The sequence below is a fragment of the Sebastes umbrosus genome, chromosome 9, assembly GCF_015220745.1.
Source record: "Sebastes umbrosus isolate fSebUmb1 chromosome 9, fSebUmb1.pri, whole genome shotgun sequence".
Classification (NCBI taxonomy): domain Eukaryota; kingdom Metazoa; phylum Chordata; class Actinopteri; order Perciformes; family Sebastidae; genus Sebastes; species Sebastes umbrosus.
The window spans coordinates 17,419,402-17,541,297 of NC_051277.1; the positions used below are offsets into that span (position 1 = coordinate 17,419,402).

Genomic DNA, 121,896 nt, shown 5'->3' on the forward strand with positions numbered 1-121,896 from the left:
AGGTGCTCGGGGGCGTAGTCCTTGGTGTGCTCTCACATTATATAAGTATTTGAATTTGTCATGAAAAGCCTACGTTCCAAGTGTGTGGCAAAATTGGCAGCTTGTCTTGCCCAAAGTGTTTAGGTCTTATTTTTGGCTGGATCGCAGAGGGCCAGTCCTACAAATGCAAAAATCTGTCACTGAGTGACTGAGTGATGAAGTTACACGATTGGCCGGCCGAGTGTTGGAGTTTCCTCATTGGCCGTTGCTCTTTCAAAATGAAAAGACAGACGATGAACAGACCTTTATGCAAATGAGCCCGTCCAGCGCGACGGGTCCGGCTCACAAAACTTGGACCTAGCTGTCAAACTAGGCGATCTAGATCTAAAATGAAATGAGATTCAGCAGCGGCATAGCCTATTTCTCTCTTAAAATGCTTTCAGAAGTAGATTTTGGTGGATTGTTAAAACGGAATAACAGAAAGTTTACGAACAAGCCGACATGTCGTTTCCTGTTTGAAAGAGCAAGTAGAGAACCAGGGTACCGATCAGGTGCATTCAACGATAGGATACGTCACCGCTTGAACGGCCAGTTGAGTGGAGCAGCGCGTCTTCTGGTGTCCTCGACGGACCTGTTGGACATGTGCCACTGGAGTTAACATTATAGATATGACCACTGATTATTTATATAACAATTTAGCCACAAATTCACAGACTGACCGTACATGATCCAGACATATACTCGGTTTTGACTGAGTCTTGTTGGCTTTTGTATTCCGGATGTCCACTCTATTGTCACCATACAGCCTTCCTGTTTACTACCCTTCTTACTGTACTGTCACCGTGTCGTACTGTAAGGTCATAACACACACACACGCACACACACACACACACACACACACACACACGCACACACACATTGTGCTTAAGTTGCTATAATCAGTGCTTGGTAGTAATCCTTTCCCCCCTATTTTATTTGTTTACTGCTCCTGGGAGAATGATACAGAAATAGTTCCACTGAGAAGTGAGAGTGAGGTAGAGAGAGCAGACAGCACACTCAGCTAAGAACACACACAAACACACGCGCACACACACACACACACACACACACACACACACACACACACACACACACACACACACACACACACACACACACACACACACGCACACAAAATGACTGGTGAATCATCCCAGTTTTCTCCAGAGCCCAGATTGCAAATCTACCCAAACAGTGGTGGCACGCAAGCAGCAGCCGTCTGGGCGTTGTGCCAATCCGCGAAAAGGGAGACACAGTGTGCTAGGGACAGGCGAGGTCATGCTGTTTTCCCACTCAGCAGGTTTAATAGGCACGGGTAAAAAGGAGAAGAAAAAAAAAAGGTGCATGTGATTTGTGAAAAAATGGAAACAATACCAAGAAGTAGAGTAATGTCTCAGGGCATGGAGTCAGGAGTTTAAGTCCTGTGCAGCTGTGGCTTTGTACTGAAGTACAGAAAAAGGAAGAAGCATTAAAAGTGTGTGCGTTGCGGCGCTCTGTTACGTTAATCTACTAGTTTTAGCAGTTTGTTCCCTGAATAGAATTTTAAGCCAAATAATGAATGCACTAATTGCTGCAGGGACTAGCCAATGATCTTAGCCAGGAGCACATGCAAGAAAGAAGCTCCATTTCTAATAGTAAAATGCAAATCTGAGGACAACAAAAAGGTGTTGCAGGATAATATAATGACTAGGCAACTGATGCACTTAGACTTGGCATATATTCGCACGCTTATTCACTTGGGCGCTCATTCTCAGAGGAATGCATTTAGTGTGTCTGGGCTTTTGTTCTAGGTGTCACATTTGACATGTCGGTTGTCTCCTCAGATGACAGAAGCACCCTCTGGGCACAAGCCAGGGTGCATTTAAAATCTCTACCTCTAGGGGGCTCACTGGTACAAGATTCCTCGCTCATTGCTCTGCAAGGGAAGAACACTGAGCATCCATAAAGTGACTGTTAATGATTATTTAATATGTCTAACTAGTAGATTAGCACATATTTACACAGCCATGGGGCATTGTTTAGCAAAATGCACCCTGTTGTAATAATCTTGCACTGTGATTTGAGCAAAATCAAAGATCTCAGGTGAGGTTGTGAAGGTTCAAGGTGGTTTGCTTGATCATATGAATGCTTGATCAACTATTGCAGCTGTTAGAGGAAACCAGCAGTGCATTTGGTTTTAGGATTGGAGGATAAAGGTTAGAGAAATGGGGCCTTTAACAAACTCCGTAACTGTTCTGCTGCATGGTGGTGCTCAGCTAAAAGGTGGAACTGTTGGCTGCTGTGCACAAGAGCCTCAGGCCTCTAGAGGGCCCACTAATACTACCTGCGCTACCTGTGTCTTTGCTGTGGTGTTGCATCAGTGGGTTAGAGGTGGACTTCTTGCCTATAATGCAGGAGGCCTACATTCAATTCCTGGCTTATGTGGTAATGTTTTCACGCAGTATATTGAAGCCAAATACTGTACTAATATCTGTAGGTGAGCTGGATGTCTTGGGAACCGACCAAATAAACTTGCCAGAGTGACAAATAATGTTTCACATCTGTGGCCAAACAGCAGAACACTGGTCATAAATGTCCCAGGTGTGAATGTGTGGAACCGAATGAATGCGAAGCAAAGTGTCGCTGGCAAACACATGCATCCTGAATTGACTTTTCCTGGATATACAAAGGTTGGGGAAAGCAACTGTAAGGGTTTTTTGATGACATGAATGTGGTGTTAGGAAGCTGTGACATTTAACTGTAAAGCTGTAACTTGTGTCCTCAGTGGAGCGGCCAAGCTGACTTGTGCCAGCATGCAATCAGCACAGCAACTCCTTCCCACATCCTCACATCCAGACTGCATCTGCGGTATGTCTCTGACAGTCCTGTCGGGGTCAATCTGACCTTTAAACATTTGTTGTCCTGTCCTATGGAGGACAGCAGCATGGAGTCCAAGGAGACAACAACAGAGAGATGTATGTCCATGCTTGAAGATGAGCATGTGTGCTTGCATTTCGTCAGTGTGTATGTCTGTGTGTTCGTTGTTACACCCTCCCTGTTTCTAGATTGATCAATAATGTTACAGCTCATGTAGCCACTTGGCCGGTATCTTCACAACAACTTACCGCCAGCTGCCAGGAGCTCTTTAACTTGCACACAAACAAATACTGCCTGGCCGTGATTTTACAGCTCCCATATAAAGCTGCTTTTTTTTCGTGGGGATGGTAATCTCGCCCAATCTCTTTTAATTTGTTTGGCTTTTAGTGTTCCCATAAGAGACTCCTCTCCTTGGCAGAAAAATGAGCCCCTGCTCGGATCTTGACGGTGCCAAACTGCTTGAAGGAAACAATTTTTAGTTAAAGCTGAACAGAGTACTATGTAGCTAAACCTTTTCCCTGAAACACTGAGAGGGTACACCTCAGAGGTGTGTGCGGTAAATTGCAACTGGAAAACCCCATGGATTCACTTTCACTTTGCTTGTGGTGGCATGTGACTAATACCACATTGGCTTACATCACACACACTTCCAGTTACTGTAAGTCAGTGGGATTTAGGCTTATTTTGAGGGATGAGGAGTGGTTGGCTTGTAGACAACAAATCTGTTTACAGAGATGTTTTTCATGTAAGTAAGGGCATGTAGCAAATGCACTTATCTTATAACAAATATAGCCCAAAAACACACACACATATACATATGCAGGCTGTTCTCATACACCATTCGTAGCTATACCTACGAAAAGTAATGCACTGTAATTTATTTATATCCCACAAAATTTGTATTTAATCGACGTAATTGTGAACCTGGAAGTATAAAGAGTGACAAACGCCCACGTAGGGAGGAGGTCGGGGTCAAAAAGCATCGCACTTTCGCCCAGGAGACTGGTGTTCGTACCCCGTGTGAAACCAGAAGTCCACATAGATTTATTTGTCACGTAACTTCCGTACTTAAGTTACGGCACATAAGGTGTTATTTCAACCCAAACCGCGATCTTTAACTAAACCTCACTAAGTTGCCTAAACCTAACAAAGTTGTTTTTGAACAACTTTGAAAAGACTAGAGCACAAATTGACACGTGAGTCACGTGTTGCTGGACATTCGTAGGAAGACGCGCGAAAAATGAGGAATAACTTTTCATAAGATATCATATGAACCGTTAGGGCTGGGCAATATGATGATATATATCATCAAAACTATATAAAAATATCTACTGTATATATTTTTTCTGTATCGTTTCTATCGCAACATAGGCTAAGCGTATATTTAGTTATCTTTTCTCTATAATTTCACTTAAGCTCTTACGTTCATTTTGCACCCAAGTTCTTAAAATGAGAAAATACTCAATACTTTATTTGTCAAGGATTTAATTCACACAGGAGGATACAAAAATAGGCTTTACCAAGTGGTTATTGCATATATACTTCTAATTTATTGAGGTACCAGAAAATGTGCTATATCGTGATGTTATCGAGATATGAAATTACCTATATCATGATAGATTTTGGCCATATCGCTCAGCCCTACGAACCATTGTATGAGGATACGTTGACATATGACGCCACAACTGCTTTACTATCTTCTCTTATTATCTATTCATTGCAAATTCCAGCTCAGTGGTTAGTGTCAAAAAAGGGGTGAGTCCAAGGCACTCTTCTGGCAAAAAATATAAAAAGCCTTTATTCAATTGGCTATTTCATGATGAAATGCTAAAAACAATGCTGGTACATGTAAGATTGTGTAACAACGCCATGCGTAACGGCACAAACAGCCTTCTTCAGGGTGTAACCCTCAGCACACAGCTTTCCCTTTTGTGAGTACACAGACAACAACAAAGTCAGTGGTTAGTGTGTTGTACATTACAGCAATGTCTAACTGTGTGAGTCTGGTGGACTCTCCATGCTGTGTCACTGCCCTCTACCAAGTGCATGCTGGGATAGGCATTTGTCTTTGAACAACACTGAGACATGATTCAGTGGCTAAAACAAAATACAGGATATCAAATACATTTTGTATTATCAAATGAAATACTGTGTTTTAAGTTAGTCCCACAATCCATTTGCAAAGTTTATTTTCTACCATGTATAGGTTGCTCAATGTTGCTTCCGCGTGATCTTTTTCAATGTATTTCATCACTCCGTCCAAAACAGTGCCAATGATAGATGTGTGAACTTCCACCGGAGGTATTTTCACCACATCAGGAAGCAGAGCCACCCTAAGGTTGGGCCCTTAGGCCGGGGTCGTTTTCGCCACTGTTCTCGATTGCTGTCACAGATAGAGGAAGTTTGTGGTCACACAGAAAATTTACCTCAGTGTCTCAGCGCTGTACATCGTAGGGCGTGATGGGAAAATGTTGTCGAGATGTCGCCTCACGGTCACGTGGTCCACTTCCGCTTATCGCGGAGGTATAAAAGCCAGAGGAGTTATTCTTGTGCTCACAGCACGCCTCTGCTGCAACTGAACAACAGGTTGAGTACGTGTGGTATTGCCTGTAGCATCTTGGAAGATAAGCATTTTTTTTTTACAGTGTTGTAGTTTTAACAAATCTAGAAGGATTTTTTTCTATATTTCTGCTTTGACATTCACAAACAAGGTGTTATAATAGAGCTAAAAATGACTGCTGTTGGAAGTAAATGTAAAAACACTTGACATATTCATTGTTTTTCACAGTTTTTTATCATGTAGTTTTTATATTGAGAATGAAAGGTCAAATGTCAAGGCGTACAGTTTTGTCCTGTTTGTCTCCCGGAGATAACTACCTTCGCTTCGCAGTAGTATGTAGTGTTATTTTCTAAGAAGAGGCGTGCTGCATGAGATGGAAATCATACGTTACTGTGCATATGTTTGCATGGGTGTGGATATGTGTGGGTGTGAATGCCTACTTCTATAACTATTATTATGACAATGTATATTTCTGTGCCTCTGTGCTTGTATAAACTATACGTGCTGCCTGTGTGCCACTAAAATAGCTACACAGCACTGCATGATGCCTTCAAAGTTGTGGGTAAACACCGGCATTAACCTCTTGACTCCAACCAAACACACGAGCCCTAAAGCAAACACCTCAGATCAAAACTTTCCTCCTTTGATTTGTCTTTTCCCTGCAGATTCCAGGGAGTATGATACCTCTCTCATTTACTATTACCTCGCAGCACTGAACCCCCAAGAGCCCAATTTAGACTTCAGCATAGAGAAACCTTAGTTGTGTGCTGTTGTAGGCTATATCCTTTATTTAACCCCCGGCTTTGTGCCACAGCAACCATTAGGAAAGTGGAAAGGGTATAATTTGTGAGGCAGTTGGCATCCAGTTCAAAAAACACACTTCATGTTCTGTACTATAAAACAGCAAAGACCCAACAAGAAAAGGTTAGATTATTATTATTATTATATAAAGAGTAATAAGAGTAAATGGAAATATATTCCGACTGTTTCATAACGTGCCTGAAATGAACTTACCAGGCGACACAAGACACCATTTATTTTCTCTTTAGTTTGTGCTAAAGGTGACCGCAATTCTCCGAAGCATGCATGCATACTATGCACAAAGGGCAGATAACCGCTCGCTGAATTGTTTTGTAACAGTACGCTGCAGGGGCATTATGCTACAGCAGAGTTAGTGTTTTAAAACACGGTGTTCTGCACACACTCACAGAGAGTAAAACATTTGCAAACGGGCCGTGTTGCTCACAGATAGGAAGCTACTGCATGTGCTCTATATGTAATATTATATAACCTCATCTCAGCTCAAACCTGCACGTACATACGGTGCCCTGTTGCCATACCTGAAATGAAATGTCATCACCTCAGGGTTGCCACTAGGCGTCGGCTCGCTCTGCCGTGATCTCATCTTGGATGGCAGATGAGGTGTAGAGTACACGAACAGGCAGTCACGCAGGGTCACATACAGTATGTACATGCAGTCGGCTATATACGGACACAAGCACACATATAAGTATATTTAAAACTGTTAGTCCTCCTCTAGCGATTGAGGTATGCAGAACTATAATATTCAGGATGAAAATAGGATGTGAGACCGGTGCCATTTTGGGAGACAAAAAAAAATGAGTTCCATTCTTTCTGCATTTACCATGGTGATTTAAGCCTCATTTTATTAAAGAGGACCTATTATGCTTATCTTCAGGTGCATACTTCTGTTTTGGGTTTCTATCAGAACATGTTTAAATTCTTTAAAGTTCAAAAAACGCTTTACTTTTCTCATACCGGCTGTGTTTCAGCACCTCTTTTCGCCCTCTGTCTTAAACGCTCCGTTTGAGCTCCTTCTGTGTAACTTTGCAGACCTTTAACATGCACGAATAACTATATACCACACTAAAGGAAAGGGAAACAGCACAATAATAAACATACTAGGTCCCCTTTAATGGCTTCACAAAAGCCTGAAATATAAGTGATCAAACATTAATAGATGTTCAATTTTGATGATATTAAAGTGTGAAGGATTTGTTGGCATCTAGAGGTGTGGTTGCAGATTGCAACCACCTGATTACCCCTCCGCTCCCTCCGCCCTTTACAAGACTGAAGTAACGTTAGTCGCCAAGTACAAAACTGTGGTAACGCCGTTCACCTCTCGGAGTCCATCTTTACCATAATAACACTACTTTAGAAGCAAAGTCAGATGGCGGCTGGCGGTACCACGGTTTTGCACTCTGCGGCTCACGTTACCACAGTTTCACAAGTGTATTGGAGAACTACAGTGGCCTTCAGGTAACGAAAAAACACGAAAGTCTCTCTCTAGAGCCAGTGTTTGGTTTGTCCATTCTGGGCTACTGTAGAAACATGGCGGAGCAACATGACGGACTCCGTGAAGAGGACCTGTTCCCTATGTAGTATGAAGGGGTCATTCTAAGCTAACAAAAACACAACAATTATCCACTGATACAAACATAGTTATGAATATTATATTATATTTCTACTAATAGATTCCCCGAAATGTTACACACTGTTCCTTTAAGTTAACTGACTTTGCCCCAAAAGCTTGGAAAAGAAAGCAATATGGACTATATTATTAGCTTTATTGGATTTCTCTGTAAGGTACGATAGCTTATTGTTATTGATTTGAATTTTTAAGTTTGCTGTTGACCGTCTGAAAATATGAATGTGTAAATGATCTTACTTGGTATTCATTATTTAGTAACTTTGTGTTGTGTCATTTAAAGATGTATGCACTGCATTCTGGATCTGGATTGCATTTGTGGTGTCTTGTAAGCTCTAACAGGTTGTGCATATTTGTATGCTTCACTATGTGTTAAGTTGAGTGTACACACCCGAAACTGAAAAAGCAACACTTCACAGACAAACAAACCGTGTCCTCACCTGCAGCTGCACTGGTCTTGACTGGCTGGAACCGTCATCGCAGCGGCTGTGTTGACGCTCTCCAGGGAGACACTATTAATTGGTCATTTGTTTTTTCACCTGTCTGGGGACGTTATGTAACTCCGGCAAACTGGCAACAAGGTCACAACATCTCACGCGGGGGCAAACATTGGTCCTTAATGTACCTGCTGTTAGCAAGATGTTATGAAACAGGTTTCTTTGCAGTGTTTGTGGTTAATTTGTAAAGGTGTAGTTATGTGTTGAAGTGCTAACATTACAGCATCATGAAACCAGATAAGTGTGTGTGTATGTGTTGGTATACAGTAGATGTGCATATGCATTCATATCCTGCGTGCATTACTCGTCAGATAAACACTTGAGATGTAATGTACACAAAGTCAATATTAAATGCAAACAATGTGAATATCCTGCCTCAAAGCTTCTTTTCAAAATACTCAAAAACTTGTGTGTATAACACTTATAGACTGTATATAAGAAGTGGAGGTAGTCACCGTGACGTCATCCATTGGTTTGTGGACTGCCGTTTTGAAGCCTCAAGTTTGGCATTTTGGCCGTCGCCATTTTGGTTCTTTGCAATCAGAAGTGACAGAACAGTGGGGAGCTAATCACAACCGAATGCTGAATAAGACATTTTTATGTGACCAAAATATTACAAGTAACTTTCATGAACTGGAAACACACTGTAAAAGTGTTAAAGTTGTAAGAAGAAAACACAGACAACTACCAGACCGGACAACGCCATGGTAGCAACCCATCAATCACAAGGTAGCCACGCCCTAAAGCATACCCTGCTTTATGGTCTATTTGACTCTGAATTGGACCACAATTTACTAAATGAATATCATGCTGTATTGAATAAAGACTTGAAACTAGCGATTGAGACCATAAACTCATATTTACAATGTTTACTGAGGTAATAAATCAAGTGAGAAGTAGGATCATTTTCTCATAGACTTCTATACAATCAGACTTCTTTTTGCAACCAGAGGAGTCGCCCCCTGCTGGACATTAGAAAGAATGCAAGTTTAAGGCACTTCAGCATTGGCTTCACTTTTCAGTCTCGGAGGTTGCCCACTGATAACACTGCACGCCTTAAATGGTTACTCCCACAATTTATCAGATTAACGAGTACACCAAGTCTCAGGGCTGGAGGGTGGCAGGTGAAGAAGGTCAGCTTACTCTTTGTTTACAACCACTTCCCTGGATCACATGAGACTACAGGCTAGACCAGGCGTACAGTAGGCTACAGTATATATCTGTGTTTCTATGCATTGGACTCATTATTGGTTTCATAAGAAGCTTTGGTTCAGGGTATGTGGTCCAGTTGGCATACAGTGAGTGAATTTCTGTCAGACATTTAGTTCACTGTGTTTGCCTAATGCACTGTGCTGCGCTTCCCATTTATATGTGAAATCTCTGTAATAGGTCATGTCTGCCTTCCACAAGGAATCTGACCTACTTGCTAAAGAACTGCACCAGTATACTCATTTGACCTCTATAGGTGCAAACTTACCTGAGACTTTCTATTTATTTATTCGCACCCAGTTCAGGTTGAAGAGATAGGACTTACCAAAAGGCAATAGTTATGCAACTGTTGACAGGAATGTCTGCACACAATTGTGCAACATAGTCCCTGAAGTATTTTCCCACACCCTGAAATCTATTGCAAAATAGTTGCCAACTTGAAAGTGACAATGCAACTTAGGTCATGCCTCTCACCTTGACTAAGCAGGCACAAAATGTGACCTACAGTATGTTTATACATCATCTTAAAGTTCTCGGTATGTCTATGTATTCAACTCATATCTTTATTTTATTCCCAATATTTATCTCTATTGTCTGCACCAAAAGGTCACATTCCAAGCATAACGAAATCTTAGGCAATATTTCTGATTGTGTGTGTTTTTTTGTGAAATCTCCCGTCCTTACACACCCAAAAAGTTAGACCACTGACTCTGCAGGAGTGCTTGCTCCACGTGGACCGGCCCATGCCTCTGTGCACGTGAAAAACACAGCACAGTATGCCTCAGTGCTCTTCTGATCTGAAGAAACTCCATCTGAGTTAGACCAATATATCAGTTTGCTAATATATTCAGCAGCCATTTCTAACATCAGCCAGTGAGGTTGTTACTCATTACCAGCCGTGATAGCGTGTTTATTTTTTGTAAACATAACCTTATTTGAAATGTAGCGACATTTTCTCCCCTATTGAATAGATCTGGGCAGCCAAACTGTCCTTAAGAGCCATGCTAACCTTTAAAATAAGTTAATCATTCTGTGTACACTTTCAAAAGCCCACATCAGTCAAAATGTCCTCGTTATCCCTCCCCCATCTCCCACTAATCTCTGAAATGCACCCCTACACTACCCTCTCTCTCTCTCTCTCCACTTCTGTCCCCTTCAACTAAGCACTTGTTTTGCAAATGTCCCTCTGCGGGAGGCGGTGGAAGGAGGCTGTGAGTTGTAGCCAGTCATAAAGCATTGTGAATGGGTGAGCAGCTTGTACCAGACACATACAGGGTTGTTAGCTGTCTGGATCCCAGGACTTAATCCGTGCGCTGGTAGGAGTTAATAAGGGTTTAGAGGCGGGAGGCTGTCTGTTTAGGCAGAGCTCGGATGTCCTGGTAGGGTTGATGTGGCATTCAGGAATGTCCTTGGGCAGTCAAACACGTGTTGGTACGCACATGTGCCGGGTACTGAAACGTGAACAACCCCAGAGAATACCCCAGAGAATACTCTCATTGAATTGAATTTCCCCTCGGGGATTGATAAAGTGCCTTTATTTCAGTCCTTTCTTCTTATTGCAATGCAACAATACTTTATGCTATGATATTACTTACACTCACAACAAGTTTACTTATTTACTGTGATTTTTTGTTAACTGTTTTAACACTAGACCATGGGGAAAAGTTGAATCATACACTTCTAGGGACTTTTACTTTGGAAAATATCTAAATTAATACAGTAAAAATGTTTGATTTTCAGCATGTATGTAGTCAGAGATGTCCTGAAGTCAAATATAACAGTAATTGTCAATCTTATTTCCATATATGTGTTTTGTATATACAGTTCCTTTTGTTAACACCTTATTTTGAAAACCAGACGTAGCCACACGTGTATATTTCTTCTAACTTTGCCAAGTCCGTCACTAGTTCTGAGCTCTTCCATCAGCTCTGATCTCTTTATACATCCATGGTCAGCTCCATCGGGGCCGTTTGAATGTATTTAACATACATGTCAGTATATGGGTGCTCTACAGTTGTAACGTCGACCCATTTGACCAAGGAGATGAGAGAGACAGCTGGCTTGACAGCACGTTACTGCAATACGATAACGTTTCCTGTCCATGACAGAGTTAGCATGCAGCTTTAACTATGATGTCTAGCTCTGCTTTTCCTGACAATGTGTGAAACCGAAAATGTTTCCATACTTTACTGTATGTGTAGTGTTTACCACTTTGGATTTAAAATGTGGGGGTGCAGACTCTCCGCCGTTTCCTACTTTCTCGTTGCAACTCTCTGGGCCGGCTGCGGTTTGTTTTGGGTGACGGACACAGAACAGATAGGACGTTGCGTTTTTTCCCCACCCTTAGTAAACAGTTAAAATATAAATTGTCTCCTGATATAGATAATAGCTCAGTGGTGGAAAAGTTTCTTCTCATCCACCTCTTCCATTACGTTTTCCTATTCGGTCACCTCATCATGCATCCTCACTTTTACAGTATATTGCAATCCCAACCCGTGTCATGAATCCATCCTGTGTGAGCACCTCGCAGAGTGGTGGGAACCGGTGGGCGAGGGTTTCCTGACTGCCAGTAAACCTGTGGTGGGTGCAACCATCCTGCCCACAGGCATCCAATCACCCATCGCTGAGGATAGGAAGTAAGGTGTCATATCTGCCAAAAAGCTCTCGGGCATTTCATTGGAAACAACTCCATCCTGTGTCATAGGCATAGTCATGCAAGCACGGGCACAATCAAATACAAATGTATACTGTACACACACCCACACACACACACACCTACATGCATTCAGCAGCATGGTGCTACTAATCCAATCAGCAGGAATATTGCTCAATGTACCTGCTTAGCTCCCCGGGGGCTGCTGGGAAACGCAATGCATCACACACAGTTACAAAACCATTGCATTTTCCTCCAGTGAAGGCTGCTTGGCTGTTAACAGTGACTATACAGCGCAAAACAAATTTTGTGTTACCTTGTGGAATATTTATATCCCAGTTCAAAATTTCTGATTTTTTTAATTCAATTTTTTTTTTCTTTTTATAACATTTTGGTCTGATATAAAATGACATTTCTGGAACAGTTTGGTTTCATGTAGTTTCAGCACATCATTTTAATTTCTTCACTGTTACATTCTTGGGATTTGTGCTGATCTGTGATGGTGGGCGACTGTAGAAAGTGCAAAAAAATCAAATAAAAGAAAATGGCTTTTATCTTTTTTTTGCTTTACACCAGAAAATATTTAGATTTTTCAGCTTTGTGTTGTTGGTGATGGATGAATGTGAGAACGTAGACAGGAAAAACTATGTTGTCGCCTCATATCTTCACCTTATCATTTGGTTTGAGCGTTGCTGATGCATGGTCTTAAGCCTTTTCTATGGTTGCTATTATTCTAGTTTGGAATGAGAAAGATTGCCTAGTCATACTGTGCATGTATTGTATTTTGCACTGTTTTTGTGCCCGTCATGCTCCTCAGTAATCTAGTGTGTCTACAGTAGCTGCCTGGTATTATATAGAAATCTGGCCTGTTCCAGGAAGTGAGAGGGTAGGGCTCACTTATTATTTCCTGTTACAAAGAACATTTCAACTGTTCAGCTCTCAGTCGCATTAGAATATTATTACTGTTAACAACACCTAGTTTCTTGTGTTGGCAAAAAATGTTACTCTTTTTCTATAACATCCAAATGTTTGGAGTCAGAGTTTTGTGTTGGATCAGCAGATTTTGAGATATACTGTGCAGTAAATTCACAGAGAGAGACAGAGATATATGTCCAAAGTGAATCGGTTTCGCAACCATAATCATAAATCAGTGTTGCCTTCTTAGCTGATGATCTCATCCATGATTAAAGGGAAGACTTGGCATTCTCTCAGAGGGTGTTGTTGCCCTCGGGATGTAGATTTCTCCGAAAATTAAGCATGTAGTAGATGAACTACGACTGACAGTAATAACTGAGGTTTTCACGATCATTACACATGTCACATCGCATAATGCCTTTAAACTGCTCCTCGGTAACTCTACACTATCTGCTCATTCAGTTCGCTAGTGTATTATGTTCAGGACGTACCTGAAGTTCAAAGCAGGTGGCGGTGCTTTGTGGGAAAATCAACCAGCGCACTGGCATGAAGCAGACATTCAACTTTTTTTTTTTACATTATCACGCCAGATAGCTCAGGTAACAACATGATCAGACTGAATGACGTTGAGGTGGAAAGGACAAATATCAGCTAATCTTCTGATTTATAATTTGTGGTTTGGAGCACACAAGTCTTTGATCACAGAAGAAAATTTGATTAATTGTAATTATATTCATTTATTCATGGCAAGTATTAAAGCCGCAGTGCGTAGAATTGGAGCAAATATAATTAAAAAATATATATTTTTATAAAACTAGTTCATGAGACAGGTAATCTGAAAAATATCATGTGCCTCTGTGTCTGTTTGAAAATTGTGCAAGGAGGTATTTTGAAAATCTTTACAAACTTTTGAATTTTGCTCTAAATTCATGAAATGTAGCCTCTCGCCTCGAACAAAGGCTAAACAGAGGAACACAGAAGGAAAAACAGCTCATCCACAACCCTATTTTGGTTGAATATAATCAACAGGCGCAGCCTTATTTCCCCGTGAAGTCAACGATTAACATAGAAATGGTTGCCACAGGAAACAGGCCTCACCCCGCTGCATGGTAGGGATCCCATATTATCTCTCTTTTTGGCTGAATTTACCCCCAAAACTGGCACCGACCAACTCCTTACGTCTCAGGTTACGCACCTCGACCAGCCATACTGCCAAAGAAGAACAAAACAGAACAGTGTATCAGCAATGACCTAGACAAGTCAGGCGAGTTCAAACAATAACTGTAGCAACACTGGCACAGTCACGTTCATACTTCAAGAACAAGTCACTCCTTACAAGGAAATCTCCCAACTCTGTGTGTGTGTGTGTGTGTGTGTGTGTGTGTGTGTGTGTGTGTGCGGGTGTGTTTCTCACTGTCTGACCCGTCAGTATAATGTTCCGGAAGGTTGCTGAATACGACTGTCTGCTCAGCTGCAGCGGCTGTGTAGGAACACGTGCATGGGAGAACACAAACACACCCACACACAATGGAGAGCCCAAGGATGTTGGCACATGCACCGTATCCACAAGCAACAACATGAATACAGTATACACTCACACGGGATGGTTCTAGGGAAATGTACACTCCCATCCACACACTCATCTGCAAACATCCGGTTCCCCAGCACCTTTACTTAATGTTGACACCCCAGACCTTGGCCCAGATAGTTTGGCACGGGACCAAAGGTGCAGGAGAGGATCCAACGACCAATTTATAGTCAGTGTACTCAGCAGTGGGTAATATTAACTTTAGGTTATTTCATGTTTATGACCTTGGGATCTGGCCAAACTACAAAAATGGTTCATAAAAAGTATGCATGGACATTTTATTTTAAATTCAAAGCAGGATTTTTTAAAATATATTATTTTATCTTGCTTTGGGGATAAGGTAGCTCATATAAACCATGCCAAGTGCCCTCCATGCTGCAGCTCACCATCGCCTAACTGAATTAACTAAAGTACATTTACTTAAACATGACCGCTGAGGGCTGCATAACTCAAGGCTTCCCTCTCTGATTAACCTCATTTAAGCCCACTCTCACAGTGTGTGTGCGTGTGCGTGTGCGTGCGTGCGTGCGTGCGTGCGTGTACCTTTAATCTTATATGCAATATATTACATTGTACATATAGGACACCATGCAGCTCAACTTTTGTTGCATTGCATTCATTGCATTTGTTGCAAATTTGAAACTTATGATGAAGGAAAGTTTCTCCAAACCAATACCTATTACTGCAGAACTGGACATTTAGTATAAACTATTTGATCCAGTATCCCTTGCATTCACACATGTGCTATTTAACTGGCTGACTAAACATTAACTTTGGCAATCCTTCCATTGAACATTATTGAACTAACGCAGTATGATTACTTGGAAAATCACAGGACAAACGTACAAACATACATAACTACATACATACATACATACATACATACATATATACTGTACATATATATACTGTATACATACATACATACATACATACATATATACATATATTTACTGTATACATACGTATATACATACATATATACATACATATATACAGTACATATATACATGCATACATACATACAAACATGCAAACATACATACATACATACATACATACATATATACATATATTTACTGTATACATACATACATACATATATACATACAGTACATACATACATATATACATACATGCATACATACATACAAACATGCAAACATGCAAACATACATACATACATACATACATACATATATACATATATTTACTGTATACATACATACATACATACATACATACATACATATATACATACAGTACATACATACATATATACATACATGCATACATACATATAAACATGCAAACATGCAAACATACATACATACATACATACATACATACATATATATACATATATTTACTGTATACATACATACATACATACATACATACATACATACATACATATATACATACAGTACATACATACATATATACATACATGCATACATACATACAAACATGCAAACATGCAAACATACATACATACATGCATACATACATACATACATACATACATACATACATACATACAAACATGCAAACATGCAAACATACATACATACCTGCATGCATGCATACAAACATGCAAACATACATACATGCATATCTGCAAATATACATACATAAAAAAACGCAAACATACATACATGCATACCTGCATATGTAAATACACACATGCAAACAGACAGACAGACAGACAGACAGAGACTCCTTCCATTTTAGTTGTATAAAAGACTTTTCTCATCCAACACAAGTTGGTCATTCTGGCCGTTCTGCGGCAAAAGTTCTGCGACACTGGGCTTGAGTCTGAGTCTTCCGTTTGTTCCAAAGACATTCTGTTTCTTTTTGCTTCCCTCTGTATGTGAAGTGGCTGCGTGGGTGTTTTTCGCAGCCCTGTGGCTGGTTCCCTGCCAGTGACCGTACTTTGAACCAGCAGCAGCTGGGGCGTGAGCACAGCCAAAGATAGAAGGCTAGCTGGAGCAGGGAAGCAAAGACCAGCCTCTCTCTCTCTCTCTCTCTCTCTCTGTTTGTTTCTGTCTCACACCCCTCACCCACCTCCCTGCCTTCCTCTCTTCCTCTTACCACGTCACTGAGCTCGCTCTACTAAAAACAGAAAAGAAGACAACGCCTTCCTCCTTTGCGTATTCAGACCCACAGACCTGTGATGCCACCACATTTTCACTTGACCTAATTTCAGAAACATTAAACCGATATCCTTCCAAGACGATAATAAGAAAAAACATGTCTATACGTTTCAGAGTTTCCTTTGAACTTCTCCCTAAAACAGCCATGTTGTGGTTTTTGCTTTGCAGGAATTACTCACTGGTTCCCCAGACACTCAGCATATTTCCAAAGAGATGTTCTTTTCAGCTGACAGGGTGGCCTCTGTTGATGTTGGAAATGTTTGAATATTCTCTGTGCCACCTCTTTTTCTCCTTCTTCCCCCAGCCTCCTCTTTCTTTTACCCTTACTTTCTCATTCATTGCTGCTTTATTGAACTCGTGTGCCTCAACTGTTGTTGTTTTTTTCGGGGGTTATAAACAGAAACCTTTAGAGTACAAACAGGAACAATAAAACTATTTGCTAACAATAGAGCGGAAGCATTCAAACTGTTATAGAAGGCGTTATGTCATCTTAATACCATTTATACCACCTTTAAAACATTGCTCCCGTGGAGTTTTGTTCTAATAATAGCTTCTACCTGTAAATAAAATGGTCACTAATGCGCTACAGATTTCCTCTTTCCTCACTCCCTCACATCTTGCCCACTGCCTTTTTTGTGCTTTAAATCCCGCTGAGTCAGACACAGGGAGGGGTTGCAGCTATATAGTCTACAGCTGTATTTACCATTCATTTAAGGAGACGCAGAATGTGCATTCTTTACCAATGAATGTTAATCTGAGATGTTCTCGGCTTTCTGTTGGACTAATTATAGACAGGCTATGCTGAGAGAATAGAGGTCCCGCCGCTGGATCAAAGCCCTTTTGATCCAAGCGATAAAGAATGGAAGTGGTGGATTGCTTTGATATTCCCAGTTTTTTCCCTTTTCTCTGTTATGAATCTTTAAGGCTCACTTTCAGGGAGCCGGCCAATTGTTAATTCTTCTCTTGAAAACGTCTGTAAAATCAGTTTCAAAAACCCTTTCTCCCAGAGACAGAAAACATAACACACAAACTGCTAAAAGTGTGTTTTTGGGAGTTATTTTAGGCTTTTTTCATTTAATGAAATATTGCCATTAATATAGGAATATAGCTTCAGAGGACGCTAACTGATGAAACTGTCTATAAGGATTCTTGAAGCTAAAAATGCCACAGCATCATGGTAGTGTCTACAATCATCTTTAACCCTGTTACTCAAACATGCTCCAGACATTATGCACATACTGTACGTCAAGCCACATTTAAAATGTCAGCTATCTGAAAATCTGGTTTTGATAAATATTCGGAACTTTGTTGTTTTGTGTTTTGGGGCAAAAGGTAGTGTTTCATAACCCAATTTCCTTTTTTTCAGAATCTACTATTCATGCTAAAGACCTAAAGCTTAGCCCAAGGCTTTCCATATTGTGAATAGTTAATGGTACAAATTGGTGTCCCCGATAATCTTGGGTCACAATGTAGTACTCAAAAAAATTCAATTAGGTCATTATCATCAGTTTGCAATTCATTCCTGTCTTTGTGAAATGTTTTTTCGGATGGATTATGTGTGTGTGTGTGTGTGTGTGTGTGTGGGTTTGTGTGTGTGTATTTTCTACCCGGTCTCACGGGAAGGGGTATAAATAGCATGACATTACACAGACATTCCACATGCCATTAGGACACATTTTAGCCATTTTGCAAATCATTTGTACGCCACAAAACAAAACTATGGTAACAGCTGCAGTTTTTTTTTAGGTTTAGGCAACAAAGCCACTTAGTGAGGTTTAGGTTATGGTTGGGCTTAACGTATTTACGGAAACAACATAACATAAGTACGGAAAACACGTCACAAACGTCGCTAAAAAACACGTGACTAATCTCACTAACGAAACTTACAAAACAAAACAGCGGTCTCCTGGTTGAAAGAACTGTGTTTGTTGGACCCATCCACTTCTCCTCCTGCCCGCCATGCATTTACTTTGCAGTCAGTACCAACCAGTTCACATCCCAACTAGTCACATACTGACACTTTGTCAGACCCCTCGGCGTCACTTGTGAATTAAACAAAATCACTTGCCTACAATTAGGCAACAAAACCTCTCACTTAGATTTTTATAAAAACAACATGGTTAGGCTTAAAATTACTATAGTGAAAATGTGACTGAGCATTGTTAACACAGGACACGAACGAACACCTGATTGTAAAGTAAAAGTGAAACGTAACACACGGGACACTAACAGCGGTCTCCTAGATGAAAGCCCTGTGTTTGTTGTATGCTGGTATTTATTAGCTGTAAAAGCATTTACTTTGTACATATGCCTGCGCATCCAGTATGCAGGTTAATAGATAATTATATGCATGTTACATACTGTACATTTCACTGTCTGGTTGTTAGACACCAGTGACTGGCATTGACCCCAGGGAATCCATTAAGTGCTCTCTGCGGTGTGGAATCAAATTTGACAGCTGATTCAAAGCAAAGAGGAACGGCACTGTGCCTACTTCTTTATGTAAGTAATGTAGTGCAAAAGTAAGGCTTCGATGTAGATAAAATAAATTTAATTTACCACTTGATCAGCTGATTGATTGTGCACATCGCTGGACATTCGGCTAATTCACCTCAGTCTTTTTTGTTGTGGTCTTACCTAACTGACATTTGCTTTGAGTTTAGTTTAAAAAAAGAAAAAAAGAAAATGCTTTGAAGTGAAATCTGGCCTACTGTATATGTGAACAAAATTAAAACAACACCGACTTATGAGGCTAACTTGAACACACAGTTGGTGAGAGTTAAATTTAAATTAAACCATATGGCTGGTATACAGTGTTCTTTCTGCGTGAGCCAATTTTAGCACTCGTCGCTCTGTTTTTGCTCCCCGGCGCTGATGTGATGTATAACTCTGTAATTTTCCACAAGCTATTGCTTTCAGGCTGTATGCATCCCCCTCCTCTAAAATAAGGGAGTCACCCCTAGCAAAGGATGTGAGTTAATGTGTGTGTTCATGATTTGAAACGTCCCCACCTGTGCAGGGAAAAGAAGAAAAAAAACACACAGCGCTACTTATATAGTGAAGCATCCATTCATGACTCTGTTAATGAGATTGGGACTGGTCCAGCTCTTGTTTTGGCTGCTAGCGACCATCTGTCACGGGCCGGACATTTCACCTGCCAGGTTGTCATGTCGAGCAGGAACTCTGGAACTCTGGAACTGGCTTCATAAAGAGAGACGCTGGTCATCTTGTTAAATGAAGCCAAAAGGGAGAAATAGGAGCTTTTGGAAAATAAATCACTTGGTCATGTGTCACCGCCTGACTGGACAGGAATCAATAAGTCAGCCAGCCACAAGGGGGAGAGGGGATAAATTGCAGTTTTATCTTTCTTTTTTGAAATGTCAGTAACACACAAGTGTTAATCACTGACTGATGTTGCATACGCAGTTACAATAACTCTTATAATTATATCCTAAACTAGTGGCAAACTGTGTGTCTGTGCTGCTATATGTGTGCTCACGGTGGCTTTAATGAATCCTTTCATTCCAACTGGATTTACAGAGTGTCAGGTTTGACCCACATTTTCAGTCACGGCGTGTCTCTTAAACACCCTGGCAGCTACAGTAGGCGACTTGAGTCCAATCTTAGTTAATCCAGTGGTGCCATAGCATCAGACCTTTTTTAGGCTGTTTTTGTCCAACTAGAGCACCAAAAGCATCATGCTTTGCGCTCAGTTATTTTCCTTTTCCATATTAAAAAAAATCCCAATTATAGATGTCTGCCTACCGGTGTGATGATGGAAATTAGATCCCTAAAATAGGAGCACATGAATGTGAGAACTGGCTGACTCAGATAGTGGGGAAAAGTTGAGGTTGAGGCCAGGAAAGGGCCATATTGTCGAAGTGAGGTCATCGCTGGAAAGAGAAATTATGGGCCCCCCGACCCTCTTGGTACTAATAATAGGTGCCTCTTCCCCTCCCTGAAGGAAAACAAACATTAACGGGGCTGTAGATGAGAATCATTGCAGTGAGAAATAGAAAAGACTTCTTGTGCCTATATGACGTTGGCTTACAACGGCAGTGGTCAACCTTACCTCAAGGTTTAAAAAGTTTTGTTATTATTAATATTAGGGCTGTCAATTAATTAAAATATTTAATTGAGATTAATCGCATGATTGTCCATGATTTACCGTAAATTTTGTCAAGTATATAATATTATTATCAACATGGGAGTGGGCAAATATGCTTGTTTTATGCAAATATATGTATATATTTATTATTGGAAATCAATTAACAACACAAAACAATAACAAATATTGTCCAGAAACCCTCAAAGGTACTGCATTTAGCATAAAAAAAAAACTTAAATCATAACATGGCAAACTGCAGCCCAACAGGCAACAACAGCTGTCAGTGTGTCAGTGTGCTGACTTGACTATGACCTCCCCCAAAACTGCATGTGATTATCATAAAGTGGGCATGTCTAAAGGGGAGACTCGTGGGTACCCATACAACCCATTTTCATTCACTTATCTTGAGGTCAGAGGTCAAGGGACCCCTTTGAAAATGGCTGACAGTTTTTCCTCGCCAAAATTTAGCACAAGTTTGGAGCGTTATTTAGCCTCCTTCTCGACGAGCTAGTATGACATGGTTGGTACCACTGGGTTCGTTAGGTTTTATAGTTTCATATGATGCCAGTATCTTCACTCTAGCTCTCTTAAGACTGAGCCCGCTACAACCTCCGAAATGTCCACATTTTGTGGATTTTCCTGCTATAGCTGGGAACACTATTTAGTTTAGAGTCTAAACCCAAACATAGAGGTGAATTCCTCTGAGGGCAGCAAAGTTGAAGCACCGGTTTATTAACTAACATCAGGGTGTTTAGGCCAACTGACTCGCTTTGAACCCCATGCACCGCCGGTGACGATGAATGGGACATTTTGGTCGTGAGGGAGTAGTAGCGTGAGTAGATGAATGGAACTCTTGTTGCATCAAGAGCGTAATTGACAACTAGTAGTGTTTATGTTAACACCAAATATAGAAGGGGTACGTAATGCACTCACTTTAGAAGCTGATGTGTGAGCTTACCACTGTGACGGCAGGGTGGTATGACATCGCTCACAGCCAATCATTTTCTTTCAGTTCCTTTTTTTTTCCCTACCCAATATGACCAATGAGTGACAGGATGGGGAGGGCCGCTGTGTAAGCGATGATATCACTGTGCTACTGTTCTACTCAGCAGTTTTCACCAACACAGTCAAGGGTTAAAAGAGGAACTTTGTCGCCTTAGTAACCGACTCCATTTCCTGCCAAGTCAAATCAGTTGATTGTGGTTACAAGAAAGTCACACCATGTTCCTAAAGTACTGTTTCACTTTGCTTCCTCTTTTCACATCATCATTAACTATCACCATAGAAACCATGTGACAACAACGCCAAGGCCAACAACACACATAATGATGCAATAGGGGAGAAATATCCCAAATCTCCGACACCTGTTCACACAGAAAGTGAAACAACTCCTATCAAATCTGCAATTGATATGCAAAGTATTGCTCAGCTGTTTGTGTCTCTTAAAAAAAAAAAAAAGGAGCAGTTTCCACTTGACGTTTTATAGACCAGACAGACCTCACAGTTTTAAGAGTGGAGGGGAGGGGGATTTGAGGTGGAAAGGCTGTCTGGGTCTGGCTCTCTTCCTGACCGTGACTCAGACCAAGGGGTGGAGGGGGTTTTCCCATGTTGTTGTTTTTTCCCCCTTTATGTTAATGTTACTTTTATCCTGTCATTCTTTAACCACGTCATCACTAGCCTTTCTGTTTCTATTTTTTCCCCTACAACCCTCTGCTGTGTCTGTCCCCTCTGCTTTCGCTCAGAGCCAACAGGGGTCTGTCCTGTCCTTATAAGGCCTGGTAAGGGGTCTGGTGACAATACGTCCCGCTGTGGACATTCGCCGCCTTGCCCTGCCTTTCCCAGGGAGCTAGGTGTTTCCCAACGCTCCCGCTGACAGACGCAGAAGAAAGTAAACAGGAAGCAGATAAAAAGCTGCTGAGCTCCCGGGAGTTGACATCATCATCATCTGCTTTCCAACTCTTTTTCTAAAGTTAAAGAGTTGTTTTGTCTGTTACAGCAGGCCGCAGGAAGGAGGGGGCGTGTTAAACAAAAAGTTGTCTCGCTCAGCAGAATGGGCCAACACAGAACAATCTTATCCTTGTTTCTCTTTCTCTTTGTAGGCATCATAACTTTTCGTGTAGTGTTTGTTACTTGTTCACATTACAATCAGTGGAATGTTCTTCTAGAATATTAACGCCAGGGATTGAAGATGTTGCAGGCTTGTGTGCATGGACTTTGTCTGTCTCTATTTCTGCTATATCTCTTTTACTTTCAGTTTACCTTGAGCATTGAAAAGGAAAGAGATACTGATGATGTTAAACATTTTATCACAGAATCTCTAAATGAACTCTTGTTTCTCTTTCGAGTTTGAGTGGTTTCACTGATACATAGTTTCATATTGTTTTAAAAAGAAAATGGATAAAAATGATTGATCCATTGACTTTTATTGACTTTTTTTAAGATTTCAGCCCACAACGTACAGAGTAATTACTCTGGAGTTACGGTGTAATCCTTTGTACCAGTACAGTACGTACCTATACATATATGTAGGCTTAGGTACTGGGGAACAAGATGTTATGGAATAAGAGGGGTATTAATTCGGGGTCTTATACTGAACTTATACTGTAGCTATTGTTTAACTACTAAGTACCTATTCTATTATTGCAGGGACTCTTTGACCTACTGAGCAATAATCTGGATGTTTGGGTGGAATTTATAGAGAGTTTATACTGTAGTTATTACTTAAAGCTGCAGTGGGTAGAGTTGGAGCAAATATGATTGAAACAAATATTTTTATAAAACTTTCACTATATCCTGACAGTTGTACTTGAGACAGGTAATCTCCAAAAAGTCATGTGCCTCTGTCTCCTCCGGTGTCCTCCGGTGCTCCTAATAGCATCTGCAAGATTTCACAGACCGGAGGAAAACAACCAATCAGAGCCGAGCTGGAGCCTGCCGTCTCTAAGCAGCTGTCAATCACTCGCAAACTCCGACCAAACGGTCAAACTAGACAGCGCTGATCAAATATTATTCAATATTCTGTTACTGTAATGCCTATTTTGCGCCTCAAATGTTTTCAGAATCATCTTCTAGCTGTAAAATGAGACAGTTTGTGACCCGGCAGCTATGTTGAGATCAGTTGAGGAAACCAGCCGGAGCAAACTTTCTAAACATTATTATATTATGAAGGCTAAAATAAGCTAATAACAGAGAAAATGACCAAAAAAAAACAACAACAAAATAACAAGGTTAGAGGCACAACAAGGATGTTTTCGCGGTCAAGTCCTCATGGTCAAACCTGTCCCTGTTGAACTAGACACACGTCGTGTGATGAACATTGCCAGGCATCCCAGATATCTAAGCACAAGAGCCCCATGGGAAATCCCTTTATTCCCTTTAATTATGTTTCATCTGTCCCCTCACGGTAGCATGGCGTGCTAAGGAAAGGATGAAAGGAGGCCCTAATCTGTTGTAATAAATTGAAAAGCCAAACAGAGGTTTGTGACTTTCTCACATGGAGGGAAATGACAACAATATCTCAGACAGCTGATGAAGGTAACCTTGAGTTTAAGGCATCCTCCAGTATAGGATAGCATTCAAGAACAGACTAGAAAAGCAAACAGGACAAGTGGGGGGAAAAACGAGAGGGCGGGGTGTTGAGTTGAAGAGGGGTGGAGTCGTGGGAGTGAGATAAGTGTAAGAGTGAGAGCCATGAGAGTTTAGTGTCAGGATGCAGAACAGATATGATAAGAGGACGCTCCAGTCACATTTCACATTAACAGAGCGGATTTCTTGGAGGTTGTGTCTGTTATTCTTTCTCAGAAACAATGGCACCTCCTTACATTTGCAATGTAAACTCACACCACCCGGGCCGTTGCCATGGAGCAGCATAGCGCTGTTGTTGTTGGTATTTGTAGCCAGGCAAAGAGGGAGAGTATGACACAGGTTGTGTGACTCATACAGAGAGCAACTTCCTTGCCTACAGACTGTCGATTCACAGTAGAGATGATGCACTGATCTCTGTATGAGTGTCACCATCACCATTTCTACATGATGTGTAGCTAAAGTTACCATGGTGACAAGCTGTGATGACATCTTGCAGTTGTATGGAAATTCTGCGGTTTCTTTGAAGTATGACGCCTAATCACTCACTGTAGGATTTCACAGGTCTGCAAATGTCATGGAAATTAGGTGATAATTAGCAAATAACCTATTTGAAATTTCTTTGGAATTACTGCCAAATTACCCCAATATTTACCTAACAATGTATCAAAAATTACTTTATTATAAACATTATTTAATAATTATATTCCGTTATTTCCCAATAGCTGGTAATTTGTTTAATACATTTCCAGGAAAATAATACAAAGTTACAAATTTAATTCCATGTCTGCTGATAAATAGATGATAATTAGCAAATAACTTATTTGAAATTTTACTATGATATTTGCGGACCTGTAAAATTAAGTGTTACCTAGGATTTCATTATGCAATGAATAATCTTACCTAAATGTGCGTAACTTGCGTCTAACTTACAAGTGACTAAATTAGTGACAAATAGCAAACAACCCAACAGATTAGTAATAATTCAAAGTAATTTATGAAAAATAACCTTATTTGGAGAATTAAAAAAAATATATAAATAAATGAAAAATAAAAATATGCTCATTTTCAGATGCATACTTGTATTTTGGGTTTCCACTAGAACATGTTGACATGTTTTAATGTTGGAAAAAAAAACACTTTTCCCATACCAGCTATGCTGCAGCACAGCTGGCCCACTCTGTTGTGATTGGTCAATCAAACCAAACTCCTTGGACTCCGCTCCAGCTCCACTCTAACCAGCTTTGTTTGAGGGCGTGCCAAATAGCCGCTAGGCAGGTCTTATGCAATTGTGGTTCTTGGTGACATCACCATGTTATGGAAGAAAAGACAGGACTTCAATCAAGGCGTTTCAGGCAGTTCAGTAGGAGTGTTTCTGTGGGGGAGAGTAACTCCCTCAGGGGTGGACTTTGGGCGTTGTAAATTTGCAGACCTTTTACATGCACAAAAAACTATATCACACTAAAGGAAAGGGAAAAGCACAGAAGCATGATAGGTCCCTCTTTAACAATCACACAGGATTAGACGCTTATGAAAGACCAACAAACAGAACACACTTGTAAATGTCATCCACCAATGAACAGTGTAAACAGTTCCAGATGGCCCTGACAACACGCTCCCGGCATGGGCAGCGACCGGCACTGAGAACACTTAAAACAAAATTAGACGTGACCAGGAAACGGGCTCTTAAACACATAGGTCAACTTGTCACACTGTGTTACTACTGCTGCAAAACTGCATCCACAGGACTTCAGCACATGCTGCTTAGCTCTGCCAGGATGTGTCTACTGACTGTGTTTGCTGAGGAGTAGTTGCAGTGCCACCTCTCATCATCTAGAGGTTAAAGGAACACCATACGCTGCATAGTCTCACCTATGACACCGGTGCAATAATCAAAGCCTCACAGTGTATTACAGTGTGTCCACTTTATCTGTTACACTGTGTGGAAGCTCATTGGAGTGTTTGTAGGCTGCAGTCTGCTCAGGTCGGCCACAATGTAAGGCAATGTGCTGGTTTACATAAGCTGATGCATAGTGAAAAATAAGAACTCGCATTGTGTAGTTAGTAAACCACGACAAGAAATGTTTCTTGCAGACCGCAGAAGAAAACATTTTCTGTGATTTTCCTCCACTATTTACTTAGTCTTAGTAACACAACATTGCTGCATGCATGTTGCATTTGCATGTCATATCCCATTTAAATCTTGGTCTTTCTACTAGATTTTGTCTCGGCATTGTCGGCATGATGTTTTTTTTTCTATCATATACTGCTTAATTAAACGTGTCAGTCCCTACATCATCCCTCTGCTGTTGCCCCATTAAAAGTACTAAAGGAAACTGCATGTTTTATAATACCTAAAGGTCAGAGTAAGTAAAATAAGCAATGGAGTTCTTTATTTGTGGTTGTCATTACATAGATACCCATCCGTTCCTCCAAAACTAAAGGCACTGAAGCTGCAACCTCCTTCACCAACCCTGTATTTTTCTCAAGCCAGCCACAGTAATCCCGTTGTGTGTTTAGTGCTAGACATTACCCTGGTGTGTTTACATTCCCATCTGTTTGCAGTCAGACACGCCACACACAGGCAAAGACCTGCTCAAGGCCATGCACTTTGACAAGTGTGTCTGTTGCATAACTAATGGTATGCCGAGCAGCAGTCACACATATTCATGCTCATCTTACCGGAGCAGGTGTATTTTGTTTAGAAAAAATGCCGTTCTAAATCATTTAATGTAGGTTGTCTGTTCACATTGTGCTTATGTGTCAAGTTATATAAGGAAAGAAAACAGTACACTGGTGTGCATAATAGCTGACTAATCCTTATCAGGAGCACACACATAGACACTGGTACCTGCCAGCATGGAGGTCAACTGATAAAAGGAGAGATATGTCCTTAAGTATTCCTAATACCTACTTTAGCCTTTGGTCTTGGAGGGAACTGTTATATAAAATGTATTTTTCTAAGAAAAAAACTGCCCTTTGCCCTTCTACTCCAAGTGAATTCACACAGTTTGAACACCTACTTGGAAGTGTGGGCATTATCGTGAATGTCTGGGTGTCTGAGCAACATTGGAGCCACCGTATTCTGTCTGCTGAGGTATCTGAAGCTTCATCTTACCAATAGATTTAACATGTGGGTCAACCCCATAAATTGTTTGAGTGCTGACAGTAACTATGCAAATCAACAAACAGCAGCTATGTCTGGAGATATATAACTTAAATTACAGTAATGAATCATTTTCCTAATCACAGCCCTGCTTTGGGTGCTGATAACCCCACTTTGCATGTAGATTATGCGACAAGAGCATGAATAAGTGAGTGAACTGAATAGTGATGATTAGTAATCATGTGACGATTTGTAAATTCATCTAGTGTATCGATGCAAGCCATTACACTGAATGCTTGCTGCATCAGTTGGAATGCTGAGAATCTTCCAAGTCAATACAGTTTCATGATTCAATGTTGTTCATAAAATGGGTCCATGCTTGACAATTAGTTTCATGTCAGAATACTTCGGACTACTACATTCAGAGCACATGTCTATATTAACTTTAAAGCTAGAGTGAAGATAGGCATCATATCAAACTTAAAAAACACAAGGAATCCATTGGTACCGGCCATGTCAAATTAGCTTGTGCTACATTTTGGCAAGGAAATGGCCATTTTCTGTTGTTGCCTGTTGGGCTAGAATTTGCCATGTTATGATTTAAGCATATTTTTTATGCTAAATGCAGTACCTTTGAGAGCTTCTGGACAATATTTGTCATTGGTTTGTGTTGTTTATTGATTTCCAATAATAAATATATACATATATTTGCATAAAGCAAGCCTTTTTGTCCACTCCCATGTTGAAAAGAGTATTAAATACTTGACAAATCTCCCTTTAAGGTACATTTTGAAAAGATAAAAAATGTGTGATTAATTTGCGATTAATCTCGGACAATCAGGCGGTAAATTATTTTAATCGATTGACAGCCACACAAAACAACAAGGTGCAACAACATGTCTACAAGTCAGGCTGTTTCTTTAAATAGTTAACAATAATACCGTAGTGCAATGGTGCACAGTGCTGGAATAAATAACAGGTTGCTTTATATACATGAGGTAGGTGGATATGTACATTATATGCATGTATATGTGTCAGTTTCTGTATATTCAGTATGTAAAGAAGCTTAGGTTTATATTTAGCAGTGATATGTACATGTTACATAAACAATAAAATATCAAATATATAGTGTCATTAAACTGATATTAACTGTTCATCAGGGTGAAGACCTGCAGGAGGAAATATGAGAGTACTGTATGTGCATAGAAGCACCCACTAACCAAACATTAGATGTGAAACAAGCTCTTGGTTTAAATTTAGAAATGAGCTCATTTCTCTTCCTGTTTGGTAATAGGCAGCCGTCCTCCTATCTGTAGAGCAGATCGTCCCAGGAGAGCACTTGAAGTGGATCTTTGGTTTACTCCACTCTGTGTGTCTGTCTGCACTTACAAGGAGAGGGGGGGTGAAGCAAAATATAGCCCAGTTGTTGATGTAACACACCCGGGGAAAAGGAGAAACTCTCCTGAGATGAACACAGTGTTTGGGTTCCTTTCCTTCATCCACACCTAGTTTCAGTGTGTGACAGCGAAACTCATTCCTGGGTTGGGCTATTTTAAGAATAATGACTCCATTAGGGATGAGTCCTCATTTCCTTTCATTCCTCACACATCTCTCTGTCGCCGACTGTGTTTGTGTGTCTCAGCTTGCTTCTATCTCCGTGGTAACGGTGGTAGAGGGAAACCCATAATCAGCACACAAAAATCTGACTAAGAAATTCCTCCACTGCTCACGACAGCAAACCAGCAGTGTCCCAGAATAGAAGCGATTGAGCCTGAAGCACAGAGTGGGAAGGTGTTGAGCTCATGTATTTAACAGTGACATGATTCAATCAAACACTTTTTCCCAGGCCTTAGAGAAATAAAAAAAAAGAGGGAAGTGGGTCACGCCCTGGTCAGCTGTGGAAATCCAAACTCAGCACAGATGTGTGTCACCGGGAGTCCTGGCACAGCTTCTTTCAGTGGAAAAGCTGGACAAAGTTGATACACACTCAGTGCCTGGTGGCTATTGTCCAAAGTGTGTCCGTAAGGCCTGTGCCGCTGAGTAATTCCACTTAGGCTCATTGAAACAAGCACATGGATTATCTCCATTACTGCAATGAACCTATGATGAATAAAACCTGGCTCAAACCGTGCCCGTGATCAGGTGTCTGTTACGCAATAAGCTATGCAAATGCGGTGGATTTATTTAATCTGCTATCACCCTGGAGTATAGTTAAGACGGGCTGATGTGTGCAGCTGTCTAAATAGACAGTGAGGCCTTGAGGGCGATTTCCCTCTGCGTGCCACTGCAGGGGAATCTACAAAGCTGCAGTGTGCATGGGAAAAAGAGGTGGAACTGTACACAGTACATAAATGTAGCACCCTCTCTGATTGTAGAAGCTTACATGGAAGTGACCGTAAATTCCACAAATAACAATTTACAGACAACGTGACTTCTTTTGGTATTTACACTGCTGCTATTCCACCACATCTTACGGGTATGTGTACTGAAATTAAACAAAAACATGCAATGGGTGCATTAGTGAGCTTCACATTTGTTTTACACAAACTTCTTTTTTAAGACTTATTACTGTAACCTGCAACAGAAAACAGTAATTAAGATGCTGATTTGCCATATTTGTATAAACAAAACCGCTGTCGGTTAGAGGTCGACCGATAGTGGATTTTAAAAGGCCGATATAATAAGTTTTGAGCAGGAAAAAGCGGATTAACAGGCAAATAAAATGTATCTTCTGAACTTTTGCTAAAGACGTTTTTAATATATCTGTTTTTTGTCACTCTGGATTTAATAATTTGTAAAAGAATATCCTGAAGTGTGATTTGGTGGATTACATCGTTGGAATATCTTCTATTTATTTGCAATGCGCTGTTCTGTGGCTTACAGTATGACTGGCCAGGATTACTTCTGTTGCACATCTCGTACATTGCTAAATGTCACTCTTACAAACCATTAATGTTCGTACATATTTCAGGGGTATGGAGGATCTTAAGGTGTGCAATGTTATGTGGATGGATTATTTGGAAGACAAAAACGCCAAATTGTAAGTAAAAGTAACAATGAATGATTCCTTTTCCTCCCTGTCTGCCTGTCTTGTATCGTGGACAGAGAGCTGATAGCGTTGAGTTATATAATCGAGAGATAGCTTTTTTTTCTCCCCCTTTACCTTGACTTTGTGTATGGACCCTCCATGCAAAACAGTGATTTACATCCCAGCATGACGGGTGGTTACCGCACAGCCGTCGGCCACTATCGGAGCCCATTTCCGCTGATAACGATAGTTTGTAAAACGTCTTATCGATGCTACCTCTATTGTCAGTTATGGGCTCTTCACTCCCTGCAAGATGTGAGAACCTTAAACTTGAGGAATGAGCTCAGCTGGATCGTGCAGCGTTGCCTCACCGTGGTGTACTCCATAAAAAGATGAAAGACTGGCAGGTTGTTAAACACGACTGTGCAGCGTACAATTTACTGTACTGGTGTCACAGTACATGATTTTGGGGGTTTAAAGGTCTTACATTTCAAACAATTAGCCTGTCACGTTGTTTTGGGCCACCAACATGCAAACCACCAGGGAGGTTTAAAATGAACCTATAGCATCTGCTAAATTACAGATCGCTGCTTTTCTTAATAGAACATTTATCCCCGCTAGATCAACACACCAGATCCCTGGAGGAAGCGTGGGGCGCTCTCCTCCGCAGAGAATTATGGGATTTCCCTCAGCGCCGTGCAGGCCACCAGATGTAATGAATAGACATGTGTCGACTAAAGTCTCTGTGGTGGAGAACGATGGCACACAGCGCAGGATATGTTGTTTTCAAAAGATTTTGTTTTGAAAAATATGATCCAAAAATAACATGCCGTCCTGCTGCTGCGTACGTATGACAAGATCAGCGGAACCACAAAGGTGCGGTGTCTTCTTTCTTTCTTTACTGTACAGTTGTTGATTCATTCGCCCCGCTCTGAAGAGAGAGCACAGCAAGACCTCTGAATTTTATATTGTGTTTATTTGGGTTTTAGTCGTATTAGTTTAAGAGTATCTGAAGTTTTGCAACCCTGCCGTACTACCAGGAACTTCAAGCTGAAGTGTTACCTGCGGTCATTTAAAAACTCCACATGCTGGAGTTATAGCCTGGAAATGTGTTCAGCAAATTGGTTTAATTACATCTTATTTTGAGATAAATAAAGCAAAATAGAATGCATTTGTGATTACAATAACAGCGTAATCTCCACGCTTATCCAGTTCTATCCAGATCTGGCAGTCATCTTTGTGTTAAGCAGGTTAAACTTATCCACAGCTGGTGGTGATGCAAGTCATTCCTTCAATAGCTGCAGACCAAAGGGTGAACACTAAAACCCCAACACCACCAGCCTCTGACAAACACCGCACCAGTATGGGAACCAATTCAAAAGACTTGTTCATTGGACTAATCCTCGCAGCTTCAGGGGTAGAAATATAAGCTATTATATAATCAAATAAGGTTATACCACATTTCAAAATAAGGTATACCTGCCAAAACTGTCTAGATAGGAAAAGACTTACCAGTATGTCACTTTGGAGGAACATTTTAAATGTACAATAGTTACATATCGCAAAATCCTTTTAACGCCACTAATTTCTTTTACGCATTAACGGAATCAATCTTTCATAAGTTGTAGCGGGCTCAGTTTTAAAGCTAGAGTTAAGATACTGACATCATATGAAACCTGAATGAAACCTAAGGAATCCATTGGTACCAACCATTCACAATTGCTTGAGATTTTGGGGAGGAAAAGCTGTCATGGCCATTCTCAAATGGGTCCCTTGATCTCTGACCTCAACATATGTGAGTGAAAATGGGTTCTATGGGATTTGAGCATATTATTTATGCAAAATGCAGTATTTGTGAGAGTTTCTGGATAATATTTGTCATTGTTTTGTGTTGTTAATTGATTTCCAATAATAAATATACATTTGCATAAAGCAAACATATTTGTCCACTCCCATGTTGATAAGAGTATTAAATACTGTACTTGACAAATCTCCCTTTAAGGTACATTTTGAAAAGATAAAAAATGCGCGATTAATTTGCGATTAATCATGATTGATCACGGACAATCATGTGATTAAATATTTGAATCGATTGACAGCCACATAAAACAACAAGGTGCAACAACATACAATGTCTACAAGTCAGGCTGTTTCTTTAAATAGTAAACAATAATACAGTTGTGCAATGGTGTACAGTGCTGGAATAAATAACAGCTTGCATAATATACATGAACAGAGAAAGAATGTGTGATTAATTAGTGATTAATCGCAATTGACTATGGATAATCATGCGATTAATTGCGATTAAATATTTTAATCGATTGACAGCCCTAATAATAACAAGTATCACATGGGAATGTCCACTACGGGTGGGAGTGGTGATGAATGGGTCAAACAAACACCGGGCTTTCCCCCAGGAGACCGCTGTCCGTGTCCTTTGTGAAACATAATCATTTTGAGCAAACCATGATGTTTTTTTTTACTAAACCTAACCAAGTAGTTTTGTTGCATAAACTTAACTACATAGTTTTGTTGCGTTTTTTGTTATGTTGCGTTTCCATTTACAAGGTTAACCACGTGTGTAAAATGGTTTAAAACTGCGACCGTAATCCACGACAATATAATTATCCCTCGATTACATAATTGAGAATGCAGTTTAGTTGTATGGGAACGTCATTTTGTAGGAGACAGGGTTGAAATAGAGCGTGCAATTTGTACAGAACATTTTACTGGATGCCACTGATCAGTAGCATGAAACAACATTTGAAAATGCTGTATGGCTGAATTTATCTAATGATCACCACCATAGCATTAAGTTCCACCGGTCCCACCATTACTGCCGATAATTCAATGTAGCATCAGCTGTTTCAGCAACAGGCCTTTCTTTGACCTGTATTAGCATGTCCAAAGTATTCCCGCAACCAAATCTTATTTGTTGATAATGTGTGCCACCCCGGAGAAGGTGAACAGCGTGTCAGAGTCTTTGGAGGAGTCTGCAGCAGCTTACACCAAAGCCACAGCCAAGAAGTGCATCTTAGAGAAAGTCGACGTCAAAACTGGAGAGGAATCAAAAAGCAATGTTTTACAGATGCAGTGCAGATGCATAGTTTCCTTGAGTCAATGTTGGTATGTAGGCTGAGAGGAAGGTGCGCATTCCTCTTGCTCATCCGTTCAACATTCACATGAGCCGTGAACTTTGAGAAATGTTGTGTTCAGTCTTTCTGCTCAAACAGGTTTTAAGTGGGGGGACTTTAATCCCCTGACCTGTCTGACCCTTTAAGAGGAAGGAGTGCGCTTCCCCTTTAAAATGTCTCTGTGGGTCATTTTTCCTGCTGTGATGTAAGTCAGTTCCAAAGAAGGGAATGTTTACTTGTTTCTGAAATTCTCTAGGAATATTTATGTTTTGCTTATGGCTCTTGAGAGGGTACATTTGATTCATATCTTTTGTCAAAGTGCATTTGACTACCAATTGGCTCCAAATGAGGGGAGATTGATGCCACCTGGGTTAAAGGGCACTATTCGAGAGATCAATTGTGCACATAAATTTGGGTATCCAAAGTGCCTACCGACCAACATACTGTGAAATAAGACAACCCAGTCAGTTTTTGTTTCTTATGTCACATGCAGGCTAATTATAATATACCGCCCATGGCTTGAGACAGGCAAAGTAATGCTCTGTAATTTGTATATATACCACAAAATCAATCTATATGTAATCCATGTAATTGTAGCCACGTAGGGAGGAGGTCAGGATGGATGGGTGAGTCAAAAAACACCAGACCTTCACCCAGGACACCGGTGTATGTACCCCGTGTTAAACCAGAAGTCAACGTTGATTTACTTGTCATGTAACTTCCATACTTACGACATTTCCGGAGTTATTTTAACCCAAACCCCCGATCTTTTCCTAAACCTAACTAAGTAGTTCTGTTGACTGAGGGGGTCTTAAAGAGACAGGCATTTAAAACGGAGCGTTTCAGACAGAGGGTGATTACAGGTATATTCAGACAGACATTATGAGGAAAAATTGTGTTTTTTGAACATTAAAGCATGTAAATATGTTCTAGTAGAAACCCAAAATACAAGTATGAACCTGAAAATGAGCATGATATGTCCCCTTTAATTGTCTGCAGATGACTCTAAGTGATAAACCTAACATTATGGTTTATGTTTCTCCTTTTTTGTGGCCAGTCTTAATAAATTTATTTTTTCTGTAAAATCAACGCCTGCATGCTGGTCCATTCCTCCCACTCCCACTACCAACCATCCTCGGGTACAACAGTGTCCAAAGCAAATGCTTTACTTGTTCAATTTGTTGCCTTTTTGTTTGTTTATTTAAGACAAAGCTACATTTCACACATAGTCATCCAGTGACTCATCCCGGCTGACGCAATGGGACATTATGAGACAACTCTCAGTGCCTTACAATGATGCAGTCGTAGCAACTATGAACAAGAGCCTCCACTGTTGCATTGTGAAGGCACTCCTACGTGGGTAGAGGCCATTTCTAACAAGGATGACATTCTCTGTCTGGGAACTCTATGAACACATTTGGTCTGTAGCGTGACAACTTTGTATCAGATCCCATCACCATCTTCGATGTAGGTCACAGGAGAGGAGTTTTCATGAGGATTTTTTATTTTTTTTCACCACAGCAGAGTTGGATTCTGTATCTCAATTTAGATTTGGCAATTAGTTATACGGTGGATAGTAAAAGAGCTGTAAAGTTGATGAGAAATTGCACTTTCACCACTGCTCAGACTTACACACAAACCCTTTACGGTGCACGTGAATCCAAGATCCATTAAAAATACTTTCTGCCAGTTCAGCAGCTGTTTTCATTGACTAGCTTTATAGGTATATAAATGGGATGCATTTCAGTGTGTTTAGGGCTTTGAAACTTTGAGGTTGTTTGAGTTAAATCCAGAAGGCATGGCGTCATCTTTTTAACGTCTGTTGTGTTTCTCTTCACAACCAGTAAAATAATTTAAATGGAGGCATAAAACTCCCCATGCATTCTATGCCAAATTAAACCAGAATGTTTCCCCCCTTTCATAGTGACATTCGTTCAGCACATAAACAGAGTCAATTAACTGAAGAAGTCTTCAGGACATGCTTTTAAATGTGCAATATTTACAACAGGTGTTTGTTTTAAAACTAATCCTCCATCTTCAAGTAAAACCAACAGAATACAGATGAGTGTAGCGCTACCGAATCATCAGTATTCATCTGTGTCGCATTTATGCTGCATATATACGTGTGTGTGTGTACATGCTTGTGAAGGTTCAGGCTGCTCTCATATACCGTTCGTAGCGATACCTATGAAAAATAATGCACTGTAATTCGTATATATCCCACGAAACCAATTTGTATGTAATCCATGTAATCGTGAACCAGGAAGTATAAAGAGCGACAAACGCTGTGTAGGGAGATGTTTAGGGTGGATGGGCGGGTCCATAAACACCGGACTTTCATCCAGTAGACCTGTGTTCGTACCCCGTGTGAAATCAGAAGTCAACGTTGATTAATTTTTCACGTAACCTGTGTACTTAAAGGTGCCATTGATAACACTGATAACATTCAGCCACTAGATTTTGCATTCTCCCTCCCCCGTTCCATTGCATTTACGTCACAACAAGTCGTCAATTTCAGCCATTATCCATTTTTTTCCACAATAACTGACGACCAAGAGATACCACGTGATACAAACATCGTTTTACTATAGCTCACAAGCCTTGAAATGGGAACCAAACGTCAGATATTTTCAAAACATTCATTTTGGGCTCACCGAAATGTTTAAAATGATTAATTCATAATCATCATTTTTTTTCAGGAAAAGCCATACTTTTAATCGGCTCTGTGAATGTATTTTTTTTTTTATATTTTTGGAGTTATTTTAACCCAAACCACGATCTTTTCCTAAACCTAACTAAGTAGTTTTGTTGCCTAAACTTAACCAAGTTGTTCCCTGTGAAGACAGAAGTTTATTTTGAAGAGTGTAACTATGTAACGAGCTAAAATTGACACGTGTTGCTGGTCATTCGTAGGAAAACGCATGAAAAAAATGAGGTAGAACTTTTCGTAAGATATCATACCAACCGTTGTATGAGGATAAGTTGGAAGGTTAGGGTGTTTGGTCTGTACTACGGAAGAAATTAAGTGCTGCACAGGACTCTTTAGCACCATGGGAAAGTGCCGCAGTTATATACAAATGAACTTATTTGCAGTGATAAGCACATCTGAGCCCCTTACACAGAGTCTTAGAAAGAGATCAACTTTGCTCTGATCCGCTCTCAAGTTTTGGATCAGATTATGCACAGAAGCACAGAATATTGGAAATTAACTCCTATGTGCCAGCATGTAATTACTGGTCCCCAGCAGCAGCAAGCTCAAATCCATATGAGCTGTTAAACGTCCCATGAAATAGTCAAAATGTTTGCTTACTGAAATGAAATTAATTGAGATTAATCTGATCTGGATCACTGAAAGTCAACATACAGCATAATTTGTATATCATTTATAGCAGCAAGTATCCATACCCCATATGTATGTATTTTATTGACAGAAAAAAGGTGGCTGCAGAGAAGTTATAAAAGTGTGTAAAGTATAGATTACCCAGTGAGTTTGATGATACATAGACATGGTACGTTAAGCTTTCTGTCATCCAATATGAGTCAAAAATGAGTAAACTGTTCAGACATGCTTCTGCTTTCGCACAGAAAGTGTGGCGGGACAAAAGAGAAACTGACCTCTGCTCGGTTAAATGGATTATTATAGTCTGGGGGCCAATACTGGGCAAGCACCAATTCTAAATCCAACTACTGAAGAAGTTTGACCAGAGCAATGGGGTGAGGAACTAATGCAGGGACACTGGAGGAAAACAAAAAAGAGCAAAGTTATGAAACCATGACCTTAATCTGTCCATTATATTTGTGCTGTACGGAAGAAATACATTCACCAAGTCCCCCCTACATCGGCGCCCTTCAAACACATTTAACCTAACGATGGCCAGCAGGAATGTTCTCTCATATGTGATCCACATGACCTACAAACAAACCACTTGAGCCAGAGATTAGTGTGAGGTTAACATGTGAATGAATGTAGGTCAGTTCATCCAATACTACAGCACGTTACATGCCACAACTTTGAGTGGAAGGGTAAAAGTTTATCCTGGTATCTGCGTCAAAATATATATATATTTTTTTTTTAATTGTTGTTTTTGTCATGAGTACTTTCACACATAACGTGTATACTATGAAGTCGACAAGCGATTTCAGCGTAATTTTTCGAGTTTTCACACCGTGAATAAAGGCATCAACCAATCACGTTGTGCGAAACGGGTTGAGGTGCGCCTATATCTAAGAAACAACAAGACGGAGGCTCCGTAGTCTGACCAGGACGGCAATATGTATTACTCCTTTTACCCTTGACAAAGGCAGGGCAGACCAGATCCACTCCTTCAGTTCTTTCCTTTCACAATAAAAGACCTAGACTCGCATTTTCGTGTTGTTTATTTGTCATGCCCCCGTTGTGTAAAGGCCTTTATTCTGTTACCTTTAGGGAGGGCCAGGCTAGCTATTTACCCCTGCTTTCAGTCTTTATGCTAAGCTAAGCTAAGGTTTATATCTACCACTACGAACAGTCCATGCAAAGATATTTCCCAAAATGTGTGTGGGCCACGAAGACAAAGAGGTGGAACCATTAACATTTCCATGACCTTGTTTGACTCTGCAACAGAAAAAAACAACTCCTCTGGGAATATTACCCACCATTGTATTTTTCCATATGTTGTTTTTACTGCACAGCCAATCATTTCCTCTGTTACGAACTTGACTTTCCTTCATTCTATTTCTGCATGAAACCCTCAGCTGATATCCACAGGGAGTAGAAAGACCTGGAGTATTGCCATATGATGCTTCATACTGGAGTCTTGGTTCCAGCTGGCGGCTGTCCAGTGTTTTTACTTAGACTGACACCTCCAGTAAATGATAAAGAAAAGATCCCAACCACTAACTCATCGAATAGACATGTTGTCTCTGGTCACCAAATTAATATGAATATCTGTTTCCTTACCTTTTTTAGTAAGCGGATAAGAGTGTTTCCAAAAAAGCCCAACTATTGCTTTGAATGGTACTTAAGAATTTCAAGTAATATCCAGTGTAGGGACAGGAAAAGAGACAGCAAATAAAATGCTATGAGTCACAAAATCCACCTTCCCAAGTTGCAGGTACATTATGAAAACAAATGAATTAACTTCACAATACTTATTCTGAAAAAAATATAGTTATATACATGTAGCCAAAAATGTACAGTATATGTCGATGACATTCATCAAAATTACTATGTAGTCTGTTGTAGTAGTGACTTACTTTGTTCACACCTACATATGTGAAAGGAAATTCGAAATCGGTGTTTGTTTGAATGTTAGCACTACGTCACCAAGAATCCCCAACACGTTCTCATTCCAGCAAGTAACATATTCACGCTTTGTCTGGCCCCTTGGCATCACTTTTCAGTCGCAGTAAACACGTGCTTAACCTTCTGAATTAAACAAAAACACTTTCTTAGGTTAAGGCAACAAAACCACTTAGTTAGGTTTAGGAAAAAACAACATGGTTAAGCTTTAAACTACTACGTTTTTACAGTGAAAATGTGACTTGGCAATGTGAACACAGGACACGAACGAACAGCTGATTGTAAAGTGAAAGTGACACTTAACGCACGGGACACAAACAACGGTTTCCTAGATGAAAGCCCTGTGTTTGTTGGACTCGTCTACCCTGCCCGCTCTTAATGTGACTTTTTGGTCTTTAAACTACGCCACCAAACTCCCGGAGTGCTTTCTCTGATATCACTGCGGATGGGTTTACATTGTAGTTAATTGAAAGCCCGGTGCGTTACCTGCAGGCACTTAAGGGTGCCTTCTGCATTGGTATGACATGCCGATGGGCGTGACAAAGCGCCGGTATATTACGCCCTGGGAATGGGAAGGGGCTGGAATCCCAGTATCGTCTGAGGAGAGATGGTATCGCACTCAGAAGCAGAGGCTCCGACTATATAAGGCTTATTGACTCGGACATGGGTCTTGAGCTATGGGGTATCACACGTGCAGTGTAACTGGAGCTGCGGTAGTGCGTTGCCATTGGCTCAATTTTGGCGAGTGCAGACTGTGCTTTACCCCGATAATATGACGCGATGATGACGCGTGACATCTCCTCTTTTCACCCTCCTTGGGCAAGAAACAGCCGGCTGCCAAGCTAGCACACCTCTGCCTCCGCAGTATGAAGGAGTTAACCCACTCTTCAGTGGCCAACCGGTGCTTTGACAGCTGAGAGGAAATGATTCTGAAGTAGGCCGGTGATCCTTCCTGTCCGACTTAAACAAGTCCCTGTGGCTGCAGAAAAGAGAGAGAGAGGGAGAGAGTGTGTTTGTGTTGTCCGTCAGCCTGAATAGATTTCCCTCAGGAAACTCCTTGAAAACGCAGACTTGAATAGTGCTTTGTGAGTCCCACACCGCAGCTGAGGCAGCACCAGGAAAAGCCAAGGAGGATTTCAAATCTTTCCTCAGTTTATTTTCATCTCAGCGACACTGTGAGAACCTATTGTTAATAAATAGCTCAGATAACAGGAATATCGAGCAATTGAAACATAATCATCTGGCACTGAGGTCTCAGTCATATATATACAAAGTGTGCTGCTAAAATTTGCCTATTTGTAGCACAACACCTACAGTTTCCTCACTCCGCAACAGGACCACTGCAGCTGATTTAGGGCACAGGTGTTGGCTGTTGGATTGTCACTGAGCACACGCATCTCTAAAATCAATTACATCCACATAAAAATGTATTGCTGCTTCTGTTTATATCTGCCACTACGAACAGTCCATGCAAAGATATTTCCCCAAATGTGTGTGGGCCACGAAGACAAAGAGGTGGAACCATTAACATTTCCGTGACCTTGTTTGACTCTGCAACAGAAAAAAACAACTCCTCAGGGAATATTACCCGTCATTGTATTTTTCCATATGTTGTTTTTACTGCACAGCCAATCATTTCCTCTGTTACGAACTTGACTTTCCTTCATTCTATTTCTGTATGAAACCCTCAGCTGATACCCACAGGGAGTAGAAAGACCTGGAGTATTGCCATATGATGCTTCATACTGGAGTCTTGGTTCCAGCTGGCGGCTGTCCAGTGTTTTTACTTAGACTGACACCTCCAGTAAATGATAAAGAAGGGATCCCACACACTAACTCATCCAATGGACATGTTGTGTCTGCTCACTGAATTAATGTGAGTGTCTGTTTCCTTACCTTTTTTTAGAATAAGGCTGAAGCACTGATCCACTGTGTATAGAGTTTTAAAATTAATGGAAACGGCATACAAGACATTGTTTGGAGATATGGTAATAACTTACATTAAAGTACATTAAAAAGGGTTGGTTACAGTGTGTTTGTGTCTGTAAAGTTGTGTATTGCTTGGATCAGTGACTTGCAAAAGATCTTTGACTCTTTGACTCACTCTTAGCTCTTTAGTTTGGAGGCCCAAGAATCAAGTAGGCTATTGTCAACCAGAGGTGTGGACTCAAGTCACATGACTTGGACTCGAGTCGGACTAAAATCACAAATTGTATGACTTAAGACTCAACTGGACAAAATCAAAAAAAGACTTACAACTTGACTTGGACTTTAACACCAGTGACTCATGACTTCACTTGGACTTGAGCCTTTTGACCACATTATGACTTGTTTAGAACTCGAAACTCAAAGTTTAGGACTTGGGACTTGACTCGGGACTTGTCAGCCTTGACTCGGGACGTGCCTGTCTTGACTTGAGACTTGACTCGGGACTTGTCAGCCTTGACTCAGGACTTGAATCAGGACTTGCCCGTCTTGACTTGAGACTTGAGTCAGGACTTGCCTGTCTTGACTTGAGACATGACACTGGATTTGCCTGTCTTGACTTGAGACTTGACTTTGGATTTGAGTCAAGACTTGCCCATCTTGACTCGAGACCTGAGTTGGGACTTGCCTGTCTTGACTTGAGACTTGACTTAGGACTTGTCAGCCTTGACTGGGGACTTGACTTGGGACTTGCCTGTCTTGACTTAGGACTCGACTTGGGACTTGTCAGCCTTGACTTGGAACTTGAATCAGGACTTGCCTGTCTTGACTCGAGACTTGAGTCGGGACTTGCCTGTCTTGACTTGAGACTTGACTTTGGACTTGTTAGACTTGCCTTGGGACTTAAGTCAAGACTTGCCTGTCTTGACTCAAGACCTGAGTCGGGACTTGCCTGTCTTGACTTAGGACTCGACTTGGGACTTATCAGCCTTGACTTTGGACTTGCCTGCCTTGCGTTGGGACTTGAGTCGGGACTTACCCGCCTTGACTTGGGACTTGACCTGGGACTTGAGTGCAAAGATTTGAGACTTCCTTGTGACTTGCAAAACAATGACTTGTTTCCACCTCTTATGTCATCCATATAGTATTACATCTTATATCTCCGTGTTACATAATGTCCTTTATATTCACTTGGTCAATGTCTTTATCTGCGTATTCCTTTTAGTCACAGGCAGCTGGATCCTCTCCCAGCATGCACTGTACGGAATAATCAGGGGTTTCAATAAATATAATGAATTACGAATAGACATAATCTAATGGCTCTATAACCAGACCAAGCAGAAAAGCGGAGCACATCCTGTGTGCGTCTGATTGATTACCTCATTAGTTGCTACACTTGTGATCTGTATCATATGTATTTAGCTGAAAGAATCCTTCAGACATACATTCTGCATGGTTCACAGGGTCGATACATAGAACCTCGCCCCATTTAGAATAAACGTCACATACTTTGTGCATTTTATATCGCACTTTAGCTTTATTTAACATCACTTTATTTAATTGCTGTGCACGCTGATTAAACTCAGCTCTCAGAAGGTTATGAATGAAAAAATAGTAAGCCAAACTAAAAAATATCCATTGTGAAAGTGGATTCTAATTTCTTATTTTGTCCTCTGATTTTTTTGGTGTTACAATGTTCACATTATCACTGACACTTAAAACCTTTTCCTGCAGGACTTGTAACTTACAGGATGCCTGCACATACGATGGCTAAAGGGCTACCTAACAAAACATAATTATCTAAGTAGTATTAAGTTCATTTTAGGGCTGTCAAAGTTAACATGATAATAACACGTTCACTCAAATTTTGTTTTAACGTCACTAATCTATCTTCCAGAGGTTGTACCGGGCTCAGTTTTAAAGCTAGAGTGAAGATATTGGCACCATATGAAAATAGAACCATATCATCCTAGCTCATCGCAAAGGAGGCTAAATAACGCTCCAAACATGTATTCAAATTTAGCGGAAAAACTGCCATGGCCATTTTCAAAGGGGTCCCTTGACCTCTGACCTCAAGATATGTGAATGAAAATAGGACCCACGAGTCTCCCCTTTACAGACATGCCCACTTTATGATAATCACATGCAGTTTGGGGCAAGTCATAGTCAAGTCAGCACACTGACACACTGACAGCTGTTGTTGCCTGTTGGGCTTCAGTTTGCCATGTTATGATTTGAGCGTATTTTTTATGCTAAATGCAGTACCTGTGAGGGTTTCTGGACAATATTTGTCATTGTTTTGTGTTGTTGATTGATTTCCAATAATACATATACATATACATACGTTTCCATAAAGCAATCATATTTGCCTTTTCCCATGTTGATAAGAGTATTAAATACTTGACATATCTCCCTTTAAAGTGGCAGTAGGCAGTATATTTTTGGCATCATTGGGCAAAAATTCCATAATAACCTTTCAGCATATTGTAATTCAAGTGTTCTGAGAGATAACTAGACTTCTGCACCTCCTCATGGCTCTGTTTTCAGGCTTTAAAAAGTCTAGCCCATGACAGGAGACTTTGGACAATCACAGGTCATTTCAGAGAGAGAGAGCGTTCCTATTGGCTGTTCATTCAATGGAGGCAGCTGTCAATCACTCGTGAACTCCGACCAAAAGATCAAACTAGGCAGCGCTGATCAGATATGAATCAATATTCTGTTACTGTAATGCCTATTTCTCACCTGAAATGTTTTCAGTAACATCTTGTAGTGTACGGTTTAGCTGTAAAATGAGAAAGTTTGCTTTGGCTGGTGGGCGGTGCTTGGTATTTCCTCAAATGATCTCCCGTGACGGGAGACTTTGACCGATCACAGGTCATTTCATTGAAAGAGCGTTCCTAGTGGCTGTGCTCTGGTCATGTGACCGGAACTTGGCGTTCCTTCACCAGATTTTACAATGGCGGCCCCGTCACAAACTTTCTCATTTTACAGCTAAACAGTACACTACAGGATGTTTCTGAAAACATTTGAGGTGAGAAATAGGCATTACAGTAACAGAATATTGATTCATGTTTGATCAGCGCTGCCTAGTTTGACCATTTGGTCGGAGTTCACGAGTGATTGACAGCCGGCTCTCCGAGACATCAGATAGATAGCAGAGCTCAGATCAGCTATTACTGCTTGTTTTTTCCTCCGGTCTGTGAAATCTTGCAGATGCCGTTAGGAGCACTGGAGGACACAGAGGCACATGATTTTTTTCAGGTTACGTGTTTCATGTACTAATGTCACGATATAGCAACCGTCAGATAAACAAATGTGCGATAATGGTATTTTAAAAGACATTATCTCAGGTATACGTTGTGGTGCAGTTCAGTCAGAGAACCAAAGCAAACAAAGTCAGAGAGACTTAAACATACACACTTAAGCAAACACACATGTCGTATATGTACCCTGTACTTGGGGAGTGTTGCGTGAGAAGCTTGTTGAGTCTGCAGAGCTAGACAGTCTCGACTCTGAGCTCTGTCTGCCTTTAGAGGTTATGCAACACACGCTTGGCCACACCACACGCTGCTGTAGCTTCTCATTGACTTCATGGAACTCACTGATTTGAATACCCTTCCCCCGCAACGGCTTCTGTCTGGAGTTCAACTGACTGAGAGTCAGGGCTGCTTTGAATGGATTACTTACACAGCACCGAAAAAAAACAACTTTCTAAAGCCGACTTTTTTGGCAAATAGACACAAAGGTGATCTCGAGCAAAGAAATACTTCTTGACTGTTGTGAGAGGAAGTGAACCGAGTGAACTGAAAGAAGGAAATCAACAAATCCTCTGGGTTCTGGTTTCAGTAGTGCACTTCCAAAGCGTGACAAGTCAAAAATGAAAAATATGTCTTACGTAAGACTGAATTTCACTTATGCCTGCTATGCATGCCTGGGAAAGATATTCTCTGTTTGACCCCTTCATCCAAGACCAAATATAGAGTGACCAAAGCTAAGCCCTTAGCCTCAGGAAAGTCCTCAGTTATGAACAAAAAAAACATAATCTCATCCTGGTTACAGCGTATAAACAACATGGACCACCAGAGATGAAATGATCTACACTGGCTATTTCATGCTGCATTTCCCCTGACAAGGCCGCAGTTAAGAGTAACACGTTCCGTGCAGTGGATCCTGGGAGGCATTTAATGTTATTTACTAGTACTGCTGTCTTTCATATGATGTAACATTTCATCGTCAATGCTTTTGCATGGTAAAATGTGGTAGGGCGGGGGAGACCCGCCCTTCTCTTCCTGGAAAACAACTATGGCTTCAATCCAAAATACCTGGACTCTCTAACCCCATACAGTATGTGTTGTGCATTGAGAAAAAGGTGTGAGGAAATCTTTTGCTTGTATACTTTGGCAGCTGCTGCGTCATGTAATGGTAATTTTTTCTCTTCCTACTCAATTATCAAAAACCACAGGTGCTGCATAAGCAAACGGCATCTGTGTCAGCAGATCACGTCGCTGTGCACTTGCAGATATGTTTTATCATTGTGTGATATTGCCACACAGAAAGTTCTGCTGACAGGCCTATAAGAAGCTAAAACAGATGTGACCTATATCACGTCTCCTCCTTCCTTTCCGTGTCTCTCTGGTCCAGAGGGGAGTCAGCGTCTAAAACAAATCGACTTGTGCCAGATACAGCTGATAATCTCTGAGGGCAGCGACCTGCCTGGCATCGCCCCCTGCACATGCTGCCCGTGCAGCGACCTGCCTGGCATCGCCCCCTGCACATGCTGCCCGTGCAGCGACCTGCCTGGCATCGCCCCCTGCACAGGCTGCCCGTGCTAGCAAGGCTGCATTCTTAGAAATGTTTAAAAATTGCACCATATATTGATTTACGATTAACACGTATGGGGCCAATTGCAATGAATTCTGCTCTATTTGTTTTGTCTGCCTGGACCTCTTCACTGACAACTTGAGAAGTCTGTTTTATCACAATCTGACATGAATCATGTGTCATGAATAGTTAATCATATAGTTCTCTTTGTTAAAGTTTCTTTAGCTGCATATTATATGATACTGTATGTGATGCATATTAAGTAGGGCTGTCAATCGATGAAATATTTAATTGTGATTAATCACATGATTGTCCATGATTAATCGCAATTAATCGCAAATTAGTCCCACATTTTTTATCTGTATCAAAATGTACCTTAAAGGGAGATTTGTCAAGTATTTAATACTCTTATCAACATGGGAGTGGACAAATATGCTACTTTATGAAAATGTATGTATATATTTATTATTTGAAATCAATTAACAACACAAAACAATGAAAAATATATGTCCAGAAACCCTCACAGGTACTGCATTTAGCATAAAAAACGCTTAAATCATAAAATGGCAAACTCAAGCCCAACAGACAACAACAGTTGTCAGTGTGTCAGTGTGCTGAGTTGATTATAACTTGCCCCAAACTGCATGTGATTATCATAAAGTGGGCATGTCTGTAAAGGGGATACTCGTGGGTACCCTTAGAACCCATTTTCATTCACATATCTTGAGGTCAGAGGTCAAGGGACCCCTTTGAAAATGGCCATGCCAGTTTTCCCTCGCCAAAATTTGGCGCAAGTTTAGAGTGTTATTTAGTCTTCTTCGTGACGAGCTACGATGGCATTGTACCAATGGATTCCTTAGGTTTTTTAGTCTCATATGATACCAGTATCTTCACTCAAGCTTTAAAACTGAGCCCGCTGCATCCTCCGGAAGATCGATTGTGTTTATGCGTTAAAGAAATTAGTGGCATTAAAACTAATTTGTGTTAACGCGTTATCACGTTAACTTTGACAGCCCTAATAATGCTTTATTTTAATTACTCAGTCGTCTTTTATTTTTATTTGAATGGGCATTATTATAATGGTAATAGTATGTTATGAATTTGCATGATTGAATTAAATTGAATTTGAAATTATACAGTAAAAAGCCCAACTGAAATAAGTTGTTGAAAGACACTTGTGCAAGAAAAATAAACTTTTTTGTACAGATTTTTTGTTTCCTTTTGAGCTGGTCAGCAATGAAGTTTCACCAGAAATGAGGCCTGGAGTTTCTCACTTTGACAATTGTTTACATGCTCTACATTTTAGATAATGGAACTCTTTTCTGGGCCATTCAACCTGCTGAAGTGGCACATTGGCAGACCTAAAGAGGTTAAATATAGAGCTGTGGGTTCAAAGGCTGAGCAGCTATGGGGGAAAAAAAGTGAACATATGGTCTGACTGTGCACACAGGGAGGCGTCTATGTATATCCAATGTTCAGTATGTACAGTTCAGCGAGTTCTAGAACAGGCAGTAGTACAGTATATATATCATATCAGTATATATATCATATCCCATATATCATATTCAGCTGTCACGTTTATGCTCCTGGATAAAATAGTGCAATTAATTATTTATGAGGTGGCAAGACAAATACGTAATACTTCACACCATGTTATGAAACACTATATAAGGTGTGCAGTGAGTTATTAGTGTCCCAGGAAGAGCGAAAGCAAGCCTATAGAAAGGGCAGGAGTGTGTGTTGCATGTGCCTGTGTGTTGTTTACTCGAATGTCTTCACCCTGTGTGCAGCGTACATGTTGGCTCACGAGTCTATGTGTGCATGACTGGAGTACTGTTTGTTATGAACGGACATTTTCTTTCCCTTGGGAATATACGACCTAAATACAAAGAGCAAGGTCTGACCTGCTAATGTATGGCAAGAATTAAGGTCATCCATGAGTCAAATGGTAAATGGTCACAATTGCAGCAACAGCATTTGCAAGGATTCATGATAATTCACTATTAAAGATGACCTATTATGCAAATTTTCAGGTGCATTCTTGTATTTTGGTCTTCTACTAGAACATGTTTACATGCTTTAATGTAAAAAAAAAAAAACATTATACTTTTCTCATACTGGCTGTGCTGCAGCACCTCTTTTCCCTCTCTGAAAGGGTCTGTTTGAGCTCCTGCCCCGCCCTCCCAAAAAGCCGCTCTGTCTGTTCTGATTGGTCAGCTGGCCCACTCTGTTGTGATTGGTCAACCAAACCACACTCTTCGGACTCCGCTCCAGCTCCGCTCTAACTAGCTTAGTTTGAGGGCGTGCCAAACTAGCCGCTAGGCAGGTGTTATGCAAACGTGTTACTTGGTGACATCATTACATTACAGAAGAAAAGGCGGGACTCCAATCAACGTGTTTCAGGCAATTCAGGAGCAGTGTTTCTGTGGAGGAGGGTAACTCCTTTTGGCGTGAACTTTGGGCTTTGTAACTTTGCAGACCTTTTTTACATGCACAAAAAACTATAAAACACACTAAAGGAGAGGGGAAAAGCACAAAAGTTTAATAGGTCCTCTTCAACTTATTTGAATAAGAAAAAAATGTTGTGTTCTTGTTTTTTGATTTCTTAATTTTTTTTTAGAAACAACACAGAGATTATAATATTTGACACATTGAACTTAAATTCAACTTTAAAATCTTTTAAGTAAAAGTTACTTTTTACAAATTATTTTGACTCTGCATCATTGTATGATTTATAATAAATAAATGAGTATTATTATTGTAAATAAACAATGCATCATTTATAATAAATGAAGCCTTCTTGAAGGAAAATTCCAGCATGATTTGAGTTTTGTGCGTTTGCAAATATTTTAGGCTCTTTTGTGTTTTTTTGTGTCTGGAGGGTGTTGTATTATTTAGAGATGATCAAACCTTTTTGTAGCTGTTGGGGCGATATAAACTATGTTTACTATGTTGAATTTAAAATCAGCTCCCAGCATGAAATATAATTATTATTACATTAATTATTATTTATAATCTAATCATAAACTTAAACAGATAATTAGATTCATTGGAGTTTAACAATTACATTAAAAACTAGGGCTGAAATGAATAAACAAGCAATTACACTGCAACCATCCTTTGACGCGGTACTTGGAAAACGAGGATTAAGAGAAACACGAAACCCATTATTTCAAACTAAACTTCATACCACAACTTGAAAGCTAAATGACAATAGGCTGTCGTTTTGAAGTGCCTGTTGGCGTAAACAGTTTACTGTTACAGTTAGCCTGCGCTCACTGTGTGTAACAGCTACCTGAGACGCCGCCCGAGGGCACTTGAAACAGGCTGTTCTGCTATACAGTACCGTGGGCAACACTGAGGTGTGATCTACCTTGTCAAGGAATGGAACATCTTCATGTGATTTAAATGTGAAGAATTTGCTGCCGGGGATAAGCACACACATTATGTAACCATAAAGCCTAAAGCGTCCATACAGTAGGCGTGTGTGTGTGTGTGTGTCAGACAGTGTGTGTGGGTCATGTGGTTTTGAACAGACACCTTTTTTTTTTGGCAGACTCTAGTTCCAGTTTCATAAGCAGAGTATTAATTGTATCGCATCCTGCATCTTGCAAATTTTGGCTGACTAATAATACGATTTCTGTGCAGTTGAGGTTATAGGTTCTTTTTTGAACTATCCAGCGAATTACTCACTGTTGCACCTTGTGATCTCCAGAGTCCAGTGGTGAATGTGTTTGGTGGTTGAATGAGTTGCTTTCTCACGATCCAAACACTAATGGTCAGATGTGAAGGTCAACTCTTGATACTATAGAAGCTTAGCTGCATGTTTGTGACCTTCCTGCATAAATAACCATCGCACAAGCCTCAGCGTGAGTGCACAAGAGAATGTGCACCATGCAGAGTTGTGTTATAGTTTGCGTATTTGGCCGTGTTTGCTTGGTGGTATGTGCACATGTAGAAAAGCACTTGTAGTTTATTTTTAATGTGTGTGTGAGAGTATCCCCCTTTTTCCATACCGTGGCAATTGTGTCGCCTTGGACACACAGCGGGACGGCACTCCTCGAATTCAAGTTCTGTTTATACTTTTAACCTTATCGTCTGCAACTGTGGCTCCGCTGGTGCCAAGAGCTAGATCACAATGTTCAGCACCTCTTCAAATGCAGTTTGGGAGGGTAAGGGGTTACCACAACAGCGCCTAAATAGGAAATGATACTAAAAGTGTCATCAGGTGAAACACGCTGATAGTATTGCTGAAACAGAAACATTGTTGCTGATTCTGTGCGTTCCTCCAACAAACCACACATTCTTCAAGTGGTATTTTGTCTACAAGGAACAGTTTGTCCCACACAATGACGCATCACGCTCCAGCTTTTAGTGACAGCTCATTGTGAATAGATTTGAACCTCTCAGGGTCTTCAGGTTTGACTCATTTTTGAGCCAGTGCCAGGTTTTTCATTTTGCAAAGCAGGTTGTTGCACAGGTGTATTTTTAATATTTGGAGTATGTACAATATGTGCTTTCTTGCTTGAGGATGAATGGTTGCTCCCTATAAACCTATCAAACCCATCATACACTCCTCTCCGGTAGCAGTTTGTTATCTGTTATCTGGCCGTCTCTCTGTGTGCTGTCAGTCATCTGAACCCGAGCAGCTGGCAATGTTGCGTGCCGACGCGCCCTGCTCTGCAAATCGACACCTCGTAGCCTCAAAGCTCACCGACACCACTTGAGGACAAATGATTTGCAGATCAAAGATGCTGTGGACATGCACATGTTTTATGAGTGATAAATTACACTGGTGTTAGCATAATCCACATTTCTATTAAAGCTGCAGTGGGTAGAAATGGAGCAAATGCGATTAAAAAAAGTTATTCTTATAAATCAGTCACTATATCCTGACAGTATGAGACAGGTAATCTGAAAAAAATCATGTGCCTCTGTGTCCTCCGATGTCCTCAGGTGCTCCTAATGGCATCTGCAAGATTTCACAGACCGGAGGAAAACAACCAATCAGAGCCGAGCTGGAGCCTTGACATCTCCGAGCAGCTGTCAATCACTCGCAAACTCCGATCAAACGGTCAAACTAGGCAGCACTGATCAAATATGAATCAATATTCTATTACTGTAATGCTTATTTCTCACCTCAAATGTTTTCAGAAACATCTTGTAGTGTACTGTTTAGCTGTAAAATGATATTTTGTGACCCCGGCAGCCATGTTGAGATCTGCTGAGGAAATAACAGGAAAAGCACAGCCCACCAGCCGAGCACAGCCAATAAGAACGCTCTCTCTCTGAAATGACCTGTGATTGGCCAAAGTCTCCCGTCACGGGGATTTTTTAAAGCCTGAAAACAGAGCCAAGAGGAGGTGCAGATGTCTAGTTTTCTCTCAGAACACTTGAATTACAATATGCTGAAAAGTTAGCATGGAATGTTTGCCCAATGATGTCAAAAACATTCTGCATACTGAAGCTTTAAAGCTCCGAAGCAACTTTATAAATTATTTTTGCATTAATTTAAGAAACATATACATGGTTTTATTAACATTCCTCATGAACATTTGTCTCTGTTGATTACTGTAATTTTTACGCGCTGCATCGTGTATATGAGCCTGATTAAAAAATGCAAACCTGCGTACCTTTGATATTGTTACACAACAATCAAAATGCAGAGGTTGTCACCTTATCAACTGATGTAATAATGTCATTTTCAATTTGCCTGTATAAGAACTCAGGAGCTGTGGCGTTTGGTTGTAAAATACCATTGCTCTGAAGTATCACGTGGAACACAGAGTCAAGGAGTGCAATGTAATGTGTGTTTACATGTTCTTTCACACCCGAGGCTGAGGTTCAGAATATGTGTCAATTTGCGTAGCTGGTAATAAAACATGTTATGTAATAAACGCAAACTGTGAACTGCTCTGCTGAAACACATTCACTTCACATTCACTTCACCAATTCCACTTAGTTCCCCTGTATTCTGTGCTAATACTATTTCAAATCTGCGTCATGTTTCCAGGATATGGGCCAGTGTCACAATGTATACTGAATAAAAAAGTCATAAATCATAAAGTGAAGTAATCCAGGAGGGACATCCCACTGACACATTTTCCCAAAATGCACATTATCTATAATGAATTCCTTTTTATATGCAGACTCAACCGCTAACATATAGCCTACACACGGCCACCATTTATTCATCTCACATTATGTCACTGACAGAAGTTCCGTTCAGTCTTTGTCACTTTTCTCCCCGGAGGAAGGAACGGTGTTCAAGGGACTGAATGCTGGAAAATGCATTCAGCTTTGAAAAGTACATGCCTCTCTGTCTGGGGTGACAAAAGTAGCTCAAAGGTAAAACGATTAAGGCGAGACGGCTGTCAAAATGTTCTGCTTCCATGATTGATTATCAGCCATAATTGAAAGTGTGAATACAAAGGCGAGAAAAGAATAGAAACATCTTAATTAAGACATTATGCAAGTGGAACTTTTTTTTCTACTGAAGGAGAAGGGCAGGCCTATTCTGTATATTTCGCAGCTGCAATTGCTTTTTTTATGCAATTTAAATTTAGATTTTATGTGCATTTATATATGAATTAGATACATTTATTGTAATTTATTTTCCTCAGATGTAAATGCAGAAGTGCGAACGACACCGTTAGCGGATATCGGGCTGATACTGACTCAAATAGCTGGATCGGTGACAATGAGGCTGATCTCTTCAATTCAATTATATGTTTGTATACTATATACTGTACATTAAATACTGTAATTTTAATTCATGTTTAAGTTTTGACCAATTTGTTGCTGCATTAAAAGGTTTACACTTGAATTGTAATTCCTGTTAATTTTGAAGATTTCTTTACCGAGTTGCTGGTGTACAATTTATTATTTTAATAATGAATAACAATTCACTAAATTGATATCTATGTATTTATTTGATATTTGTTTGTTTTTTTCAAAGTTAAGAAAGTGTAAAATGTAAAACTAAAATAGTAAAATTGTTTAATTCTAGCCTGGTGTTGCCTTACACATAAAATAAAGATCCCAGTCCCTTCCACAAAGTGAGGCATACAGCTTATTAATTAAACACTAGTATCGGATCAGTACTCGGTAGATATACCCAAAGCCCAGGTATCACATCGGGACTGAAAAAGTCAGACCGGTGCATCCCTAGTGCAAAGTAAAGAGTAGGATCCTGACAAGACCTAATCCTGAAAATCAAGAAAACCTTTAATTTGGATAATGTTGTTACAACGTCATATAAAAGCATCTGTGGCGAGTAACCGTAGGAATGCAACAGCAATATAAAGCGAGCTGAAAAACAAACAGCGGTAGCCTAACGTGTAATTTATAATTAAAAAAAACATAATCATGTAGCTGCCAATACAGGAACGTAAAGATTTTGGCCCACTAGCAAACAATCTTTTCTGATCCACAATAGCTCCACACAGCTGGGGACAGGTTAAACGGCTGTAAAGCAACCCTCATAAAGTTCACAACCCTGGAAAACCACAGGAAGGCAATAAAGCATCAGAGAACACGCTGTTCTGCCATCCAAAAGGAGCTGGAAGGAGGCGGCCGTCTCATGTAGGAGCAGGACAGGACAGGTGTGAACTCTGAGGATGCCTCAGAATCTGTCAGTTACCGTGCACTGTGCAATTATAGCATTTAATTATGTGTGTGTGTGTGTGTTTGATTATGGGCCCAATTTTATGATTCAAACCGAACTGTGAAGCAGGGTGTAAACAAATAATGATTATTATTCTTCCTTTGGAATATAATATATATATATACAGTATTATAGCTATAAGATCACTTTGGGAATACAAATTAAATTAAATATGTATAGACATGTGTGTAGATTTTTTTTTTAACGTGAAAAAATAACAAGTACAAATATTAAACAAAACTAAAAATATTATTTATATTATAGTGATATTCCACTGTTTTTATTTTATGATAATAATAGTAACAACAAAGTGATTTTCATAAATAAATAACAATAACAACAATAATAACAGCAACAATGATGACGACACCAATAACAATAATAACAACTTTAACAATAATAAAAAACAATAATAATACTAACAATAATAATAATGATAATAATAGTAATAATAATAACAACAATAATAATAATGTAACAACAACAGTATTATCATAAATAAATAACAATAACAACGATGACGACAACGATAATAAAAATGATAATAATACTAACAATAATAATAATGATAATAATAATAATAACGATACTAATAATTATAATAATAACTGTTAATAATTGTAATAATTATAATAATAACTGTTAATAATTGTAATAATTATAATTATAATAAAAATAACGTTAAAAATAATTATCATAATTATACATTAACATGAATTCTGTTTAATAGATGTGTTTGCTGTGTCTGGTTCACGCATGGGACCAGATTAAACTAGATCATTATTATTAAAGTCTTTTTTCTATCCAATGTTTGTGCAGAGGTGTCAGACTCGATGTTGTGCAAGGTTTTGGCGTCACCTGTTTGACATGCAAATTGCCTCGCATTCACTTTTGGGATGTCAACCTGTCAGACATGTCTGAGAAAAGACTGGAAAGTGGAAAGAGAGATGTTTTTGTTCCAAGCTGTCTGTCTTCAGCCTGGTGTGCTCATGTAACAAATGGCAGGTCACAAATTTTCATTATAGTTTTTGAGACTTATTTACGCAAGATGAGTTGAGAAATTGGAAAGCACTGGGAAATTATGCTGTGTCAGCATGCTCTTCTTTCCACAACAGTTCCCTTGTGAATTTCCAAGAAATCAATGTGGAAACTCTTAAGTGCTCACAAGACTGTGAGGACACTTTCAAGCTCACTTAAACCATGAGAACCAAGGCGTCTATCCACAGACCACGTGACTGAGCACATATCTTAAAGCTGTTTTCTTATCAAACAGAGGAAAAAGTGTTTTTTCCTTATACAGTGTTAAACTGAATCCCACAGACGTTTTTACAACCAACATGGACAATGTGTGACTGTGACAATAATACTCTCCTACTCCAACCTGTCTCATATTACACAATGGTTTATTGTGTTTTTAAAAAACACAGAGCCAGACATTAAGTAAACACTCAACAAGACAGAGTGGAAATCTTATCAATAACTGTACGGTACTGTAATGAACGGTTTGATATCGCAAACTTCCTCCTCTGTCGACCTACAGACTATTTTTACAGTTGTAAACACTTCAAATGTGTTACTTCCTGTTGCAGTGTACGTGAAAGACGTCAGCTGACAGGAAGCAAACATGGACCCAAGCTGTTGCCTAGCAATGCAATTTCCATTGAAACGGTCTATACGCCTTTTTCATGGCAGACATGTCATAGCAGGAAAAGCGCAGGTGTAATTAATGACATCTCTAACAGCCCTTTTCACAGCTGCCATTTCGACCTGTCATAGCAGGGTAAACACCGGCGTAATTGATTGAATTAATTATGGTCCCGTTCTATTTATTGTGTCACAGCCATTACAGTGAGTCAGCAAAGCACAATACCAGGGCCCCGACCCACCTACTGCTGTGAAAAGGCCCTATTACATTTTGTTGAGCCAGTTCCACTGCCCTGGTATTGCTTAACAGACCGGCGCCATCCCAAGTTGTATCAGTTACACCTGTGCTTTTCCTGCTATGATTAGTCAAAATGTCAAAAGGGCAACTGTCTCAAAGCTGTTGGTTTGTGTTACCATTGTTGTAAAATGCATTTACAGAAGACACTTTTTACTTGTCACTGTGGGATCAGCTCAGGTATAAATATTTAAATCTATGAATTCCATATAGCTGCTTCAGTCTCAGTTTCAGGGTCCTGGTATTGTGCATGCTGGCTCGCTGTCACACTGTCATGACTTACTGGGACATTTTAATAGAGTACTGCAGGAATGAGTCCTAAAACCTGGAAATGAGTAAGCACTTTTGAACAAATGAGTAAGCACTTTTGCACTTTCAGTTCCCTCGTCTGTTCATTATGATCGTTTTGGGCGAGTGGCTTTGGAGTTGGCCCTGAACGGCGGACATTCTCGCTAGATTTAAGTGACTTTTGGGGCTAGTGTTGCTTTCATTGGAAAAGAGTTGGCAACATTGGGGTGGGGCTTTCAGATGGATCATTTTTAATATCTAGTGTAGTCTTCCTAGTTTCTCAATATTGCTGGCCCTACCTTTAAAGGGATAGTTTGGGTGTTTTGTAGTGGGGTTGTATGAGGTACTTATCCATAGTCAGTTTGTTACCTACAGTTGCTGACGGTCACTATATTTAGAATATTTTCTGACGGGGAACTGAACTGAAACTGTTTTTGTCATCTGAGCCTGCTTGCTTTCAAGAGGGCATAGATCAGTTTCACTTTGTAAAAGCCCAACTAGGCACAATTTCAACAGCTATAAACTCTCTGTGCAGCACATCAGTTTCATGCCCTGTATTGGAACTATGTTAAATTGCATCGTCCCTATCAAATAGAAATAAAATACAAATAAAATCATTCAGTTCAGTTTCCCATCCAAAAATATAGCTTAAAACCGATATTGATTTTTTTTTTAGGTGAGTCTTTCTTTTAGGTGGCAAAAATACGTTTTGCTGCCCACCCGGTCCACAGCAGTATATTGCTTTGCTTCCATGTCGGTACTCCTGTCTGCTTCTCCAAACTGTGGGAGCGCAGACCGTCATCTACTGTAGGAAATACACTGAGTAGGAATAAGTACCTCATACAACCCCACTTCAAAACACCCCAACTATCCCTTTAATGTTATCAGTATAACCTGTGCTTTTCCCACTATGACAAGTCAAAGTGTCTTCCATGCAAAAAGGCCTCTTGCATTTCAAAACAACGATGGACACACTTGAAAAAGGCCTGTGTTAGACTTGTGTTCTTTTTTTTTTTGTTATTTCACTTCGTGGAAAACAAGATGTGACAGAAAAACTATTTTTAACGCTTGTAATAGAGAAACACGTTACTTTTAACACATACATTTGTACCTCAAAATGTTCCATTGATTAATTTATCTCTAAAGTATCTTTGGGCAAATGAACTCAGTGTTAAGATGTTTAAAAAGGTACATTAGAACAGTAACTGCTACTTTTTTGCATGCAATTGTCTGTGCTTATATCACTTGTTTGTGTTTTTTCCCTGCCACGCAAGTCACAACAAAGGAATAAAGGATAATTATAAATAGGGCAGTCACACTATGATGGTTATTATCATCATCTGTTTTCCTATTTTGATATGCGTGCCTCGTCCTGCCATGACTTGCCTCTGAGGCCACCCAGCCAACTCCACCCAGCAGCACATAATGAAAGAGACTAAACCTGGATTAGGGAGCAGTGTGTTGATGTCAGGAAGGTATGATGGCTCATACACTACATGCGGGGAATCAATCCACCTTAATCCCGCACCTTAAAATGTATCAAATGTCTCAATTGATGCTGTTATAATGTTAAAGTCTGTCTACCCCATGGGATTAGGATCTAGGATCACATTTTATGATCTTACATGTAACAGATAATATTCAAAGGTGTATCACATGTTATTAAATCTTTATCATGTGTGTTTGAATGGCCGAAGGAGAAACCCTCTACCAGCACTTCATAACACAAATCTATTCCCAAGGTTGCCTTGAGTTCATTTCCTGCCCTCCTAAACTTCCTGCAGCCCTCTCACAGCTCTTTTCACATGGGCCTAAACTAGTACAGAGGATGACGGATGTTTACCACACAAATAGACCACAATCCCTCCAGAACTCTACCAAATAACTGTTGTGGTAGAACGTAGTATGACCATAAACATGCTGCAGTAAAACTACACACTGTCTGTGTGCATTTGTAGAGGTTTACTGAAGTCTTAGCAACCGCCCTCCTCTTTAAATATTGCCACAAAAACATATTTCATTTGTTACTATGTTCACTTGCATTCTTATTGCATGTGTCAGATATAAAATGTGTTAAATATAGATCAAGAGGCTGCTGAATTACAGCTGCGCAGCACTAAATAATGTAATGTGCAATACAACGATGTGGCCTTTCTGTGTGCTTTTAAATGAACTTGATTTCTATTACAAGTCTTGAATACAAATTTTCAAACGTTTTCTTTTCAGCTACGTCAAAAACCACAAAACTCTGTTTTTCAGAAGCAGATAATCTTAGTCTTTAGTTTTTAATTCAATGATTATTATACAGAAATTCTCCTTTCAGTAGTCTCTTAATATGTTACACAATCATGAGGACAGTCTTGTGATTGGGGACCACTGTTCTGAAGGAACACAGCTTGTACATTTCCAGTATTACGTAGGTTATGTAACCGTCTCCCCTTTGACCCCGCATGTGTCACATGTTAGCGTGGAGGTCAGAGGGGCTTTAAATTATGTGCGGGCTCTTGCTGTGCGGTGGTGCCATGAACCGGGGTATCACCGTAAATCCGAAACCAGTGGCCCCTCCTGACCTTTCGTCTTTATGAATAAGATGTGATCTGAGCTGGCCACATTCGAGCGCCTTTGATCAGTCGCGATACAAACACAGCCGACACTGTTGAGAAGAAAAACAAGAGGTTATCAAAGGATCGCTCACAATAGCAACTCAAATTCTAGCTGTATTGTTTTAATTTTGCTGTCTTTTATGTTCAGTTTTTCCTGAAAAACAACCAAATCAGAATGAATATTTTCAATTTTTTTTAATTTATATATTATTTTATTTTTGCACAATCGTTTTAACGCCACTAATTTCTTTAAGACATTATACTGGGCTGATTTTTAAAGTTAGAGTGATGATGAGTGGTGGCATCATTTTAAACTATTAAACCTAAGGAATCCATTGGTATACTAGCTTGTCGCAACGGGGGATAAATAACGCTCCAAACTTGTGCTAAATTTTGGCGAGGAAAAACTGTCATGGCCATTTTCAAAGGGGTTCCTTGACCTCTGACCTCAAGATATGTTTATGAAAATGTGTTCTATGGGTACCCACGAGTCTCCCCTTTACAGACATGCCCACTTTATGATGATAACATGCAGTTTAGGGCAAGTCATAGTCAAGTCAGCACACTGACACACTGACAGCTGTTGTTGCCTGTTGGGCTGCAGTTTGCCATGTTATGATTTGATCATATTTTTTATGCTAAATACATTACCTGTGAGGGTTTCTGGACAATATTTGTCATTGTTTTGTGTCGTTAATTGATTTCCAAGAGTATTAAATACTTGACAAATCTCCCTTTAAGGTACATTTTGAACAGATAAAAAAATTGCGATTAATTTGTGATTAATCATGGACAATCGTGCGATTAATCGCGATTAAATATTTGAATCGATTGACAGCCCTAATATATAAAATATACAATATATACACCTATTTTTTCACTGCATGTGTACATAATAGTCCTGCCTATTTCTCACCTTTATCTGTCCAGCTTTGTTGTCCTTGTCCCTAGCTGTTATTTCTATTTCTGTGTGCATACACAGATTATGTGCATGCATATGCAGATGCATAACACTAGAGTCAAATTCCTTGTATGTATTTACTTGGCAAATTAAACTGATTCTGATTCACCGTGGTAAAATAACACCACATAATATATTTTCAGTTCAAATGTTTCAGTCCAAGATTTTAAAATACAACATTTTTACACTAGATGAACTGTTCAGAACAAAAGGAATGGCTCGTTCATGTTTTAGTATATCACTAGACAGACGGGGACTAACTACATTTAGTCAATATAATAAATCAAACCAACAGCTCGGATTAAGGTCAGGCTCTCCAACATCTTCTGGCGTAATAAACATTTTCATCTTATTTCTAGAAGCATGACAAACTCCAGACACTTGACCCCACAGACTCCCTTTTGTGTATTAAGGTTCACATTGGTTCATCAGGTTCATCCTCCGCAATAGCATTAGCAATGCTACTGATTTAACATCCAGTCAGGATGTCTCAAAACAGTCATCAGTCGTGACCTTATAAATCCAAAACAAATGTATTTTAACAGTTCATTTCCCAACATTCCAGCATGCAAGTTCAAATGTCTTGCATAACAAACTATGGCAGGGAGACTGTTGTGTTCAAGAGGAGCTCTTTTTTTTGCCAGAGAGCGACAGAGAATCATGACTTTTGGTAAAAATTAGGCTTTTCTATTTCTGTATTTAAGCCCACACATGTCAAACCCTCTGACCTCATTTCTACTGTTGACAACTTTGAGGATTATTGCTTGGCCCGTCGTGTCATACGTGGACAAAAATAGAATGAAATGCGTATGAGGACACACATTTACTAAGATATATATACAGGCTTAGCCGAGGATCCATTGGATTATGCACGATTCAAGGCATAACCAGCATCTGACTGTGGTGTAACAGCTCTGTCTGTGTGGCTGGACTTTGTACATTTGGTTACAGAGGCAAGAACTGAACATCATTTGATGGGTGAAGCGGTTATTGGCACACAGTCAAGACCAGGCAGCAATAAATAAATAAATCTGGCTCTGACAGGTTGTAACCAACCTCTGCGTGAACTTGTGCATTGTTTTTCTGTTCTTTGACCCTCTCTCCTTCAGAGGTCAATGTTAACACCAACTTTAAAGAGGTCACAATGAACCTGTCAGCAGGTAAAATAAGTGGTGTGAATGAAGTCATGTTTTTAAGTTGTGTTTAAGTGTTGTGTCCCTGAAGCTAGTCATTAGGCTCCTTATGTGAGAGAGCAACACGAACACATTTGTCATATTATATAACCGTCTGTCATCAACAATTTGCAACTCTTTTGAACTGCTTCATTTGGAAAAAGCAGAGCGGCTCCTTGTTCACATTACAGGAAATGTGCCGTGCACGACACTGCATTACAGTACGGCACACAGCTCCAATCTGACATTTGTTTCACTCGGCTCAGACTTTGATGTTGACATAATGAATATGCTGACATTCAAGTTGGACACACAAGTTGTGTACGTCTCCGTGAAAAGCAGTCGCACCAAATTATTCCCCTGCATGCGATCCCAAAACCGCACCGGGGCAGAGCTCGCTTATCCCAGCACAACCCCTGAATTTCCATCTGAAACAGATGTTCTTTTTTTTTGTTTTTTTCATTGCATAACACGAGCAAAGCCAACGCAAACTCTTCTCTTGGCTGCCTCGTTTCAAGCAAGCTCCAATGTAGAGTTGAATTCCACACCTAAGGCTCTTCCCACACTTTTAATATTCATGGGAAGTGATGTTGAATCACTGATGCGTCGACTCTGATCTTCTGAGGTTTTGCCTTTTTTAGAAAATCCGGCGGAAGCCAGAAATGAGTGCAAGTCTTTAGTCGTTAATGAATGAATGAATGTGAACACAGAGTGAGCTTTTAACCAGGGGTGAGATGAATGTTTGATTGATGAGTCAAAGAGGTTAAAAGAACAGTGTAACAAGTATAGGGATCCATTGGCAGAAATGGAATATAATATTAATAAGTAGGTTTTCTTTAGTGTATAATCACCTCAAAATAAGAATTGTGTTTTTGTTTCCTTAAAATGAGCCCTTCATATCTATACGGAGTCTACCATGTTGCACCATGTTTTAACAGTAGCCCAGAACGGACAAACCAAACACTGTTAACTTTTCCTGCTTGGGCCAGAGTCGATAACGTTACTCGTCGCTGCCGCCGCCGCTCTCTCTCTCTCTTGCTTCACCACTCACTTCCCACCTCTGCTCCAAATGACCTACTGACTCGTACAACAACTGGCTCTTGAGAGGGCCATTTGCGTTTTTGCATCGACCACCGTAGCTCTCCAACATGCTTGGCACACGGGAGAGGCTTCATTTGGCTGAAATCTGCAACCTCACCGCTTCATACCGCCAGATCGTACACACTGCTCCTTTAAAATATGTTTAAAATTATCTCATGTAATATACTGTATAACATCTTGGTTTGAAGTCTCTTCATATATTTTTTGTTTTTTGTTTAATTTACACCCACACAGATGTGTTATAATGAGGTAAGAATAGCTCAACTAAATCAAAAACAACTTGACTTTTCAGAGTTAACTGGAGGGAACAAAATTGGCAAAGAGACAAATGTGTCCTTTTGTCTTGAATGGGGTGCAGTTCTGTTACCTTGCACGGCAGCTGGATTCTCGCGTGTCACAAGATCACACGAAAACCCATCTTGTCAGGCTTCAAGTAATGCGTTTGTGTCCGACAAGCCAGTACACAAACCAATCAGCATCCTGTGAGGAGCTACTGGCAGCTACGACAGTGGCTTAGGTGTGCGTGACGATGTGGAGGAGAGGTGACTGTTGGTTCTAAACAACAACGGCTGTGGAGAGTGAAGAGGTTAGCGTAGATGCTGCAATAGCATCAGTTCTATCAGAACAGGAGAATATTTTTCATTGAAAGAAGAGCAAAGAACGGCACTGAAGGCTTTTTCTTGATGGAAAGATGTTTTCGACTGTCCTCCCGACTGGCTTCGGCACGAGTTTGATTGACAGATGGTTCATCCAACCACTTGCAAAGCATTTTTCGGAAGTGTCTGCTCTTTTCCAAACAGCTTCCGATGACGTCTTCTCAGATGGTTCCGTGTGACTGGTGGGTCAAGTTCCAACAGTTCTGGACCATGACTGAAAAATTGGAATCAGTTAAAAGCCACAAGTGATTCTTGAACACAGTGTCCCCAAACAACTACCAAAATAGAACCACAGAACAGGTGTCGAAGCAAAATAGTAAATCAAACCCTAATTGTGTTCAGACTTTCTGTGAGCCTGTGGCATGAACTCGCTGGCTGTGCAGCCCGCTGATTTTTTCCACTGTGTTTGCCATTAGCACAAGTATGATTAAACTTCAGCACCACTTCCTGCCGTCGCCGACCCCGCAGCCTCTTTTCATCGACATGCACAAGGTGTTCGGGTAGAAAACTGACTCCAATTATCTTGTGCAAAAGAGCCAATAAACGCCCGTCTCTCTCCTCTTTGCTACATTAAACAAATGTCCTCCTGAGTCAATACGCGGCCCGCCACTAATTCACTGCAAAGAGTATTTCAGAGCAGCCTTATCGATCACATAGAATCAGCTGTTTTGACACAAAACAACGGGGAGGGACCGTGGTTTCATGGGTAAAAGTGAGCAATGGGGAAGACACCATGTTTACTCTGGTGCTATTTAATATGTGGTGGTGATTCTGGGACTCATGGATGGATGTGAGCCTGGTCGGTCTACACACACCAGGGAAGCCGCAACGTATCCAGTTACACACAGGCTGAACTGACTGGCTGCCAATCTGTCTGAAGGGAAACGCTACTAGGACAGAGTGTTTTTTCACTCTGGCAGATTCCAATCCTCTGGCAACCGGTTATTATTACTGCAATGTCATTAGTGGTCGCACTGTTTTTGACTTTGGGAAGAAGAAAAAGTTGTTTTTCTTTTTGTGTGTGTTTTTGCTGCTAAATTCAAAGCACACTTTTCTGAAGGTTCGCTGCAACATTGTGTTGAATTTTACAAATTGCATGCTGCTCGTCAGACTGACCTTTAGACGCAAACAAGGCTCACAAGGCTGAACAGAAATCAGCATGAACATCATATATAAGATGTTGTGCTGGAGTGGCTCCCACTTTGGTGGTTGTCTTATTTTAGCACCAGAAAATGAAATCATCCTGGAAATCAAATGTTGTAGCCGTTGTTTTTTTACACGTCTTAGTTATGTGAAAGAACAATACAAGAGAAATGTATTAGAAAGATATAAGACATGTTACACATATTTGCAGATTCTAAAAGTTATAAATCTGTTAGATTAAAATGTAATCAAGTAACTATTATACTGTAAATTTAAAAATGTAAATATGATTTGTTGGACTATGAAGCCTTTTGTAAAGAAATATACATTATATCATGATAATTGGGTGGCACGGTGGTGCAGTGGTTGGCACTGTCGCCTCACAGCAAGAGGGTCGGAGGGTGCAAATTTGCTTGTTAGTCTGGGTTTTCTCCGGGTTCTCAGATTTCCACCCACAACCCAAAGACATGCAGGTTAGGCTAATTGTTGACTCTAAATTGCCCGTAGGTGTGAATGTGAGCGTGAATGGTTGTCTGTCTCTAAGTATCAGCCCTCCGATAGTCTGGCGTCCCGTCCAGGGTGTACCCCGCCTTCCGCCTAACCACTTTTCCTTGACCTCGGTGGAAAACGTCATGAGGTCAAGGAAAGATGTGAAGGAGGATTCAGAAGGACTTAGGAAAAGACAACCGTGGTGTTAATAGAATCTGACTGCACTTACACTAGGCTCCGTAATACTGATGCGACGGCGGCAGGTGTTCATGATGTGGGTCTGCCGTTGTGAAACTACAATGTTCCAAAGATGGACCACAAAAGGCGTCGCTTCCCCCTCCCCCGTGCTGTCTTAAATATCTCCTTCAGTGTCATGCTCCTTGTGAAAGAGATACAGCAGGTCCTTCTGCTGCTGCAACACTTTACATCAACATATAATTAAGGATTATCTGATTATCTTTTATGTTGATTATTTGTTTGCTATATGTTTGCTGTTCATTTTATTTGCTATTATTTTACTTATTTGTTACTTGTGAAGTGAAACAAAAGGGTTGTTACTGTCCACTCATATTAATCAACATGAATCCCAAATATGACTGTATAAAATATTATGCAAGATAGAAGATATTATTTGTTTTCATGAAGGGCAGAATGGTGCATCGCTTTAGAAGTTGCGGCCACAAGGAATTGTGGTAATTCAAACAGCTATTATTATGGCTACCACTTAGATACTTCCGGGTCATTTCACTCCGTTAAGAACCTTCCTAAGAAAAGAGACTTTTCAACCGCAGCCCTGGTGTCAGTGGTTTTCCCTGTTGTCATTACTGCATGCATTCATTCATTACACACACTTAAAAAACTGTTGGCTATTTATTTAGTTAAGGATATAAAATAGATACTGTATTTTCATAATATTGTAAAATCGTAATTGAATCATAACTAACTCAACTTTCCTGCCAGGAGTCTGTGATGGTGCCACATATCAAATCATAAACCTTTCATTTTTTTATGTGGGCGCAGTTAATGAACAGAAGACAGCGTGCCATTGTATTGTATTATGTAAACATAAGGTTTATTGCAAATGTGCAGTTGTATCCAAACACCATAGTGAACAACTCTTTCGAGGATACTTTTACAGCAACAATACCGTTATCTTTACAACAAACAAAAAAACACATGGAAACTTTAGCTCTAGCTACAAACAAGACTTCTCCCTGTGAAGTTGTACACATGGTCCTGGTTTACTCGGCTTCTGTTGTTGTGAGGAAAAAAAAAAAAAAAAAAAGTCTTTGGTAGCTAGAAAACAACAACAACAACAACAACAACAGAGCTCAGTGTGGAAATGTGTTCCTCTCTTACTAAAAAAGGACAGGCACTGTTGTCATGCCATCGTTTTCAAGTTGTCATCGGAGCAATACAGACCAGATACTGGATGACGCTGCTAAAAAAAAAATCAGGAGTGCATCTGCAGCGACTAAAATGCTGGTTTCTGCTCGCTCGCCATCTCCACTACCTTTCGGGACGTTTTATGTACATTGTAGTTACCCTTTTACTGTGAAGAGCTAAGGTGGGCAGATTATGCCTGTCGCCCTACCTCAAGATTACAAAACTGTACAATGCTCCTATTTTACAAACAAGATTTTTGTTCAGAATCACAAACAAAAATCAAAAAGATATAGCAGGATTAATTTCCCCCCATAAAGCAGCAAGCCCCCCGACTGCAATACAAGATTACATTTTATGAATCATGACAGTATACTGATCAGTCTACTGCAGCGGTCGAACAGGCTATACTGCATTTAACCTCCACCTCCTTAAGCTTATCCTGTTGATTATTCTTGTTATGCTTAAAATGTACATGAACAATACATTGTAGGTACAGGAAAAAGTCCTCGTTGTGTGTTGCTGAAATGTGCGGCTGGGAGTCCTTGAAACTTTTTGAGATCGGACAAAATCCACGTGATGGGGCTCTTCTCGTTGAGGACGCGGGAGGACAGACGGTTCTCCTCTGGGGTGAGCAGGGAGCAACCTCACCCGACACTTTCCGAGTTAGCACCTGCAGGGCGAGCCCGATCAACACCTCCGCACACCCAACCTCTCTAGAGCGAAGGGTGTTTGTTGGAAGCTGTCCTGCTGTCTGGAAGCAAGCGCTCGTCGGTGCCTAGTCAGCCCTCGCTCTATTCTCAGCGCTTTTGTCTACACAAGAGAGACTACGACAAAGAGTTGGACGGTATCAGAGGACGAGGCCCGACACCGCACCAGTCAGAGCGTCTTAATTTCTGTTTTGTGCTCAACAGTTCGTTTTTGTGTCCCATCGATCATTTTACAGCCCCGATGCTTCAACCTTCGTTGTTTTTAAACGAAGGAGGTTCTCGGCGGCGGCGATGTTTTTTTGAAACGCTTGCGTTCAAAAAATGGAGGTCCATTACTGTGAAGAGACAGTGGCTCTGCCCGCCCCAAGGCAGAGCCACTTATACAGCAGAGCCGGCGCTGAGGCCGCAGGGTTGCTGCTGGCGGTTGTGCTGGTCCGGGGTCACCTGAGAGCTCAGATTGTCCAGCGGCAGGTCAGTCGGGATGCGAGACTGGAACTTCTCCATCTGCTCCGGGCTGGCCAGGTTCTTCAGCAGGTAGTTCTCCCGCTCCAGCTGGTTGTTCTTCTCCGCCAGCTCTTTGATCTGCTCTTTGAGGATCTCCACCTCCTCGCGCACCGCATACATCAAGTGGTTCTTGACCAGATCCTGTCATAATAAAAGAGAGGAGAGGAGATGGATCAGCTTAGATGTATATAAAAACTGTTTTTGTTCTTGGCTGCACAGATGAGCAAATAAAGAATGCTGTCAAGAGTATGTCTTTCTGCACCATTTTGTCTGTTTACTGACATGGAGCTCTTCTGAGATACAGCATACATGTTACAACTTTGACTCGAGGGTGTTTTCAATAATTCTCTGTTTTGGATTTCCTGCTGCTACTTGTTTTCTACTTTGTCTCATGAATAAAGCATGCAGTAAGCCTGGGCTGCCTTCACATAACAGAGACTTCCTGGAGCATTCCTAGAGACCTGGGTGGTTTGTGCAGAATGCATTGAAGGAAGAACTGCATTTTGAGGAGGTCAGTGGGTTTATAGGCTGTTCTATATACTGTACTGATACACAGATCAGGACAACAACAAAAGACACGCATGTACTGTAGCGCAACCTGTTCTCATGTCTGTGTGTGTGTTTGTTATCTCGGCTTACCATCGCCTGTTCGATCTTGTTGTCGATGGCCACAACGCTAGCACCAGAGGCACTGCAGAACAGAGAGAGGGGAAAAAAGGCCATAAATGTACAGTTCAAAGACACACAACTTCATGTCAACTCAACCTCCAAAAACTGAGGTTCAAAGTGGACATCTCCTGGAAAAACTCCTTGAAAAATGTGTGTTTAGAAAGAAAAATGAAAGTCAATATTTTTTCTTTCATGCCTAAAGATGAATAAGAACACTTAGTAAAAACAATCCTGACTGAGGTTATCATAATTCATGCATGAAAGGGTTAAGAAAACAAGCATCATGTTGCTGCTTTTGTTGCATTTTTGTGAGAGTGAAACAGAAAGTTTTGCAAAACAGAAAGGAAAACTGTTTTTGTTGTTGTAAAACATTATAAAACTGCAGATTAACTGCTTTGAGAGTGTTTTAGGTGATATTGAAACGAGCACAGATGTGTTATGAGGAAGTGAGACAGTAAATACATGATGAGTTCAGAGTCCAAGTAAACAGCAGAAAGCAGAGAAAGAAAGACAGCTGTGGGCTGACAGCATTTGGAGGAATTTTGTAATAACAAACTATATCAGACTTTGCACATTTAGTTTTGAACCGCTGTATGAAATACATACATATTGTATTTTTATATTGTATTATCTTTTATATTGATAAACCTAATTTCGTTGTACTAAACAATGACAAAGGGCTTGAATCTTGAATCTTGAAAACACAGTATAACATTAAAGGCCTGCAGGATAATGACACTTTATAACTAATTGACTAATTAACGCGTTTAAAACATCTGGATGGCGACTGTATGCGGGATATATTTACCTGTTGTCAAGTTTGACCGACACGACGTCTCCTCCGAGTAAGGAGGAGAAGAAGGAGATGGAGAAGTTGTGCAGCTGGTAGACGGCCACCTCCATGGGGCTTTTACCGAACATCTCCGCGCTCATGTTGAGTACCAGACTCGTTTGGATCACGCTTCTCGCCACGTTTGCGACTTGGTTGGTTTCAGCTAAGTAACTGTAAAATGATCCGGTTCCGTGTGTTTTGATCGTTTCGTAGCGATGCACTAACTAACTCAGTGCAGTGCTGTGTCGGTGTGTGTTGTGTTGTGTGAGCTTCGCTGGTGTAAACGAGCGACTGTCTGATCTGATGCTATTTCTGCCGCCGGCTGCTATTTCAATGACTTTCCTCCTGACGTCATATGACGCGTGCATAATTTATGCAAATGAGTTTGCGGGTCAGATTTTGTGGAGCGTTCAGGTGTCGTAGGAAAAACAATATTTATAGGACCTGGATCAAGATTAAATACACGTCCACACCTCATGTTTTTTTACACAATAATATACCTCGATGGGGAGATAATAAAGTAGCCTATGATTAGTCACGTCCTAATAAAATAATAAGGTATTCACAAGGCTGGCTCTATTTGCTTTTTTGTAAGACTTTTTGATTTTTACTCTACTTGTCAGGAGGATGTGTTTTTTTCCTCTGTGTTGATGCTATTGTGCAGAATAAAGAGCCCTTCAATTATATATATATATACTATTATTATTATTATTATTATTATTATGATATACTACAAATTATTATATATGCAATACTATTTATTTATTTTACTATTTACATATTTGATTATTATTGTGTCATGCATACATAATATGCCCAGCCCAAGACACCATTATTAAGAAAATAAAGAAGAAAAGACAAAGGCAGAAACCAGAGTAGAAATATAAATGACAAATAATACTAAACAAATAACCCATCCTGACTTATTTTTTCCAAGCTTGAGCAACAAATAGCCAACTTATAAGCATTAAAATACTAAATAGCCATTCCATTTTGTCATCATCCAAGCACCAAAACATTTCTGGATTTTAAACAGACATTTAATTTAAAATAGAAGTTTTTAACTCATCATAGTATGGATAATACAAAAGAAGAAGAAGAGAAAAAATTTGTGTATATATATCAATGCATTAATTTCAGAGGCACTACTGTAATTTAAAGAACAAAATATACTATTACTGGATATTTACATTTTCATGATACTTTCACTTTAATTTAAATTTTAAATAAATAATAATAATCGGTCTCCAAATGCTTTTTTGATATTATGATATATTTTTATTATATTTTATTTATATATTTCTGGTTGTTGGTGTATGGTTATGACAGCCAGAAGAATGGGTCTCATCAACAAACAACAACAAAGACAAAACAACTCAGTGTTATCGGTCAACTAAGACAATACATTTATCATCTTTCTTCTGCAATTGCAAAGTGCAAAGTACCCCAATCAACCGGTTAATTTAGGCCATTAAAAATAATGAATATTAGGTTGCATTAAGTTACTATTAGTAAACAAAAGCGAAGCTCGAAAAAACGAGGAGCATTTGAATGCAGCATAACATTTGCCCTGCTTCTGAACTTTTCCTCTGCTGCTGCAGTTAACCCACAGACCCAAATCAGCACTCACTGCACCAAACAGCATCATAACAACTAATGTAATCACAGTAGATCTGCATAAACCTGAATAAGTCACTAGTGTTGCTAATAACAACCCAATTTGGCCACAGAAAGGTGGCAGTGTCACAAGGATTTGTAGCATCTGATGCTCAAGTGAATCAATGAACTTGAACTTGTTTTCTTTAAATATGTATTTTTACATAGTGGGCCTATTCATTTATTAGTTCTTGTCATATGTAAACTTTTACGACTTAAAATACGTCTGCAAACTGTCCTTGATTATTTCCAGTGTAATGACAACAATCACATTTTGTTCTCATCACTTATTGTTTGTCCCAGTGGGCTTCATGCTATAAAGGAATGTCCTGCATCATCTGCACATATGCATAAAGTCATGTGTACAGGTACTTTTCCATTCATTCTCCTGGTAAATTTCCCCTAAGTCTATATCTGAACTTTATTGACCTCTAGTGGTGAAGATGTAGAATACACCGGCCCAGAGGGGACAATATCAATAACAAAGGCTCTGTTCCTGGACACTGTGTTTACGACAGGAAATTTTCCATACACCTTTTCCTGCTTCCATAAATCAACAATTCCAGGTTGTTTTTACTGCTTGGAAAACACATGGAAAAGTCTCCGAGCACAATCTACATCCATTCATTCATTCATTCATTCATTCATTTATGTATTTAATAGGCTACTGATTACATGCCATACTTGTTTTTTTGTTTAGTTTTTATGTAGTTCACCCTAATGTGTGGACTAAACAACAAAGCAGTCAAGGATATTTTAGGGATACACAGATTGCAATGCATGTGTTGTATATTTAGTATCAATATCTACTCATTGGGATGGCATACAGGACTGAGTCTCTGATGTATGACCTCTTGCACTCCACATCGCCTTTTGAACTCGCGTCGTACAACATGTTACGCAACTGTACCGAACATCCTGAAAAAATGTAATGAACAATTTGTGGTAAACCGACCACAGAGACAGACACACCTGTTATCTTTCTTTTCACAGTTGTTTTTCACAGAGCACCTGCAGCTGTATTGAGCAACAGACCTTTGTTTTCAGTGAGGCGTCCAAGCAGGTTTTAATAGCTTTAATGTAATTGCTCGGAGCCTCTCAGCTGTCACATTACGTTCCCATTCGCTGTTACAATTAACTGATCCAATACCGATAATAAGCCAATTAAATTTCTATTAGAGAGCCTCTGTTGCATAGTAAATTTTCTGCAAAAGCACCGACGACTTTACCAGCTAGTCAAAATAACGTTCATGGAAATTCTCTGCTGAGTGTCCAACACTGTTGCAGCCATTAAATATGGTTCATGCATATCCCGTGCAATCCATGTATAAATATAACGCTATAAAACTGTTTTTCCATGCACATTTTTTAAAAGGTCTCGCTGCACAGGAAAAGCCTTTAAAATGATAACAAATGCCACGTTTTTTGGAGGAAAACAAGAGTTGTGTTATGTAACAGAATAATTAAAGTGGAAAGGCTGACTCTTGGTAGGCCTAACAGGGCTAAGCAGAAAGCGCATTGACTGAGTATTAGGGCCCGTAGTGGCTGTCGTCTCAGATTCCGTGCTGTGACAGTACAGCTGCCAGGTTTAATATCAGGCCCTGTTCTAGCAATGTGGGCCTGGTGAATTACCTTGCCCCGCTGTGATAGTCCCATTTAGGAGGGGGGGGGGGGGAGTCACACCGATTGCCTGCAGGCTCTGCTGAGATGCAGAGATAGAAACTATACAGACAGCGGGGAGCCTTCCTGCACGGTTCAAGTAAAATATACCTAATGAGCCACATGCAGTAAGATGATGCCGGTGCAAACCAGGATGCTCATGACCTTCCTGCTCTGCCTGCTTTAATCACAGTTTAATAACAACATGAACAAGTGAAAGGCATTTACACACAACACAGCGATTACGGTTTGAATTGTACCTGCATTAGGGTTGTCAAAGTTAAGGCGATAATAACATGTTAGCGCAAATACGTTTTAACGCCACTAATTTCTTTAAAGCATTAATGCAACTTGCGATTTTCCGGTTGTAGCGGGCTCAGTTTTAAAGACACTGGCATCATGTGAAACTAGAAAACCTAAGGAATCCATTGGTACTAGCCGTGTCATACTAGCTTGTCGCGATGGAGGTTAAATAACGCTCCAAACTTACTCTCGTCTTTGGCGAGGAAAAACTCACATGGCCATTTTCAAAGGGGTCCATTGACCTCTGACCTCAAGATATGTGAATGAAAATGGGTTCTATGGGTACCAACGAGTCTCCCCTTTACAGACATGCCCACTTTATGATAATCACATGCAGTTTGGGGCAAGTCATAGTCAAGTCAGCACACTGACACACTGAGAGATGTTGTTGCCTGTTGTGCTTGAGTTTGCCATGTTATGATTTGAACACATCTTTTTTTATGCTAAATGCAGTACCTGTGAGGGTTTCTAGACAATATTTGTCATTATTTTGTGTTGTTAATTGATTTCCAGTAATAAATAAATGCATGTATTTGCATAAAGCAGCATATTTGTCCACTCCCATGTTGATAAGAGTATTAAATACTTGACATTTCTCCCTTTAAAGTACATTTTGAACAGATAAAAAGTGTGCGATTAATCGCGATTAACTATGGACAATCATGTGATTAATCATGATTAACTTTTTTTAATCGGTTGGCAGCCCTAATCGGCATGTTTCTAAAGAGTTTAATGCTGCCTTTGGTTATGGTTATTTCTGTGGAACTTACTGCGACCATGTTTGATGCGTGCCAAATCCAGTGAGTCACTACGGCTAGGCCACGGTTTCCATCTGATGTCCCCTGTGCAAGAGCCAACCGCGTTATATAATACTGTGATTCATTTGCACCGAGAAGAATGAGGCTGAGACATGCCGCCAACGTCCCAGAACATCCGCACCAAATTTGAGATGAACACAGTACAGCCTAATACGAAACACCGGTTGTAAAAGGAAAAGAAAGGCATCCTTTTGACCGAGAAGTGATCTCAAACTGATAGATTTTGTTTCCTCTGTGGTTTTGACCGCGACCCATCTGCACTAATTAGGAATGCACGGAGTGTATGAGAGTGTGGCCTGAGAACACACAGCCCCGCCATAGGCTGCAGCCAGAGGCCGTCTCAGAGGAAGCTGTCAGTGTGGGCAACAGGAGCGGTTACCACCAATGAATACTGAACACTCTACAAACACTGGGACACCCAGAGGCACTCATTATTATCACATCACCTATATAAGTCTCCCGGGCCATGAATAGAAACGAGGCACATGGCCTTGGTCTCTCGCTCGTGAGGGTTTTCTATAAATTTAACAGGCTGTCAATTTCTGCCCTTGGATTGCGTGTAATACTGCATGTGGTGGCTTGTGTCAAACACGCAGTGCATGCAGAAGGTGGTGACAGGGCTGACATTGTTATCCAAGGGCTGTTCAACAACATGATCATCAAGGGTTTAGAAATGAAGATGTGCAATAGTGGCATCCAATCTTGTTAAGCACAGCTGATAGAGACTGAAGATGAATTTTCCTGTTCCATTTGGCAAGATTGAACATTTTGAAAAACAGTTTCCAGTGTTTCCATACATGCGAATCAGGGCCGGCTTAAGGCATAGGCTATATATGCAGACGCCTAGGGCACCACCTTATAATTAATAATTATAATTATTATAATAATAATCGTCATCGTCTGCATTGAGGTAACAACTGAACAAATAAATAAATAAATACACTTTTCACCCCTGTAACTGTCTTTCTCACACTTTTCATCTGCCTGGCCACACTTATTTATTAATAAAAGTGTAAATTGTAGTGGAACTGACTAAACACTTTTAAGCCAACATTATCAGGGACCAATTGTTTATTTATATTATAGTAAATACAGTTATTTATGAAAATAAAAATCTTAATTTTTGTCTTAAAACCATTGCGACGTCTGATGAGTGTTGCGGTTTACGGGGTTAGGGTTAGGGTTCTGGGGATTTGAGCTCTAACCCTATAACCCTACAGAGGGGGTCTCCAGATCCGAATTTCGCCTAGGGAACCAAAATAGCTAGAGCCAGCCCTGATGTGAATTGTAATCCAAGCCATTTCAAGACAAACACTGCATCCACAACTCTACATCATTTCGACACTGACACACTGCCGTTACCATCCATCTCCTCCTGAACTGTCTTTAATGTGCACATCTGTCACTGTCACACGTCACTGTCATGCCAGATATCCTCTCACACTGCAAGACAAACTCGCAAACGCTGTCCCCCCCCCCCCACTTACCGCCGATCTGGCCTCTTGAACAGACTCGGTGAGTAAGGGGGCGAGTAACTCATAGCTCTCTCGGGATAGCTGAAGTGCTGGTAGTGGCTGCAGAACCTGTGGGTCGGTTCGGCCAGGCGGAGGGCGCACAGCGTCCTGGGAGAGTGCGGCATGGCCCCGCATGGCACGAATTCAGCGGGACGCGTCTGAGAGTGTCCCATCTTAGCTGCTCAAGAAGCAGAAGCCGTTTGACCGTTTGCTCACTGCCCTGCTGTTGTTTTGTTCCCTGCAACTGTGCTCTCGTAGCACAAAGAGACAATTGAGCGCTGGCCGATACCTCTGGATATGCAGTCATAACTGTGAGGGCCATGCTGTGACTGGCACTCGTATGATGCGTCTCCAATCCAGTGGAGCACAATGCCCCAGAGTCACAATGAAAATGACGGTTTCCTGAAAAGGCGCCAATTGTTTCATCTCTACACTGCTGGAGTGTCTGTTTCAGGCAGACTAAGGAAAAGATCTTTCTCTAAATGTACCTGAAAGGAGCAACGCCTATCTGCATACCTCATTTAATCAGTGGTAATACGTGTAATAAAACACATAGTTGAGCCGTTGTTCCATGATGTGAAACAAACTTGTTCTCCGTATAATGACCTTATCCGGAGCCAGATTTTCCAGGACATTAAAGGCAGCCAAGTGAGCAAATATCATAGTGTTTGCTCACTTATATGGAATGGTTATGAAGCTCTTAAAGGGACAGTGTGTAGGATTTGGTGGCATCTGGTTGCAGATTGCAACCAACTGAGTACCCCTCCTCTCACTCCTCCTTTTCCACGGTTTTGCACTCTGCGGTTCACGTTACCGCAGTTTCACAAGCGTGCCGGAGAACTACGGTGGCCTTCAGGTGATGTAAAAATGCGAAAAGCTCTCTCTAAAGCAAGTGTTTGGTTTGTCCGTTCTGGGCTACTGTACATGGCGGAGCAACATGGCGGACTCCCTGAAGATGACCTACTCCCTGTGTAGATATGAAAGGCTCATTCTAAGCTAACAAAAACACAACGATTCTAAGTTTCAGGTGATTATACACTAATGAAAACATAGCTATGAATATTATATTCCATTTCTGCTCATAGATCCCCCAAAATGTTACATACTGTTCCTTGTTCAGCACTGCTAATTTGTAAGTATAATCAAGCTCATGGCAGATGAATTAGTTCAGCGGTATCTTTTGCAACATTTCAGATTGCGTGTGTGGCGTTCACAACCTCCCTAAACACTTTTAAACTCTGATTAAGCGTGTTTGTCAGTTTCAGTAAGCCTCCTTTGTCACGATGGGGTGTAATTAATCTGGTGATGTTTGGAGAGCTATTGCTGTTGGTGAAGGTGTAACAGCAAAAGTAAGCCGCTCTCTCCATGATTAATTGCAAGCTGCTTTCAAGTTTGACAGCTCTGTGTTAATGTCTCACATCGCTGTCTGTATTTAATCCATCTTTTTAGCAAGTGGAAGGCTTTGACATTGGATATTGCATAAGGGTTGTGGTGGTGTGGTGTTACATGACAGACAGTGGTGTAAAACCAGTTTCTGCATGTTGTCTTTTCAAAGATGTGTCCATTGGGTTGTAACATTTGCATATTGGCATTTACCACTAGATAGGATTTAATGCAATCTTTTGTGCCGTTAAAGTATAAATTCAGGAGACAAAAGTATAATGAGCTAAATGTCAAGTAATAACTATAGGGAGTCTATATACCTTTTAGATGGATTTTAACTGAAAAAATGTGATTCATATCAATGTATAGTTAAACCGTATAGATAATTTGGGTGGTTGAATGTTCCCACACACCCTCTAAGTCAACAAAATGTTATTTATATTTCCTTGTAGCGGTGGAATTTCCGGTTCACTGAGTTCAGTTTCTATCACTGCTCACAATCGTTATTCAGGGTAATTTGCCCAGAACAGCCGTTCAACTGCCTCTGAATGGGGAATGGATGTCGTGCACTCGGCATGTTTACACCCATCATGTCGGGGTGCAATTCATTTCAAATCAAGAACATTTAATCCTTTTCTTCTTTAGTTTCATTTGTTTCCTCTTCTCCAATTTTTTTAGGTTCTGCGTTGCTAAAAACATGAAAAAGACATTTATTTGTCTTAATATAGTACTTTTTTGCCTGCAACCAGGGAAAGATGGCAGTGAGCTGAAACTTCCCCCCTGATGAAACCAATGGGTGACATCACAGATACTGTATGTTCCTTTACAGTTTATTACACACCATAGGGAGCTTCTTGTTTTCCTTTTTTTCTGCCAGACAAATGGTGCCATGTAATTCCAGACAAATGATCCTCCCACAAATATGACCGATACTGTCTGTACAAACATGGGAATGCACACACGCACACACACACACATCCAGAAGAACAGAAAGAGTTGCTGACTTGGCGTTTCATGGTGTTATCATGTGGTGTTTAGTCACAGTAATTTATTTTTTAAGAAAGAGAGCACATGGATGAGGAGAAAAGAAAAAAAACAAATGTCATACCATTTCATGTTTATGTTTATGTCATGAACTCAGCATTATTATGACTCTGAGCTGCTGTGTTAAGCAGTTTGGCTAAATGTTAGTTACAGGCGCCAAAGGACCAACTTTTTAATAGGCTGTACTTAGCTACAGAAAGGTCTTAATTATGATTTCCATGGTAGGAAACATGGAAGCATTTCTTCCCCTGTATATCCTTAAAGGCAGCTGTTAGCAGAGGACACCACAAGCAGGTTTGTGTGTGTGTGTTTGTGTGTTCACATTTGTGCTTTTCAGCATCTGTGAGGAACTGTTCCTCATTAGTCCCTTGATAGAGGATCTCCTTTGGGTGACTTTGGATGATGCTAAACTTTGCTCATTGCCACCAAGAAGACAAGGCAGGAACTTACTTTGATTCAATTCCCCCAGACAACACAAAGGACCACTTTAATGCTTAATTTCTACTTAATTTGAGTTCATACAAAGTGATAATAAGTGCATTTACCTTCATTGAAACTAATAGCTGTTTAAAGCAGGACAAGCAGCGCTGTAGCTAATGCCGCTGTGTGCAGTATATTGCAGTTAACAAGCTTGGGGACTTGGCAGCATCTGGCACCAGGCTGTGATTCAGCAGCAGTCCGACAGCTTCAGGCCATAATGTAAAGATTTACCTTGTGCTATAATGGGGAGAATGTCCTGGCTAAATTTACTGCGAAAATACTGAAGTAGAGCCAAGACCCAAAGGAGTGTGTTAGGGGAATATGGAGGTATGGTGAACCCCTGTCAGGCCACATTCATCCCTCCAAAAAGAGCACGGTCTAACCCAGAGGATTCCCATCTGTGTACACTACACAATGTACACTATGAAAGATAAGGGATAATTAGGCTCTCAGGATGCAGTTAAGTGATCCCACTAATGGCTCTTTGGATGCTCTACAAAAGGTCAAAGGTTGCGGACGCAATTGGCCATGTGGTGTTAAATAGCAGAGGACTTTGTCATTAGCTGTGTCAACCCCCTTTGACTCGGTACGGGTCGCCTAGTTTACCACAAACTTTTACATAAGAACGCTGTTGGATTCTGTGAGTGTATATTTCTGGAATAAAAAACAAGGTATAGCATGAAAAGTGATACTCAAAAAACTGGATTCCAAACACACTGAGTGCCACTTTGCATGGAACGTGTGATAAATACACCGTTGGCTGGATCGTGTCCCAGAACAAAAGGTTACAGAGTTTACTGCCATCTGTTTATATTCGTCCGCTTATGTTACTTTAGTGTACCGTATACCTCAGCTGTCGTATAGTTGATGTGTATCCATTTCTAATCCGAGTTGCTTTCTGTCATGGTGCTGACTAAGAAATCTACTGTACGTGCTGTGAAGCTGATTGATACTCACGGAATCGCTCCGAGGCAAAGCGATGGGTTATACCGCGCTATCAGCTCTAAGTTGGCAGGTTTTATCTTTATTGCAAACTGTGTCATCTGTTGTGCTACATTGTGGATTTTTTTTTTTACACCAATAAGTCATTAGAAAAGTGGTTTTGACACTGTATGTTCATCATAAGCAAAAAAGGATGTCGCTAAGAAGGTTGGCAGCATCTGTGCTGTACGTAAATATATCTGCTATGTGATGGCTGGGCATCTTTATAGACCTAATTGCTTTACAGCACAAATCAATGAACAGTCTGCATGAGTATTTCAAGAGGTGGAATTATGTCAAAGACATATGAAAAACTGACTTTGAAAATCTATTTTAGAGGAAAACAACAGAGTGAGGGTTCGGGCTGACTCAAATGCTTCGAAGCTGCGAAGTATTCGACCGTTGCCATGGTAATCGACCTCCAAATCAATATTTGAATGCTTCGTTTTTTGTTTTTTTGTAATATAAGGATGTAATAATAACGTATAAATCCCCAAATAGCCCATGAAATAAGGAGCCCTAAGAAGCACCAATATCTTCATGACAAATAATCAGTAATTTTACTGATTAATTCTTCCTGGAAACAACTAATAAAAGCACCTTATAATGCAGTTTCTGGTTCAAGTTGAACACATGAACGAAACAGGGAGAAACTCTTTTCTCAATTGCCCCTCGCCCATGTTTAACATCTTTATTCACTCTTTCTTTTCTTCTTTTCTAAAGTATCCTAATACTAATGTCACCACCTTCCTTCCTTCTATGCATTCGTCCCTCTCAATCTCTCACACTCTCATCATCTTTTTGCAGCCGTGTGTCTGGCTGAGCTCGCAGCTGTGTGACCCAAGTCAACAGCAACTGGGACAACACTGGAGGGAGCCGGGCCCTCGACGGGCCGCGTCCCCCGATGTGTGTTTGTGTGCTTGCTTGTGTTTTTTGTTTGCCCCGTGTGTGTATGCCGATGCGTGCGGTTCGCCCGCTCGCCTGCGTACGTGCGCGCTCACGCACGCCTGGCCTTGTCAGCGCGATCTGGATTTAACTGGATGATAGGCGCCCTGCTAACTATCACCGTCGGTGTCATCCAAACACGGAGTCGTTCCCACAGACTCCAGCAGAGTTCCTCCGCTGAGCATCAGAGCTAATCCTTTGTCACCTGCGAGATGACGATGGAGCAACGGCAAATTTCCCACGGATGATTTGACACAAGTCATTGGCGGTCATTGCTGAAGGGACGTGCATAAACGGCTTAAACGGCTACATGGAGGAGCATTAAATATCCCTTCATGTGACAAAATATTAAAAGAACAAACATACAAATATGCCAACTGAATTCAAGCATGCAATAAGTTTTTATTTTATTTCGTCATACATTTCCTAAAACTTTTGGTATTACACATTTTCATTTTGTGCCATCTGTCGATCCCTTTCTGCCCTGTGGTGCCTGACATCTAATATCTAAGTCTTCTGATGAATCATGCAACTACAAACAATGATCTGTTTGAAGTACTTCTAAAAGAAAACTTTAAATATATCACTCTTTTCTTTAACTGCTAAGTCACTTGCAAAACCTCAGTTTTGCTACGTATGTCTTTGGCCTCAAAGTCCGACATAGCAGCGACCAGGGCAGCGTTTCCACTAAGTTACTCATATTAGCCTGAGGAAGTTTCATCAGCCTGCCTTCCACTGATCTCTACAAGCTAAATAAATAATATCATTCTCCCTCAACAAGACCACAGGAATGACTCAGATCTTAATTCAATCCGCTTTCCTATTTCCACACGGCGTGCCCCAGCTCAAGCAAGAGAGCTGTAAATCAAAACGTCGATGTTAGAATAACAATTGCTCTACTGGTGGTTTAACGTTCATTTATAAAACCACGCTGTAGTATACAGATACCGGGGAGGTCAGACCATATGACGCCCTCAGAAAGAAGCCATTCTTTTAAAGGGTAACATTGCAACACGTTCTCATCCCACCGCTGCTTTGTCACGCCTGGCGTCACTTAAGGTTTAGGCAACAAAACCACTATAGTTAGGTTTAGGAAAAAACAACATAAGCTTAAAACTACTACGTTTGTAAAGTGAAAATGAAACTTTGTTAACACGGGATACGAATGAACAGCTGTTTGTAACTTTAAAGTGAAACTTAGCGCACGGGACACAAACAGTGTTCTCCTGAATGAAAGCCTTGTGTTTGTTGGGCCCATCCACCACATCTGTTTTCGCTCTTTAAACAATATCATCACACTCCCGCCGCACTTTATCTTAGCGTTTACTGTTGCCGCAGACGGGTTTACATTGTAGTTAATGGATCGCCCGGTGCGTTTCATACTGACGCTAAAGGGTGCCTTGTGTATCGCCACGCCGATGGCCGTCACAAAGCCTCGGTATTTGACGCCCTGGGAATGAGAACGGGCTGAACATTTATGTGATGTCTTGATTTAAATGTAGACTGTGCACTATCTATAGGTGCACATACAGGAACTTGTGAACAATGTGTTCAAAGCAGGAATAGTAAAATGAATAGAAATAGTGCATGGATCCCTTCTCCTTGGTACTGAATGTACTCTAACGTTCACCCCAGGGATCTCCCCCTCTGTTTGTGTTTTAACTCGGGGCACCACTATTGAAAACTTGGATTGATTGCTACAGATGTAGCATCTGTGCAGTAGGACATCAAGCTACGCTGCGTTCATATGTAAATATGCACATAAATTTTGCCAAGCTGTACTGTTGTATTAAAACCATTCACAGGCCACTTCTTTACTTTCTCTCAAAGGGGAACCTGATATAACTCAAAGTGCAGCTGTGAAGTGCTACAACGGGGAACTCATGTATATTCAGCACCTCATATAATTCTCCCATTGCAAATTAAAACCATTCAGTGTGAGAAACCACAGTAGGGGCAATAGGTCTGTGCAGTCCCACAGAGGTACAGTGTGGCTGACATGCAAACAGAGCAGAGGGCGGAAGACTGAGAGAACATGGTGTACACACTGTACGCAATGTTTCCTCAGCCTGTCTCCGTGGCGAGGATCCCCTACCGTCAGAGGACGGGGCCGAGACAGACGAGGACGCGGCCAGATGTGTGCGGGCTTCATTCTACTGAGTCTTAAAAGGAAATGTGTTGCAGTTTAATAGAAGAAACGTTAATGAGAAAGTGCAATTAAGGAAGCCGCGTCTCCTTCAGGAGAAATGTATATCCAGATGTCGGCCACCCGCGTGAAATCTGTAAAACAAACACGTTCGGGGCCGTAAACACACGTATTACATCATCATTCTCACTGCTCAATCCGGTAAAGTTAATGGGGACTTATTAGTGTTAATTGCAATACACTTTAAAAAGTAATAGATGTAATGGCAGCCTTGAGGATGCTTTCTCTGCTTTGTTAAACCCCTGAAAAAGTCCTAATCTGTCTAATTTAAAGTATGGAATGGTAACATAACATCACATTACATTAGATTTGATGTGAAAATAATTATGTTTACAATAAAATATACAGTAATTTATGTTCAAAAGTATAATTACATTATGTTTCTTAATTTATGAAGAATGAATCCAAATGATCAAAAGTAGATCTTTATCTTTTTGTCCCCACATGCAGCTGCCAGGATGAACTTTTATTTCTTTTATAATATTCAGTAAAATGATTCAATCTTGTCATTCTGACATGCTCCATAAATTTCGTGTTTGTATCTTTTTATCTTCAGCAATGTTTTACACTACGTGGCTGTCCATGGTGCATTTACTTTTTTTTTTTTATGGTTTATTCTCACATCTGCCCTGGATCTGCAAAAACATCTGTAATTGATGATATGCAGTTATACAACAAACTGTAGGGCTCCCTACGAGTGGTATGTAACAGTATGTGTCACTGCGTGGACGGTTTATGTAAGTGGGATTCAACTGTGGAGATAACTGCATGGCTATTGATTAACTAAGAATCATTCACATGTCTTCTCTCCGCTGTTGAACTGTGTAGAGTGCATCATGTCAATGGCACTGTGTCCATACTATGAGTGACAGTTTCATTATACTTAAAACTGCAGTTGGCAGAATAATTTTGGCATCACTGGGCAAAAACTCCAAAATAACCTTACAGCATATTGTAATTCAAGTGCTCTGAGAAAACTAGACTTCTGCACCTCCTCATGGCTCTGTTTTCAGGCTTTAAAACAAATCTAGCCCATGTAAGGAGACTTTGGCCAATCACAGGTCATTTCAGAAAGAGAGCGTTCCTATTGGCTGTTCATTCAACGGAGACAGACCCCAAACTTTGTCATTTTACAGTTTAACAGTTCCGACCGTTTGATCGGAGTTTGCAAGTGATTGACAGCTGCTCAGAGACGGCAGGCTCCAGCTCAGCTCTGATTGGTTGTTTTCCTCCGGTCTGTGAATTCTTGCAAATGCCGTTAGGAGCGCCAGAGGACACCGGAGGACACAGAGACGCATGATTTTTTTCAGATTACGTTTAAGTTTAAGTGCTCCCTACTTTTTGAAGGGAGTTAGAATTCTACACACCTCAAATGTTCAACTCTTGTATATGTGTGTGACTTCAGCAGGATTTCTATGTGCAACACAAGAGCAGTATATTTCAGGATGTGACTCCGTCAGGGGAAGGATCAACATCAAAAGCTGCTGCGTGATCCAAATAAACCGGGGAACATGGTGATATGAGCTGAGAGGCTGTTTGGGGAAGTTTACAGGAACCCCAGCCTATCCTGCCTTCAAAAAGCCAAACAGCCTGCCCCTCACACAAAGACGCACGTCTTATAAGCTTCAGTGATTGGTCATTTTTTTTCTTGGTCGTGCTCCATTTGTAGACGTGCAGCAGGGTCGAGGACAAGGGAACAGATTGGGACTTGACTTCAGGATATTTGGTGACATTGTTGAAGCCAAATGCATTGTGAGGTGACATTTTTACCTTACATAGACAATTAAATAATGTGAATAAATAAACATGCAGTAAGCATTCACTGAGTTTGGAGACGTCTCTTCCATCAGTGTGGCTTTCAGGCCTTCAAGTCAAGTCTAGTCAATTTTATTTGTATAGCCCAAAATCACAAATCTCAAATTTGCCTCAGGGGGCTTTACAACCTGTACAGGATACGACACCCTCTGTCCTTTACAGTACTACTCTCTCATCGGATAAGGAAAAACTTTTAACTGTGAAAAAAATGGAAGAAACCGCAACTTTGAGAGTTACTGTGACAAAACAAATGAGCAGAGCTATTTTCATGTTCTAATGGGATTCTCCTTGAAATAAACACTTCTCAGCAACAGCTCATTGAGCCCGCCGCTTTGTAATGAATGCAAATGTATGAACTAAGCAGGCATGTTATGCTGTGGCAGCTGAATAATCACACTAATGGTGTCACTACTTTGCAAATTTGCGAAAAACAAAGCGGTTTTGAATAATTGCAAAGACTGTTGTCTCATAGGGAACATTCTTATTTGCCGCTTTGAAATACAAACACGTGTAACTGCGAGGTATCACCCATGAGAATAAGCATAAAAGCCAGCACTTTAGTTTGATTTCCACAAATAAAATGTTCTCTTTAAATTTGAGGATGATCTGCTGACAGCAAAGTTAAGGTTCAAGCTCTCCTCCGAGAAACAAACAGGAAATACTTCCACTTAAAGCCACTCTTGAACTTGGAGTCGGTCAGAGTGCACAACACACATTTTTTTGAGATGTCATTTTCCTGGTCTCGAAGCGGCGCTGAAGAGCAAGTAAACACGACCTGCTATCCCAGTCATTGTTTAAAGGCTCGGGTAAACAACGCAGGCTAAATTGGCCTCCCTCCTGTGTGTGTGTACCCAAGAGGTCCAAAGTTCACTTATAAAACCACTCTCGTATCTGTTTGGCACGCACACAGGTACACAGTCAACCTCCCATGCAAGCAAAGGTGTGCATTCAAGCATTCAAGTATAACAACAGATTCACATCCATTTTTGCATGCAAAAAGGGACATACTGTACGTGCACCATGACACGTAGACACGCATACAGAGAATGCATTTGATATGCACACTAATTTGAGGTCATTGACATATGGAGACAAAGCACACAAACACAAATGCATAAAAGCAAGCATGCACAAGTATTACACACTCTGTTTTTCTCTGTCTGGACGTGTACGTTTCCAGCTTTTGGCAGGCGGCCACTCACATTCTTAAGACACTGAAACAGAGAGATTCTTTGCCAGCTTGACACTTTTCGTAGGACTGATCTCTTTTTTACGCCGGATTAAATACACTTTAGAAAGAAATGGTCTTGGAGATTTAAGGATTAATGCCGCTGGGAAAGAATGGCAAACTCAATTCTGAAAATGTCATAGTCAATCAAAACAGCCCTTTTTTGGAAAGTGCACGATAAAAGAACAAGGAGTAGATGATGCTTTTTTGGCTGACGTAAAATCTCTAATCAGATCTGGCTCGTTGGCGAGGAGAAGTGCGCAAGAGCTCTTTAATGTTTTGGAGATGGGCAGATTTGCCCACGCAAGCAGTGTTCGGGAGCCAGTAAGATGTCGCCTTATCTTCGTGCCCAAATCTCAGAGTTCAGGCGTTGAGGCAGAAGGTTCACACCAGCAAGGTTAGGGAGTACAAAGCATTCAAAATATGTTCCCTGGTAAGCAAGTAAAACTACAGGAGATATTAAGAAGAGGAAGAGACTGAGACAGGTCAGTGAGGTCATGCACTCAGCGTACTGATCCAGGGTTGTCTTTGGCTCCAATCCTGCAATAACACCACGCAGAGCACGCTGTGGCGCATCATGAAATGGGAGAAATATGCCAAGCTTATATAGCGTTGTTGTTGCAGAATTACTGCACACAAGCGCAGGTGTGCTCGTGTGTTTTTAATTTGTTTTGTCAGTGTGACAAGATAAAAAAACAGGTGATAAATTACACCGACGTAACAAGGGCAAGACAAGGGTGTGACACAAAATACACCTAAGACCTACGAAATGATGATTTGGATATGCTACAGATTTTGGATTGGAATGATAGCTAGATCTTAGATCTTAAAGGACCAGTGTGTAACATGTAGGGAATATATTGGCAGAAATGGAATATGATATTAATAAGTATGTTTTCTTTTAGCCCAGAACGGACAAACCAAACACTTTTAACCTTTCCTGCTTGGGCCGGAGTCGATAACATTACTCGCTTACGTTGCCGCCGCTCACTCTCTCTTGCTTCACCACTCACTTCCCTCATACACACACACTTTACACACTGGCTCTGCTCCAAATGTCCAAGACTATTTTTACAACAAATGCCTCTATAGAGAGGGCCATTCACGTTTTTGCGTCGACCACCGTAGCTCTCTAACACGCTTCAGGAGAGGCTTTAGTTGGTTGCAATCTCCTCACCTCACCGCTAGATACCTCCAGATCCTACACACTGGACCTTTAATACATTATCTGCCTGCAAGCACACCATCTATGCATCATTTAGTCCATACAACTGTGTTGTAAAAAATACATTCAAAGTATGTGAGCCAGTTGAATTTAAATTGCCACATTTCTGGTGATCCACGTCATATAAATGCGGCACAGATCTTGGACCTGTCGGTGCATTGGTTCAGATTTATTGCCATCTCTATAGATTCCTATAAAGATAACTGCATTTCTTTTAAATCATCTCTGTTATTACAATAAATTAACCTGTCAATCGTAAATGAAACAAACGTCGGTTAAGCTATTCAAGCTATTTTTGAGGAACTACTTCAGGATTTGCAGAACTGAAACAAAATCGGGTATTTCACAGTTTCCCACACCCACTATAGGATGACTCCTGACCTACACACACACACACACACACACACACCGAGTACATGCACACAGTCAAAAACAGCACGTCATTATCTTTGTTTTTATGTCTTCTCACACCAGTTTAAAGACTGAGGTGTGCTTTTTCTTGGAGAGACTGTAATTACGGCCCGACCGCAGAGGAAGTAGCACGGTGTGGCGCCTGCAAGGTAGCTGCCAACCTTTAGACACCCCTCAACAAATCATAATAGTAGCAGTATGTCCATTGTTTTTTTTTAAATATTAATTATTGCAGTGGCAAATATATAAATGAATCTTGGCCGTGTCACTTTTGCATCTCGTCTGCCACCTTGTGCACAGTCGTTTGTCCTGCCGTCTGTGTCATCTGGCTCCTTTGTTTGGCTTCTCTCACTCCCTCCTCCTCTGTCTGCGTCTCCTCCTCTTACAGTTATTGTTATGCCTGTCCTTTCACACAGTATCTCACTGGCATGCTTCAGGACAACCTAACCCCGACCGAGGAAATTATCCCGTGTCAGACCTGTCTTGTCATTCCTAGCTGTTGTTACTGTCTGATAACACGTGTACCTATTTTTGGCACAGGTGTCTGCTGTTGTGCGTGTTCAGCTGACGGAGGCAAGTGAGGGCAAGACTGCATATGGACTCGAGGTTGGATGGGGTCACAGTGAAACAACATACGCCTTGCACACAGTGAATTTAGATTCTTGTGTTTGCTCTACAAGTGTACCGTGTCTGAGCTGTATTCACGCATAAAGAGTGGGCACGCAGTGATGCTGCCCGATCATGCCCTTCCATTCTGTTATTAAAAAACATGAAACAAAACTGAAAGGAACAAAAAAAACTATTAATTTCAGTACAAATTAGACAGACACCATGCAGCAACTTGTAGCTGTTTTCTTATTTAGACTGCTTAGAAGAAGCTGCAGAAGATGGGATTTTGTGTGACTTGGACCGTGTATAAGCACATATCCATAAACACATATGTATGTGAGCATATATTATATGTAATATACATCACCTACAGGTCCGGCGCATGCACTTCTAACACTCTAGGCGAAAAACAATTATGCCGCCCCTCCTATTTGCAACAGGGACAGACTGGCGAAACATTTTTGGCAGTAATTTTAACACTAATACAGTTTTTGGGGTAAAAAGAGAACGTGGTGATGCTGAAGACCTTTAAGGCACTCGTCACAGTTCATCACATTCACGATGAAAATGACCTGAGCACATCAGATTTCAACAAAAACGAGGAACAATCCAAATTGGGAGGGGCCGCTCGTACCTGGCTGATCACACAAATGCTCAAGACCTGGCAGATTAAACACTTCTTGACAAACCCATGGCTGCAATATATGCATATTTCCTTTAACATGGCAACGTATCCTCATTTAACGGTTTGTATGATATCTTAAGGGAAGTTATTCCTCATTTCTTCGTGCATTTTTCTTCTTAATTTCCGCTCCAGACTTTTTCAAAATACATTTTCGTCTTCAAAGAAAACAACAAATGTACTTGGTTATGTTTAGGAAAAGATGGACTTGGTTAGGTTTACACAACAAAACTTCTTAGTTAGGTTTAGGAAAAGATCATGGTTTGGGTTAAAATAACACTGAAGTGGCGTAATTTTAGTACGGAAGTTATTAGACAAATAAATCTACGTTGACTTCTGGTTTCATACGGGACACGAACACCAGTCTCCTGGGCAACAGTCATGTGTTTTTTGATCTACCACCCCCCCCTCCTCTCTATGCGGCATACGTCATTCATTAAACTTCCTGGTTCAGAATTACGTGGATTACATACAAATTGATTTCATGGGATATATAAGAATTACAGAGCATTACTTTTCGTAGGTATAGCTACTAATGGTGTATGAGAACAGCCTCGACATGAAGATACAGCGAGCTACATTGTGAGGCAATATTTCCTCCATTTGGCTAAAAGGACATTGTATTGTGTGACCACAGAGTGCTACCAATAATGTTTCTGGTTATTTGGATTTCTATTGTCTCTCAGCTTCATGTCTGTATGAAAATAACAGTCAGACACGCAAATTAGAGCAATAACAAGAATCCACGGTATCGCCTTTCCTCGGTTTCACCAGATACTGTGTGTCTGCGCTCTGCAGCCTGAGGACAGCCCCTCGCTTTGTATCAAAGACGGAGCGGAGAGCTACCAAACACCAAAACAGGAAAATGCAAAAATGAGGAAGAGAAATGGAGAGGGAGGAGAGGGAGGGAGGAGAGGGCTTTCACAGCTGTTGTTAGGCAGTGTTTCCTCTGATAGGAGGCTCTGGCTGTACTCCCAGTTCTTTAGGTAAACCGTCAAAAAACATAGCTACCTTGGGATATGAGGGGGAGCACGCTGGTGTGTTTGCAAAAGAGAAAGAACGATAGTCTTAATAAGGCAAAGACTTGAAATCTAAATGCTAAAATGACACACTATCAGCTTCGGGTTTACTCAGTCAGCGAAAGATTACCCAACACTGCTTGCGACCGGTTCTTCTGGTGGGTTTGGAAAGTGCTGCTGCACACGATGTGGTGAAAACCTCAGAGATAGAACACTCATTTTGGATGTACAACATTTTATTTGATAGCAACATGACACAGGATGCCAAGGACACTATCATTAAACATTGCTCTAGAGAAGATGAGTAATAGTTAGGTCAGATCAAACTCCCACCTGTGTTTATAAGATGACACGTCTTCAGCAGGATGTTGTGCACGAGTAACAATGCAGACATCTGCAAAACGTGTTAGCCTTTTATCACGGGGGTTTAGATGATAATCTGAATGTAAGTCTTTAATCTGTCCCACTGCACGTCTCATTGTGTCGGGGACAGCAGCAGGTGCCATTGACTGTTTAGACTATCACTGCAGGGAAATGTGGAAACCCGTTTGTAACATTTTTAACAAAGAAGAGTTACCATGTGACAGCTGATTAGACTGTTGTCAGGCTATTGAATAGGCATTATCAGTCGCTTTAAGCCCCATAGATGTAGTTCAATAGGGGCCTACTACACCCACTAGTAGGTTTTATCATCTATTCATATGGTAGATCACCAAAATAAGGTATAAAAGAACACGACAGCAACCTCTACCGACCGTAGTAATTATGACAGGAGCAGAAGCTGTCAGGCGCTGTAGTATAGACAGTGTGAAACTCCATAAGGGGCGGAGGTTGTGTGTAGTTTTCTTTGTGTTCGTAGTTATTTTAACTCAAATAATGGTGTTTTTCCCTAAACTTAAATTGTTTGTTTTTTTTGCCTAAACTTAAAGAACTTGTAGTTATATTGCCTAAACCTAAAGAAGCCTTTTTGTTTGTGTTCAAAATGTGACGTTTCATTCAGTTTTACAACATGTTAGAACGTGTTACTTTTAAGTTTCATTTTCACTTTTAGAATGTAGTAGGCATAGTAGGCCCCTAATGACCCACATCTATGGTGCTTAGAGCGACTGATAATGCCTATTTAATGGCCTGATAACAGTCGAATCAGGTGCATTTGAACACTTGATTTACCCAAGATGCTCAGGATGAGTTCCACCTTCGCTTTAAAAGAAAAAAATATAATATTCATGACAGTTACAACATTATAGACTTTTATATAGCGCCTTTCTAGTCTTCCGACCACTCAAAGCGCTTTACACTACAATTATCAATACAGGATATCTGCAATTGCATTTGGGAGTTCTGTCTTGTCACATCACAAATCTGAAAATGTGGATTCCCAAAAGATACTACGCAAATTCCCCGCTGTGTGGTGCCCATCCAAGTTTAAATCGTTGCATTTGTCTCCACCAGTTTCAATAAAATGTAAATGCCGGTTAAGAAGCCAACATGAGAGGGCAAATGAGAGTCTCACCTAAAAAGACCGGCCCCAGGGGAGGCGCTTAGTGACGCTGTTTTACAATGCAGTGGCCTAGATATTATTGCACTCCCGGGGACAAGTACTGCCTTGTCTGGATCTGATATCTCCTTTGAGAAAGCATTTGAATCTCAATGGGAGGAAGTATCCTGCTTGTCTTTCAGTTTGTATTCTTTTATATCCACCCCTTGCTGGCTGTCATAGAATAACAGCAACCTGGGACTTTGTTTTTTTATCAGGGTGTTTCTCTGAATTTCCCACTGATATGAGCTACAATAGCATCCTTTCCCTCTGGAGGGCTAGGAAGTGGGCCCATGAACAAATAGAGCCCTATAGAAATACACTATTCAAACCACTAAATGTATCACATTACAACACAGCCAGTGCGATTCAAAGTGATGATTCTGCTGATGAAATCATGGAAAAAGAAAACATGAAAGCATTGCCGGTGTTTTGCCAACATTTCCCCACTGTTGTGTCTGTCTGTTTGTTATGTAATAACCTCTGGTGAGAACAGGACGGGAGTTCTCAGCCTTTACAGTAGACCTGCAAATTATTCATGGTTGGACTGCCAGAACATTTGCCTACTGACCCAAAGACGATCCTCATCACCTATATGGTAACTGGATTTACCCTCAGGCATGTAACATGGTCTGTTGCTGCTGTCTGCTTTATATATGTAGGAGAGTGTCTTTTAAATTGAAAACAAAGCCCTAAAGACCAGCCCTAAGTTACAGCAAACTAAGGGCAGGTGTTTAGAGCTTAGTTTTCAATTTAAAAAACACTTTCCTACATATATCCTGCAATGTACTACAGTAAATTGGCTTCACTTGCATGATATTCTTGACTTTCTCGCTTGCAGTTCAGCATTTATATCATATGCGTACAATGAACCTCAAAGCCGCTATATGCTAGAGTAAATAACCTACGACGAGTTGTTTTAACTTTACATTCTGGCCCAGCGATCCTTACAACAACATTCAAAGGATTCAAAAGCAAAGTCATGTAACAGCGTTGTTCTGTATGTGCACTGCATCCCTCCCACGCAGAGTGGCACGGCATATGAAAGAAGCCTGTAGCAAAGCAACGCTTAAATTATGCTAAACAATCCCGAGGACAATACATCAGTTAAAACATCAGGGTCGGGCAGAGCAAGTGTGGGGAACGGACAGATGGAAATGTGTAGGATGAGAGAAGAGTCGTGTACCCCTCAGATGACTGTGATTTACTGTCAAATTCCTGCAGATGTGAGCTACAACATCAGCAGCATGGAAAAGGATTAGTATAACTCATGTGTTGCTTATTTTTCTTCTGTGGGATCCATTTAGTCTTGACTCTATATTCTCCTGACTTGTTTACGGTGACCTGAGCACGGAGCTGTAACTTTTTAGATGGTGAAGGGGTCAACTGTCGGTCTTCCTGTTCCGATCAAGCTCTTCTACAGCAAAAGATGCTCCTACCGATGCAAGAAAACCTCATGACCCCAGCTAACTTCCACACAGTCGGCTCACAAGCACTGAAAGTGACCTCAAGTGTTGCACAAACTCCCCCTCTTTTCGCTCCCTCTGCCAGAGCGGTGCAGGATCCACTTCCCCTTATATGACACCTTGTATGCAGGCGAGTAATAAATAGGCCTTTGTGTGCATTTGCAGCCCTCTGTAAGACTTGTGTCAGGGACGTGGATGGCAGCCTGGATGGAATCTGTGTGTGCGTGTGGTGCGAACAACAAGAGGGGGAGCGAGGGAGAGTTAGGAGGAACACATGAAGAAAGGGAGGGAAACTGAGTTTCAACATTCCTACAAGAGTCCCACACTTTCTTGGCACCGGCCCTCGCCGCTTCCCTAAGCCCGGCATCTATTACTTTACTGCAGAAGCATCTACATGCTTTCAGAGGGTCCTTGTTTAGCCTAAACCCAGCCTGTGTAAACAACACAGCATGCAAACATAACGATGATCTGTGACTCATTCCTCTCCATGACACCATACTGGAAGGAATGCAATAAGAGGTCATTTAATGTCACTGGTGCTAATTGCTCCTCATGATGGCACAGTAAAATGGCAGGGGATTGAGACATAATGCCCCATCAGATAAGACCGGCCCGCTCCGCTCCGTGGTACGACCGCCTCTTTTAAAACACAGCGGCACAAAGACAGAAGGGAGCTCTTGGACAGGATGCATCTTGTTATTTTCGCTCGTTTGAGTCTGCTAGTCCCTCTCTCTCTCTTTCTCTCTTTCTCTCTTTCTCTCTGCTGGGGAAAGGCCAGAAAAAAAAATCAGTGAAACTTGGCACATGGGTTTATTTTTCTCCTTTCTCTCTCGCCGGCTCTTGTCTGCCAGAAAGGCATCCGCAGAGAGAAAGAGAAAGAGCTTGGCAAAACAGCTCCACCTTTCCAGTCTGCCACTGGGACCAAAGTGGTCCGTAGTCCTTTCTTCTGTTGAAGTCATAGGGAGGACTTGATTTTAAAGAGTTGTATGTAATAAACTGCTATTATAAACAGTTTTATTTTATCATGGTCTGTGACTCAGTGTGATAACTGCATCCCAGAAGAAACTTGGTACATTTGGAGGTTTCTGCTGCATCACATTTGTGTCTTTTTGGCTGGACCGCAGAGGGCCAGCCCTACAAACGCAAAAGTCTGTCACTGAGTGACTGAGTGATGGTGTCACACGATTGGTCTGCTGAGTGTTGGCGTTTCGTCATCGGCCGTTGCTCTTTCAAAATGAAAAGCGAGGAACAGTCCTTTATGCAAATGAGCCCATCCAGCATGACATGAGATGAGATTCAGCAGTGGCATAGCCTTTTTTTCTGAAGTACATTTTGGTGGATTGTTAAGACGGAATAACAAAACGTTTACGAGCAGGCCGCAATGTTGTTTCCTGTTTGAAACAGCAAGCAGAAAAGCAGGGACCAATCACGTGCGTTCCACGATCAGGTACATCACAGCTTGAACGGACAGTTGACTGGAGCAGCGCTTCTCCTTGTCAAAGAGTATAGAAGCAAAGAGACAAATCTCAGCTGCTGCCGCCATTTTGGACTGAACTGCTTATTATATTTATAATATTTTATTGTTCAACACAGGCCATTTCAATGACTAGACTAGAGACTAGACAAGAAATCATTTAGTTTTACTTTTGTACAGCGCAGTGTAGCTCTGCTGCTGGGCGCTGATGTTGCAATGAAACAGTTGACTTTCACTTCTTGGCAATATACGTTCTTTGCCCTAGTGTCCTCGCTGAACCTGGTGGACATGTGCCGCTGCATTTAACATTATAGACATGACCACTGACTATTTGTGTAACAATCTAGCCACAAATTCACACACTGACTAAAAACGGTCCAGCCATATACTCGGTTTTGACTTGTTTTTCTCTTTTTCCAGTTTTTTTTTCTCTCGTTCTTTCCTTGTTTTTCCACAGAGCCACTCTCCAGTTGTGCAGGAATACTTGAAGCCAATGAGAGTTTGGAAAGTTGGACTCACCAGTAACAAACAGGAAACCATATTCATCACACTAAAGTCAGAGTTTGATTATGGTTCACAGGGATTTGCCATTTCATGTATATTGTAAACTGTAATTCAGAGTGGCAGTTATATTACATTCAACTTCTGCCAAGCTCTGCCTCTACCCACAGAGAAAAAAAAAACAATTTTCTCGATTTAGCAAGGAAGTTTATTGCATACTTGGATATATCTGATGAAACAAACTCATTGCATCAAGACGTGAGCAGGTTGCCTAAGATGTTCTACGCTCAGACAGCTGTGTGAAGTTTCTCGCTTGTTTATTTGTTCTTATCCTCTCGATGTTGTGCGATTTAATGATGCAATTAAGGGTGACAGTACAGCGCAGGAGTTTCCACACAGGGGTGTCGAGGTGTCTTTCTCAAATGAGGTAAACACTTCAGAAAGCTTTAATTGAACTAAGCGTTTAAACACCTCTCAGGTACTGCAGATTAAATCAAGGATACAATTGTGTAATGGGAAGCAGATGTCAGAGACACCAGTATAAATCCAATTTAATTTTTAAACACCCACATTACATAATTGTTTAACGGGCCAAAACGACATAATGCTACTTAACTGTGTTTGACACTATGCTCCCGGTGTTCTTTAATACCAATCGCATTACCACTTTGCCCATTGCATGACACCCGAGTCACGTTTGGGAAACTTAAATAACCCTCTCTTTAATTACACACATCCACCCCAAGAGCTCAAAACTGTTTACTGGACACAGAAGTACAGTCGTAGAGAAGAAAAGACGCAGCATGTTGCCAAACTGCAGACGTCCAGTAACTTAAAAAAGTAGTGCTGTAACCTTTCCTGTGTTCTGGAAAGCGTGTCTTCATGACCTGCAGAAGTCAGTGTTATCTTTCCCAGAGCACTTTCAGTAATGGGCTGTGGCAACACCGTTGCTAAAGTACTCTCATACTAGCTCCGTGCCCTGCATGCGTGTGTACACATGGATATTTTATAAGGCTGTACACATTTGTGTGTGCTCTGAGCTGACAAAAGATGATGTGCATACAAATGTTCCTACATTTTAGTCTGTTTCTCTCCTATTTGTGCATGTGTCACTATTTCTGTGTGTGTGTGTGTGTGTGTAGCCAGGTACATCATGTACCCAACCTGCGTGTGAACGCTGCCCAGGGAGAATGAGATAGGCTAATGATAGGTCTGGCTCAGGCTCCCGCTCCACAAAAGCCCTGTCTGGCAGCATTGTGTAGCAGACTATTGTGGTAAGAATAAAAACTAACTCAGTGTGGGACAACAGCACTTGGGATTATGAAACAGGCGTCCAGAGAGGAAGAGATGGAATAAAGCATCGGAATGAATCTGGAATGAAGTCTGGGTATGTGCCAGTCCTTCTAAGGGAAAAAAAAGAGTGAAATTTGGCTGCTGAATGACTTCTTCCCTGCGGATCTGGAGAAGGACAATGAAAAACATTTGTTTCCACTCCAGATCTACTGTTCCTCACCTCAGCCAAACTTTAATTTGGCCCTTCTGTAGCAGCAGGGTGGGTTAGCAACATTCTCACTTCTCATGCAGAGTTAGAAAAAGTGGGAATCCCGAAACTTCCCAATGAAAATAGCACGGAATGAACATTTTACCGCCCTCCGACCAGCAGCTTGTGCCGCCCAGCCTGGGTGGTATACGGAGTCTAATAACTACATCATCTCAGCTTCCCTGCATCTACGCCATACATATTTTCCGTTGCCTCACTAAAAGGTGCAGGTTTTCGTGTGCGAGCTGACGAAAGAGCAAACCACAGTGCACTAACCCCTCATATCAAGTGTTATGCAAGCTGCGTTACTGTCTAATGCCTGGAGTAATTATAACATATTGACTGTTTGACACTATTACTCACTCTCAAGTACAGTGCTGTGTGTGTGTGGGAGTGTGTGTAATGGCAAGTGTTGACAGGCCGCCTTATTATCTAAACAGGCGCCATAGCCATGGTCCAAACAGATAAGGCCATTAGCACAAGCCATGGTCACTCCAACGCCCCCCCTCCACCTCCCTTCACTCGGACTTATATAAGTCCAACGGCTGCCAACTAACAACTGAGAGATGGAGAAAGAAAGAAGAAAGAGAGAGGGAGGAAAAACAAGGATAAGGAGAGAGGGAAGAGATGTGGCAAATAAAAGAGGGAAGGACAAAGAGAGTTGCACAAACATGAAGCATGAAAGGGTTTTAATGGATGGGTGGTGCTGCCTCTGCCTCGTTTGAAGTATTTGTGGAATCAGTTTTTTAATAATGCTTCCTTCTTCGTTGTTCTGAAATATTTTCACTTTCCCAAAGGGGATTTGCACTCAGCTGTGCTCTTATTTAGCCTTATTCATGGACTTGTTTCAGGAATTCTTCACCATTTTATTAAAGTCATGTGTATGTGGCAAAACTGAGCCTCATGGGCTTCGGTACAGAGAGCGCAGAGAGTTTTCAACAGAAGCCACAACATTATTCTGGGCAAAGTTTGCTCCTTCATGACGACAACACAACGAAGCCAGTATTTCCTTGACACTTGGATGTTGGATATTTATGATTTAGAACCACAGCATGATGACAATAATAAAATAGGCATTAAGCAATCAGAAAATGATCCTTTTATTTTCACATTAATTTAATTAGTGCTCAACTGCCAAATTAATTACATTTTAAAGATCTATTAAGGGGCCGTACACATGCCGCGGCTTTTGCATGCTGAAATCCATTGTTGTCAATGTTGACGTGCTCAAACGCGGTCGCCACGCCGCGTTCCCAAGCGCCTATTTTTCAGGATGCGATGGCTGCACTCTGAGATAAAATAGTTCAACTTTTGCAGCGCTTCATCACGCACCGCATGTCATGTGACCAGGAATAACCAATCACAGCTGGCAGATATCTTTTCTTTCTTCCGTTAATTTCAGTCTACGGTAAATATGGAGGAGAAGTGAATCCTTTTAGTGCAGGGCTACCCAGAGCTTTACTACCTGTCCCGTGGACTATCTAACTTGCTTCACCCTTTCCGTCCAAGAAGGTCACAACATCCGGTGGAAAGGTCAGCCAGATTGACACAGAAATCGAGTAGTAAATCTACTGTAAGGGATTTATGGTGCTGGAAATCCATTTATTTTTGTTTTGACTTTGTTTAGTTTAGTCAGTGAGGCTTTACTTCTAAATTACCTCATCTGCATCATCGTCATCGCAGCGCGCAGGTTTTGGTTGCTTGGTAGGCGCCGTGGATAAAAGAATGAAAGCGGCACGGCTGGCGTTTTCCACTTCTTTTAGACGCTGCACGTGAACAGCCCCGTAGTGTATATTAACTGTATTTTATGAAAGCAGATAACTTTAAAATAAGTATTCTGGCTGTTCGAAGCACCTTTATAAAACAAGTTTTGTCTCTTTTTCATGCGTTTAAAGACTATTTGTCAAAGTGACTTTTTGACTCATTATTTTCCATAATCATGTTGAGACAAATCCGTTCAGAAGACAGACGAGGTGAATCCTTCTTAAAGAGTTTTCCAGCACACGTTGAGGATTTGACTCAGGTGACAGACTTGATATGATACTTACAGATTTCTAATCCACCTCTGGTACACACTGTATCTCCACTCGCTGTCGCTCAGGACAAAAGAGCTTATCTTAGATTCTGCTGTGATGATGTGTCAACAACAGCATAATACCGTGGGTCACCTTTGTGTACTGTATACTGTAAGCGCGTTCATATTTGTGTGTGTGCGTGTGTGTGTGGGGGTGTGTGTTTGCGTTGCCAAGGAGTGTGTCTTAGTATGTCTTCCAGACAGACAGATGAATCATTCCTGACCCTTGCAGCTGTCATTGAGGACAAGATTGTTTGATTAAAAGATTACACGGCTTATTTATAAAGAAAAAATATGCCATCTAGGTCGTCGCAGAGTCTTTCTAACTAATGTCTTAAAGAATAGGGATGGCTTTATTCGTTACTGTTAACAATTCCCATGAAAAGACCAAAACCAACAACCCATTAGTCCATCTTTCAATATGTTCCCCAACCTGTCTGTGCTGTCAGCCTCATGCCCATTTGTTCATATTGAAAACATACAAATGGGTTCTATGGGTACCCAAGAGTCTCCCCTTTAAAGACATTTATGATAACCACATGCAGTTTGGGGCAAGTCATAGTCAAGTCAGCACACTGACAGCTGTTGTTGCATGTTGGGCTTGAGTTTGCCATGTTATGATTTGAGCACATTTTTTATGCTAAATGCAGTATTTGTAATTTTTTTGTGCTGTTTATTGATTTCCAAAAATAAATATATACACATTTGCATTAAGCAGCATATTTATCCATTCCTATGTTGATAAGAGTATTAAATACTTGACAAATTTCCCTTTAAGGTACACTTTGAACAGAAAAAAATGTGCAATAATTTGCAATTAATAAATATTTTAATCAATTGAAAGCCCTAGTTATCGGACAACAATGGAGCCCTTAATGGCACAGAGGATCAGGATTTAGTGACAAATATAATACTTGTAGGATCAGTTAATTTTTTTTCATGGGATTTGTTGAATATTGAATATTGAAGAAAAACTTTTTTAAAAAGGCAGATTTCAAGAGAATACAGTACCTCAAAAGTGCATACATATTTATTTATAAAATTATCTATCAATAACACTTTATTTATTTTATTTTATTATATTATATTATTATTTAATATTTATAATTTGTATTAATTTATCTAAGTCTGGTGGGTCTGTTGTATTATAACAACAAACATAACTCTTTTGTCACTTTTTTTAGTCATACAAACAACATATAAAAGGTTATTTATTTATGGTGAGAAACATTTGCAGCGATCAGAGCAAAGTGCACAGAAAATAAAGCACGGAAAGAGACACAGTAACTGCGATCTGATTAGCATGTTATGTTCATGGTGTTGCTAGGGACGGTTGAACATGGAACCACAGCAGTACACAGGACGTTGCATCAACCTACAGTACAGGGTGTGCCGGTGCATTTCTGCGTTGACACACACTTATCTGTCTGCTGAAGTGTGTGTTTGGGAGGTAAATGTATGCACAATAAACTGTGTGCATTCACCAACGACTTGATCACCCCACTTTATAGAATGAAGACAGTGTCCAGTATAGATAAACAGACACATACACTTGCACACAAACAGTTGGACAGTGGTTCCAGGCATCTACTGGCACGGCACCAAGGGCAGCCTATTCACACAGTCTCAACACAACAAGGCAGTAACTCAAGAGGTCCATTAAAAAGCCATTATTGTACATCCCTCTTTAAATTGCTCCCTCAGTAATAAAATCAAGCACAGAGCTAATTTGCTGTGCAAACACACTGAATATACCAACATGTGTTTGAAAATCTAATAATGTGAATCAATCTCTTGCTTCCCGAATGTCTCTTTTCAACACACAGCGGTGGTATTATTGAGGAAACCCATAAAAACATCTGTAAAGCAAACACTTGTTATGGCTTCTTACTTCCTATCGCCTCTAAAGAATGACTTCCTTTAGCTATAGGCTGTGACTTTTAACACAGTTGTCTGCAGTCTACCTATATATTAGAGTTCTGTCAACAGCACACTATTTTTAGCTGTCTATGTTTTGTCTTTGCACCAGCCTCCTGTCTGGCTATTTGTCTACGTCTGACTCTCTCTCTGTCCCTGAAGCTCGCCTCGCCTTTTGTTTGTTAGGGATTGGCTCCTAAGACTTGCCCGGCCATGAATCTGTTCTTCCACCCCAGACATCCTTCCCTATGCCTTCTCGCCGCTAATCCCTGTTTTCTGTTTACATCCGTGTCCTCTGCCACCTGCAACCCATGAAATTATGTAACTCTCATCAAAACTTCTGTAGGACACGTAGTTTTTCCTTTTAACACTCTTGCACTATTGAGTTTTGTTGCAAAGATAAAAAAAAAACAATGTAATTGGATGCAGATTATGTCGTCAGCAAGGATGTGTTTTGCCTTTTATGTGCTGGGAGAGACATCAGCAATGAGAAGAATAGCTTAAAACTTTGCCTATATACAGTATCTATGATCACGCTGCTCTCTCTTAGGGATTGCTTTGTAGCAGTAGAAGCGATGTGCAATTGAATTTGGTGCAGTTTCACTCTGATCCCATCTTGTAGTATCTTACATATGATAATTCATAGGCAATGGTGCCGTAATTGTGATGTATGTTTGTTACGAGTGAGCCCTATGCTCTGGAGATGTTTTTCATAATATAGCATTTGTCTGCCAATTTCACAGCAGTAGAGAATACACAGGAAGCAATGTTTTGTTTACCTTATCCTTACATCTTTCCATTCCTGATTTGCGTGTTTCAATACGGCCACCGCAGTGTTATCTGCAGAACAAGCCTGAATGCACATTGTTTACACACACTTTTCAAAAAGTAAAGTAGAAAAGTCTGCAAAGCATTTGTGCAAACATCCAGAGGCAGGGATGAAACTGGGTGATCCCAGCGACTCCTTCGAAAGCGTGTATCACTTTTCGAAACGAGTCTTCTATGCAAATGATTTGCCCTCAAAAAGAAAACTGCCCACATTCAGCTTTGCGTTTGACTAAGAGGAGATCATTTTGCAGGCGTGACCTGCAGGTAAATTAATACAACAGGTCACTCTACAGTCAGATGAAGAAGGTATTACCTTATTATCCTATTTGATCCACTGTCATATACTAAAACTAAAATATGAAAGCAACTCATCGTGCAATGATGCAGACTGAGAGGGAATGATTTTTCCTGGGTTACAGAAGCTTCTCCAATAGTTTCACAGACCTGTGACCTCTTTTGGGAATTATTAGAATTAATGTATTTGTATGGACTCCTGGAAGGCTAACATATGGCAAATACACTTTCCATAACCTCCACAGTGGATCAGTAAATGTAGGCCTTGGACTTAGCAAAGCTATTTGGTGTTTTATATTTTGATCACAGAGTGGAGCTTTAAAGAGCCGTGGGGTCTCTGACACAGCTGGACCCCGTCTCCTCTCTATTGTGGGAGGGCTAGGTCATGTTCAGTAGTCGACTGGACCGAAGCCAAAGGCCAGCGATCATCTCAGGCCAAAGAGAGGAACTTTTACCACTGTAATGAGGCCTATAGGCCGGTAAGGCAACAAAACGTTAGGAGAGTAAATGCTTATGTTAGAGCAGAAAATCAAACCCAGTCAGAGATTGTAACTTCTCTGTCAGAATTCTTTTACTGACATTTCTTTTTTTTACAATCTATCATACATCGTACAAACTCGGAGTCTGTGAAAATAAAGTGAACCTCACCTCCAATCCTGAAAGTTATTTCATCCTTTCACATGTCATGCCACTTCTTGCCTTCACATGTTATAAGGTTTCCAGGAGATTATGTATTTGGTCATGTGTGTGCGAGAATGTCTGTCTGTCCACGGCTAAACTCACATACTACTGGACCCATCAACCTCATATTTTTTTTGTGTTCATTTATGACTGTATGCTCAAGGTCCTCTTGTTGTTGCAGTGATTCTCACTTTTTGAAAACATGTATTATTAACAACATATTGATTGTTTTATACCCTCATTGACTGCTGACTCTTCACTACTCTTAACAGGTCAGTAAGGGTCACAAGTGGTCAACAACTGCTTCAGTTTGGTTTCCATATGGATTAGGAATTCTTCCTCCCTTGATTTGCACGAAGACAATTGCATGTATGTATGTATTTATGTATGTATGTATAACTACAAACCAATTGAGCGCTAGTTAGCTGTTAGCAGCCGGTAGAAGACAGTTTCGGAGAGTTTTATTTTGTTTCTGTCGAGTTTGAATGGAGTGTGTTTTTTTTACAATGAGTTAACAAGACAATAAGCTAGTTTTAGTTTGATAAAAGAGAAACTTGAATTCAGAAGGTGTACGGTTATATTTTTCTGTTTGATAAGGAGAATAGGTTTAAGAATATTTCCTTGACAGAGCCAGAGAGCAGCACACTCTGCTCTGCAGGTTGCAAAATGTAGATAAATATATTTAGATTTTATTTATAGCTGCAAATGAGAGCGTATCCGTTGCGTGAGATGTGCGAGTGAAAAAATGCATCTGACACATTTGCGGTCTAGACGGGGGGTTAGACAATTGTGGTTTGTATTCATTCAGTGGAACATTGCATCAATGGTCGTTGCAGACACACCTGGCAGAGATCTGCTGAACGGGGCAAACTCCTCCTCAGCCCTGTCATGTGGTCACATTGGTGGCTGAGAAAAGCTCTTTTTATGAGGCCTTTGACACTTTGTGACATCTTTTGTTCTTTTCCCCTTTGTGTTTTGACTGCTTACTGACTGACCGACCGGTCATAGGCCCGAAGTCCTGTGATAAACGTTTGTGTCATCGCTGCAGGCTCTTCACCCCTTCACCCTGGCATGTGATGGTGTTTAGTGGCTGCTAAGTACTGACTGACTGCCCGGGGTGAAGGTGTGCAAGAGTGGCTCTCTCATTCCAGCCAAGTGTAGCTCTCTAAGCTTCAAAGTGAATCAACACATTTCCTCTGGTTTATCCTGTGGAAATCACAGATCCTGTCCCCCGCCTCTGACCCTAAAGCACCAGACAGGACTTTCTCCTCTCAGCACATTTCTGTGACCCTCAAATCATTTACATAACAAGTTTGCAGGCCACTAACTGATGTTCAACAAGTCCAAAATATGTCCTGGCCCGCTTCCTTCAGGCGATGCTGAACATTTCGGTCTGCTAACAAGTGGTAAACGAGACTGATGGCTGCTCGGCAGATTGACCACCCAGGGTGAGGTCACAGTATAATCCTCAGCCGGGCTTTCATCAGAAGCCGGGCCCTCTCGAATTGAGCACTTAGAAAAAAATGCATGAACTTCTGCAAACCTCAGCTTATAGCAATAAGGCAGCTTTCTTGTTTCAACTGACAGGATTAGACTCAGTGTGAATGAATGAGTGCGTTTGTGTTTCTGCTTGAAGAACCGTTAATGGTACACATTTGAAATCAATGTTTTAATCCTGCGAGAAAGCCTATATTCACCGACAGCCACGTGATCCGTGTCTGTGATTGCCTCTCTAGAAGGGCAGGTTCAGGAACAAAGTGTTCTGGCTAAAGACTCTGTTTGTCAGGCAAACAGTTGAGCTGGCACAGACAGATGCATGGCGTGAGTGAACACAGTGCCTCTGGGCCAGAAATGTAAAAAGACTGGCACTTTTTTTCTCCTCCTATGAGATGCTGGCCCTGCAGATACATTTTTTACACGAATAGATAAAGATTTCAATGCTGAATCATTTCCCCATGACGTAATTGATGCTTCGTTGAATATTCTAATAAATTGTACAACCATGAAAGTGTAACTCTTTGGTTATAGTGAAGAAATGCCTGAAACCATAAAAGTATAGCTGTGTCATTATGAATAGCAGAGCTAACTCTTGTGTAACACGTCTAACAAAGCAACGCCTTCAGGCTTTATTCAATGTATGATACTGTAAACACTGGATGCAGTGCATAATAACTCACCTGAGCATATCCAAGTACAACTTCAAGTCTAAGGGCATGTTCAAAGTATTGTCCCGACATAAATGTTTGAAAAGCACTATTTGTTCACTGATTTCGTTATAGCTCTCGTTGCCAAAAGGGAGTACCAGCTGGAGCTGGAGCTGCAGTCCAAATCCAAAGTTTCTTCACCCCGTTGCTCTTCATCCTCAGTATCATAATGACACACCCTCGCTATCATAAATAAAACAAGAACAAACTGTTCTTTCATTGAATAATGCAGCTCCACAGCAAGAACAATATCGCCCTAAAATATGTGTCAAATTAATGAGATGTTAAACAGCTGTTCTGTAACAAATGGAAAAATAAAGTAGGTGTGATGTGGAAGTTCTCCACGTCGCATATATGTGATGTTTTATTCAGACAGAGTTGCTGTATACTGTAGTGTGTCAGGTAGTAAAAACAATTACTTTTTTCCAACTGTCTGCACTGTTAAGCATTTACCTCCAAAAGTTACAAAATGTAGTTAAGGACTTAATGGTTTTCCTTCCATTGTACAGTCTATATTCATGCAGTATCAATCATCACTACAGGAGATAAGAACAGGCTATCGCATATAGCAAAGTTAACCCAGGTTAAAATGTAACTTATCTGGATACTCTGTGGCAGTTCAGCTCCCGGAGAAATTTGATAAAGTACTGATAATGCTTCCACAGAACATTGCCGATATGATAACGTCTGCAAATAACTGAATCAATGATAAGAAATGCCATTGCATGTTCATTCCAGGCACATCTTATCAGGATAAATATTATCACAGGTACTGAACATGGAAAAATTATTTTTAGAAGGATTGTTTTGCATACCAGAGGGCAATTTATGTTGAAAAGTTGCCTTCTTAAACAAAAACTTCAATTAGAATTAATGCAATTCAATGGACTTTCTTCACTTTAGTCAGTTTTTCCTCTTATATTTGGTTCTAAAAGCATAGGAACCATGAAATGTTTACCAGAAAATGGAACTAGGGCTGGGCAATATGGCCAAAATCTTCCATCACGATATAGATCATTTCATATCTTGATAATGATATATATAATTTTTTCTAGTAGTTCTATAAATAAATAGTCTATATGAAATAACCACATTGTATTATTTGTGTATACTCGTTTGAATTAAATACTTGACAAATGAAAACTACGGAATATTTTCTCATTTAATTAAAAACTTTTTCCAAGTTTCAAGTGAAATTATAGAGAAAAAAGATATATATATATATATATATATATATATATATATTTCCAGTTATACACTGATTATGTTAATATAAATGCATGCAAATACAGAGTAATCAGATCAGGAGAAGAATAGTTTGATTTAACAGATTTGATTTGAGTTATTATGTGCTTGTTATTATCATTTTGGGCGTCATAATTGTGTATCCCGATATCTCTATATATGACCTCATCATGTTCATTCCATTGAAAGACAATAAATTATCATATTGCATCATCGCCCTAAGAACCTAGTTGTCTATGTATTTCATAACTGGGTTTGAGGAAAAACACCTGGAGTCGGTAGGGTATAAAAGTCAGTCTGTAGGTTTGAACATACAGCGACTTCAAGAAAACAGCCCATATTGGGGCAAAGGTCAATTCTGATATCAAGATTCTTTCAGTACACCGCCATAAACTAAAAAGAAAACCCCTCTTTTATTGCCAATTTATCAGATTAATGTTATCATAGAACATACGTACGTTTGACATATATGTCATGATCCTTTAACACTCTGTTTTACTGACACAAATGACGACAACCTCAGAGTATATGACATTCAAAGGTTGCTCTTCCGATGATAACAGGTTTGTGTAGTGTTTGCTACTATTTCCCCATAAATCTCCTAATTTTACTGCTCTGATAACCAAACAGACCGTACTGTATGTAATTACAGCTCCTCCAAGTAAACACTGTACAGTAACTTCTGGCTCGGGTTCAGGAGTTCAGTGTCGAAACTGTAGACGACTGGAAAGATGGTAACCGTTAATTTGAGGCTGAAGTCATTGAACAGAAGCTGCCAAACAAACTCTCCAACTGGCAGCAACTCTGCAGCAGGACATTCTCCTCCTCACAAAGCAGCGCGAGGTGAGCTGCCAAACACTGTTTTATAAACAGTGTTTGGCAGCGACGGATAAGGTGCCAAGCCAGTTTTAATTGACCTCGAGCAATAAAAGATCATTTTAATTGAATCAATATGACAACAAACTTGTTGCTTTAGAAATAGCCTCGTGTTTTTGTGAGGCGTAGATTGGATTTTGTTTACCTCTGTTCTCTGGGGTTTTGTTGTTTTGAAGTAAAGCTCTCTTTAGCGTGATGAATGGAGGCACAACATGTCTTTCTCAGAGTTATGTAACGGTTGTCCTTGAACTGAATAGCCTCACTAAGGGAAAACATTATAATGTTAATACTGTATAGCTCATGCACATATCATTGCCAGCGTCATGTTGTGTAACATATCAAGTATGCTGCATGAAAGACGTGCATTGTGTAGATGTAAATGGACACTGTGAGCTGCATTAATGTTTGGACATTTTTGTTTGTTTTGAACCCACATCCCATTTGCTTTATTAAGAAAAAGTTAAAAAAAAAAAGTGCTTTTGACATAGACGACCACATCTACATTTAAATCTCAATATGTTGCTCTACACTTTCTTGTGAAGTAAGTAATGCTTATGTGAAACTCATTTTGGAACACAATCAAAATGAACGCTCTCGTCCGAGCCTATACTTAATCCGTGACTGTAAACACTTATGTCAGCCTTTTTCGGAAGAAGTGCTGACCCGAGAAAACTGATTAACCACCGCTGGCCATCTGGTTCATTTAAAGCAAAACATGATTCTTAAGCAGCACTGATATTGTGATTTGATACGTGCAGGATCCAGAAGTGAAAAGGTGGACTTTGTACTGAATGTTCCAAAGAGACATAAACAAGTTCAAAATTTACTGTCCGACATAAACCTTTATCAGATAAGCGTGTACCTGTCAGATAAGCAATCAGCAGACATACCTGTGGAAGAAGAGCAGTATCGACAGCATGGTCTGGTCAATGTTGCTGTTGCAGATCCCCTCGTTGAGCAGGAAACAGGGGTCCCTCACCACAGACTCCAGGGAGTCCTGCCTCATGATGTTGTTCAGCTTGTCCGTGTTCAGGTTCTGGTACATCAGCTGGCTGCGGAGCTGGCGGAAGTGGTTGACGCTGGGGCTGGTGGGGCTCCCCGGCAGGCCGAGGCCCGAAGCCGGACTGTTGGCCATGGAGTCATCGCAGCCGTTGGCAAGGTCCAAGCAGCAGCTGCAGCAGTCCAGGCCGATGGGCGAGAGGCAGTCATCGTCTGACATCTCGGAGGTGACAGGTGGATGAAAAGGGAAAAAGATGCCCAGGTGAAGAAGGGCAGGTACAGGATGACAGAGGCTGAGGTGAATGAATGAAAGAGAAAACGGGTGTTTTCCTCAGCTCAGAGAGAGACAGACAGCAGGCAGCCTACCGTCCTGTCTCTAAATGGCAGGTTGAGTTCCTCCCTGAGAAGTGCAGTCACGCTGGGCCACTCTGCCTGCTTCTATCCCTGAGTTTCTCCTCTTGTGGCTCTGCTGCGTTTAGCCTTTTGTTCGGGGCCGACGCTGCTGCAATGTCTTGCTACTGTGGCAGGAGAAAGAGTGAACGCCCCACACACACACACACACACACACGCCGATTCAGCAGGAGTGCGCTTGAAAGCAAAACCCAGAAGCTGCTTATCACTTTTTTTTCCCTGCACTTTTTTTTTTTTTGGGTTGGTGTGCCTAGAGACAGAGGGAGGGAGCGAAAAGGGAGGGAGACAGAGAGAGGGTGGGGAAACCCCTTTGATTGGTAAAAAGCATCGCCGGTTGCACACACTGGGCCCTCCTCTTTTTCTTTCTCAGCTTAGCCATGCCCTAGGGGAAGGGAAACAGACAGAGAGGGAGTGAAGCTTCAGAGCATGCTTGAAACATGTACAGTTCCTCTGTATAGCTCCACCCTGCCGTGCTGACAGCACAAGGAGTGGCTGAGCGAGGGAGGCTGCAGGAACACACACAAAGACACGATAACATGTCTGTCTCGCTAATTTGTGAAAATGTGTGATGGGAGTTGCCAGCATGGCGTTTAAAGGGAAATTATTTAGTGGTGAGCTTGTGTGCTTTTATCCTTTTTGCCTACCTCTATATATCTATATTCTATAGTAGCATCAGAATCAGAATAAACTGGATTCTGATTCAGCAAAGGCTTTTTATTTATGCTATTAAATATAGTTCAAGATTCCTTTGCTCAGGAATCGACTGTGAGTCACAAGAGATTTTTGGTGGTGCATTGGCTGGAACTGCCAACTTACATCAAGGTTTATTTCTGCAAATGGGGCCTTTGCATGTTCCCAGTCTGTTCTTGGGTTTCCTTCGGGTGCTCTGGTTAGTTAAATTGGAAACTCTAAATTGTAGGAATTGATATGAATGTGAATGTTTGTCTGTGTTAGCTCTGTGTGAGACTGGTGACCTGTCCTGGGTGTACGCGCCTCTCTTCCAGTGTGAGCTAGGTTGAGCTCCAGCCCCCTGCATCCTTGCACAGGTTAAGGCAAATTTGTTGTAACGCCACTATTAAGAAGATACTGGTATCATATGAAACTCAAAAATCTAATAAATCCATTGGTACCAACCATGTAATACTAGTTTGACGCGAAGGAGGCAAAATAACGCTCCAAACTTACGTAGAATATTGGCAAGGAAAAACTGGCATGGCCGTTTTCAAAGGGGTCCCCTGACCTTTGACCTCAAGATATGTGAATGTAAATGGGTTCTATGGGTACCCACGAGTCTCCCCTTTACAGACATGCCCACTTTATGATAATCACATGCAGTTTGGGGCAAGTCATAGTCAAGTCAGCACACTGACACACTGACAGTTGTTGTTGCCTATTGGGCTGCAGTTTGCCATGTTATGATTTAAGCGGGGTTTTTTTATGCTAAATGCAGTACCTGTGAGGGTTTCTGAACAATATTTGTCATTGTTTTGTGTTGTTAATTTATTTACAATAATAAATATATACCTACGTTTGCAAAAAGCAGCATATTTTCCCTCTCCCATGTTGATAAGAGTATTAAATATTTGAAAACCTCTCTTTAAGGCACATTTTGAACTGATAAAAATTGTGCAATTAATTTGCGATTAATCACGACTAACTATGGACAATCATGTGATTAATCGCAATTAAATATTGACAGCACTAGTTTAGATAAGTAAAGTTATTGTCATAACTAAACATAACTGTCATAATAAATATGCAATATATAATACACATTAGTGTCATTTGTGTCATTGTGCATGTGCATTTGTGTGTGTGTGTGCGTGTGTGTGAGCGTGAGAGAAAGAGACAGTGTGCTTTAAACTTGCATAGTAAACATAAACATTATCTTATCAGGCCTCCCCTGTTTGTTTATGATTCTGTCAATTTCCATATCTGTTCGCAAACTGTTTTTGGATTGGGTAAGAGCATGCTGTGTTCTTGTCCTCCAGACGAGTGTTTCACAAGCCCTGGTAAATACCAGGACAATGTCATTACAGCCCTACAGACGGCTCCGGGAGGAATGCACTGCTGAGCACTGCTGACCTCGGCCGCTGACCAACAAGTGTACTGCATGCTGTCTACAGATGGCCGGTCATGCAAGAACAGAACAACAAGATAATTACAAATAGCACGTCGTACTCTGAGGCATGCTGCTGTTTCTGCTGCAGTAAAACCATGTCACCCCATGCATTGTTGGGTAGCGGTGGGATCAATTAAGCAGAGAAAATGACTGACTATTGCTTTATTGAGTGTGTAATGATGTCCTCGGGCAGCGGGGCTGCTGCAGTTTGGTTGATGGAGGGATGGAGCTGGTTCGGGTAGAGGCTGCCCTCTACTGGGAATCTGGTGGTACAGTCATTGATGTAGAAGGCAGGTGGAACCCAGTCTGTGAGCATTATCAGGCAAACACTTTCTACTAAAATGTATGTGTATGTATGTATGTATTGCAGGTTGCATTGCATGTGCATATTGTATATTATAAATTATAAAACGCTGAGATCTGAGGACACGTCAACATTATAGGACAGAGTCCAGTGGAGTAAGCAACACAAGAGTGAGACAACTTATCACACAGGTTGTAAATAAATTCCCAATTTAAACATATTATTACCTATACTACTTATTTGATATTGAAGCCAACAGTCAGTGCTCAGCTCTAGAAAGAAAAACTGTGTGAGTACAAAACTGGGGTATACCTCAAAGTTGAATTTGAATAATTGAATAGGTGTCCACAAGAGACAATGCAGAAAATAATTGAATTGTTTGCCTTCATGTTAACATTAGACTTTCTCCCTGAAAATCCACGACTGACTGCTAGGTTGCTTTCATAATGGCATTGTTGACGTTTTTCATTTTCTTTACAATTAAGTCTGTGAGTGGAGATTTATTATTACACATAGGAATGATGGCCAAAGCTACCTATGTGGCCAGAGGTGCAAAATGTATCCATATAGAGCATGATTTCCACCCTGTGTTTGTGCGTTTTCATTGTGAATTATACAAAAATGGATTTGAGCAGATCCCATGGATTCAAATTCAAACTCGCTGGCAGCTGTAATACATATTGATCTTGGTTCTCGTTTTAGGTGTTTTTTCTTTTGTCTCCAGAAATACAGACTGCACTGAGCTAAATGATGTGGACAGTCTATATACATTATTAATGTGAGGAGCATTACCTTTAACAGACAGACTCCCACAGCTGCCTAAACTAGGTCAGTGAAACCAGGATAGTGGGAGCTCACTGCTATCAGTGGCACATTCGTAATATCTGTCCAAATAACACTGATAAGTTCAATGAGGCCACGAGACACATGAGTACATTCTGCTCTCATGTGCAGTTTATAGGCAAACAAGTGATAAGGGCCATGGGTTGCTGATGCTGTAATAATACTTATTTATTCATACAACTGAATGATATTTCTGAACAAAAAATAATAATAATGACGAATGGCTGCAGCGTATACAATGTCATATTAAGTTCTTAACACTATAATTGCATTTTTTTTCCCAATAACATGGACATAAAGACAGGAGTAGTGCCTATAGGGAGAGTTTATTATCTGCCACCTTGGGCTATATTTCTAAACACCAAAATGAATCCTATTAATAAATAAATGAAAAATTCTAAGTCATTTGTTTCAGTCAAAATGTATTTATATATTTAAAAATACACCTATACATTTATTATTGGCTTTAATATTGTGGGTTTCTTTAACCATCTTAACATGACATATAATCCATATTAGGGATATTTGGCTTTTTGGTTTATGTAGCACATATACTGTAAGTCATTTTGGAGTTAGTTAGTGTACACCGCCTTCGCCCAATGTCAGTCGGATTTTGGAGTGAACTGAAAATTACCTGCTCATGTATTTACTGTAAGTTTAAGTATTAGTAGTGACCTTTTACACTACCCTGCCAAACTTTAGGATGTTGTTTCCTCTGCTTAAAGTGCTTACAGGAAGCTCATTCAGCTCTGCCAGAGTGCGTGGTTTGAAAAGGACAACTTGAGTGTGTTGTTTGGCACCGAGTTAGCACAGGTGAACTCACACAAATTTGGTTCATTTCCCAGGAACTTATGAGAAGTGCAATTAAGGATGGCTTGTTTATCGGAATGAGTTTTTATAGTCTGCTAGTTATAAAGTCTGTCATCAGGGTGAATGAGTCAACGCTAATCTGATGTCCATCCCTATAACGTTTTCTGAATATGATGGATTTCTCTATAGTCTTTGCTTTCCTGCTTGTGTTTCTACATGTGTGAAAACTGTAAGAACACTTTAAGCAATAGTAATATGGCCGTTAGTACAGACTTTTGTTTTATGCAACACTTTCCAGGCATTAGAACGGCTGTCTTTCAGATGACAAGAATACATTCTCATTTCTAACCAGTGTAGGGGAAAGGTGGTTTCAGGGCACGTAAGTAGCGTCCTAGTTTAGGTGATGCAAATGTAAGCTCCTAGGACGTCATGAAGGCCAGTCTGATAATACTGAGATTAGCAAAGAAAACAGCTGTATAGTCTGCCAACTTCAAGCAAAAAAAGAGCTGCAATATTTATGGCCTATTATGACATACTTATCCATCTCCTTTACATAATATGACAGGTCAAAGGTGGTGTCAACAGCATGCTATCAGCAAATATAAATAAGTAAATACACTTTATTTACATGGCACTTTTCAAAAACAGCATGGAAAAAAATAACATGAAATATAACAATAATAAAAATACATAATAGTACACAGTATGAAAACACATATACAGTTTATAAAACAGAAACAGATACTCAATCATAAAAGAAATAAAAGAAAAAGACAAATAAAACCAAAAGGAGATGCAAGCAGCAAACTCATAAAAACTCCAGCCTATATAAGTATAAGTGGGTTTGAATTTATTTTTATTTTTATGCTTTATTTTAAGGTGGTACAGACTCAGTTTACCTGACAGTGAGGGAGAGGCAATTCCATAGTGTTGGAAGTAAAATGGTAAAAGCACCGTCCTTCTTTTGTTTTGAGCCTGGACCGTGGGATATAGCAATTGGTCAGAAGATCTGAGTAATCTTGGGTTATAAATTCAGAGATATAAGAGGGTGCCATGCCTCAGAGAGCTTTGAAAGTGATCAGTAGGAACTTAAACTGAATTCTGGAGCGTACATGAAGCCAATGTAATCGTGCCAAAACGGGAATAATATGCACTCTTTGTTTAGTGTTTGTCAACCTGGCTGCCGCGTTCTGAACCAATGAAGTTGAGCAATTGCAGACTTGCTTAAAGAATAAAATAAGGAGTTACAGTAATCCAGGTGGGAAGAGATAAAAGCATGAATAATAACACTGCTATGTGCAGTACGGGGATTGTAATTCTCACACATTGTTGTTAGTCATACCATCCCTCAACATGACTGTATGAACCAATCACATCTATCTGTTACTGACAGAAAGGTTGATGGAGTTGTGTGTTGTGTAAGTATAGGAACAGGTGGGAATGTCTTTATGCCAGTGCTAACTGGGTCATCGGCCTTAAATTCTCCCACAAAGTTCACCTTAAAGAGCCCCAGACAACATCCTGGACTGGGTCGTCCACTTTCCTCTGCCAAACCAAGGCAGTCCTGCAGAATAGAAATAAGAAGTTCAAATATTCAAAGAAAATATCTTCTTTAGTTGGATTTAAGATATGTTAGTTATTATCTATGCACAATACAGATATGCAGACAATATTCACAAACATGTGCACTTTAAAGAAAGAACTTTCTGCAACTGCAACATATATACATATAAGTTTACTCTGCTTGATAATAGGTGAGGATGAAGTCCATCTGTGTCACAGGTGTACAGAACAGAGTATCATCAAACTATGAATAAAAATGAACTTTGATTTGTTTGTATTAGTGTTATCTTATCACAGTCATTACAAATAAACTGATGGATCTCCTTTATCAATTCAGCTGTAGAGTAATTAAGATTGTATTGTACACAAATCTTCCAGCCAAAGTTTCTAACATCTCACATCTTATACTGCCCCTCTTTGGCAAGCCATTGAAACAACATTAATGATAGCACTGTCAATACATGTCGGTCATGTTGCTCAGACATTACATTACATTTTGGAATGCAGTAGATGTGCAAAAGTTTATTTTGTTGACCCTGGTGCATAAACTTAAATACATAAACTGTATGTCCGTCACATCCCCCTCAGGTAAAACTTGTTTGCCCTGTTAGCACCGTTAGTTGCGAGCTGCCTTCTCAGCTGTCGCCATGTTGAGAGCCGTGTAGAGGCAATAGATATTTCACCTTTAAAAGCTAATGAGTAGAAGTGTGTTTTAAGATGACTCTTGAAGATCTCAATAGTGGGGGAGAATCAGATGGTGAACAGTGATAGAGTAGGCCCTGTCACCACAACACTTAGTCCTGGATCTTGGCACAGACAGAAGTCTTTGGTCAGACAATCTCAGTTCTCTGACAGTGTGATATAGGGGCAGGAGTTCTGTAATGTAAGAGGGGGTGAAACCATTTAATATAAACAAACATCAGGATTTTAAAATCAATTCTGTAGCTAACAGGCCGCTATGCAGGAAGGCAAGAATGGGAGTAATGTGCTAATGTGCTCAAAACTCTTGCTGCTGCATTTTGAACTAATTGGAGACGGAATAAACAGGACTGGTTGATGCTAAAATATAAGGAGTTGCAATAATAAAGTTGGGAGGATATGAAGGATGACTTTCTCCAGGTCAGAAGTACAGAGAATTGATCTGAGTTTGGAGATGATACGGAGCTGCATGAAGCTTTTTTTAATGAAGATTTGTTTGTTAGACTTCAATCCTGAATCGAACAACAGGCCCAACAGGGACATAATAATGCACACAGTGCACTTTCATAGACTAAGCTACTGGAGGTACCCTGCACTCTATTCATTTTTAACAGTCTCTTCTGCACTATATTCACTTTTTTAATAGTCCTGTATCACAGCTGTTACCCTGCGCTATATTCAGTTTTAACAGTTTTCTTCATCTCCTTGTATTTCTATATCTGGTAGATTTTTTTGTACTTTGCACTACTAACTTTTTTACTGCCTTTTTACTATGATGCTGGAAACTTGAATTTCCCTCGGGATCAATAAAGTTACTATCTATCTATCTATCTATCTATCTATCATTCATTAGCCTATAAATGGACAAAACATACAGCAGACAGAAGACTATGCAATATCTGACAGTACTCATACGGTATATCAGTACATGCAGATTACACACTGTAAGAAAATATGCAGAGTTTAACCTCTGTAGCTGCTTCTGTAATGGCATTCAGGAGGATATCATAATGTGACAATGATCCATGTTCAGTGGATTTTTTGCTTTGTTTGGGTAACACCAATGTGCTGCCACTAGAGGGCAGTGTAAGCAAACAGAAGATACTTCAATATCACATGTGCTATACACAGATACAGCTCCATGAGAGGCCAGAGTCATCTGTATCTGCATGTGTGAACACAGCATTAGGGTGATATATTGTTATAATATATGTTGTTGTGTTTGTGGGTGTTGGTGTATAGGGGTTGTTTGGGGTGCTGCAGCTTCTATAAGTTTGAAAGTATCCAGTTTTTCTACTACGTGTCCCATTGTCATGGGAGAAAAACAATTTGTGGCTACCATCATGCTCAACCAACCTTGGCATTTTTGTTTACTCCTTGTGGTTATGGTGGTGCACGGCAATGCAAATTATAGCACTGTAGGCACCGGGATTGTTGGTGATATAGATGCACTGCAAAATGAGAAAGAGAAAAGAAAGAAAAGGAAAATGTTTTGTGGTTTCTATAGCACTCTGAAATATGTCATTTGTTTAATTAATTTAAATTTCATTAACAAGTTAGAACAAGCCTAACAGATGAAAGCCATTATGCGCTCGTGCTTGATTTGACAGACGCTGTCACGCTGAGGAAGTGAATCCAAACAAGCACAAAATGTCCTCAATATGGTATAAATATTTGATTCAAATTCATATTAACAGCTTTGACAATGTTTACAGTTGAACAATCTGTGGTATAAACATTGACATCAAAATCGTTTGCTGGGTGTTTCAATAAAACAAGTACTTTACAATAAGCCGCCCAAGTAACATAAATACAAAATTAGTTTATTCTTCAAGCTCAACAGTATAGAGCAATCTCCTTTACACCATGGGTATCACAGTGCATCATTTCTTCGCTGCTGCATTTGATCCTCTGCCTCAGGCTGTGATTGGCCAAGACATCGGGGCCAGACAGGCTCAAATCCTCCAATTGGCTGGTGAGATATGGCGCATAATCCTAAGCTTCTCTCGCCCTTCTGAGGATTAAATTTGCTGTCCAGTCATCTTTAAGAAGTGTGCCCCGCTGGTTAGGCTCGGATTGTGCAAAAGTAAAGCACAAACTCTTTACAGGCAATCTCTCATCACAGGAACATACAGCGGCGAGCCCTAGTGGTGAGCATTAGCTGGCTGTGAAAGAGATTCAGGCCACAAGTTAAACCAGGGAAGTAATTACCGTTGTCAGGAAACCAAGGTCTGAACTCTCTTCCCTCTGACTGTCAAGGCCGGGTCTCACGCACTCCAGGGCTCTCCCGTGTACCATCTCTCGTTATTCAACTTTAATTCTACCCTTTCCCTTTTTTTCCTTTAACATATCCTCCGTTCTGTCTCAGTCTGTCTTCCTGGCTAAGAAAACCTGTATTGACTCAGTGTCGGTACCTACCACTGTTTGCCTTCGGCTTTGTTTTAGCTTGCTTTATATCAGAACGCAGGCTTTACTCATCACATATCTCCCATTTGCTCTCAGCGGTGAGACCTCCAAACATTTAGGACAGTATTCTGTCACTCAGAGGAACTTCCTGAGAAGACGTTATTAAGCTTTATCTGCTTCTGCCCCCTAATAAGACCTAAAGGGATTAACGTCATCCATATAACTGCACACATCCTTCGATGGCGCTTTTCCACATTTAGATTTAGAAAAAGCCTTTCTGCTCCTCTGACAGTCACAGATGCTGGAGGAACATTTGAGCTCAGGTTAAATATGTGCGGGAGTCATTGAAACTGATTGATTGCTGTGAATGAACCATGACCTCCATAAATTCATAATGTAGATGTAGAATGTATGTTATATTCAGACCCCAGGATCAATAAAGTATGCTATTACCATAGACTGTACATAAGAAGTGAACGTAGTCACAGTGACGTCACCCATTGGTTTGTGGACTGCCGTTTTGAAGCTTTGAGTTCGGCATTTTGGCTGTTGCCATCTTGGTTCTTTGCAACCAGTAGTGACACGAGAGGGTGGAGCTAAGTACAACCGGACGCTGAATCATTTTTAGACATTTTTAGGCGACCAAAATGTTACAATTAACTTTCATGAACTGAGAACACACTGTGAAAGGGTTAAAGTTGTCAGACGAAAACGAGGACAACTCCCAGACCGGACAACGCCGTGGTAGCGACCTGTCAATCACAAGGTAGCCACGCCCTAAAGCATACCCTGCTTTATGGTCTATTTGATTCTAAATGGGACCATCATTTACTAAATGAACATCATGCTGTATTGAAGAAGACTTGAAACTAGCGATTGAGACCATAAACTCATGTTTACAATGTTTACTGAGGTAAACAAGTGAGAAGTAGGCTCATTTTCTCATAGACTTCTATATAATCAGACTTTTTGCAACTAGAGGAGTCGCCCCCTGCTGGCTGTTAGAAAGAATGCAAGTTTAAAGGACCTATATCATGCTCATCTTCAGGTTCATACTTTTATTTTGTGTTTCTACTAACACATGTTTACATGCTGTAATGTTAAAAAAAAAACTTTTTTTTTGCTCATACTGTCTGCCTGAATATATCTGTATTTACCCTCTGTCTGAAATGCTCAGTTTTTAGTGCATTTCAACGGAATTGCAACAGAAGTGCGTTGTTAGGCAACAGTTTGGGTCCATGTTTACCTCCTGTCAGCTGTTGTTATTTACATACACTGCAACAGGAAATAGACTGGGACACATTTAGAATGTTTATGTTTAAAACCGTGTAATGATCTAAATATTGTATATTTGTGACATCACAAATGGACAGAAATCCTAACGGCTTGTTTCAAACGCACAATTTCTGAATATGGGCTGTGTGTATTTCTCTGAATATTGAGCGTTTTGATAGTTTAACATTATTTATAAAGCACTTAAACCTGCTTTATAATGTAAAAGACGTGAAAATCTCACTTTTTACAATATGGGACCTTTAAGGCACTTCTGCATTGGCTTCACTTTTTCAGACCCCATAGTTGCCCACCGGAATAAACCATGATCTCCACAAATCCATAATGTAGATGTGGAATGTATTTTAGATATTCAGATCCTAGCCTCAATAAAGTATGCTTAAACATGATATTTGAGAAGCCAAAAGAATACAGAACCAGATCGCAATTCTGGCAAAAAAAGAAACAAAAAAAAAAAATAGATATTTAAGTGCTTCCACTTATGAGTCACTTGTCCCTGCAGCCAGTGTTTGAAGTGCTGCTCCTTTGATTTCTACGCTCGATCACTCCTCTATGTTTGTCTCCAGCTTATTTGAAGTTCAAACAGATTCATGCCGATGTATTTCAAGCAGCAGCATTTAGATATTGCTTCTAACAATCTTTCAGTGAAGGCATTTTTTCATTGCGGTTTTGTTATCTTCTGGGAAACATTACAACTAAATAGGAATTTGGGTTGCAGCCTACGTAATGGTAATTGGTTATGTGCTTGACACAAAAAGAGGATGTTTATGTAACACTAACAGTCTCAGCTCTGGATGGATATTTTTGTTTGGAAACCATAAAAGGGCTTGGAAATATTCTGAGCATTGCAACATATGTGGGAAGAAAGAAATTAAAAAATCGTATTGCTGATACTGAATTTATTACTCAGTGCCAGCGGAGCTTCTTAAAGTTAGATTTAAGCACAGCTGTCCCTTGAAACTGCCTGTAATTCCAATTATGAAAGTTTTATTAACATGCAGGATCGTAGCGCTTCAGGTGTTTCTTAAAATAAAATCTGAGGTGTTGATTAATGCGAAAACAGTTTAAACACAGTCATATCGACTTGTGCACATAATCGGCCAGCTGTGCCTCTGCTGCCGCGTGCAGGAACATAGCACGAAAATGGTATTAGCAATCAATAGAGTATTGATTACCTTTAATGGAAGCAAAATAAATGAAACAGCCACAGCTAAAAGCATGCAATAAACGATCTGCCACATTTGAAATGTGTATAATATCTCGCACAGTTCAGAGAGTTCACTTCCAAACCATGTCAGGTATTTTAGACCTGAATCTTTGTTAGCGTCTGCTGCCTACCCATGATGCATCTACACACCCCAGATACAGCCCTTAAACAGACACGCACAAAAAACATTCAAATTCAAAGCATTCTCTGAAACACAGTTGTGGACATAAATTATGTATATACCCATATTATGTTTCTTCTCTATGAATTGGATAATATGACAGTAGCATAAATTAGACGTGCTGTTTTGTATGTTAATTAAAATCCACTCCCACCCGTTTATATATGACTGCATTTAAACTGGAGCACTCTCACTGATTGACCAGCCATAGTGGCCAGTGAGGCTCCTGCTGCCCAATGTTCTCCATGTGGATCAGCATTTAGCATTGATTGGCCTTGTTTGGCTTTTAACCTAAGAGACCCACAATAAACCAGTTTTTGTCTTTTTCATGGGGGTATAAGGGGTCTTTAGGGGGAGATAGCAGGTCAACAGTAGATGCCACATATAGAAGTGTACATCATCTGAAAGCTTGGAACCTGAAGAGTCATTTGAGATGCTGCTCAGCACTGTGTGTCATGTTGTTCTAGTCATAAATTAAAAATACATAATAATTAATTAATAAAAAATAAATAGTAAAAGTGTATAAGGATTAAACTAACCGCTCAGAAACCCCCTTATTGTCAATCTACCTAGGAAAGCCATCCATTCTCTGAATGCCCTAGGTTTGTAGTTTGTGACTGTAAAGTTTCATGAGGCTGTGATTATCCTAGAGGTCACAAAAGGTCATTGTATACAGTGATGTGAAAAATGGTCTCACTACAATGAAATGGCTACTATGGGGACTCACATCATCACACATGAATACAATTAGGCTCATTGGATCCACGTGAGTCTCAGCCTGACAGTGATACCCAATTTATGTAATTCCAAGACTGTTTAGGGACCCAAGTATGCAGAAATATTCAAACACACCATTTTTAGAATAGCCAAAAATAATAACATATTCATACTGCAATCAAAAAACTGCATGTGATTATCATGAAGTGTGCATATCTGTGAAGGGGAGACTCGTGGGTACCCATAGAACCCATTTTCATTCAGATATCTTGAGGTCAGAGGTCAAGGGACCTGTTTGAAAATCGAGTTAGCATGCCATCCTTGGTACCAATGGATTAGTTTTTTTTAGCTTTCCTCGTTTCATATGATATCAATATTAAGACTGACCCGCTACGGCCTCTTAAAGACGATAATGTTAGCCAGGATAGCCAGCGTTCCAACGGGTCCTCCTCATCTAGGTTGATTACAGCTTAGCCCTCACTAGAGCATTAGAACAATGTTTATTTACAACTTTCCAATTTCTTTTGTTTCCTATACATGAGTGAAGAGTGAGATGTGGGTAAAAATAGATTTTAAAAACAATCTGTTCGGGGTGAACCGGCCCCTGAAAACTGCCGTGCCTTGGCGGTTTAGTGACTGATTGGCGCTGCTGATGAATGCTTTCTGTTTGCTCCTGAGGCCAGTTGTAGCACTCAGCATTAGTTTGGCCAGTCAGAGAGGATGTGTGTCCTCATCAGTGGCAGGTTGAGGGCAATCACGCCAGCAATTCTGTGTCCGCAGCTCAGTCGAAACCAAGTTCACTTTTACTTTTTAGGTCATTAAGATGGTGACGCATCCACATTTAAGAGTAATTAAGTCATGGTGCCAATGACTAAGCCCCCTCGCAGTGGAAGTACTAATCCAGGGTTAGCAGCCTTGTCAGCCACATTCTCTGACACAATAATACTTGAGCAATTAAAGTAAGGTTGTTTCCAAAAAAGATTTTCCCTTCCGAGTAAATCCCACAAGCCCACTTGTAAAACAAAACCTTGTGCACGATGCAGCAGAGGTGTATCTTGCGTGACAGGATTTAAAAAAACAAAAATTCTACAGCTACCTAGCTCTGTCACTCACAGAGGTCCTTATCGTCTTTTGGACAAACACCATTAGACCGAGCAACAGAAGGTGGCCTGAAGTCCATCCACTTACGCAGTCACACTATTATTCATACATATTTTTAAATTTATCTCATGTGCTTTGTTGTCTCTATAATGAATTCTCAGGTCATCGAGACAGAAGCAGCCTGCCTGCGGGTGTTTTTAATAGAGACAATGTTCTGTGTAATTTCCCTGCATTTTAAACAGTATCGGGAGAACAAAACCAATCGTAATTAGCTTTAGTACTCTGTGTGTGTGTGTGTGTGTGTGTGTGTGTGTGTGTGTGTGTGTGTGTGCACGTGCGCGCGCGCGCGTGCGTGTGTGTGTGTGCGTGTGCCTGTGCGTGTGTTTGAATGGGATCTCATCAGGCAGTTCACCTGGAATAAAAATATCTTGTTCAATCTCATATTCCAAAAAGGATAAAGGAGTAATTACAGATATATTTTTTATATTGTATATGTATATATCATTGACTGTATATAAAGATGGACGATATGACAGCTCCACAAAAGTGAAGCCAAAACAGCTGGATCGCCCCCTGGTGGCTGGCTGCAGTATAGGTCATAAATCCTCCATGTTAGTGGATGGGACATGGGCCAAACTAAAAAGTCAAAGTATACGTCAAATAATTTTCTTATCACTCTGATGTATGTCCAAGTGTTCATTTTTCTGATAAGTTTTGTTTTAATTATTTATTTGATGCTATAAAAAGCGGGTGATACGTCATGATTGACAGCTGTGAGTCTCTCTCGCTGACAAGCTGCTTGCATGCTTGGCTTGCGATTGGTTCGGGCGGGTGACCTCGATACCGCTGCTCCACCGCCCCATCACTACTGCGCAGACTCTGGCTCCAAATCCTGTCAAACTCTCAGGATGGCAGCTCCCGTATCCGGGATATTTTGGCCTCACTTCTATACAGTGGGAGGAAGTGGAGACGCGTCGTCCATCTCTGTCTATGCTATATATATATTTGATAGAGTTATAATAATTCAATGAAGACTCTTGTAATGAAACACCAAGTGAACATGAGTCTGTGTGTATCCGTTTCTTTTCAGTCTCCCTCGAGGCTTCTCTAATGAAATCCTGCCCCGGATAATTTACTTCAATTTGTAATTCAGTAAGTGAATTTGCAGAAGACATATTGTGATAGGAAAGACCAGTCTTAACGTGCTCTCTGGGGTAATCTAGTTTGTGTAGTGGCTATTGGTTTTAGTGTCTCAAGGGCAACAAACACACTTTGATTTATGTCTTTTATTCATCAGAACATGTGATCAAAATGTCCAAGAGTGAGATGACTTAAAGATTCAGTCGCAGTCGTGCATCATATCGGAGTAAGATATGCATCCTGATAGGCGTCAGAGACAAATTATACTCTTCTCTGGGATGGGGTTTGAATTTAAATGCACTGAATGCATTATGTAGTGTGTGTGTGTGTGTGTGTGTGTTTCAGAAGAGTCGACAACTGACATTTTTATTTCTAAAATGACCAACACCCATCAGACGGTTTGAAAACAACCCCGTCCTTCTTATTAGTGTTTTATCCTTTAAAGGTACAATGTGTAGGATTTGGCGGCATCTAGTGGTGTGGTTGCAGATTGCAACCATCTGAGTCCCCCTCCACTCGCTCCTCCCTTTCCATGACTGCGGTAACATGAGCCACCGAGTGCAAAACCATGTTAACTCCATTCGCCTTGCTCAGAGGCTATCCTTACCTTAATAACACTACTTTACCTTAATAACACTCAACGGAAGTGAGACAGCGGTTGGCGGTACCACGGTTTTGCACTCTGTGGTTCACCTTATTGCAGTTTCACAAGCGTGTCGGAGAACTACGGTGGCCTTCAGGTAACGTAAAAACGTGCAAAGTCTCTCTCTAGAGTCAGTGTTTGGTTTGTCCATTCTGGGCTACTGTAGAAACATGGGGGAGCAACATGACGGACTCTGTGAAGAGGACCCGCTTCCTATGTAGATATGAAGGACTCATTCTAAGCTAACGGAAACCCAACGATTCTTAGTTTCACTAATGAAAACATAGTTATAGATATTATATTACATTTATCGATCCCCTAAAATGTTACAAACTGTACCTTTAAGTCATCTAGAATATTTTGTGATTTCCATATGCTGTGAGTCAAAATGTTACATGACCTTAGAGGAACCAAAGACCCTTTGAAAGGCAGAGCGCAAAAGGCCAAGACTCTAAAGGAGTGAAAACATCCTCACCTCTCACCTTTCTCCCTGTATGGCTCCACTTCTTTCACGCTAACTTTAGTAACAAAACAGGCTGGTGTGCATTTCCCCAGATGCCACATTGGAAGGGGCCATATGGTGCCGGTGGGATAGGGTGACTTAGAGATCAGAAGTCAAGACAACTGCGAGAAATTCCCAACTGTTCCTGGGTGCTGGGTTAGTCGATTGCAGAAGCAAATGAAATGCCACTTCTTAGAAAGCGGGATGATATTAGACAATTCAGGTGGTGCACGATTAGAGTGTGTGGTGTTTACGTGTATTGGAGTGGGGTTTTATGGATATTGGCTTGTTTGTGTGCATATGGAGGAAGTGAAGTGCTGCTGGGTCACCCAGTGTG

General features: G+C 40.6%; 1 protein-coding gene across 3 annotated transcripts; it reads right to left on the minus strand.

The window, feature by feature from the left end:
• Positions 1 to 64,957: 64,957 nt before the first annotated feature.
• Positions 64,958 to 106,256, minus strand: tsc22d3 (TSC22 domain family, member 3). 3 transcript variants are annotated; one of them, XM_037779997.1, is made up of 3 exons: positions 105,509 to 106,256; positions 67,142 to 67,193; positions 64,958 to 66,643 (listed from the first exon to the last, which is right to left on the minus strand). In XM_037779997.1, the coding sequence occupies exons 1-3, from the start codon at positions 105,835 to 105,837 to the stop codon at positions 66,377 to 66,379; spliced, it is 648 nt and encodes a 215-aa protein (XP_037635925.1). In that variant the 5' UTR covers positions 105,838 to 106,256; the 3' UTR covers positions 64,958 to 66,376. The 3 variants fall into 3 exon arrangements, with proteins under 3 accessions (XP_037635925.1, XP_037635926.1, XP_037635927.1); XM_037779998.1 differs by lacking the exon at positions 105,509 to 106,256 and adding an exon at positions 73,927 to 74,204; XM_037779999.1 differs by lacking the exon at positions 105,509 to 106,256 and adding an exon at positions 67,980 to 68,561.
• Positions 106,257 to 121,896: the final 15,640 nt, after the last annotated feature.

Excerpts from the sequence above, each read along its gene's own strand:
- tsc22d3 (XM_037779997.1), bottom strand. The coding sequence starts at position 105,837 with ATGTCAGACGATGACTGCCTCTCGCCCATCGGCCTGGACTGCTGCAGC. Across the intron at positions 67,194-105,508 it reads ATACTGCTCTTCTTCCACAG|TGCCTCTGGTGCTAGCGTTG; the intron begins GTATGTCTGCTG and ends TCTGTTCTGCAG. Across the intron at positions 66,644-67,141 it reads ACAAGATCGAACAGGCGATG|GATCTGGTCAAGAACCACTT; the intron begins GTAAGCCGAGAT and ends TTATTATGACAG.